At 48.4% G+C, this 144,179-nt stretch overlaps 1 protein-coding gene across 7 annotated transcripts; it reads right to left on the bottom strand.

Moving 5' to 3' along the window:
* Positions 1-45,333: 45,333 nt before the first annotated feature.
* LOC141085092 (alkaline phosphatase, tissue-nonspecific isozyme-like) lies at positions 45,334-105,269 on the bottom strand. 7 transcript variants are annotated; one of them, XM_073570157.1, is made up of 12 exons: positions 104,997-105,216; positions 102,840-102,959; positions 101,397-101,512; positions 76,512-76,622; positions 67,153-67,327; positions 66,873-67,048; positions 66,661-66,804; positions 55,950-56,019; positions 47,518-47,670; positions 47,221-47,412; positions 45,872-45,991; positions 45,334-45,790 (listed from the first exon to the last, which is right to left on the bottom strand). In XM_073570157.1, exons 1-12 carry the CDS (start codon positions 105,064-105,066, stop codon positions 45,555-45,557), a joined length of 1,683 nt encoding a protein of 560 aa, XP_073426258.1. In that variant the 5' UTR covers positions 105,067-105,216; the 3' UTR covers positions 45,334-45,554. The 7 variants fall into 7 exon arrangements, with proteins under 7 accessions (XP_073426258.1, XP_073426260.1, XP_073426263.1 ...); XM_073570159.1 differs by having other exon boundaries at positions 47,518-47,652; XM_073570162.1 differs by lacking the exon at positions 76,512-76,622 and having other exon boundaries at positions 47,518-47,652; positions 104,997-105,213.
* Between the last annotated feature and the right edge of the window lie 38,910 nt (positions 105,270-144,179).

Raw genomic sequence — 144,179 nt, 5'->3', positions numbered from 1 at the left:
TCATGTGTGTTACTGACTGCTCAGCCGTGCATCTAATCCTATCTTGTGTGATACTGACTGCTGAGCTGTGTATCTAATCCTCTCCTGTGTGATACTGTCTGCTGAGCCGTGTATCTATTCCTATCCTGTGTGATACTGACTGCTGAGCCGTGTATCTAATCCTATCCTGTGTGATACTGTCTGCTGAGCTGTGTATCTAATCCTATCCTGTGTAATACTGACTGCTGAGCTGTGCATCTAATCCTATCCTGTGTGATACTGACTGCTGAGCCATGTATCTAATCCTATTCTGTGTGATACTGTCTGTTGAGCCATGTATCTAATACTATTCTGTGTGATACTGTGTGCTGAGCTGTGTATCTAATCCTATCCTGTGTGATACTGACTGCTGAGCTGTGTATCTAATCCTATCCTGTGTGATACTGTGTGCTGAGCTATGTATCTAATCCTATCCTGTGTGATACTGACTGCTGAGCTGTGTATCTAATCCTATCCTGTGTGATACTGACTGCTGAGCCATGTGTCTAATCCTATCCTGTGTGTTACTGACTGCTGAGCCGTGTATCAATCCTATCCTGTGTAATACTGACTGCTGAGCCATGTATCTAATCCTATTCTGTGTGATACTGTCTGTTGAGCCATGTATCTAATACTATTCTGTGTGATACTGTGTGCTGAGCTGTGTATCTAATCCTATCCTGTATGATACTGACTGCTGAGCCGTGTACCTAATCCTATCCTGTGTGATACTGACTGCTGAGCCATGTATCTAATCCTATTCTGTGTGATACTGACTGCTGAGCCGTGTATCTAATCCTATCCTGTGTGATACTGCCTGCTGAGCCGTGTATCTAATCTTATCCTGTGTGATACTGACTGCAGAGCCATGTATCTAATCCTATCCTGTGTGATACTGACTGCTGAGCTGTGTATCTAATCCTCTCCTGTGTGATACTGTGTGCTGAGCTGTGTATCTAATCCTATCCTATGTGATACTGACTGCTGAGCCATGTATCTAATCCTATCCTGTGTGATACTATCTGCTGAGCTGTGTATCTAATCCTATCCTGTGTAATACTGACTGCTGAGCTGTGCATCTAATCCTATCCTGTGTGATACTGACTGCTGAGACATGTATCTAATCCTATTCTGTGTGATACTGTCTGTTGAGCCATGTATCTAATACTATTCTGTGTGATACTGTGTGCTGAGCTGTGTATCTAATCCTATCCTGTGTGATACTGACTGCTGAGCCGTGTACCTAATCCTATCCTGTGTGATACTGACTGCTGAGCCATGTATCTAATCCTATTCTGTGTGATACTGTCTGTTGAGCCATGTATCTAATACTATTCTGTGTGATACTGTGTGCTGAGCTGTGTATCTAATCCTATCCTGTGTGATACTGTGTGCTGAGCTATGTATCTAATCCTATCCTGTGTGATACTGACTGCTGAGCCGTGTATGTAACCCTATCCTGTGTGATACTGACTGCTGAGCCGTGTACCTAATTCTATCATGTGTGTTACTGACTGCTCAGCCGTGCATCTAATCCTATCTTGTGTGATACTGACTGCTGAGCTGTGTATCTAATCCTCTCCTGTGTGATACTGTCTGCTGAGCCGTGTATCTATTCCTATCCTGTGTGATACTGACTGCTGAGCCGTGTATCTAATCCTATGTGATACTGTCTGCTGAGCTGTGTATCTAATCCTATCCTGTGTAATACTGACTGCTGAGCTGTGCATCTAATCCTATCCTGTGTGATACTGACTGCTGAGCCATGTATCTAATCCTATTCTGTGTGATACTGTCTGTTGAGCCATGTATCTAATACTATTCTGTGTGATACTGTGTGCTGAGCTGTGTATCTAATCCTATCCTGTGTGATACTGACTGCTGAGCTGTGTATCTAATCCTATCCTGTGTGATACTGTGTGCTGAGCTATGTATCTAATCCTATCCTGTGTGATACTGACTGCTGAGCCATGTGTCTAATCCTATCCTGTGTGATACTGACTGCTGAGCTGTGTATCTAATCCTATCCTGTGTGATACTGTGTGCTGAGCTATGTATCTAATCCTATCCTGTGTGATACTGACTGCTGAGCCATGTGTCTAATCCTATCCTGTGTGATACTGACTGCTGAGCCATGTACCTAATCCTATCTTGTGTGATACTGACTGCTGAGCCATGTATCTAATCCTATTCTGTGTGATACTGTCTGTTGAGCCATGTATCTAATACTATTCTGTGTGATACTGTGTGCTGAGCTGTGTATCTAATCCTATCCTGTGTGATACTGACTGCTGAGCTGTGTATCTAATCCTATCCTGTGTGATACTGTGTGCTGAGCTATGTATCTAATCCTATCCTGTGTGATACTGACTGCTGAGCCATGTGTCTAATCCTATCCTGTGTGTTACTGACTGCTGAGCCATGTATCAATCCTATCCTGTGTAATACTGACTGCTGAGCCATGTATCTAATCCTATTCTGTGTGATACTGTCTGTTGAGCCATGTATCTTACTATTCTGTGTGATACTGTGTGCTGAGCTGTGTATCTAATCCTATCCTGTGTGATACTGACTGCTGAGCCGTGTACCTAATCCTATCCTGTGTGATACTGACTGCTGAGCCATGTATCTAATCCTATTCTGTGTGATACTGACTGCTGAGCCGTATATCTAATCCTATCCTGTGTGATACTGCCTGCTGAGCCATGTATCTAATCCTATTCTGTGTGATACTGACTGCTGAGCCGTATATCTAATCCTATCCTGTGTGATACTGCCTGCTGAGCCGTGTATCTAATCCTATCCTGTGTGATACTGACTGCTGAGCCGTGTATCTAATCCTATCCTGTGTGATACTGCCTGCTGAGCCGTGTATCTAATCCTATCCTGTGTGATACTGACTGCTGAGCCGTGTATCTAATCCTATCCTGTGTGATACTGACTGCTGAGCTGTGTATCTAATCCTTTCCTGTGTGATACTGTCTGCAGAGCCGTGTATCTAATCCTATCCTGTGTGATACTGACTGCAGAGCCATGTATCTAATCCTATCCTGTGTGACACTGTCTGTTGAGCCATGTATCTAATACTATTCTGTGTGATACTGTGTGCTGAGCTGTGTATCTAATCCTATCCTGTGTGATACTGACTGCAGAGCTGTGTATCTGACGTGCCCCGGGGGCCGCGGGGTACTCGGAGCCGGGCCCGTTGGCTTCAATGGGGGATGGTGTCACGGCGGCTGGGAACCGGTCCGTGGCCCCAGGCGGTCAATGGCTATAGTTTGTGTTAAGGGTATTTAAGGAGATGAGAATAAAGTTTATAGTTGAATACGTGACGCCACCTGTGGCAATCTGGTCAGAGGTGACCAGCGATGCAGTGTTGCTTCTCAGGGATGGATGTTGGGTGCAGCTGTGATGTTGTAGCCCTCCACAGGTAGGGCTGTAGTCCCAGGGCAGAATAGATGTAGTTGTTGGTAGAGTTGGTAGATGTGGAGTGGAGTGAAGGAGTGGCGCAGGAGAAAAATGAAGGACACAGTCGCATGTAGTTCAATGGGCTTTACTCACTGTCCGGTGCACCAGATGCCCGCTTCGATGCTGAGTCCTCCAGGTCAGGGGTCCAGTAAACTCCCAGGTAGATGAGCTTACCCCTCCAACACTCTCTTTCAATATCTTCCTTCCTAGGCCGTCTCACTTGTGCTGATTTCCACTCTTCTCCCTTCCTTTCTAGCACCTTCAAAGTCAGTGTCCCAGGCCAGCTGCCGCGGATCCTGTCAGAATTCGTCACTCAGGCGGTTCCTTGATCCTATCTGGCTGCCTTTCTAGGAAGATAACTGTGAGATTCGCTGTGGCTCATACAGCAACCACAGCTGTCAGCTTGCTAGTTAAGTTCATTGTTTACTTCGCTAGGCTAGGGGCTGAGACCCTTCTGCGACCTATTTTCTTCTCCCACCTGATAGCAATCAGCATGGGTTTCTAGAAAATCCTTTCTTTCCTCCCGGGAGCTTCTCCTCCCAGCCAATCTATTCGGCAGCTCCTCCTGACAGGAGCTGCTCCAAGTGCATCCTTTCGCCTGCTCTTCCCCTGAGGGAACTCTCTCAGCTGTCTTCAAATCTCCCACTCTTTCTCTAAGCTCCGCCCACTCGCTGTTCCCATTGGCTGCTCTACATCACTCCACTTTATAAGCTCCTCCCCATTACCTACTTTCCCCACTAGCTCCCAACACCCTTTCCTAACCAGTCTGGGATGAGGCCCTCCTCCCGTAGGGTACGCCCAGGTGCCCTGACTAGCTAGTGTGTGTTGAATGCAGTGTTAAGAGTGTGGTGAGGTGCCCCCATCTGTTATGAATGAGTCACCGTAGGAGGCAAAAACAGAAATGCTAGTGTGGCACCCCTAGGGGTATTTGCCACAAAAGTGGCATCACCACAGAGTTACTGACACAAGACACAAACAAGAATAGGAACACTGCATTACCACCTCCGGCCAGAAGGGGGAGCTCCAGAGACTCCCCTATATCAATTCTGACCTGAGGAAAAGTAGTCAGTTATTCCCAGGAGTTCAGATCTGGAGGGTCAGAGTGTGAGGAGCAGTATCAGGCTCCTGAAGGACTGACTGACAATTTCAGGGCCAACAGAACACCGGTCTGAGGAAAAAAGGGACAGAGAAAGAGGACATTTTAAGAACCGGGTAGCACTAATTACTACCCAGAACAGGCGCAGAGACAGATACCGGATCCGTGGCTGCATTCATTATATATAATACAGCAACCGGAAAACGTGAGGTGATACCAGCCTCACTAGGGTCAGACGCAGCAACAGGTGTAGAGTTCAGCGGTACTCCCGGAGGGGGTAAGAAAAGGAAAGGACTCGAGTTGCCCGTTGAATCAAGACCCGGAGAGGACAGATTGGGCCGGCAGCCAGTTCACACACAGCAGCAGGGCCACACAGAAACAGCGCAAAATAGGAGGTAAAAGCCCCGGCAGGGCCAGAGTAACCCAAAAGTTCCCATACAGACTCCGGTGACGGGACTTATTGTTACCCCCTTATTTGTTGAAGTAAACTGGTTAACCGTTTCCAGTGTCTCAGACTTTCATTTGGACAGGAGCCATCTACCCAAGATCGGGAGCATTACCGCTGAGAGAATCCGCTGCTGAACAAGTCAGTGCTCTTCAAGTCCCCTCATAATACCCCCTTTTGCACTGTGCATCGCCTGTGGCCACAGCACCGGGTCAAGCCACCCGTGACATTCCCCAGAGGTGAAGCAAGGACACCACCGATCCGGTGCTGGGTATCCCATGGTCTCCCGGGCGTCACAAATTGGCGTCACGAACAGGATTCACCGTGCCCACTAACCGGGTATTGTGTGCCGTGATTTGAGCCCAAAATTGTGAAAATTCGGAAGAAAAAGACCTAAAATTGACTTTATTAGAGAAAAATTGCTGTCCCCATTGAGAATCATTGAATCTGACTTTTTCCCATTGACTAACATGGAGTTGAAATGGCCGCCAGCCTCTGAGGTAAATACCTCATAACTGCCAGGGCGCGAGACTGCTGTTTGAACTGCGCCACAGCCTGAACCCTGATCTGACAGAAAAATTTAAGAATCCGCCATTACAGAGCGAGTGGCGAGCGGGAGCAAAAAGGGGCGTGTCATTGTGGGCGGCACTCAGCTGAGTGCTCTGATGCCAGAGGAAGGGAAAAACGAATCCGGCTGCACAGCGGAACGATTCTACACTATCCCGACGGAAGCAGAGGACCGAAAGGGTCCATATTAACTAAGGGGGCACAGAATGTCGCAGCACGGGGACGCTGAAGCACCCGGCGACGCAACTGCAGCTGAAGGGCAGAATGTAAACAAAGCGCCCGATGGTACAGCGGCACAAGGAGCAGCACTCATTATGCCGCTGCTGATGCCATATACCCCGGGCGCCCCGTGGCATCCGAGGTATGAAGGTAAGCCAAATACCCTCGATGATTTTAAGGAACAGATGCTGGCCCATTTCAACATATTCCCCATGCCAGAACAGCAGCGTGTTGGGTATCTGATAGCACAGTTAGGAGGCAATGCCAAGCGGGAAGTCACAGCATGGGCAGCTGACCTCAGAGACACTGTTGAACGTATATTTGTTGGATTAAAAGCAGCATTTGAACCCACAGCCGGTGGTAAAGCTAAAGCACAATTCTTTAATTGCAAACAGAAAGCCAATGAGGGCGTGAGAGACTTTGCCTTAAACCTGCAGGAAGCCCTTAAAGCACTTACACTGGCTGAACCCATTTTTAACACCGGAGCGGATAAGCTGCTAAAAGATCAATTCATTGAAGGACTCTACGCCCCTTCTCACAGAGGTCATGTGAGCATGCTGGCTTTTAAGGACCCTGAATTGACATTTGCCCAGTTAAAAGAGAGTGCTATACGTCTCCAGCTGGCAGAGGCACCTTGGGATCAGGATCCTGCGCACCCCATGGCAGAAGCATCTCAGCAACCGGGTGTACCAGTGACATCAGCTATGTCCGGGGCCAGTGCTAAGTCCCTGGAGCCCAGCACCAATGAGGCTCTTCAACAAAAGCTTGACTCTTTAACTGATGTTGTTGCTTCAATGGCTAAAACCATGCAGGAGATGAGAGGACCCCGGATGGAGTTGGCGAACCGTAGAGGGGATGTTCCATGGATGAGACCTCGGAGATACCAAACGTGGAGAGGACGACCCAGCGACCGCTACCAACCGGATGGACAGCCCATCTGCCGCCGTTGCCAGCAGCCAGGCCACTTTGCACGAGATTGTGATTTAAACAAGGATCCCCTGGGAATGCGGGCCGATTCACAGGAATGAACTTTCAAGGCCCAACACCTTGGCACGACAAGTACATCGGAGGACGTCCCGTTATCCCTATTGTGCTGGACGGAATCCCCCTCAACGCTTTGCTGGACACCGGTTCCCAGATTTCATCTATACCATATATCCTTTATAAGAGGTACTGGGCTGATGCAGATATTGATAAAGGACCCTCTGATGTTGGGCTAGATATATGGGCCAGTAATGGTAAGTTGGTACCGCAACTAGGATTCCGAGAGATGACTATAAAGATTGGTAAAGTAGAATTGAAGAAACAGGGTATAATTGTTGTTGATGTTGACCGGCGGAACTGTGAACCAACTGTACTGATAGGAATGAATGTGTTAGAAAACTGCTTTTCCGAAGTTATTTCTGTCTTACAGCAAATTGTTGAAACTGCCCAATCCTGCCAGCAGAGATTTCTCCGGAGGGAAATAAAAGTATTGATGCTAAAGCAACAGGTAGAGGTTGCAGGTGGAGAAATTGGCAGTGTGAGGGTAAGTGATCCAACGTCCATTGTAATCCCACCAAAAACAGAAATGCTGGTATGGTGTAGAGCAGCCATTGGTACGAAGGGACGAAATTATCAAGCCTTGGTAGAACCAGTGTACACTGACAGTAGGCCCACTATACTCACAGCAAGGGGGTAGCCGAGGTACACCGGGGACGAGTGCCGGTACGGCTCTTGAACTGTGGAGAGGAAGAGGTCACCTTGCCAAGGTATGCTACAGTGGCAAAGCTATATACTGTTGACAACAATGCCATCACGACCACTGGGCCCTTAGAACCAACCTGTCAGGTGAAAGACAACGGCTCAGATGGAGAATTGGAGGATTGGTGCCAACAGCTGCACGTGGGCACAAATTCAACCCCTACCCATCAAAAACAAGGGGTGTATAGGCTAGTGACGGAATATGAACAGGTCTTCAGTAAACACCCATTGGACTTCGGACGGATAGAAGGGGTAGAACACACAATCCCCACTGGTGACCACCCACCAATAAAAGAAAGATATATGCCCATACCGCCCGTTCACTACCAATGTGCAAAAGATATGCTCAGGGAGATGAAACATGCCGGGGTAATAAGAGACAGCTGTAGCCCCTGGGCGGCCCCTCTAGTGATTGTTAAAAAGAAAGACGGAACCATGAGAATGTGCGTAGACTACCGGCAGATTAATAACATTACCCATAAAGACGCCTACCCCTTGCCTAGGATAGAAGAGTCCTTATCTGCTTTAAGATCTGCTAATTATTTTTCCACCCTAGACTTAACAAGTGGGTATTGGCAAGTCCCTGTGGCTGAGAGAGATAAAGAAAAGACAGCATTCACCACACCAATGGGTCTCTGTGAATTCAATTGTATGCCGTTTGGACTCTGCAACGCACCCGGTACCTTCCAGCGGCTGATGGAATGCTGCCTCGGACACTAGAACTTCGAGACCGTCCTCCTGTACCTGGACGATGTGATCGTCTACTCAAAAACTTACGAACAACACTTACAAGACCTGGCAGAAGTGTTCTAAGCCTTATCCAGATATGGCATGAAGATCAAGCCATCCAAATGTCACCTTCTCAAGCCAAAGGAACAGTACCTGGGACATGTTGTGAGTTCAGAGGGAGTAGCACCGGATCCTGACAAAGTAGCCGCAATAAGGGATTGGCCAAGGCCCACCAGTGTGAAAGAGGTGAGGCAATTCCTGGGACTGGTGGGCTACTATCGCAGATTCATAAGAGGGTTCACGAAGTTAGCAGCACCCCTACAAGACGTCCTGGTAGGGCAGACGAAAAAGCCTTCAAACCGAAATCCTCCTTTCCAGTGGAGTGATGAGAGGGAAGACTCCTTTGAGAAGCTAAAGAAGGCATTAACAGGAGACGAGGTTCTAGCATACCCAGATTACCATCAACCCTTCATCCTCTACACAGATGCCAGTAATGTGGGACTAGGAGCCGTACTGTCTCAGAAGCAGGGAGGCAAGGAGAAAGTCATCGCCTTTGCAAGTAGGAAGCTCCGGCCTACTGAAAGAAATCCGGAAAATTACAGCTCCTTCAAGTTGGAACTACTGGCAGTAGTCTGGGCTGTGACTGAGCGTTTCAAACACTATTTGGCCGCTGCAGAATTTACCGTCTATACTGACAACAACCCGTTGACCCACCTGGATATGGCTAAATTAGGTGCGCTAGAACAGCGATGGATAGCCCGGCTGTCCAATTACAACTTCGTGATCAAGTATAGAGCAGGCCGCAAGAATGGAAATGCCGATGCCCTATCCCGGATGCCACACTTGAGGGACGTGGAAGAAGAACCGGAAGAGCTTGAAGAGATTGAGCTACCAGCCTTCCATCATCCCAAGGCAAAACAGCATCAGTCAAGTACCTACCAGAAACAACAAGAGGTGAATTTTAACCCGTTGGCACACCATAGATGGGCTGACACACAAGATAGCAATCCGGCTGTGAAGTTGGTGAAAGAACTGTTGAGTGAGAAAAGTGCATACCCCGATGAGAATGCTCCAGAAGAGACGCATCAGCTCTGGAAGGAGAGAGGCAAAATGTTCTTGTACCAAGGGAAGCTCTGCAGAAGGTACACTAATCCAAAAACGCATGAATTGGTCTGGCAGATCATCGTGCCTAAACAAGATGTGAAAATGGTCCTAGAGGCTTACCACAATGGTGCCGTTCACTTCGGATGGAAAAAGCTTGAAGTACTCCTAAGAGAAAGATTTTATTGGGTCGGAATGAGAAAATCAATTGAACAATGGTGCAGAAACTGTGGCCCTTGTAGCCTTAGAAGAAAAGATCAAAGGAACCAAAGAGCACCACTGCAGCCCATAATCACCAAGCAGCCACTTGAACTTGTTGCCATAGACCACGTGAAGTTGACACCAAGCTGGTCCGGCTATGTTTATGCCTTGACCATTGTGGACCATTATTCACGCTTCTTGGTAGTAGTGCCCGTAAAAGATCTGACAGCAAAAACAGCAGCCAAGGCGTTCCAAACGTACTTTTGTAGACCCCATGGATACCCAGAACAGGTACTCACAGACCAAGGTACAGCCTTTGAATCAGAGATCTTCAGAGAATTTTGTAATATGTATGGTTGCAAAAAGATCCGGACGACGGCCTACCATCCACAAACAAACGGCTTATGCGAAAAGATGAACCATATTGTCATAGATCTACTGAAAACCTTACCAGAATCGGAAAGAAATCAGTGGCCGGAGAAATTGCCTGACTTGGTAGATCTATATAACCATGTCCCGGTAAGCTCCACCAACTGCACCCCAGCTTACCTTATGCGTGCAAGACCCGGCCAACTACCAATCGATGTAGAAATGGGAATTCTGAAACCAGACGTAGACGTTCAAGACTCAAATTGGGATACCATACGGCAAAAGCAGTATCGCCAAGTACAAGAAAGTGTGGAAAGAAGCCTTCAGCAAACTAGAGAAAGACAAGAGCGAACTTTCAACCAGAATGCTCTAGCAACCCCATTAAAACCGGGTGACCAAGTGCTCAAGAGGAATCGTCGTACCAATAAATTGGACAATCAGTGGGAAACCGTTCCCTATACAGTTTTACCAACAAGAGTGAACAACCCAAAAATGTGCCTTATCAGCAAAAACGGAGGACTAACATCAGTACTAGTATCTAGAGATAATCTGAAACTATGTCCGGAAACATTGAAAGAGCCAGAAATTATCCAACCGGAACCAGAAGTCATTCAACCCATACAGGTTCAACCTGCTAAGGAAGAGGAAGAAGTGTATCATACCGCATTAGGAGACTTTCCTAAGACATGGCCAACCTACTATGGCTCAGTAATAGTTCCAGTGATGGCCTTTTACCCAACACCAGAACCCGTAGTACCAGAAGCCCCAAGACAAGAAGTTGACCCCGTACCACAAGAAGTCCCAAGACAGGAAGAACAGATTCCTGGTCATGGGGATCCCATTCACGGTGGACTTGCCAACCCCATAATTGTGGAATTATCTTTAGCAGAACGGGCAGACACCATATTAGCAGTAGACCGTAGTATGCCACCTGAAGAGACACCGTTATTACGTAGATCACAACGTAGTACTCAGGGTCAATTACCGGAAAGGTATACGGATTACCAAATGTGAATACCATTTATGAGAATTGAATATATGTTATGCAATTTATAGTTGAACAGAAAATCTAGCTTAGCCATTTGTTATCAGTTTGCAACATTTAAGCCCAGTATCTACAGAGACTCTTCTGTATGAACTTCTTGCATATTCTTGAACTTTCTTTTTGAACTTTATCTTTAGACTCTGTTGGAAAAATGGAACTAAATTCCTGGACACTAATTGCAGTGCCTTTCCTAACAAATAAATAACCCTCAAGGATAGAACTGTATTAATGGACGCTATTTGAAGTGACTTTTTACAGAACTCTATTTTTGATCTTTGAATGGTTTTTGTAACTTTTCATTTTAAGACTCTGTATATATTAGTTGTTATTTCAAATGTTTATTGTCCCACAGTCCCGGAGTACTGTTCTTAACTAAGGGGGAATGTGGCACCCCTAGGGGTATTTGACACAAAAGTGGCATCACCACAGAGTTACTGACACAAGACACAAACAAGAATAGGAACACTGCATTACCACCTCCGGCCAGAAGGGGGAGCTCCAGAGACTCCCCTATATCAATTCTGACCTGAGGAAAAGTAGTCAGTTATTCCCAGGAGTTCAGATCTGGAGGGTCAGAGTGTGAGGAGCAGTATCAGGCTCCTGAAGGACTGACTGACAATTTCAGGGCCAACAGAACACCGGTCTCAGGAAAAAAGGGACAGAGAAAGAGGACATTTTAAGAACCGGGTAGCACTAATTACTACCCAGAACAGGCGCAGAGACGGATACCGGATCCATGGCTGCATTCATTATATATAATACAGCAACCGGAAAATGTGAGGTGATACCAGCCTCACTAGGGTCAGACGCAGCAACAGGTGTAGAGTTCAGCGGTACTCCCAGAGGGGGTAAGAAAAGGAAAGGACTCGAGTTGCCCGTTGAATCAAGACCCGGAGAGGACAGATTGGGCCGGCAGCCAGTTCACACACAGCAGCAGGGCCACACAGAAACAGCGCAAAATAGGAGGTAAAAGCCCCGGCAGGGCCAGAGTAACCCAAAAGTTCCCATACAGACTCCGGTGACGGGACTTATTGTTACCCCCTTATTTGTTGAAGTAAACTGGTTAACCGTTTCCAGTGTCTCAGACTTTCATTTGGACAGTAGCCATCTACCCAAGATCGGGAGCATTGCCGCTGAGAGAATCCGCTGCTGAACAAGTAAGTGCCCGTGCTCTTCAAGTCCCCTCATAATACCCCCTTTTGCACTGTGCATCGCCTGTGGCCACAGCACCGGGTCAAGCCACCCGTGACATTCCCCAGAGGTGAAGCAAGGACACCACCGATCCGGTGCTGGGTATCCCATGGTTTCCCGGGCGTCACACTAGCTAAGTCCAGAAAACCAGAGAAGTTGGCAGCTATCGGATTGCAGACCCCTGAACCTATCAACACAACTAGCAGTAGCCGTGGGGGGTTCCTACGATGCCCTAGACCCCTCGATCACAGCCAGAGAATTAAATAGGCCTAAAGAAAGAAAGGGGAAATCTAAACTGCCCTAGAGCAGACCCCAAAGCAATAGGCAGCCCCCAACATATAATGACGGTGAAGCAAGATGAAAATACTAACACAGACAGAAAGATAGACTGAGCAAAGACGGGGCCCGAGCTAACTAGATAGAAAAGGACAGGAAGGCTGCTGTCTGCAATCCGTGAAAAACCCTATGAAAATAAGAGCCAACAGACTGACAGTGAAAAAGGCCCTGAAGACGCTAGGCTTCAAAAAGCTATGTCAGTACTCAGGAATATTCTGAAGACAGAGCTACAGGCAAAAGGAGATTCAGCTCACCCCAGAAGGGAATGGAAGAATACAGAAAAGCAAGGAGAACAAAAAACAAAACAAGAATGCTAACAGGCAAAACAGAAAACTTAGCTTTAGAGGAGCAGGAATCAGACTGGTGTCCTAGAAGTCCACAGAGAAACACCCGCAGGGCAGAATGGCGTCGGCAGCCTTATATCCAGTCCGTGACTCCACTCAGCCAGTCATCCTCATTAGACTCAGGTGCCTGATAATCAGGCTCATTACCTTCCTTTACCAGAATAGGGAGTTCACCAGACCTCAGTGACGAAGGGGAAAATGAACTCACAACAGTACCTCCCCCTTGAGGAGGGGTCACCGAACCCTCAACCATGCCACCAGGGCGATCAGGGTGAGCCCGATGAAATGCACGCACCAATCTTTTGGCATGAATATCAGAGGCAGAGACCCAGGAATTATCCTCCTGACCATAACCCTTCCACTTAACCAAATACTGGAGTCTCTGTCTAGCTAGACGGGAATCCAGTATTTTCTCTACCTCATATTCCATGTTACCTTCAACCAATACAGGGTCTGGAGGTGCCACCCCAGGAGCAACTGGTTCAACAAACCTCTTCAACAAGGACTTATGGAACACATTATGGATTTTAAATGTGACAGGAAGAGCCAAACGAAAAGAGACCGGATTAATAATCTCCAAAATTTTGTAAGGTCCAATAAATCTAGGCTTAAACTTAGGAGAAGCCACCTTCATAGCAATATTTTTTGATGATAACCACACCATATCACCAATCTTAAACTGGGGACCAATGGTCCTATGTCAATTGGAAAACCGCTGGGCCTTTTCCTGGGAGAGAGATAACTTATCCACCACTTGGTCCCAGATCTGGTGCATTCTCTCCACCACAGTGTCAACATCTGGGCAGGCAGAAGGCTCCACCTGCCCTGAAGAAAATCGAGGATGAAATCCAAAGTTACAAAAAAAAGGTGACATCAAAGTGGCAGAACTAGCTCTATTATTTAAAGCAAATTCGGCCAAGGGCAAAAATGAAACCCAATCATCCTGATCAGCAGAAATAAAACATCTCAAATACGACTCCAAGGTCTGGTTTGTTCTCTCTGTCTGCCCATTGGTCTGAGGGTGAAAAGCAGAGGAGAAGGACAACTGAATTCCCAGCTTGGAACAGAAGGTCCTCCAAAATCTAGACACAAACTGAACTCCTCTGTCAGATACAATGTTCTCAGGAATCCCGTGTAGGCGAACCACCTGTTGCAAAAACAGGGGCACCAACTCAGAGGAAGATGGCAACTTAGGGAGTGGTACAAGATGAACCATCTTAGAGAACCTATCACAAATCACCCAAATAACAGTCATTCTTTGAGAGACCGGCATATCATAGATGAAATCCATTGAAATATGGGTCCATGGCCTCCTGGGGACCGGCAAAGGCATCAACAACCCACTAGAGCGAGAACATGATTTAGACCGGGAGCAAGTCCCATAGGACTGCACAAAATTCCTGACATCATGAGACAAGGTGGGCCACCAAAAAGAGCGACTCACCAGATCTCTAGTACCAAAAATACCTGGATGACCAGCCAATGCAGAGCAATGAACTTCAGATATCACTCTCTTCTTCCACTGGTCAGGAACATACAACTTTCCACTGGGACAACGCTCAGGTTTGTCCTCCTGGAACTCTTGCAGAGCAAGTCTCAAATCGGGCGAGATGGCAGAAAGAACTACCCCTTCGCCTAAGATGGTAGCAGGCTTGGTCACCACAGGAGAATCAGCAAAGAAACTCCTAGAGAGGGCGTCTGCCTTGACATTCTTAGTTCCAGGAAGAAAAGAGACCACAAAATCAAAACGTGTAAAAAACAAGGTCCACCTAGCCTGTCTAGGGTTCAAGCGTTTAGCCGACTCTAGGTAAATCAAATTCTTGTGGTCAGTGAGGACCACAACTTGATGTTTAGCTCCCTCCAACCAATGTCTCCACTCCTCAAATGCCCATTTCATGGCCAACAGTTCCCGATTCCCCACATCATAGTTACGCTCAGATGGAGAGAACTTTCGGGAAAAGAAAGCACAGGGATTCATTTTAGATGTTACAGGATCCTTTTGGGACAAAACAGCTCCTGCACCAATCTCAGAAGCATCCACCTCTACCTGGAACGGGAGTGAGACATCAGGTTGCTGCAAAACCGGGGCGGAGGTAAATCTTCGCTTCAGCTCCTGAAAGGAAGCAACAGCCTCAGGAGCCCAATTCAACACATCAGTACCCTTCTTAGTCAGATCAGTCAATGGCTTGGCAATACTAGAAAATTTTGCTATCAATTTCCGATAAAAATTAGCAAAACCCAAAAACTTCTGGAGGGCCTTCAAAGAAGTGGGCTGAACCCAATCATAAATGGCCTGTACCTTGGCCGGGTCCATTTCAATAGTTGACGGAGACAAAATAAATCCCAAAAATGAAATCCTCTGTACTCCAAAAAGGCATTTCGATCCTTTGACAAACAGGGAATTCTCCCTCAAGATCCGGAACACAGTCCGAATATGTTCCACATGAGAATCCCAATCCTTGGAGAAGATCAAAATATCATCCAGATAGATAATCAAAAATTTATCGACAAAGTCTCGGAAAATATCGTTCATGAAGCACTGGAAGACAGAAGGGGCATTAGTGAGCCCAAAAGGCATCACCAGGTACTCAAAATGTCCCTCCGGAGTATTAAACGCCGTCTTCCGTTCATCCCCCTGCTTAATGCGGATAAGATTATACGCCCCCCTGAGGTCAAGCTTGGTAAACCAGCAAGCACCTCTAACTCTAGAGAATAGATCCGAAATCAGGGGTAACGGATACTGATATTTAATAGTAATTTTATTGAGGGCACGATAATCAATACAAGGCCTTAAAGAACCATCCTTTTTGGCCACAAAAAAAACCCGGCACCTAAGAGTGAAGAGGATGGTCTAATATGACCCTTCTCCAACGCCTCCTTAATATAGGACCGCATAGCCTCGTGCTCGGGTACAGATAAATTGAAGAGCCGACCCTTGGGAAATTTACACCCCAGGCTTAGTTCAATTGCACAGTCATAACTCCTATGAGGAGGCAAGGACGCAGACTCATTCTCACTAAATACATCATAAAAGTCCGCCAAATAGTCAGGAACATCATGCGACTGAGGAGAGGTGGAAAAAACCGGAGCCTCACTAAAGGCACACCGACAACCCCAACTCACCACAGACACAGATTTCCAATCCAAAACTGGATTATGAATTTGCAACCAGGGAAACCCCAGAACAACGGCATCATGCAGACCATGCAATACCAAAAATCTGCAATTTTCTTGATGGTCTGGGGTGACCCGCATGACCACCTGGGTCCAAAACTGAGGTTTATTTTTAGCCAAAGGAGTAGCATCAATCCCCCTCAAAGGGATAGGCGTCTGCAGAGGTGTCATCGGAAATCCACAACGTTTAGCAAAATCCAAGTTTCCTAAAAGCCTTGGCGGAAAATGTGGACAGGGAGCAGATCAGAGTAATTGCCAGAAGAAACTTAGGTTGAACACCACCAACAGAAAACATGTGTGCAAAGCGTTTCTCTCGTTTAGGACAAACAGAAATAATATGCGAGGCATCTCCACAGAAAAAACACAGCTTATTACGCCTTCTGAACTCCTGACGTTGCGCCTTAGACAAAACTCTATCACATTGCATAGGTTCAGACGTCTGTTCAACCGGTGGCAACACCTCTCGTGCAATCCTGCGTTCACGTAAACGCCGATCAAGCTGAATGGCTAATGACATAGAATCGTCCAGACCAGAGGGAACAGGAAATCCCACCATAGTGTCTTTTACGGCTTCTGACAAACCCTTCCGAAAGAGAGCAGCCAAGGCATTATCATTCCCGGTAGTAAGGACTGCCCACTTTCGGAACTATTGACAGTACAACTCTGCAGAATCTCGACCCTGGTTCAATGCCAACAGGGTCTTTTCAGCCTGATCAATAGCATTAGGTTCGTCATACAACAACCCCAAAGCTTGAAAGAATGCGTTCACATTAGTCAGAATAGGATCATCTGGTTTCAAAGAAAACGCCCAATCCTGGGGATCGCCACGCAGCAAAGAGATGACAATTTTAACCTGCTGCGCGGAGCTCCCTGACGAGTTAGGCTTCAAGGCAAAAAATAATTTACAATTATTTTTGAAACTCAAAAATTTAGATCGATCCCCAAAAAATACATCAGGTGTAGGGATCTTTGGTTCAACAGCATGCGAACGAGCAAGGTAGGCGGAAATTCCCCGCACTTCCGCAGCGAGCTGCTCCATACGATCAGACAATTGCTTTATCTCCATTGAGAGAGAAAAAAAATTCCCCCTACGGCCTCAGAGATATAGAGGAAAGAATATACACACACCTTTTTTTTTTTTTTTTCTTTTAAACACAATTCTTTCCTGCTATTGAGTACCCTAGGATCTGCGGTATGGCGGGTGATTCGTTATGAATAAGTCACCGTAGGAGGCAAAAACAGAAATGCTAGCTAAGTCCAGAAAACCAGAGAAGTTGGCAGCTATCGGATTGCAGACCCCTGAACCTATCAACACAACTAGCAGTAGCCGTGGGGGGTTCCTACGATGCCCTAGACCCCTCGATCACAGCCGGAGAATTAAATAGGCCTAAAGAAAGAAAGGGGAAATCTAAACTGCCCCAGAGCAGACCCCAAAGCAATAGGCAGCCCCCAACATATAATGACGGTGAAGCAAGATGAAAATACTAACACAGACAGAAAGATAGACTGAGCAAAGACGGGGCCCGAGCTAACTAGATAGAAAAGGACAGGAAGGCTGCTGTCTGCAATCCGTGAAAAACCCTATGAAAATAAGAGCCAACAGACTGACAGTGAAAAAGGCCCCGAAGACGCTAGGCTTCAAAAAGCTATGTCAGTACTCAGGAATATTCTGAAGACAGAGCTACAGGCAAAAGGAGATTCAGCTCACCCCAGCAGGGAATGGCAGAATACAGAAAAGCAAGGAAAACAAAAAACAAAACAAAAAGCTAACAGGCAAAACAGAAAACTTAGCTTTAGAGGAGCTGGAATCAGACTGGTGTCCTAGAAGTCCACAGAGAAATCACCCGCAGGGCAGAAGGGCGTTGGCAGCCTTATATCCAGTCCGTGACTCCACTCAGCCAGTCATCCTCATTAGACTCAGGTGCCTGATAATCAGGCTCATTACCTTCCTTTACCAGAATAAGGAGTTCACCAGACCTCAGTGACGAAGGGGAAAATGAACTCACAACACCCATCTTACCTGGTCGTGAGATACCATACCTCTGGCTGAGATGCAGTACCTCTGTGGCGACTGGACCCGCAAGGGCGCCACATTCCCCCCCTGTTAAACCCAGCACGTCCGCGGGCTGAAAATAAAACACAAGATGTTACAAAAGAACATACAAAAGTAATTTTGAAAACATTACTGCAGTAATTAACAATACATTTCACAATGAAACTTCTCCTGAGAGAGGTACCTTTTCTTTTAACGTTACCTAAGATAACTTTATTTATGCTACCTGTAACTCAAAATGCTAATTGGTGACACCGCTAGCTATGATTCGCCACCTGGCACCAGTTTTTATTTAAAAACTTCACATTTTTATTAAAACATTACCAACGCAGCCTAATTTGCAATAAAGTGCTATCACTATCTTGGCAATATATTCTATTCTAAGATATTTCAAATTTTATCTTTAATAAATACTGTTAATATTAAAATACTATCAATTTATGAATACTAGCAACATTTTATCATAAATCCAACTGAATTCTTGGTAATTCCGGCTGGAGAATCTTGAAGTGTCCTTTTGCTGGTGGAGGACCTGCTCTAAATCTCCAACGGTGGTCCTGGGTGGGCTGCAGGACATTGACGGTCTTCCACTTCCAGACCCAGTTCTTGGCCACACCCGCAGGTTTTTTTGGTTCAGGTCTGAGGTAGTTCTTTTATCAAAGGTTGTAGTAAAACCAAGAAAAAGCACCTTAAGAGGCGCAACTATTTACAGGGGAAAGTTTTTGGACCACACGCAGTTCGTGATCTGTCAGTTCTTTAAACTGGTATCAAAAACTTAAGCAACAAGAAAACTGAAAAAGAGGTAACCAACATAGGCACAATGGTGCAAATACCCTCCTGGGTAACTGTTCAGTTAGTAAGCAACTTTCTTACTGTTGATCCCCTCCTGGGGATGATGAAGCAGGTTTATTCTTCTGCTTCCATGGCAGATTTTCTGGGTGTCCAGATGGTAGTTGGGCTCCTCCTGTTGGAGCTGGAATCATGACTGCTTTGGTGGGGGCGTTAGCAGCCTCGAGTTCTGCTACTCCTGGTGCAAGGGCCATTGTTGTGATTATTTTCCCTCCAGGATAGATGGTTGTGACTGGCCTGGGGATCTTTGCTGCCACTGCTGCCACCTTTTTGGCTGTTGCCTGTTGTTCATATGCACTGGCCAGCTCCGGTGGGATCATCTGTATGTTAAGGGTGTACCAGCCTCTTGGCCCCAGATGTCAGGTGAATGAGACCAGGTTGCCTGGTCTTAGATTGCGGCCTGGATGTCCTTTTATTAAGTGGGCCTCTACATCACGGCAGTTCACAATGAGGTCTGGGGAGCCCCTGGAGTCGGCTACAAACCCGTAGCCCTGGATATTATCAAACTCCAGGACCCTACCCCAGCCTACTCGTTCTGGATCTTTAATTGTTATGCTTCTGGTCCACCTCTTAATTTGGAGGTCTTTTCCCTCCAGGGCCTGATACCATCTCCTCCTCTCCTCTCGCTCTTTAGCGTACTGGCGCAGCTGTTGGGTGCAGTAGTCCTCTGCCTCCTGCTCAGGCTCATCACCACTGATTGGCGGTATGGGGGCTGGTGCTGAGATTTCTCCCCCTGGTGACGCTTCTCGGTCCCAGGTCAGATCGAGTACCACCTGGTCAGACTTCGGGGGTGATGGGGACCTAACCGGACCAAACAGGGCTTCCCAGGGCACAAGGGCGCCAATGGTACCTGAGGGGGCTGCACCGCTGGTCTCTTCCTCCGGTCCCGGTGTCAATGGCGCTGAAGCGGAAGTTGGCTCCAAGCGGATGGTGTGAGAGAGCCACCTCCTGGAATGAGCGTCGGTACCTCCTGGCTGGCGGTGGTGACCTCTGGTGTTATCGCGGTCACAGGCTCCGGATCTGGTGACAGCGGAGTACTTACCTCGAGTACCGATGCTGGTGGAACGCTGGGGCCAAGCTTTGCTGGGGCCTGCCGCTTCATTTGCTCCAACCGAGCCTGACGATCTCGCAACTCCTGGTGTAATCGGCTAATCTCCTGTTCCAGCTGGGTCATATTCCACTCCTCCTCCGGTCCGGAGCTGAGCATCACAGGGCTAGGCGAAGGCTGACATACTTCCCCACGCTCTTCTGGTTGCTCCTTCTCCATCATCGCGACCTGGTATCCTGTTCCTTCCTGCAAAGTTTTTCCCGCCGCTGAACTTTTCTCCTCCCTTTGGGGGTGGCGTCGCTTCCCTTTTCCACAATACCAGGCTAGGGCTCGCACTCCCCTGGGCGTTGGCCATGACTCAGTCACATAATAATACAGGCAGGGGGGCTTAATGGTTTTTCTTGCTCTTCTTTGAGTGTCACCTGTTATGACACGCCCCTCTTCACCGCTCTGGTGGCCATTTTTAAGAGTTCATTTCACAGTTCAATAAATTTGTTCTTTTACACTTTCTTGGCATTTTCTTTGCTTAAATCTATCAAAATCTTCGGCACACAGGACCCGGTGACACCGGGCTTTGCTTATCCTGTTCGTGACGCCAAATGTGACGCGCCCCGGGGGCCGCAGGGTATTCGGAGCCGGGCCCGTCGACTTCAATAGGGGATGGTGTCACGGCAGCTGGGACCCGGTCTGTGGCCCCAGGCAGTCAATGGCTATAGTTTGTGTCATGGTCACTGTGTGTCTGGGCGCAGGTGTTACCGCAAGGCGAACCCATAACACACGTGACCCTGGATACAGCGCCTCCAGTGGGGCGAATTTAAATAATAATACGTGCAGATGGATACACCGCCTCCACCTGGCGAATTTAGGTATTACACGTAAATAAACATTCTGGAAACCCCGCCTCCAGTACGGCGAATTTAAATAATAAGGGGGACCTGGGAAACATTAACAGTGGTGGGCCCTGCAATAGGGAAAAGGGAATTGGAGACCTCCTGAGCTCCCCTGAGCCAGTGTCCCTGCACTCCTAACGTTCCCTATGCCGGTTTCGCACCGGGCGCCGCACGCGTACCTCAACGCCCTAGCTCGCCCTGACCCTAAACCCTCACTAGGGAATAGGTCGGTGCGGAGACTAATCCCACCACTGCACTAATAACACACATGAGGGAAAGAGACAATACAGGGGGACACCACTTAGCTTTATGCTCTGTGCTTATGCTCCTGCAACAGAGCCCTCCACCTGCGTGCGTCTTCTCCTCCACCCGGATCCATCACCATAACAGGATCCTGCACCATAGTGCTGCCTAGGAGCAGAGTCCACCACCAGTTGCTGCAGCTTAATAACAGAGTCCCAAGGACAAGTTCAGCTTCTGCCACGAAGTCAAGCATGCTTGAGTCCAGCTCAGCAGCCAAGTCCCACATGGTGAGTGCCACTCTCCATAGTAGCCACTCCACCAGACCATGCAGACACTTCCCGCTGACACCATCACTGCGACTCCACCACGCCATGCCAGCCTTTCGTCCAGACACCATCGCTGACACACGTCCCCCCTGGCTAAGCTGCGCAGGACTCCTCCTCAGCTCCATCCTTTCACCAGGCTCTCACAAACTCAGAATAAATGAATCAGTGAATGAATGAATATCACCAGCAGTGATTACACACCCTGAGACTCCTTTATAGAGCCCCACACCTGATTCCTAATTACGTGCACATTAAACTGAAACCTAAGGTGCGATACCACTAACCACCACCGGGGACAGTCAAGTCACCTTGGCAACTTGCCAAAAGGAAAAAAGTTCACACAGTGCTTCCAAAACTGTCAGATCACTTCAGATCATGACAATAAGTTCAGCTTCTGCCACGAAGTCAAGCATGCTTGAGTCCAGCTCAGCAGCCAAGTCCCACATGGTGAGTGCCACTCTCCATAGTAGCCACTCCACCAGACCATGCAGACACTTCCCGCTGACACCATCACTGCGACTCCACCACGCCATGCCAGCCCTTCGTCCAGACACCATCGCTGACACACGTCCCCCCTGGCTAAGCTGCGCAGGACTCCTCCTCAGCTCCATCCTTTCACCAGGCTCTCACAAACTCAGAATAAATGAATCAGTGAATGAATGAATATCACCAGCAGTGATTACACACCCTGAGACTCCTTTATAGAGCCCCACACCTAATTCCTAATTACGAGCACATTAAACTGAAACCTAAGGTGCGATACCACTAACCACCACCGGGGACAGTCAAGTCACCTTGGCAACTTGCCAAAAGGAAAAAAAAAGTTCACACAGTGCTTCCAAAACTGTCAGATCACTTCAGATCATGACAGTACCCCCTCCTTAATGAGGGGCCTCTGGACCCTCAAGACCACCCCTCAATAGGGAAACACCTACAGCGGGGATGCCCAGATCCTGAGTTCACTCACTACTACCTGACACTTCAGGTTTATGACAACACACCGCTGGAATTGGCAATAAAATTCATTTTGGAGGCACCACTCATCTCCACAGCGCCGACCTGGGGAACGAGTTTATGTATGTATGTTTGTTTGTTATGAGCTGATCAGGCTCCACAACACACTTCCACAAGATGTTTTTTGGTGGCACACATACACGCTCGTTCACCCACAGGTCCGGACCTGAACGTTTATTGCATACATTCGATTGTCATAATTGGTGAACTCACTCTGAACTAGACAGCAGAGGCGTCCCCCTGCATCACCACACTCACACCCCCGCAAATCACCAAGGGGTCACCACCCTTCAACCCTCTTCACCATGAGGTCTGCACCTCCCAGGGTTGGTTAATGGCGAGGGTTGAGATTTGTCCCTACTCCCCCGCAGCACACCTGCTGCTCACACCAGGAGGAGAGGGACCGGATATGGAGGAAATATACACTCACTGGTCGCCTCCACACGACCAGGAGGGGCGGCTTCTTCGGTGGTATTTGAAGATTTGGCGTAAACCCCGCGGACTCAACACCAGTCTTGCTCATGCACGTGGGCGTACCCAGACTGGTGAAAGGATGGAGCTGAGGAGGAGTCCTGCGCAGCTTAGCCAGGGGGGACGTGTGTCAGCGATGGTGTCTGGACGAAGGGCTGGCATGGCGTGGTGGAGTCGCAGTGATGGTGTCAGCGGGAAGTGTCTGCATGGTCTGGTGGAGTGGCTACTATGGAGAGTGGCACTCACCATGTGGGACTTGGCTGCTGAGCTGGACTCAAGCATGCTTGACTTCGTGGCAGAAGCTGAACTTATTGTCATGATCTGAAGTGATCTGACAGTTTTGGAAGCACTGTGTGAACTTTTTTTTCCTTTTGGCAAGTTGCCAAGGTGACTTGACTGTCCCCGGTGGTGGTTAGTGGTATCACACCTTAGGTTTCAGTTTAATGTGCACGTAATTAGGAATCAGGTGTGGGGCTCTATAAAGGAGTCTCAGGGTGTGTAATCACTGCTGGTGATATTCATTCATTCATTGATTCATTTATTCTGAGTTTGTGAGAGCCTGGTGAAAGGATGGAGCTGAGGAGGAGTCCTGCGCAGCTTAGCCAGGGGGGACATGTGTCAGCGATGGTGTCTGGAAGAAGGGCTGGCATGGCGTGGTGGAGTCGCAGTGATGATGTCAGCGGGAAGTGTCTGCATGGTCTGGTGGAGTGGCTACTATGGAGAGTGGCACTCACCATGTGGGACTTGGCTGCTGAGCTGGACTCAAGCATGCTTGACTTCGTGGCAGAAGCTGAACTTATCCTTGGGACTCTGTTATTAAGCTGCAGCAACTGGTGGTGGACTCTGCTCCTAGGCAGCACTATGGTGCAGGATCCTGTTATGGTGATGGATCCGGGTGGAGGAGAAGACGCACGCAGGTGGAGGGCTCTGTTGCAGGAGCATAAGCACAGAGCATAAAGCTAAGTGGTGTCCCCCTGTATTGTCTCTTTCCCTCATGTGTGTTATTAGTGCAGTGGTGGGATTAGTTTCCGCACCGACCTATTCCCTAGTGAGGGTTTAGGGTCAGGGCGAGCTAGGGCGTTGAGGTACGCGTGTGGCGCCCGGTGCGAAACCGGCATAGGGAACATTAGGAGTGCAGGGACACTGGCTCAGGGGAGCTCAGGAGGTCTCCAATTCCCTTTTCCCTATTGCAGGGCCCACCACTGTTAATGTTTCCCAGGTCCCCCTTATTATTTAAATTCGCCGTACTGGAGGCGGGGTTTCCAGAATGTTTATTTACGTGTAATACCTAAATTCGCCAGGTGGAGGCGGTGTATCCATCTGCACGTATTATTATTTAAATTCGCCCCACTGGAGGCGCTGTATCCAGGGTCACGTGTGTTATGGGTTCGCCTTGCGGTAACACCTGCGCCCAGACACACAGTGACCATGACAGTTTGTGGTAGGAGAATAAAGTTTATAGTTGAATACACGACGCCACCTGTGGCAATCTGGTCAGAGGTGACCAATGCTGCAGTGTTGCTTCTCTGGGATGGATGTTGGGTGCAGCTGTGATGTTGTAGCCCTCCACAGGTAGGGCTGTAGTCCCAGGGCAGAATAGATGTAGTTGTTGGTAGAGTTGGTAGATGTGGAGTAGAGTGAAGGAGTGGCGCAGGAGTAAAATGAAGGACACAGTCGCATGTAGTTCAATGGGCTTTACTCACTGTCCGGTGCACCAGATGCCCGCTTCGATGCTGAGTCCTCCAGGTCAGGGGTCCAGTAAACTCCCAGGTAGATGAGCTTACCCCTCCAACACTCTCTTTCAATATGTTCCTTCCTAGGCCGTCTCACTTTTGCTGATTTCCACTCTTCTTCCTTCCATTATCTACTTTCCCCACTAGCTCCCAACACCCTTTCCTAACCAGTCTGGTATGAGGCCCTACTCCCATAGGGTACACCCAGGTGCGCTGACTAGCTAGTGTGTGTTGAATGCAGTGTTAAGAATTATAGAATCGTAGAGTTGGAAGGGACCTCCTGGGCCATCTTGTCCAACCCCCTGCTCAAAGCAGGATTCGCTAAATCATCCCAGTCAGATGTCTGTCCAGCCTCTGTTTGAAGACTTCCATTGAAGGAGAACTCACTACTTCTCGTGGCAGCTTGTTCCACTTATTGATCACTCTAACTGTCAAAAAGTTTTTTCTAATATCTAATCTGTGTCTCCTCCCATTCAGTTTCATCCCATTGCTTCTAGTCTTTCCTTGTGCAAATGAGAATAAAGTTGATCCTTCTACAATGTGACAGCCCTTTAGATATTTGTAGACAGCTATTAAGTCTCCTCTCAGTCTTCTCTTTTGCAAACTAAACATTCCCAAATCCTGCAACCTTTCCTCATAAGACAGGGTTTGCAGACCGGTCACCATTATGGTCGCTCTTTTCTGATTTTGCTCCAGTTTGTTGATGTCTTTTTTAAAATGTGGTGCCCAAAACTGGAGACAATATTCCAGATGAGGTCTGACCAAAGAGGAGTAGAGGGAAATAATGACTTCACGAGATCTAAACTGTATGCTTCTGTTAATACATCCTAGAATTGCATTTGCCTTTTTTGCTGCTGCATCACACTGTTGACTCATATTCAGTCTGTGATCTATTAGTATACCCAAGTCTTTTTCACATGTGCTGTTGCTTAACCCTATTCCTCCCATTCTGTATATGCTTTTTTCGTTTTTATTGCCCAGATGTAGTACTTTGCATTTTTCCCTGTTAAAAACCATTCTGTTAGTTGCTGCCCACTTCTCCAGTTTATTTATATCTTTTTGAATCCTCTCTCTCTTCTCTAGTATTAGCTATCCCTCCTAGCTTTGTGTCATCAGCAAATTTAATCAGTTTACCCTCAATTCCTTCATCTAAATCATTGATAAAGATGTTGAACAATACAGGGCCCAGGACAGAGCCCTGTGGTACCCCACTTGAGACATTCTTCCAACTGGATGTGCAGCCATTTACGACCACTCTTTGGGTCCGATCACTAAGCCAGTTATGAATCTACCTAACAGTTGCCTTGTCCATTCCATACTTAGTCATTTTTTCAATAAGGATTGTATGAGATACTTTGTCAAATGCTTTGCTGAAGTCAAGATATACTATATCTAGAGCATTTCCTTGATCCACCCAATCAGTGATTCCGTCATAGAAGGAAATTAAGTTAGTCTGACATGACTTATTAGTTACAAACCCATGCTGACTCTGTTTAATCACTTCGTTCTTATCCAGGTACTGACATACATGTTGTTTAATTATTTGTTCAAAGATCTTTCCTGGTATAGAAGTCAGACTCACAGGCCTATAGTTGCCTGGGTCCACCTTCTTCCCCTTTTTGAAGATAGGAACAACATTTGCTCTTCTCCAGTCTTCTGGGACTTCTCCTGTTCTCCAAGAATTTTCAAAGACTATGGAGAGGGGTTCAAAAATTTCTTCTGCTATCTCCTTCAATACTCTGGTGTGTAATTCATCTGGACCTGGAGACTTGAATTCATTTAGGTTAGCTAAGTGTTTCCTCACTATCCTTCTGTTTATAGAGATCCTGGATTCTTCTATTCCCTTAATAGGACAGTGAAGAACAGTAAGAGTGTGGTGAGGTGCCCCCATCTTACCTGGTCATGAGATACCACACTTTTGGCTGAGATGCAGTACCTCTGTGGCGACTGGACCCGCAGGAGCGCCACATACCTAATCCTATTCTGTGTGATACTGTCTGCTGAGCCGTGTATCTAATACTATTCTGGGTGATACTGTGTGCTGAGCTGTGTATCTAATCCTATCCTATGTGATACTGTCTGCTGAGCCGTGTATCTATTCCTATTCTGTGTGATACTGTGTGCTGAGCTGTGTATTTAATCCTATCCTGTGTGATACTGACTGCAGCACGGTGGCTCAGTGGATAGCACTGCAGCCTTGCAGCGCTGGAGTCCTGGTTTCGAATCCCACCAAGGACAACATTTGCAAGGAGTTTGTATGTTCTCCCCGTGTTTGCGTGGGTTTCCTCCCACATTCCAAAGACATACAGATAGGGAATTTAGATTGTGAGCCCCATCGGGGACAGTGATGATAATGTGTGCAAATTGTAAAGCGCTATGGGATATGCTAGCGCTATATAAAGATTTTTATTATTTATACTGTCTGCTGAGCCGTGTATGTTTTCCTATCCTGTGTGATACTGTCTGCTGAGCCGTGTATCTAATACTGTCCTGTGTGATACCGTCTGCTGAGCCGTGTATCTATTCCTATCCTGTGCGATACTGACTGCTGAGCTGTGTATCTAATCCTCTCCTGTGTGATACTGACTGCTGAGCTGTGCATCTCATCCTATCCTGTGTGATACTGACTGCTGAGCCATGTGTCTAATCCCTCTCCTGTGTGATACTGACTGCTGAGCTGTGTATCTAATCCTATCCTGTGTGATACTGGGCTCCCCCTGCAGTCTGTGTCAGAGGGTGGTCTGTGTTGGCACGGTAATAAATTGTGCTATTTCCAGCTTTACAGCTTTGTGAATTGGAACAAGCGGGGTTAAAATTTCGCCTCACAACATAGCCTATGACGCTCTCGGAGTCCAGACGTGTGACTGCAAAATTTTGTGGCTGTAGCTGCAACGGTGCAGATGCCAATCCCGGACATACACACACACATTGATCTTTATATATTAGATTTTTGAGTAAAATGTAAATTGTTCTTTTATTCTACAAACTTCTGATAACATGTCTCCAAATTTCCAAGCAATAAATTTTGTTTTTGTTTTTTTCTGAAAAGGAGAAATGGTCAAAATAAAATAAAAACCCCAGTGCTTTCTGACCTCAAATAATGCAAAGAAAACAAGTTCATAATCATTTAGAAACAACAATACTAATGTTTTAACTCAGGAAGAGTTCAGAAATCAATATTTTGTGCAGCAACCATGATTTTTAATCACAGCTTTCACGCATCTTGGCATGCTTTCCACCAATCTTTCACACTGCTTCTGGCGCAAAAATGTAAGCAGTTCTTCTTTGTTTGATGGCATGTGACTATCCATCATCATCCTCTTGATTACATTCCAGAGGTTTTTATGGTGCCCCTGAGAGGGTTCAGTCGCCACAGAGGTACTGCACCTCCTGCTGAGGTGTGGTACCCCACTATCCAGGTAAGGTGGAGACACCTGACCACACTCCAAACTCACATCCCACACGCACACCAGTAGTGTAGCAGAGCAACCTTGGTGGCTCCCTGCTTGGAACACGAAGAGTGCTGGGAGGTGGGTGGAGCTTAGACTGCACAAGAGAGGAGAAAATTTTTAGGAAAGGGTCAGTCTGTGAGAGAAGATCCCCTGAGAGGGATGGAGTGAAGGAAGTGCTGCAGCAGACTCCTGTGACCTGGAGCTGCTGGCACAGGAAAGAGCCATAGAAAGCCTGATTCTTCAGAAGGAAGATAGTTTAGTATGGAACGTAAGGAGAAGAAGAGAACTAAGGACTAGGGTCAGAGCAGAACCCTTCCTCAAGTTTGAAGTGCATGGCCTGGGTCCGGTCCCCGAGGTTGTATGGATACTGATGTTCCTGCAGCAGAAACCAGAGGAATAGAAGTCGTCACCACTTTATTCCCATCTAAGACTTGGGGGCACAACAGCAACGTGGGTGAGCCGGGACATGATAGCAAGACGTCCCCGAAGCAGGCTACAGCTGTCTGCCGTACAAGTAGAGTTCTAAGTAACATCGAGAAGGAGGAACTTGAGTTTAATGTGCAACTACAAGTACTTCAGGTTAGGCGCTAGTGTGGAGACGTTCAGAGAAGGCACATGTTGGAGGAGTGCTGGAAAGGTGTACTTTACCTTGCCTGGGAGTTGGCTGAGCCCCTGACCTGGAGGACACGGCACCGAAGCGGGCATCTGTGTGCACCAGACTGTGAGTAAAGCCTTGGAACTACATGCCCTTGTGTCCTCCACTTTTTCTTGCGCCTTACACCCGGCTCTGCTACATCTACTTCTTTACACCATCTCCCCACTTGCCAACCTCATCTACTCTGCCCTGGGACTATAGCTCCACCTGTGGGGAGCTTCAACATCATTGCTGCACCACACCATCTGTCCTAGAGAAGCAACCCTGCAGCGCAGGTCAAACTGACCAGAAACCACAGGTGGCATCACGAATCATCTCAACAACTTTATCCCCATCACTCTACCCCTTTTACATTGACTGCCTGAGGCCATGGACCGGGTCACTGCCATTGTGACATCTCCCATTGAAATCAACGGGCTCGGCACCGAGTACCTCACCGCCTCTGGGTGCGAGTCATTTTCAATGGGGTTCAGGTCTGGAGAATGAGCTGCCCATGATAGGGTTTTGATGTGGTGGTCTCTTCAGTTTTGCCAGAGCTGTATATATATATATATATACAGTCACCATTAGAGGGGGATCCTCACATACAGATGTGTATATATATAGTCACCACTAGAGGAAGCTACTCACATACAGATGTATATGTAGAGCTCTGGCAAAAAATTAAGAGAACACTGCAAAATTTTCAGTTTGTCTTGAATGTCTTCAGCATGTCTTCAAATTTCCAAGCACTAAATTTTGTATTTATTTTCAGAAATTGAGAAATGGTCGAATTAACAATAAAATGCATTGCTTGCAGACCTCAAATAATGCTAAGAAAACAAGTTCATAATCATTTAGAAACAACAATACTAATGTTTTACCTCAGGAAGAGTTCAGAAATCAATATTTTGTGGAGCAACCATGATTTTTAATCGCAGCTTTCATGCGTCTTGGCATGCTTGCCACCAGTCTTTCACACTGTTTCTGGTGCAAAAATGTAAGCATTTCTTCTTTGTTTGATGGCTTGTGACTATCCATCATCCTCTTGATTACATTCCAGAGGTTTTCAATGGGGTTCAGGTCTGGAGATTGGGCTGGCCATGACAGGGATTTGATGTGGTGGTCTGGCATGGTGCATTGTCCTGCTGGAAAAACCTGTCCTCAGAGTTGGGGAACATTGCCTGAGCAAAAGGAATCAACTGTTTTTCCAGGATAACCTTGTATGCGGCTTGATTCATACGTCCTTCGCAAAGATTAACCTGCCCAATTCCAGCCTTGCTGAAGCATCCCCAGATCATCACCGATCCTCCACCAAGTTTCACAGTGGGTGCAAGACACTGTAGCTTGTACGCCTCTCCAAGTCTCCGTCTAACCATTAGACGACCAGGTGTTTGGCAAAGCTGAAAATTAGACTCATTATAGAAGATTACCTAACTCCAGACCCAGTGGCGTAACTACAAAGTTATGGGCCTCGATGCGAACTTTCAAATGGGGCCCCCATGCCAAAATATTTTTCACTCATATTGCCAAACTGGGTAGTCTGTACTACCACCACTAGAATGGAGGCCAGATGAAGGACAAAGTGACCGACTCATTATATTGAATGGCTCAGTCAGAGGGTTTTCTCCTCATCTTGTTTTTTTGAGGCTTCAGACAAAAGAAACCTGAGGAAGTCTCTGTCATAGGGTAATCAGATGAGCACCCAACCTTCGCCTTACCTGGGGCAGCCAATCAGAGCCTAGCTTCATTCTTTACAACATTTTTTATGACAAAAGCCTAAACCTGATTGGCTGCCAGACAACTATCCGTGAGCAATACCTATACAGACAATTATGCCAATCACTGCCCCCTGCAGACACCAGACCGACAACAGCATACAAGGGTCTCCAGAGCGCAGAAGTTGGGCAGACAGTGTCCTGTGAGATAGAACTCTTACCAGTTTGCAGTCTGAAATGAATGTTCACAGCACAAGCAGCAAATAGAGATTAAGGCTATGTGCACACGTAGCGGAACTCTCGCGGAAGTTACCGCGAGAATTCCGGAATTCCATTCCGCGGGAAAATCGCATTTTAAATTCCCGTGATTTTCCCGTGGAAAAACTAGCGATTTGCAAGCGTAATTAGCTTGCAGAATGCTAGCATTTTCCAAGCGATCTGGAGCATCGCTTGGATAACTGATTGACAGGTTGGTCACACTCGTCAAACATAGTGTTTGACGAGTGTGACCAACTTTTTACTACTGAGGCTGCCTATGCAGCATCAGTAGTAAAAGAAAAAATTTAAAAAAATAATAAAAAAAAAATATATTGTTATTCTCACCTTCCGGCGTCCTGCGCAGCCTTCCCGCCTCTCTCCACGCTCCCGGTCCCAGTAATCCTTTGCACGAATGACCGCGAGACGTCACGCTCCCTCGACGTCATTGCGAATAACCGCGAGACGTCATGCTCCCGCGAGATCTCAACGTCATCGTGGTCATTCTCGCAAAGGATTACTGGGACCGGGAAAGTGGAGAGAGGAGGGAAGGCTGCGCGGGACGCCGGAAGGTGAGAATAACAATATTTTTTATTTTAATTCTATTTTTTACAGGGATATGGTACCCACAGCCCGGAGGATAGTCTCCTCTCCTCCGGACCGTGGGTACCATCCGCAAATATTCTGCTTACTTTTCGCATGGTGGGCACAGCCACATGCGGGAAGTAAGCGGAACAATGCAATCCTATGGGTGCGAGATCGCCGCGATTCCGCTAAATTAATGAGCATGCTGCGTGTTTTACCATGAAGTGATTCCGCCGCGGAAAAAAACGCAGCATTAACACAGCATTGCAGAATCCCATAGGATTGCATAGGATGCTTATTTTATCGCGGCAAAATCACGCGTTTAAAACGCGAAAAAACCACGACGTGTAAACTCAGTCTAAATAGTGAGCAGGTCCTTTTAAGAGTGCAGTAAGGCTCTTCCCTGACACTTGTAGTTTATGATGCTGAGCTCTGGGCTGGTCACTCACCTGCAGCCCCTGTGAGAATGGATGAGTCATCCTGCCGCCTGTGCAGGAACCTGCTCTTCAGGAAAGTCTCCCAGTAATCCAAGCAAAGAGCAACAGAAGTCTCCGGAGCGCAAACAGCACTGAGCACTGGGGAATTGGGCCAACTCCCCACAGGCTCAACGCCGCTCGCCCCGCCGGCCCGTGTACAGCCATGCCTGCCGGCTCCCGGACTGGCCACCTACTGTGAGGGACCGGACAGTATACATGGTGGAGCTGTTCCCAAGAGCTGGCACACCAAATGCCAGACCCTCCCTGCTGGACGGAGGCTTCTCACATGGATGCTGCACAAGGCTGTGCGAGTAACCTGACATTCCCACTCCTGACAAGTTTTATGTTATTTCACAGACAGGAGCCGGTTGCTTCTTTGGTGAAGTGGGTGGGCCCCTAGCTGCTGCGGGCCCCGTCGCAGCTGCGACTCCTGCAACCTCAGTAGTTACGCCCCTGTCCAGACCTCTATGGTCCAATCCTTATGGTCTTTGGCAAACTTCAGCCTGGCTCTCCTTTGCTTTTCATTGATGAAAGGCTTTTTTTCTAGCTTTACATGACTTGAGCCCTGCCTCTAGGAGCCTGTTACGAACTGTTCTTGCCGTGCTCTTCACCCCAGCTGCCATTTGCCATTCCCTTTGTAGGTCACTTGATGTTAATAAGATGACGGTCATCCCGGTCAGTGGAGAGTCGTTTTCGCCCTCTGCCGATCTGTTGCTTTGTTGTCCCCAATGTCTGCTGCTTGACCTTATTGTAATGGACTGACATCTTAGAAATTGTAAGGATGAAGGCAACATGACGCTCACTGTACCCCTCTTCTAGTAAGGCTGGGTTCACATAGCGTTTAGGGGGTGCGTTTAACACATCCGTTACATAGCGGCATTAACGCTATGCAACAGATGCGTTAACGCACCCATAAACTGCTATAGACGAGCACATCGCTAACGGATGCCATATGCCATAATAGGCATGTGGTAGTGATGTGCCGTCATTCTGTGACGGACCCTAGGATGCGGGCTGCAGCGTCCGAGGGTCCGTCAATGCTAGCGCAGATGAAGCGTCTGCGCTAGAGGGATCACATAACGCGATCGCGTTATGGGAGTAGCGTTAATGCAGTCCGTCAACGCTATGTGTTGCACGGACTGCATTAACGCTATGTGAACCAGGCCTAAAACCAGAATTGAGCCCATCTTTTCCTCACTCTAGACTTTTCTTTTCAACTTCTTTGGCATGGTTAAAAGTTATTTTTTCATTCCTATTACTTTTGGGATATTACTAGCACTTGTTTTGCCATCCAGCTTGTCCTATTGCAAGAGGATTGTGAACACCACGGCAGGGTTTTTTATACTTTCCTTTGTTAAATAAGATTTGGTTCAGGTGATCACCTAATCAGAAGCACATTGCCTGAGCAGTAGGAATCAACTATTTTTCCAGGATAACCTTGTATGCGACTTGATTAAGTAGAATGAGGTGTATTCTGATTGGAATTCAACTGACACTGGAATGGAATGGCTGTCAGACATGTAGGGAAGCTGATTTTTATAAAACTGTTCAGTGGTCTCTTAATTTTTGCCAGAGCTGTATATACACAGTCACCACTAGAGGGGGCTTCTCACATACAGATTATATATATATATATATATATATATATATATATATATATATATATATATAAATCACGGCAGAAAAGTCCAGCAAGCGGAAACTTCAGGTGGTATAATAAAATCCAAGAATTTTTAGTGCAGATAATTTAAAAAATCCAGCGTTCAGTAACAAGATGCATACATAATGCTGAACAGACTACGCGTTTGGGCGGTAACAACTGCCGCTTTCTTCATGGTCTCAAGAGCAAGAGATCAGAGGAGCCTTGGTGTAATACTGTGGGGAAGGAGACTTGATGGACGGACTTGACTGAAGAATGAAGGAACGGTTTGTGCACTGTAGACGGATATTGGCAATGACAGAAGGGAAACAGCTGGGGAAGATGGGAAAGGAGTAGAGTACCTAGATTTGACCACAAGATGGCAGGGGGGAGCGTGAGAACAGGACTTTACAGCAGCTTAGGGCTACGGAACAGCTTAGTCGTGGGGGGCAGGGAGACAGGAACCTAGGAGGGAAATTCGTGAGGAGGGGGATAAATAGGACAGGACAGGGTTCCAGACGGTGCTAGTCCCGGGAGGAGCTCAGGAGGGGAAGAATCAGTACGGAGAACTAACAACGGTGGAGAGCTCGACCAGGGGACTGTTAGGACGAAACAGTCAGGGGGTGGCCCTGACACAAGGAACCGCAGGACAGACGAGGCCCTAGGGGTACCGATTGGACGACGACCTTGGACTGGTGAAGCGCTGGCGGTAGATAGGCCTAGGGCAGCCCCAGCGAAAGATCCGCGAGGAACATCACTACGACTGAAGGAAGGTGCAGGTACCCGGGCCTGAATATGGAGAGCTGTAAAGGTGCTGCGGTGTATGGCTACGGTTGTCAGGAGGACGGCCAATAAACGTGAACATGCAAATCCCCTTAAAAGGCATACAATTTATTACAATACTTTGTTAAAAAACACCTTCCCAGTGAAAAAAATGGCAAATGCCAAAAATAGAAAAAAAGACCTAGTCCTCCATCATCGTGATATCAGGCATGAAGCAGCAACAATATCAGTGAAAGCATCGGTTATACCTTCTGTTGAACCGCCATGGTGGGGAAACGCGTTGAGGGTTCTCCATAGATATGATAAGTGACCAATTTTTTCAGTATATCTGACTGCTTCTATCCCCCTGAGTGGGAGCAACTGTGGATCTTGCCTTGTGAGGATATTTTGGGTCACATGATATCATGATATGGTTAATATGTATTTTTATTGTTGTGTTTTTGGGATTTATGTCTGGTCTGCACTAGTCCTAGGGCATTCTGTTTTCTTCATCTCTGTACTATTTGAATATTGTTTTCCTTCCTGTGATATCAGCGACTATTAGGGAAGCGAGGGATAGTCCTCGTTGAGTGGGGGAGCCAATATCGTACTGTTAGGGTGCCAACCTCCACGGTTAGGAAGGTATCAGCTAGGCCTTAGTTTAGGGCTGTGCAACACTTTAGACCATGTCTTTTTTTCTCTTCTTTTCTTCTTTTTTTTTTTTCTATTTTTGGCATTTGCCATTTTTTTTCACTGGGAAAGTGTTTTTTTTAACAAATTATTGCAATAAATTGTATGCCTTTTAAGGGGATTTGCATGTTCACGTACTTTTTTTCCAAATCTCTATGAATTGTTGGATTTTTCTCTTAGGACGGCCAATAAACTCGGACCTGTTGTACTCGAAAATCTGCCTCAGTCTCGTCTCTGTGTCGTCTGTGCGCAGTAAGCAGTGAACCACCCCCCAATCCGGAACTCGAGGATTCTGATAGCGTGGGGCAATGAACAGACAGAGACAGGTTTCTTGGTGTATTTTTACATAGTGATAATATCCCAAACGGTATGCTGATAACCTGCAATGAGACCAGTCCCAGAAGTGACGTGAACACAAGTGAGTCCAGAAACAGGTTCACATCAAAGTATAAGGTCGATGATAGTTCCCACAGCTCTTACCTGGGAGAGTGAAGGATTGCGGCAACACACAATTCGGAAACACAGTTCTTACCGAGGGTTAAGTTCCAAAGTCCACAGACTAATGATAGCATGAGTGCAGCTTTCCTAAGCAGAGAACACAGAATGTCCCAAGCCACAGTAGAAGCACCCTGAGGAAACAAACAGCACAGCTGACGGGAAGCAGAAGCAAAATACTCCAGCAAGGAAGGCAGCACCTGGACCGGTTTTTATACAAATGAATAGGAAGTAGGGCACAGAGAAACAGCAACCTCCTTCTTGAGAAAGGGCAAAGTTATTCCAAGATGATTTAGAAAAATACCCGGAATACTAACACTTGGGAGCAGGCCCTGACTTCCCCACTTTTTGACATGTGATACAGGAGTGGCTGTAGTCGGTTACATCTGTCCACATCTTGGGACACTAGAAGTGTTGAGACAGCCAGGCCTTAGTTTTGCTGATCCCCAAGTGTCCAGCGAGTGGAATCTCATGGGTAATCCGTAACAACTCACCCCTAAATTGGTAGGGTACGACCAACTGCCTTTCCATCAACCTCTCCTGTTGGGCTTTACCGGGAACCGTCTCCCGGTTCCTTCCCTTCCCTTACCCGACTAGAGACCCTTCTCGGTCGCCTCCAGCAGTAAACCAGTCTATCAAAATCAGGCTTTGTGACTAAACCCTTTTGGAATAGTTAGTTGTCCGACTCAGTCACCTTCTCTGATAGGGTTGCCCCTTTGTCGGACCACCCCCACCCCTGGCGGTCAGAACGGTGTTACATTTCCCTTGGCCCCATATTTTCTGTCTGGTCTGACTCTCTGTTCCCACTTCCACTACAGGGTCTCCTGCCTAGATCACTCCAGACGTCGAACGGCTTCCTCATTCCTCAACAAGATCCTATGTTTCGTGCGAAGACAGTGTAGGTGCATGTCACTCAGGATAGCCACCCGCTACACCTAGACTTCCCTAGATGACAGTATCACTAACTGCTTAGACTCTGGCGCTCAGTTCACACTACACGCTTCCACAACCTTTCTAAAGGCCTCATGCACAGCCTCACTGCCACAAGCTTCCCGCACGTCCTCGGATACCTCTACTACGCACTGGAAGAGCGAAATCTCACCTTCTTGGACATAGTGTTCGACCTTCTTGTCCTGAGTCAGAGCAGTTTTTCAAGCTGTCGACCTCCCCTGTGAGGCCGTCTGCATGGCACTTCTCCTTCTGGATTTCTTCCTCCCTGGAGGCCACTTCTTTGGTCAGTCTCTCCAGCTTACTCTCCTTCATTGCGATCTGATCGAGAAAGGATGACAGTTCGTTCTGTAGAGCTCGGTTTTCCGGCCGTCCACGTATTTCTGGAGCTGGGCCTTAGCCTCCTGCTTAGCCCCCTGCTTGATCTTGAGCTCTCAGAGAACTTTATCCTGCTCTCCTCCCAGGCAGCAACGCTTGTCCTCTCTCCAGAGAAGCATGTGCTCTTCTCCTCCAAGTCAGCGGACAGTTCCCGGAGGGCTTGTTCACTTTGTGTCCTCATTTTTCTCATTGAACTTATTTTTGACTCCAAAGCCGCGATTTCCTCAGATTTCTGCTCTTTCAGATGCTTTAATTCGGCGTGTAAATCTGTCACTTTTTTCTTCTCACGAGACAACTCTTTGGCCAGGTCCTGGAACTCCTGCACTTTGTTGCAGCATGTCAATTCCAGCTGAGACACATGTTCTGCTTCTGGAGCACCCGGCCAGGGCTATCGGGGTACTCGGCACCGGGCCCGTTGATCTCAATGGGAGTTGTCACGGAAGCTGTGACACGGTCCGTGGTCCTGGGGCTCCATGGCAAAAGGGGGTGAAAGAACAATGAAATAGAATTGATGAATAGTTTGTGACGCCACCTGTGGTGTTCGGCAAGTAAGATGTTAAGCCGACGCTGCGTGCAGATCCTCTGGGGTTGATGGTGTGTTGCAGCCAAGATGGTGAAGCTTCCCACAGGTGAAGCTGTAGCCCCAGGGCAGCGTAGATGTAGGAGTAGAGGAGAGGCACAAGCGGTGTAGTGGCTGACACCCAGATGTAGCAGTGCTGGGTGTGTTGGCGCAAGAATCATTGGAGGACACCAGGGCTTGTAGTTCCAAAGCTTTACTCACAGTCTGTAGTACACACAGGTGCCTGCCTCTGTACTGTGTCCTCCGGGACAGAGGCTCAATCAACCTCTAGGTCAGATGGAATGCTCCCTTCCAATGCTCCGCCAACATGTACCTTTCTGAACGTCTCCTCTTATAGCGCCTGTAAGTGTGAAGTACTCCCAGTACTGAGTTACACTGGAGTGCCTCCTGACAGATGTTCCCAAGAACTCTACTTGTATGGCAGACAGCTGTAGCCTGCTTCGGGGACTCCTTACTCCTGAGTCCCGGCTCACTATCCAAGTTGCTGTTGTGCCCCCCAAGTCTTAGATGGGAGTAGTGCATTTACAGCCCACTACTCCACCGGTGTCTGCTGCAGGACCATTAGCATCCATACAACCTCGGGGGCCGGGCCTCGGCCTTGCGCTTAGAACTTCTAGGCGGGTTCTCTCCTAACCCACGTCCTCTGCTCCCTTTTACTCCTTCGTTCCGTACTAATCTCTCCTTCTCCTGGAAGATCAGGTTTCAGTTCAATGTTTTTCTCATTCTTTCCTTTCCCGTGCCAGCAGACCCAGGTCACTGAGGTCTGCTGCAGCACCTCCTTCCTCCATCCCTCTCCCAGGGATCTTCTTTCCTCACTCCTCTCTGAGTGACTCTCCGACTGACTGACCAATGGCTCTGTAATCCTAACCCTTCCCGCTCTTTTATATATTCTAACTCCACCCGCCTCCCAGCACGTTTCGTGTTCCAAGCAGGGAGCCGCCAAAGGTGCTCTGCTACACTCCAAGCAGGGAGCCGCAATGCGGCTTTGCTGAACTACTGTGTTGTGTGGGATGCGAGTGTTGGAGCGTGGTCAGGAGTCTCCAACTCCCCTGGATGGTGGGGTACCACACCTCAGGAGGAGGTGCAGTATCTCTGTGGCGACTGAGCCTCAGGGGCGCCACATACCCCCCCGTTAAACACAGCACATCTGCGGGCTACAAGTTAAGCAGAGTTAACAATACAGGAGCATACAAAATTTTGTAATGCTGGATAAACAAGTCTTATACTAAACTTCCTAATATAGGAGGCACGGTTTCTTGAACGTTACAAACAAATTAACTGTCTAAATTTTAAATTATGCTACCTAATTTATAGTGCTATATAAGCAAACTCAATATCAATTCACATTTGCTAGCAACACATCTCCTTTCCACTATCTTTCACATTTTCCTCTTTCTACTGTCTCTTCTAGACGTAGGATGACAACCGTGGATACCTGGTTCATCACCTGTACTTTTTGATTCTATATTCACATCCTCAACATCTTTATTGAAAGTTCTGTAAACATTCACTATGTCTTTTTCTCAAGATACTTCCATAAAATCTGTCATCAGGATTTTCTTCATATACTAATACTTTCTAGTTTCTATTCAGGAAATAACATTAAGCATTATCAATAAGTGCAAAAATAGACGCTGGTCCGGCCATCGTGTCTGGAAATGTCCCTATAACGAGGTAGGTCTTCTTTTACGAAGAGAGTCCTATGTAAAACCAAGAGAGAGGGAGCCGCAATGTGGCTTTGCTGAACTACTGTGTTGTGTGGGATGCGAGTGTTGGAGCATGGTCAGGAGCCTCCAACTCACCTGGATGGTGGGGTACCACACCTCAGGAGGAGGTGCAGTACCTCTGTGGCGACTGAGCCTCAGGGGCGCCACACTTCCTCCTGCTGAGCAGAGCACAGCTTCTCCTCGGTGGAGCGCATGGTATGCAGCAGCTTCTGCTCCTGTGCTTCCTCCTCTCTGAGCTGAGCCTTGGCTGCCGAGAGCTCGGGCTAGAGGTGACGCACCTGATCCAGCTCTGCGGAGTTGGCGGTTTCCATACTCGACACCTTTAACCTCACGTTCGGCAGCTGTTGACAGACCTTGTCGTGCTCTGCTATTTCCACATGCATATTTCCTTTGTCAGTTTGTCGATTTGATCCTCTCAATGTCGGGTGATAGTGGTCGAATCGGACAGCTTCTCCTGCATGCTCTCCATTTTTCTTGGAGTTGTCCTCTAACTGACATTTTAGCTATTGGATCTCTACCAACACCCTGGGTCAGCTTTATGTTCCCCACGCCATCGACTACCTCAGTGCTGGGGTTTTTCAGTGGTAAAGTGACCTCCTTATCAAGGACATTAACCTTGTTTGCTCCTGACCCTGTCTCTTCTTCACCCCTCTTCTCAGAGGGTGTAGACTGTCCTGCCTTTCTGCTGCCGCCGTGTCGCCGGCGATGAAGAAATAGCCATTTGTACCCGGGTCCACCTTAAAGCACTCTTTTCCGCTTGCGTCACAGTCTGAACAGGAGTCAGCACTACTCACCCTGCCACCCTGGAAACAACAAGTCCCCATTTAGACAGGTGCCGGATCCCTTTCCTGGAGCTACCCTGTTTTCAACGGTCACACTGTTGGTCACCTCTGCTAAGTCCCAGAGTTGGTCAGAACCACACTTTTTCCCAGTCACCCCCAACTCTGGGACACTGACCTTAGGTGGTGCTACCTCTTCCTCTTTATTCATCACACCATCTAGAACCCCTACAGCCTGCTGCGGTGGGGCTCCCATAGGGTCATTCCAGCACCCTGCTGAGCAATCAGACACTCCCCTTTCCTCCCACAAGTCCCAAAACCAGTCAAATTCTGGCCTATTACAACAGGGTATGGCAAGTCTGGGACTACAGGGATGTCATGGCTGGAAATTATAGTGGGTGTCTCAATGATTACCCTGGACACCGGATAATCTTTAGCGACCCCATGGATTCTGTGGGCTTCCATCTTCCTTCCGGGAATCAGATAGACAGGGAGTGTGGTGCTTTCCAGGGTCACCAAGCTCCCTGAGTGCAGAAGTTCAGTCATGCTCTCTCCATTGACTTCTACAGAGCACCTCTGTGACTTCTTGTCAGATGTACAGTTGACACATGATACCAGACACGCACTGTTTGAACACAGTTCTCGGCAACAGTCATTCGCCGCCGCCCCTTTTTGGACCTCCACCCGTTTGGGTCACTGCCCCTTTTTGGGACCACCTCTTTCTGGGCAATCATGCCTGTTTGGGTTACCACCCCCTTTTGGGACTCCACCCTTTTTTGGGCAACCATCCCTGTTTGAGTCACCGCTCCCTTTCGAGCAACCATCCCTCCTTGGAGTGCACGCCAAGAACTTCCCATGCCCTCTCAGACCCCTCACCGCCTGTGTACGGCAGTCTATCTGTCCCAACAGTTAATTCACAGCAAGGCTCCGCACTGCTCTGCAAGGCTCTGTCCAACTCCGTAAGACTCTGCACGGCTCTGCACAGCGAGGCTTTGCACATCAAGGCTCTGCACTGCTCTGCCAGGCTCTGTCCAGCTCTGTAGGGCTCTGCACTTTTGTGCACATCGAGGCCCTACACCTCTCTGCCAGACTCTGCGTGGCTCCACAAGGCTCTGCACCTCTCTGCACGACCCTGCACAGCTCTACACCTCTCTGCATGGCTCCACATCTCTCTGCACGGCTCCACACTGCAGACTTCATGGACCCGCCGATCCACATCAAAACGCCCAGAATTTGTGGACCTGCAGATCCACAGCAAGCCGCCCGCAGTTCGTGGACCCGCCAATCCACAGCAAGCTGCCCACTGCAATCTTTCCAGGTACCTCCTGAACCGATGCCCGCATTCTCCACCAAATGTAGGGAATAGTACTCATTCAGGTGTGCTAGAAAAAAACAGGAGGCGTGCTTCTTTAAAAAAAAATTCTGTGCAGGTTTATTTACTCCATAAACCCAGCAGTAACAACAAAAGGTTCACAGCCTTTAGAGCAGGCAAAACAACACAAATGTCATTAGCCAGATTCTGCTCCCTCAGGCCTGTGGGCACACAGGCTGGGCAATGTCTAGCACGCAGGCTCGGTCTGGAGCCTCACACACAGGAAGGCTTCTCCCTCTCTGCACACAGACAATGGGTCTCCACACCTTCAGCCACATACCATGTGCCAAACAGCCTCCATTATGTAGGCTGTAACCACACTCACATGTGAGGAATATGGGTAGTCAGACCCACCTATCTCTCATAGCTACCCGCAACCCAGACCCAGGTGCAGTAAACAACATCCTAGTGCTTACGTGCACTAAAGAAAAACTCTGGGTTACACCACAGGGAGCAGCCATCCCTGTGACACATACCTCCCATTGATTACACGGCCATTAGCCTCCTTACAACAGTCACCACTAAAGGGGGCTCCTCACTTACCATGTATCTCTGTATACAGGGAGTTACCTATAGTGGTGGCTACAGACAGGATCTTATTATGTGCTTCTGTATACAGGGAGCCCCCCCTAGTGGTGGCTGCAGACAGGATCTCGTCATGTATCTCTGTATACAAGGAGCTCCTCCTAGTGGTGGCTGCAAACAGGATATTATCATGTATCTCTGTATACAGGGAGCTCCCCTAGTGGTGGCTATAGAGAGGATCTTATCATGTATCTCTGTATACAGGGAGCTTCCTCTAGTGGTGGTTGCAGACAGAATCTTATCATATATCTCTATACAGGGTTCTCCACCTAGTGGTGGCTGCAGACAGAATCTTACCATGTATCTCTGTATACAGGGAGCTCACCCTATTGGTGACTGCAGACAGGATCTTATCATGTATCTCTGTATACAGGGAACTCCCCCTAGTGGTGGCTGCAGACGGGATCTTATTGGGTATGTCTGTATACAGGGAGGTCTCCCTATTGGTGAATGCAGACAGGCTCTTATCAGGTATTTGTGTATACAGGGAACTCCCTCTAGTGGTGGCTGCAGACAGGATCTTATCACGTATCCCTGTATATAGGGAGCTTCCCCTATTGGTGACTGCAGACAGGATCTTATCATGTTTCTCTGTATACAGGGAACTCCCCCTAGTGGTGGTTGCAGACGGGATCTTATCGGGTATATCTGTATACAGGGAGGTCTCCCTATTGGTGAATGCAGACAGGCTCTTATCAGGTATTTGTGTATACAGGGAGTTCCCCTAGTGGTTGCTGCAGACAGGATGTTATCATGTATCTCTGTATTCAGGGAGCTCCCCCTATTGGTGAATGCAGACAGGAGCTTATCATGTATCTCTGTATACAGGGAGCTCCCCCTATTGGTGAATGCAGACAGGATCTTATCATGTATCTCTGTATACAGGGAGCTCCCCCTAGTGGTGACTGCAGACAGAATCATATCAGGTATGTCTGTATGCATGGAGCTCCCGCTAGTGGTGACTGCAGACAGGATCTTATCATGTATCTCTGTGTACAGGGAGCTCCCCCTAGTGGTGGCTGCAAGCAGGATCTTATCATATATCTCTGTAAACAGGGAGCTCCCCCTAGTGGTGGCTGCAGACAGGATCTTATCATGTATCTGGGGATATGTCAAAAGTAAAAGAAAAGTTAAAGATGCTATAGGATTTTTACAGGATGAAAATGATGAAATGGTAAGACAGGATGTTGAGAAGGCCGAACTTTTAAATTCCTATTTTGCATCTGTTTTCTCTCAGAAAGGAAATGTAACATCTGCTGTTCTTCACTGTCCTATTAAGGGAATAGAAGAATCCAGGATATCTATAAACAGAAAGATAGTGAGGAAACACTTAGCTAACCTAAATGAATTCAAGTCTCCAGGTCCAGATGAATTACACCCCAGAGTACTGAAGATAGCAGAAGAAATTTTTGAACCGCTCTCCATAATCTTTGAAAATTCTTGGAGAACAGGAGAGGTCCCAGAAGACTGGAGAAGAGCAAATGTTGTTCCTATCTTCAAAAAGGGGAAGAAGGTGGACCCAGGCAACTATAACCCGGTGAGTCTGACTTCTATACCAGGAAAGATCTTTGAACAAATTATTAAACAACATATATGTCACTACCTGGATAAGAATGAAGTAATTAGTCAGCATGGGTTTGTAACTAGTAAGTCATGTCAGACTAAGTTAATTTCCTTCTATGACGGAATCACTGATTGGGTGGATCAGGGAAATGCTGTAGATATAGTATATCTTGACTTCAGCAAAGCATTTGACAAAGTATCTCACACAATCCTTGTTGAAAAAATGACTAGGTATGGAATGGACAAGGCAACTGTTGGTGGATTCATAACTGGCTTAGTGATCGGACCCAAAGAGTGGTCGTAAATGGCTGCACATCCAGTTGGAAGAATGTCTCAAGTGGGGTACCACAGGGCTCTGTCCTGGGCCCTGTATTGTTCAACATCTTTATCAATGATTTAGATGAAGGAATTGAGGATAAACTGATTAAATTTGCTGATGACACAAAGCTAGGAGGGGTAGCTAATACTAGAGAAGAGAGAGAGGATTCAAAAATATAAAAATAATCTGGAGCAGTGGGCAGCAACTAACAGAATGGTTTTTAACAGGGAAAAATGCAAAGTACTATATAAAAATGAAAAAAGCATATACAGAATGGGAAGAATAGGGCTAAGCAACAGCACATGTGAAAAAGACTTGGGTATACTAATAGATCACAGACTGAATATGAGTCAACAGTGTGATGCAGCAGCAAAAAAGGCAAATGCAATTCTAGGATGTAATAACAGAAGCATACAGTCTAGATCATGTGAAGTCATTATTGCCCTCTACTCCTCTTTGGTCAGACCTCATCTTGAATACTGTGTCCAGTTTTGGGCACCACATTTTAAAAAAGACATCAGCAAACTGGAGCAAGTTCAGAAAAGAGCGACCAGAATGGTGACCGGTCTGCAAACCCTGTCTTATGAGGAAAGGTTGCATGATTTGGGAATGTTTAGTTTGCAAAAGAGAAGACTGAGAGGAGACTTAATAGCTGTCTACAAATATCTCAAGGGCTGTCACATTGTAGAAGGATCATCTTTATTCTCATTTGCACAAGGAAAGACTAGAAGCAATGGGATGAAACTGAATGGGAGGAGACACAGATTAGATATTAGAAAAAACTTTTTGACAGTTAGAGTGATCAATGAGTGGAACAGGCTGCCACGAGAAGTGGTGAGTTCACCTTCAATGGAAGTCTTCAAACAGAGACTGGACAGACATCTGTCTGGGATGACTTAGCAAATCCTGCTTTGAGCAGGGGTTGGAACAGATGGCCCAGGAGGTCCCTTCCAACTCTACGATTCTATGATTCTATCTTTGTATTCAGGGAGCTTCCCCTTGTGGTGGCTGAAGACAGGATCTTATCATGTATCTCTGTATTCAGGGAGCTTCCCCTAGTGGTAGCTGCAAGCAGGATCCTATTATGTATCTCTGTATACTGGGAGCTTCCCCTAGTGGTGGCTGCAAGCAGGATCTTATGATGTATCTCTGTATACAGGGAGCTCCCTCTAGTGGTGGCTGCAGACAGAATCTTATCATGTATCTCTGTAAACAGGGAGCTCCCCCTAGTGGTGGCTGCAGACAGGATCTTATCATGTATCTCTGTATACTGGGAGCTTCCCCTAGTGGTGGCTGCAGACAGGATCTTATGTTGTATCTCTGTAAACAGGGAGCTCTCCCTAGTGGTGGCTGCAGAGAGGATCTTATCATGTACATGTATCTCTGTATACTGGGAGCTTCCCCTATTGGTTGCTGTAGATATACTTATTATTACTATGTACAGTGAAGGAAATAATTGTCAGTGGGCAAACTCATAAAATCAGCAAGGGATCAAATACTTATTTCCTTCACTGTATATAAAAATGATTGATGCCAGGTTTTGAAGTTGTAGCTAATAAAGATATTTGTGAATTTTTCTTTTTACACCTTTGTACTACTAGAAAATCCAATGTGTGTAAAAGTATGTAGTTTTCTGAAATGAGATTTGTAAAGTTAATGGCAACAAATGTAAAATAAAACCCTAAAGAAGATAAGAATCAGGACACAGTCCAGAGGATTGTTTTATTGCTGGTGGCAGGTCTAGTGTGGAGGTTGTGGCGCAATGTCCGAGTCCTGCTACTTTTCTCTGGATTTGTCACATTGTATCAGACATTTCTCTTGTGTGCTGGTACTTTGCTACAATTTATCATTCTTGCAGACATGCGACTGTCTCTTAAACATCCTGTTTTAGTGATTGCCTGGTTACCACAGTGTGGGCGTGGCCTCATGGCAACTGCTTTTTCCAGGGTTTGGGTCTCCGTAGTCCTTTGCGCCCTTCGCAGTGCTCCCGGTTGGGCCCGATGCAGGCTGCATAGCCCATGGCGTATGGGATGTAGCTCTGCTCCACCACGCCATGCAGCAGATGAGCCATTGGACCTTTGGCAAAGATGGCGACGTCCTCTCCACCGTGCGTCTCAACTTTGAGGGGCACCGCTGCCTGAGCGAGATACTCAGCGTTCTCTGTGGATAATGAGTTCATTACTACACTGAGGAGCCCCTTGAGGAGTTGATTCCGGGGCCCCGTGACAGAGCGGAACTCACCAGTGTCCAGGCCGGTGATGTTTTGCCGTTTCCCTCTGTCCATCCTGAAGCCGGGGCCGTTCCCATAGAGAATGGAGGTGTATGGCATCCCGTCCACGTCACTCGGCCCCAGAGCCAGGCCTGCAGGGAGAAGGGGGCACGTGACAGAACGGAACCATAGCCCCCATCTGCCCAGAGGGTATCTGCTGCAGGACCCCCATAGTGCACAACTTGCTCCTCCAGGTCTCGTGTAGAGTCCAGCTCTCTCCAACAAGACCCTCATAGCGCCCAGCCCCCTCATACAACACTGCCTCCTCCTCCAGGACCTTTGCAGAGCCCAGTCCCCTCCACAAGGACCCTCGTAGAGCACAGCCCTCTCCTCTAGGACTCCCATAGTGCACAGCCACCTCCTCCACGACCCTAGTAGAGCCAAGTCTCCTCCTCCAGGACCCTCGAAGAGACCAGCCCTCTCAACCAGGACACTCAGAGCCCAGCCTTTTCCTCCAGGACCCCCATACAGCACAGCCTCATCCTCCAGGAGCCCAATACAGCACAGGCTCCTCCTCTAGTACCCCCTAGTGCACAGCCTCCTGCTACAGAACCTCATAGTGCACAGCCTTCTCAAGGACCCCCATAGAGCCCAGCTCTCTTCAAAAGGTCCCTCATAGCACCCAGCCCCCTCCTAAAGGACCCCCATACAACAAAGCTTCCTCCTCCAGGATCTTTGTAGAGCCCAGCCTCCTCCACCAGGACCCTCATAGAGCACAGCCCCCTCCTCTAGGACTCCCATAGTGCAGAGCCACCTCCTCCATGACCATAGTAGAGCCCAGTCTCCTTCTCCAGGACCCTCGTGGAGCCCAGCCCTCTCCACCAGGACACTCAGAGCCCAGCCTTTTCTTGTAGGACCCCATACAGCATAGCCTCATCCTCCAGGAGCTGATACAGCACAACCTCCTGCTCCAGGACCCCCATAGTACACAGCCTCCTGCTACAGAACCCCCATAGTGCACAACCTTCTCCTCAAGGACCCCCGTAGAGCCCAGCTCTCTCCACCAGGACCCTCATAGCGCCCAGCCCCCTCCTAAATGACCCCCATACAACACAGCTTCCTCCTCCAGGATCTTTGTAGCGCCTAGCCCCCTCCACTAGGACCCTCATAGAGCACAGCTACCACCTCTAGGACCCCCATAGTGCACATCCTCCTCCTCCAGTATGCCATACAGAACAACCTCCTCCTCCAGTACCCCTGTAGATCTCAGTCCCCCTCATCATCTATTGTGCACATGTCCTCCCACAATCCAGAATCCTTTTGTATAATTCTATTCATACTGAGCTCCCTGGAGACATGGCAGTCAGGGTGCGGGTCTTACCTAGTATTGGGTTTCCTCTTGGCGGGTAGCCCCCAAGGGTGAAGACATGGGAGTGGTCCGCAGTCACCAGGGTCAGGGTGTCTTCCTCCGTGGTCAGCGTACCCGCCAGCCCTACTGCTAGGTCCAACTCCACCGCTTCGTGTAGGGCGAGACTCGCCTGTCCAGTATGGTGACCGTGGTCGATGCGTCCTCCTTTTGTCCAGATGGTAAGAATGTCACTAATGCTGATCACAGAATGGTGCAGATATACTGTAAACTACATGGATGTCCACCACAAAGAAGACGATGACGCCTCACCTTCCACCAGCAGGAAGAAGCCTCTCTGGTTCTTCTGTAGGATCCGGATGGCGACATCGACCATCTCAGTGAGAGTGGGGGCAGAAGATGCGTTCTTCACCAGCTCATATGGCAGATCGACCGGCGCAAAGAGACCTGGAAATGGAGGGAGAGCTGGCAGCGAGGGGCGAGAAGATGGTGACGGGTAAGAAGGAGGCAAGAGAGCAGTGAGAAGGAGACAAGAGGAAGGAGAGTAGGATGTCAGAAAAAAGCGAGAGGGCGGCAAGAAGTAGTTGAGAGAGAGCAAAGAGAAAGGCGAGAGGAGAGAAGGAAGCGAGACGGAGGCGAGAAGGAAATGAGAGGTAGGCGAGGAAGCAGCAAGAGGGCAGGAAGAGGAAGATGAGAGGGAGTAAGGAAAGATGAGAGGAAGGCGAGAAGGAGATGAGAGAGAAGCAAGAGAGAAGCGAGAAGGAGACAAGAAGGAAGCAAGAGGGCGGCGAGAAGGAGACGAGAGGGCAGAAAGAGAAAGGCTAGACGGAGGCGAAAAGAATGTGAGAAGGAAGCAAGAGGGCAGCGAGAAGGAGACGAGAGGGTGGCAAGGTTGGCAGAAAGAGAAAAGGGGAGAGGGAGGCTAGAAAGAGGTGAGAAGAAGGCAAGAGGGAGGCGAGAAGAAGGCAAGAGGGCGGCGAGAAGAAGGCAAGAAGGAGAGGGAGGACAGAAGGAGGTGAGAGGTCAGAAAGAAGAAGGCGAGAAAGAGGCGAAAGGGAGATGAAAAGTAGGTGAGAGGGAAGCGAGAAAGAGTTGAGAAGGAGGCAAGAAGGATATCAGAGAAAGCCAAGAGGTAGGCGAAAAGGAGGTAAGTAGTATTCAAAAAGGAACAGAGAAGGTGGCGAGAAGGAGGCGAGTGGGTGGAAAGTGGGCGGCAAGAAATAGGTGAGAGGTAGAAAAAAGGAAGGCGAGGGGCGAGAAGGAAGCAAGAGGTCGGCGAGAAAACGGAAAGAGGACGCCGAGAAGGAGCAAAAGGGCAGGAAGAGGAAGACGAGATGGAGGAAAGAAAGAGGAGAGCAAGCTGAGAAGAAGGTGAGAGGGAAGCAAGATAGAAATGAGAGGGTGACGAGAAATAGACGAGAAGGCGGCAAGATGGCAGAAAGACGAAGGTGAAATGGAGGCAAGAAAGAGGTGAGAGTGAAGCAAGAAGGAGACAAGAGAGCAGAAAGAGAAAGGCGAGATGGAGGCGAAAAGAATGCGAGAAGGAAGCAAGAGGGCAGTGAGAAGGAGACGAGAGGGCGGCAAGAGGGTAGAAAGAGAAAAGGGGAGAGGGAGGCTAGAAAGTGGTGAGAAGAAGGCAAGAGGGCGGCGAGAAGGCAAGAAGGAAGTGAGAGGGAGGACAGAAGGAGGTGAGAGGGCAGAAAGAAGAAGGCGAGGAGGCGGCGAAAGGGAGATGAAAAGTAGGCGAGAGGGAAGCGAGAAAGAGGTGAGAAGGAGGCAAGAAGGAGATCAGAGGAAGCCAAAAGGTAGGCGAGAAGGAGGCAAGTAGGATTCAAAAAGGAATAGAGAAGGCAGCGAGAAGGTGGCGAGTGGGTGGAAAGAGGGCGGCAAGAAATAGGCGAGTGGGAGAAAAAAGGAAGGTGAGAGGCGAGAAGGAAGCAAGAGGTCGGCGAGAAGGAGGAAAGAGGGCGGCGAGAAGGAGCAAAAGGGCAGGAAGAGGAAGACGAGATGGAGGAAAGAAAGAGGAGAGGAAGATGAGAAGAAGGTGAGAGGGAAGCAAGATAGAAGTGAGAGGGTGACAAGAAGGAGAGGAGACGGCGGCAAGATGGCAGAAAGACGAAGGTGAGATGGAGGCAGGAAAGGTGAGAAGGAGGTGAGAGGGAAGCGAGAAGGAGACGAGAGAGCGGAAAGAGGAAGGCGAGAAAGAGGAGAGAAAGAGGCAAGAAACAGGTGAGAAAGAGGTGAGAAAGAGGCAAGAGGAAGGTGAGAAGGAGATGAGAAGGAGTTGTGAGGGCGGTGAAAAGGAGACAAGAAGGCAGAAAGAGAGAGGCGAGAGGGAGATAAGAAAGAGGGGAGAAGGAATTGAGAAGGAGGCGAGAGGGCGACAAGAAAGAGGCAAAAGGGGGCGAGAAGGAGGTGAGAGAGGCTAGAGAGCAGAATGAGGGAGGCAAGAAAGAGGCAAGAGGGAGTCAAGAAATAGGTGAGAAAGAGGCAAGAGGAAGGTGAGGCGACGAGAAGGAGGGAGACAAGAGAGAGGTGAGAAGGAGATGAGAAGGCGGAAAGAGGGAGGCGAGAGGGAGATGAGAAAGAGGGAAGAAGGAGATGAGAGGGAGGTGAGAAGAAGGCAAGAAGGAAGCAAGAAGCATGCTAGAGGGCAGGGGAAAGGAGGCAAGAAGGAGGCAAGAAGGAAGCGAGAAGGAGGTGACAAGGCAGAAAGAAGGAGGCGAGAGGGCAGCAAGAAGGTGAGAAGGAGGCGAGAAGGAGGTGAAAGGGAGGCGCGAAGGAGGTAGGTGAGAAGGAGGCAAATAGTATGTGAAAAGGAAGCAAGAGGGCAATGAGAAGGAGGCGGGTGGGTGGAAAGAGGGAGGCGAGAAGTAGGTGAGAAGGAGGCGAGAGGGAAGTGAGGAGGAAAGAGGAAGGTGAGAAGGAGAAAAGAGGGAGGAGACAAGGAAGCGAGAGGGTGACGAGAAGGATGCGAGAAGGCGGTGAGGAGACAAGAGGGTGGAAAGAGGGAGGCAAGAAAGAGGCGAGAAGGAGGTGAGAGGGCGACGAGAAGGAGACAAGAGGGCGGCAAGAGGGCAGAAAGAGGAAGGTGAGATGTAGACAATAGGGAGGCAAGAAAGAGGTGAGAAGTAGGTAAGAGGGAAGTGATAAGGATGCGAGAGGGAGGCGAGAGAACCGTGAGAGGGGGGCGAAAGGGAGGTGAGAAAGAGGCAAGAGGAAGGTGAGAAAGCAGAAAGAGGGGAGTGAGAGGGAGATGAGAAAGAGGCGAGAGGGAGGTGAGAAGGATGTGAGAGAGAGGCGAGAGAGCAAAAAGAGGTGGCAAGAGGGACGTGAGAAAGAGGTGAGAGAAAGAAGAGAGGGAGGTCAGAGGGAGGCAAGTAGGATGCAAAAAGGAAGCGTGAGGTCAGGGAGAAGGAGGCGAGAGGAAGGCGAGAAGTAGGCAAGAGGGAGGTGTTGTGAGCTCTCTTGATCTGACTTTTGAGGCAAGGCTCCCTCTGGTGGATACTGCTGATAGTGGTGCTGGTCAACATGATGTTAACCCAACAGCTGAAGAAGATAATTGGAGGAGTAGTGGTAGTGACTGAGACTACATAAGCGAGCAGACTTCTCTCAGTGACTGCCGGTGATACTCCTTTCTTTGCTTACTGAGGTTTTCTGTCTGCTGCCTGATCCTGCATTTTTTCAGCTGTCATTTGCTAAACCCTTTGCATCTGTTTTTTCCTTGCTGTCAGGGGTCAGCTTGCTCCCCCTGTTGCTGCTGGCTCCTGCCCTGTATTTTTTTATCTTGTGTCTGTTTGCTCAGTCCCCTGCTGTATTAGCCTGTTGCTAGCCGCCAGTTCACACCTGAGTGCTGATATAGTGGGGGCGAGGTTGTTCAAACCTCAGTATTTTTGTACATCAGTCATGTTGGAATTATTAGGGTTTTTGCATGATTGCAGACAGTGCCTTTTCTGTCCTGTCCTACCTAGTCAGTGTGGGCCTCATCATTTGCTCAGTCTATTTTCTGTCTGTGTTTGTGCTTCATCTTGTTTCACCGACAATATATGTTTGGGAGCTGTCTATTCCTTTGGGGATCTGCTCCGGGGCAGTTTAGATTTCACCTTTCTGTCTTTAGGCTTAGTTAGTCCTCCGGCTGTGACGAGGCGTCTAGGGCAATGTAGGAACGCTCCACGGCTTCTGCTAGTTGTGTTGTTAAGATCAGGGGTCTGCAATCCGCTGAGCGACCAACCTCTCTGATGTTCTGGTGGCATAGCCTATTGCGATCTCCTCCTCGGTGACCCATTCATAACAGGGAGATAAGAAGTAAGAGGGAGGCAAGAGGGCAGAAAGAGTAAGGCAAGGTGAAAGGGAGGTGAGGAGGAGAAAGGGAGGCGAGAAGGAGGCAAGAGAGCGATGAGAAGGAGGCAAGAACTAGGCGAGAAGGAGAGGAGAGGGCGGAAAGAGGGAGTAGAGAGGGAGACGAGAAAGAGCAGAAGGAGGTGAGAGGACTGTGAGATGGAGGCGAGAGGAAGGCGCCAAGGATGTGAGAGGGAGGCGAGAAGGCAAGATGTAAGCGAGAGGGAGGAAAGAAGCACATTAGAGGGCAGGGGGAAAGAGGAGAGGGGAGCGAGAAGGAGGAAAGAAGGAAGTTAGAGGGAGGAGAGAAGGAGGTGAGAGGGAAGTAGAAGTAGGCAAGAGGGAGGAGAGGGAGGCGAGAGGGAGACGATAAGGCAAGAAGGAAGCGAGAGGGAGGCAGGAAGAAGACAAGAGGGAGGTGAGAGAGGCGAGAGGGAGGAAAGAAGGAGACTAAGGGAGGAGAGAAGGAGGTGAGAGGGAAGAGAGGGAGGAGAGAAGGAAGTGATAAGGAAGAGAGGGAGGCGAGAAGGAGGTGATAGGGAGGTGAGAAGTAGGAGAGAAGGAGGAGAGATGTAGGCGAGAAGGAAGAGAGAAGGATGCAAAAAGGAAGCGAGAGGGCGGAGAGAAAGAGGCGAGAGGAAGGAGAGAAGGATGCAAAAAGGAAGAGAGAGGGTGGTGAGAAAGAGGCAAGAGGGAGGTGAAAACTACGTGAGAAGGTGAGTAGAAGGTAAGAGGCAAGAAAGAGACGAGAAGGAGGCGAGAGAGCAAGAAGAGGAAGACGAGACAGAGGTAAGAGGGAGGAAAGAAAGAGGAGAGATAGCCGAGAAGGAGGTGAGAGAGAAGCAAGGCAGAAGCGAGAAGGAGACGAGAAGGAAGCAAGAAGGTGATGAGAAGGAAGCGAGAAGGAGACGAGAAGGAGGCAAGAAGGAAGCGAGAGGCAGGCGAGAAGGAGGTGAGAAGGAAGCGAGAAGGAGACGAGAAGGAAGCAAGAGGGCTACAAGAGGGAAGAAAGAGAAAGGCAAGAGGGGGCGAGAAGGAGGCAAGAAAGAGGCGAGAAGGAGTTGAGAGAGAGGTACGAGCAGAAAGAGGGAGGTGAGAGGGAGGCAAGAAACAGATGAGAAAGAGGTAAGAGGAAGAAGGTGAGAGGGTGGTGACAAGGAGACGAAAGAGCAGAAAAAAGGAGGTAAGAAGGAGGTGAGATAGAGGCGAGAAGGAGGTGAGAAGGCAAGAAGGAAGCAAGAGGGAGGTGAGAGGGCAGCGATAAGGAGGTAAGTAGGATACGAAAAGGAAGTGAGAGGGCAGCGAGAAGGCAGTGAGTGGGTGGAAAAAGGGAAGTGAGAAGTAGGCAGGAGGAAGGTGAGAAGTAGGCAAGAGGAAAGAGAGAAGGAAGAGAGAACTAGGCAAGAGGGAGGTGAGAAGGCAAGAAGAAAGCGAGAGGGAGGCAAGAAGGCAACGAGAGGGAGGTGAGAAGTAGGCGAGAGGGAGGCAAGAGGGAGGAGAGAAGGAGGCGAGAGGGAGGCGCAAAGGAGGTGAGAAGTAGGAGAGAGGGAGGTGAGAAGTAGGCGAGAGGGAGAAGGATGCGAAAAGGACACGAGAGGGTGGAGAGAAAGAGGCGAGAGGAAGGAGAGAAGGATGCAAAAAGGAAGCAAGAAGGCGGAAAGAAAGAGGCGAGAGGGAGGTGAGTAGGAGGTAAGAGGCGTGAGGGAGACGAGAAGGATATGAGAGGGCGGCGAGGAGACGAGAAGAGGAAGACGAGACAGAGGTGAGAGGGAGGAAAGAAAGAGGACAGGAAGTGGAGAAGAAGGTGAGAGAGAAGCAAGATAGAAGCCAGAAGGAGACGAGAAGAAAGTGAGGAGACGAGAATAAAGCGAGAAGGAGATGAGAAGGAAGGGAGAAAGAGACGAGAAGGAAGCGAGAAGGAGACTAGAATGAAGCGAGACGGAGGCGAGAAGGAAGCGAGAAGTAGGCGAGAAGGAAGCGAGATGGAGGCTACAAGGATGCGAGAAGGAAGCAAGAGGGCAGCGAGAAGGAGACGTGAGGGCAGCAAGAGCGAGGCAAGAGGTGAGAAGGATGCGAGAAGGAGCTGAGAGGGAGGCAAGAGGGAAGAGAGAAGGAGGCGAGAAGGAGGCAAGAGGGGGCAAGAGGGAGGCAAGAAAGAGGCAAGAAAGAGGCGAGAAGGAGACGAGAGAGGCGAAAGCAGAAAGAGAGGTGAGAAAGAGGCGAGAGGGAGGTAAGAAGGAGGTGAGAAAAAGGCAAGAGGAAGGCAAAAGGGCGGCGAGAGAGAGGCGAGAGGGACACGAGAGGAAGGAGAGAAGGATGCAAAAAGGAAGAGAGAAGGTGGAGAGAAAGAGGTGAGTAGGAGGTAATCAGCGAGAGGGAGATGAGAAGGAGGCAAGAGGGCGGCGGGGAGATAAGAAGAGGAAGACAAGACAGAGGTGAGAGGGAGGAAAGAAAGAAGCAAGATCAAAGCGAGAAGGAGATGAGAAGAATGCGAGGAGACAAGAAGAAAGCGAAAAGGAGACAAGAAGGAAGCGAGGAGATGAGAAGAAAGCGAGACAGAGGTGAGATGGAGGCTACAAGGATGTGAGACAGAGGCTATAAGGATGCGAGAAGGAAGCAAGAGGGCAGTGAGAAGGAGACATGAGGGGGCGAGACTGAGGCATGAGGGAGGCAAGAAAGAGGTGAGAAGGATGCGAGAAGGAGCTGAAAGGGATGAGAGAAGGAGGCGAGAGGGCGATGAGAAGGAGGCAAGAGGGGGCTAGAGGGAGGCAAGAAAGGCTAGAAGGAGGTGAGAAAAAGGCAAGAGGAAGGCGAAAGGGCGGCGAGAGGGAGACGAGAAACAGGCAAGACGGAAAGGAGAGGAAGGTGAGAGGGCAGCGAGAAGGAGGCGAGAGAGAAGGAGGGGAAAGGGAGGTAAGAGGGAGGTGAGAAGGAGGCAAGAGGGCAGAAAGAGGACGGCGAGAAGGAAGCGAGAGGGAGGTGATAAAGAGAAGAGAGGGAGGCAAAAAGGAAGTGACAGGGCAGCGAGAAGGATGCGAGTGGGTGGAAAGAGGGGGGCGAGAGAGAAGTGAGAAGTAGGTGAGAGGGAGGCAAGACGATGGAAAGAGGAAGGCGAGAAGGAGGCGAGTGGGAGGTGAGAAAGAGAAGAGAGGGAGGCGAGAAGGAAGCGAGGGTGCGACGAGAAGGATGAAAGAGGGCGGTGAGAAGGAGACAAGAGGGTGAAAAAGGGAGGTGAGAAAGAAGCAAGAGGGAGGTGAGAGGGCGAAGAGAAGGAAGCGAGAGGGCGGTGAGAAGGAAACAAAAGGGTGGAAAGAGGGAGGTGAGAAAGACGCGAGAGGGGACGAGAAAAAGGGGAAGAGGAGAGAAGGAAGCAAGATTGTGGCAAGAAGGAGACGAGAGGGCGGCAAGAGGGTAGAAAGAGGAAGGCAAGATGTAGACAAGAGGTAGGCAAGAAAGAAGTGAGAAGAAAGCAAGAGGGAAGTGACAAGGAGGCTAGAGGGGGCGAGAAATAGGAGAGAGGGAGGCGAGAGGAAGGTGAGGAAAAGTTGAGAAGGAGGCGAGAAAAAGGCGAGAGGGAGGCGTGCAGGAGGTGAGAGGGAGGCAAAAGGGAGGCAAGTAGGATGAAAAAGGAAGTTAGAGGTCAGGGAGAAGGAGGCGAGAGGGAGGTGAGTAGGAGGTGAGAGGGAGGCAAGAGGGAGGAAAGAGTAAGGCGAGAAGGAGATGAGAAGGAGGCAAGAAGGAGGAGAAAGGGAGGCGAGAAGGAGGCAAGAGGGAGGCGAGAAGGAAACGAGAGGGCAACAAGAAGGAGGCGAGAGATCGGCGACAAGGAGACGAGATGGCGGAAAGAGGGAGGCGAGAGGAAGACGAGAAAAAGGAGAAGGAGGCGAGAGGGAGGTGAGATGGAGGCAAGATGGCAGCGAGAGAGAGGTGAGAAGGCGGCAAGAAGGAGTTGAGAAGGAGGCAAGTAGGATGCAAAAACGAAGTGAGAGGATGGTGAGAAGGAGGCAAATGGGTGGAAAGAGAGAAGCGAGAAGTAGGTGAGGTGAGAAAGAGGTGAGAAGTAGGTGAGAGGGAGGCAAGAACGAGGCGAGAGGGGATGAGAAAGAGGGGAGAAGGAGACAAGAAGGAAACAAAAGGAAGTTGAGAAGTAGGTGAGAGGGTGGAGAGAAGGAAGAGTGGGGGTGACAGGGTGACGAGAAAGACACAATACGAGAGGTGACGAGAAGGAGGCGAGAGGGAAGTGTGAGGGATGAGTGGTACGATGTGATGGCGAACAAGAAGGGGGTGAAATCAACAGGGCGAGAGTGAGCAGTGGGTGGTCACTGCGACTTCCATCATTGCATTCAGAATAACCTGAGGTGACATCACTGAGAAACAATAAAGTGAAAAGCGCAACGAATACAAACCCATCAGATAATCCACATTCATGGGGTCAATCTCCATCAACTGAGTCCTGTTATAGATGTAACGAGAAACCTACAACACACAAACAAATGATCCCAGAAAGCTGAGCAACGGTCTCCAGTCACCTCCAGAGCTGCACTCACTATTCCGCTGTTAAATGATCTTATCCTTCAGTTACCTCCAGAGCTGCGGTCACTATTCTGCTGTTCCATCATGTCTTATTCTTTAGTCACCTCCAGAGCTGCACTCAGTATTCCGCTGTTAAATCATGTCTTATCCTTCAGTCACCTCCAGAGCTGCAGTCACTATTCTGTTGTTACATCGTGTCTCATCCTCCAGTCACCTCCAGAGTTGCAGTCACTATTGTACTGTTACATCATGTCTTATCCTCCAGTCACCTCCAGAGCTGCAGTCACTATTCTGCTGTTACATAGTAACATAGTAAGCAAGGCTGAAAAAAGCCATTTGTCCATCCAGTTCAGCCTATATTCCGTCAGAATAAATCCCCAGATCTTCGTCCTTCTAAAGAACCAAATAACTGTAAGATACAATATTGTTACACTCCAGGAATACATCCAGGCCTCTCTTGAACCCCTCGACTGAGTTCGCCATCACCACCTCCTCAGGCAAGGAATTCCAGATTCTCACTGCCCTAACAGTAAAGAATCCTTTTCTATGTTGATGGAAAAACCTTCTCTCCTCCAGTCGCAGAGAATGCCCCCTTGTGTCCGTCACCTTCCTTGGTATAAACAGATCCTCGGAGAGATATTTGTATTGTCCCCTTATGTACTTATACATGGTTATTAGATCGCCCCTCAGTTGCCTTTTTTCTAGACTAAATAATCCTAATTTTGATAATCTCTCTGGGTATTGTAGTTCCCCATTTTGTTGCCCTCCATTGTACTCACTCTAGTATCATTATATCCTTCCTGAGCACCGGTGCCCAAAACTGTACACAGTACTCCATGTGCGATCTAACCAGGGATTTGTACAGAGGCAGTATAATGCTCTCATCATGTGTATCCAGACCTCTTTTAATGTACGCCATGATCCTGTTTGCCTTGGCAGCCGCTGCCTGGCACTGGCTGCTCCAGGTAAGTTTATCATTAAGGCTGGAGTCACACTAGAGAGGAATACGGACGAATGCTATGCGAGAAAAAAAAAATCGCATAGCACTCGGACCAATGTTAATCTGTGGGGCAGCTCTCATCACCGTATTTTTTACCAGCCGTATTATACGTGCAAGCGAAATCGAAGCATGCTGCGATTTGTACCGTATATCGACCAAGACTCGCCAATGCAAGCCTATGGATGTGAGAAAAACTCGCACACCACACGGACCTTCAGTGTAACTTGCAAGAATTACACTCCGATGTCGTTTGAAAAGCCGGCAATTCATGTACGGTGTACAGTAAAATCACACTGACAGGTAATAGATAGAATAGAAATATGCACATATATATATACATATATACTGCACACAAAAAATTAAGGGAACACAAATGGAATAGTGTTCCTTTTATTTTTTTGAGCAGTTTATATATTTCAAAGGATTAGTAATGGATAGGTGTCTTATTGACTCCTCTCCATTACTAAGCCAGGCTTAATGTCACTTTACAATACAAAGGTGACATTAACCCCTTATTACCCTATATGCCACCGCTACAGGGCAATGGGAAGAGAGAGGCTAAGTGCCGGAATTGGCGCATCTTACAGATGTGCCTTTTCTGGGGTGGCTGGTGGCAGATTTTTTTAGCTGGGGGGGCAATAACTATGGTCCCTTCCTGGGCTATTAATATCTGCCCTCAGTCACTGGTTTTCCCTCTCTGGTGCAGAAAATTGCACGGGAGCCCATGCCAGCTTTTTCGGTGAATACATTCTTTTGGTAAATACATACAGGTCCCAAATTTTACACACAGATACTGCTAACAGTATTAGTCACTGATATATAAAAATATAACTGTTCTGCATGGGTTTACTGTATGTAAACCATGTCTCCTAACCTGTTGGGTTCTGCAATGATTTTACAGAAGCCGAAAAATGAATTATCGGCTATTTTGCTATCTCTCTCTCATATGTATATATATATATATATATATATATTGTGAGAATCATGTGGGAATAGTGGATGAGGGCAGGTATATCTCGCCCAGATTCCTTTCCTATGTGGCCTAGTCTGGTCAGTATCGCACCTGCTTACTAATGGATAATGGGAGGTGGATATAAAAGGATGCAAGGTGGTTGTGTGAGTCTCTCAGCCTGGGAACACAGACAGCCTGTCTGTGTGAGAGACACACGTGAGTGGAAGCAGTGCCCACTGCAACTGTGATTTGGCTGGACGGGAGAAGCCCGCCAGTTGGTAGTTAGGTTGTCCATTGTTTAGTTAGTGCCGGACAGGCAAGGATTTGTTTTATGTTTTATTTCCTTTTGCATTGCTTTCACCGTTAATAAACCTGACCCAGGGTCAGTTATACACGAATCCCAGCTCTGTGCCTGAGTTTCATGCTGAATGCACGTGACCTTTGACCCCAGCAAAGGCGATCCAGGAGTGTTTTATCACATTGTGGTGGAGAACGCGGGCATCACGTTGCAAGCATGAGCATGGAGGACGTGGTGAAAGCGCTGGTACAGTCCACTGCCGTCCAGCAAGAAGCTAATCGGGTGATGATGGCCCAGCTGAAGGAGTTGGTGGACATGACAGCTACCGATCGTTCGCTTCTCCAGCAGGTGGCGCAGCGCCTGGCAAGCCTACAGGAGGTTAACCTGGAAGCCGAGTCGAGAGTGATTCACGTGAGTCGGTACTGGCAGAAGATGACGACCGAAGATGACGTCGAGGCATACCTGACCACGTTTGAACGGACGGCGGTGCGAGAAAAATGGCCGAAGGCAAGATGGGCCGGCCTGATTGCCCCGTTTCTTTCCGGTGAGGCCCAAAAGGCTTATTATGACTTAGAGCCTGAAGCTGCGCAGGACTTTGACAAACTGAAAGCCGAGATCTTGGCCCGGCTGGGAGTGACGACCGCTGTCCGTGCACAGAGAGTGCATCAATGGACTTATCAGCCGGATAAACCACCGCGGTCACAGATGTTCGACCTGATCCACGTGACGAAGAAGTGGCTACAACCCGAGGTGCTGACAGCGCCAGAGATAATCCAGAGAGTCGTCATGGACAAGTACCTGAGAGCTCTACCGCCAGCCCTGAGGAAGTGGGTAAGCCATGGAAATCCTACGACGGCAGATCAACTGGTGGATCTGGTTGAACGTTACTCCGTGGCGGAAGGACTCCGAGACGACGCTACCCCACCTCGTTCTTCAACATCTCCACGTGGAACCGGTAAGACTGTTCCAGGGAGTAGGGGAGATGGAAAAATCCCTAAGACAGTGGGGGAGGAAAACGGGACTGCCCGCACTGCGAGGCCGAGAGTAACGAACTATGGTCTAAGCAAGGGGCCCGTTAGGTGTTTCCGCTGCCAAGAGATGGGACATATTGCTGCGAACTGTCCGGTCACTACTGAACCCATGCAGTGCGACGTCACAGACTCTAAAATCCGCATGTCTATGGTTGCACGGGTAGTGAGAGTGAATGCCGGTCAAAAGGATGTGGAAAGACACTTGTGTGATTTAACTGTTGATGGCAAAAATGTGGTGGCATTGTTAGACTCGGGAAGTATGGTGACTCTGGTGAAGGCCAGTCTGGTGTCAGCCCCGACTGGACCATCAGACAAATTTTCTGTAACGTGTGTGCATGGAGACACCTGTTCATACCTCACCACGGTCATATGCATTACAACTTCCTATGGGTCTGTGCAACATAAAGTGGGACTCGTCCCGGCGTTATTGCATGATGTTATCCTGGGCCGGGATTTTCCCCACTTCTGGCAATTGTGGGAGAATCAGTTGATGCCCTCGGGTAATAGTGTACATGATTCTTCTCCCAGGAAGCGTGTGGGTCCCGAACCCCTGGAAGAGGTCTCCCCGGAAGACTCTGGGGAAGAGTCTGCGGGAAATGACCTGCAGTTCTCGTTTTCAGTCATGGCGGGTGATAATGAGGAGACCGGGGAAGAGGAGGAGGCCGACAGCCGTCCACCTCCCCGTTTGCCGGATTTAGAAGTTCAGAAAGATGACTTCCAAAGCGAGCAAATAAAGGATCCTACCCTTTCTCAGGCTAGGACAAATGTAAAAGTGATAAATGGGGTACCCGTAGAACCTGGCTCTAGGCTGGCATATCCTTACATGGTTCTGGAGAATGATTTACTCTATCAGATAGAGAAAAAGGGGGAAGATACGGTGCAACTATTAGTCGTGCCAAAACCCTACCGGCGGCAGGTGCTGGACCTGGCCCACGGACATGTGATGGGAGGTCACCTGGGAGTCCAGAAAACCACCGAAAGGATATTACACTGTTTTGTTTGGCCAGGCATGCATCACGATAGTCGTGTATATTGCGAGTCTTGTCCTGACTGCCAAGCCTCTGCACCTAAGCCCCGGTTCTGTAGCCCTTTGGTACCCCTACCTATTATTGAAGTCCCGTTTGAGAGGATTGGGATGGATTTAGTTGGGCCCCTTCCACGGTCTGCACGTGGACACCAACATATCCTGGTCATCTTGGATTATGCCACCCGTTACCCGGAGGCCATCCCTTTGCGTAACACGGCCACCAAGACGATTGCCAAGGAACTGGTGCATGTGTTTAGTCGGGTCGGTATACCTAAACAGATACTCACCGACCAGGGGACCCCCTTTATGTCCAGGGTAATGAAGAAGCTCTGCCGATTGTTACAAATCGAACCGTTACGCACATCCGTGTATCACCCTCAAACAGACGGGTTGGTCGAACGGTTCAATAAAACTCTGAAGCAGATGCTGAGAAAGGTGATAGACAAGGATGGGAAGAACTGGGACTATCTACTTCCGTATTTGCTTTTTGCCATCAGGGAAGTACCCCAGTCTTCCACGGGATTCTCGCCTTTCGAGTTATTGTACGCCCGACGTCCTCGCGGACTGTTAGACGTTGCAAAGGAAACCTGGGAGGGTCAGGTCACTCCGTTTAAAACAGTGATAGATCACGTCACACAAATGCAGGACCGTATTGCGGCTGTTATGCCTATCGTCAAAGAACACATGATACAGGCTCAAGGAGCCCAAAAAAGAATCTATGATAGGGGCGCCAAGATCCGTACGTTTGCACCCGGAGATAGGGTGTTGATCCTGGTCCCCACGGTGGACAGTAAGTTCCTGGCAAAGTGGCAGGGCCCCTTTGAGATCAAGGAAAGAGTTGGTGAAGTAAACTACAAAGTATACCAGGCAGGTAAACGGAAACCTGAACAGATTTATCATGTAAATCTGATAAAGCCCTGGAAGGATCGGTCTGCCTTGTCAGCGGAGCTGGCCCGTCCTGTCTGCTAGCATACCGTACCGGAGGTACGGGTTGCAGAGACTCTCTCGGAGCGGCAAAAGACTGAGGTCAGGCAGTTTCTACTTCACAACCAAAAGTTTTTCTCAGAAAAACCCGGGCAGACTACGCTAATAAAACATGACATCGTAACGGAACCTGGTGTCACAATTCACGTAAAGCCCTACCGAATCCCGGAAGCGCGCCGTGAAGCCGTTTCCCGAGAAGTGAAGGCAATGTTAGAGTTAGGTGTCATTGAGGAATCGCACAGTGCTTGGTCCAGCCCGATTGTGCTAATTCCTAAACCGGACGGCACCATCCGGTTCTGCAATGACTTCAGGAAACTGAATGCGGTCTCAAAATTTGATGCCTACCCCATGCCCCGGGTCGACGAGTTGATAGATCGGTTAGGAAAAGCCCGGTATATTATGATCCTAGACCTAACAAAGGGGTATTGGCAGATCCCTCTGGTGGAGGCTGCCAGAGAAAAGACAGCATTTGCTACCCCAGAAGGTCTATTTCAGTATGTGTATATGCCGTTTGGACTGCACGGAGCACCGGCGACCTTCCAGAGACTGATGGATCGAGTCCTAAGGCCACATAGGCAGTACGCTTCGGCCTATTTGGACGACATTGTCATTTACAGCTTGGACTGGGAAACTCATCTCCAGAAAGTACAAGCTGTGATTGACGACCTGTGGGAGGCAGGTCTAACCGCGAACCCCAAGAAATGTCACATCGGGCTAGAAGAAGCCCGGTATTTGGGGTATGTAATAATTGGGAGGGGTGTTGTTAAACCCCAGGTTGATAAGATTCAGGCGGTTCAGGACTGGCCACAACCTGTCAACAAGAAGCAGGTGCAAGCCTTCCTGGGGATCGCCGGCTATTATCGCCGGTTCATACCCAATTTTTCAGCCATCGCTACCCCCCTGACGGATCTTACAAAAGGGAAAGACTCCGTCATGATTAAATGGAGTTTAGCGGCTGAAGAAACCTTCCATAGCCTAAAACGGGCACTTTGCTCTCAGCCCGTACTGGTGACTCCGGACTTCCGCAGCGAGTTTGTGGTACAAACGGATGCCTCTGATACCGGTATCGGGGCAGTACTCTCACAAGTGAGGGACGGAGTGGAACACCCAGTCCTCTATCTCAGCAGGAAGCTGAATAAACACGAGCAAAGGTATGCAGTCGTGGAAAAAGAGTGCCTCGCCATTAAGTGGGCTCTAGAGGCCCTCAAATATTACCTGGTGGGCAGAAAGTTCAGGCTGATCACTGACCATGCCCCTCTCAAGTGGATGCACTTGAATAAGGAACGAAATAGCCGGGTGACCCGGTGGTTCCTTGCCCTGCAGGCCTACACTTTTACGGTGGAGCACCGCCCAGGGGTACAGATGGGAAATGCAGATGCCCTGTCCCGAGTGCACTGTTTGGCGGGTGTCATTGCTCGACCGGAGTGGTCTGAGCAGAGGGGGGGGATATGTGAGAATCATGTGGGAATAGTGGATGAGGGCAGGTATATCTCGCCCAGATTCCTTTCCTATGTGGCCTAGTCTGGTCAGTATCGCACCTGCTTACTAATGGATAATGGGAGGTGGATATAAAAGGATGCAAGGTGGTTGTGTGAGTCTCTCAGCCTGGGAACACAGAGAGCCTGTCTGTGTGAGAGACACACGTGAGTGGAAGCAGTGCCCACTGCAACTGTGATTTGGCTGGACGGGAGAAGCCCGCCAGTTGGTAGTTAGGTTGTCCATTGTTTAGTTAGTGCCGGACAGGCAAGGATTTGTTTTATGTTTTATTTCCTTTTGCATTGCTTTCACCGTTAATAAACCTGACCCAGGGTCAGTTATACACAAATCCCAGCTCTGCGCCTGAGTTTCATGCTGAATGCACGTGACCTTTGACCCCAGCAAAGGCGATCCCAGAGTGTTTTATCACAATATATATATATATATATATATATATATATATATATATGTGTGTCACTGACATATACACGTGGTCAAAATTGTTGGTACCCCTCGTTTAATGACAGAAAAACCCACAATGGTTTCAGAAATAACTTGAATCTGACGAAAGTAATAATAAATCAAAAATCTATGAAAATGAACAAATGAAAATCAGACATTGCTTTCCAATCAAGCTTCCACAAAATTAAAAAAAAAATAAAACTCATGAAATAGGCCTGGACAGAAATGATGGTACCCTTAACTTCATATTTTGTTGCACAACCTTTTGAGGCAATCACTGCAATCAAACGATTCCTGCAACTGTCAATGAGACTTCTGCATCTCTTGACAGGTTATTTCGGCCCACTCCCCAAGAGCAAACTGCTCCAGTTGTCTCGTGTTTGAAGGTTGGCTTTTCCATGCAGTACGTTTCAGCTCTTTACAAAGATGCTCAATAGGATTTAGGTCAGGGCTCATAGAAGGCCACTTCAGAATAGTCCAATGTTTTTCCTCTTAACCATTCTTGGGTATTTTTAGCTGTGTGTTTTGGGTCATTATTCTGTTGCAAGACCCAGGACCTGTGACTGAGACCAAGCTTTCTCACACTGGGCAGCACATTTCTCTCTAGAATTGCTTGATAGTCTTGAGATTTCATTGTACCCTGCACAGATTCTAGACACCCTGTGCCAGATGCATCAAAGCAGCCCCAGAACATAACAGAACCTCCTCCATGTTTCACAGTAGGGACAGTGTTCTTTTCTTGATATGCTTCATTATTCCATCTGTGAACATAGATGTGCCCTGCCAAAAAGTTAAAAAGTTCAATTTTTGTCTCATCTGTCCATTGGACATTCTCCCAGATGCTTTGTGGCTTGTCAACATGTAGTTTGGCAAATTCCAGTCTGGCTTTTTATGATTTTTTTTCCAACAATGGTGTCCTCCTTGGTCTTCTCCCATGAAGTCCACTTTGGCTCATACAAGGATGGGTAGTGCGATCTGACACTGATGTTCCTTGAGCTTGAAGTTCACCTTTATTCTGTTTAGAAGTTTTTCTGGGCTCTTTTGTTACCATTCGTATTATCCGTCTCTTTGATTTTTCATCAATTTTCCTCCTTCGGCCATGACCAGGGAGGTTGTCTACAGTCCCATAGAGCTTAAATTTCTGAATAATATGAGCAACTGTAGTCCCAGGAACATCAAGCTGCTTGGAGATGGTCTTATAACTTTTACCTTTAACATGTTTGTCTATAATTTCCTTTCTAATCTCCTGAGACAACTCTTTCCTTCGCTTCGTCTGATCCATGTTGAGTGTGATACACACCATGTCACCAAACAGCACAGTGAGTGTCTGTAGCCCTCTATACAGGCCCACTCACTGATTCCAAGATTGTAGACACCTGTGATGCTAATTAGTGGACACACCGCGATCTAGCATGTCCCTTTTGTCACATTATTTTCAGGGGCACCATCATTTCTGTCCAGGCCATTTCATGAGGTTTATTTTTTTTTTAATTCTGTGGAAGCATGGTTGAAAAGCAATGTCTGACTTTCATTTGTTCGTTTTCATAGATTTTTGATTTCTTATTACTTTTGTCAGATTCAAGTTATTTCTGTCACCGTTGTGGGTTTTTCTGTCATTAAACGAGGGTTACCAACAACTTTGACTGTGTGTATATATATATATGTGTATATATATATATATATATATACACACATATATATATACATATATGTATACACACACCTATTCTACCTGTATATATCTATTCTATTTTACACTGTATGCGGCAGATCATTTGCCGACTTTTAATCTATCTATATATATGTGTTTTGAAGATTATTTGGTTTAAAATGATGTTTACAGTTGTGTTTTACAATGCGATTTTAACATGAGCTTTTACATAGCATAGAGAGAGCTGCTGTATGTGAAAGCTCATGTTAAAATTGCATTGAATACAGATGTCATACGGATCAATGTTCAGGGAACATTTGTGCAATTCTCGGCCGTCAAAATTGGACTGATTTTTTATACGGTAAGTGTGACTCCAGCCTAACTAGGATCCCAAGTCCTTCTCCATGTCAGATTTACCCAGTGGTTTCCCGTTCAGTGTGTAATGGTGATATTGATTCCTTCTTCCCATGTGTATAACCTTACATTTATCATTGTTATACCACATCTGCCACCTTTCGGCCCAAGTTTCCAACTTATGCAGATCCATCTGTAGCAGAATACTATCTTCTCTTGTATTGACTGCTTTACATAGGTTTGTATCATCTGCAAATATCGATATTTTACTGTGTAAACCTTCTACCAGATCGTTAATAAATATGTTGAAGAGAATAGCTCCCAACACCGACCCCTACGGTACCCCACTGGTCACAGCGACCCAGTTATATACCATTTATAACCACCCTCTGCTTTCTATCACTAAGCCAGTTACTTACCCATTTACACACATTTTCCCCCAGACCAAGCATTCTCATTTTGTGTACCAACCTCCTGTGTGGCACGGTATCAAATGCTTTGGAAAATTCAAGATATTCCACATCCAATGACTCACCTTGTATTATCATCAAGAATTATCCTCCAGTCACCCCTAGAGCTGCAATCACTATTCTGCTGTTACATCATGTCTTATCCTCCAGAGCAGCGGTCAATATTCTGCCGGTACATAGTGTGTTATCCTCCAGTCACTTCCAGAGCTGCATTCACTATTCTGCTGTTACATCAAGTCTTATCCTCCAGTCACCTCCACAGCCACAGTCACTACTCTGCTATTACATCATGTCTTATCCTCCAGACATCTCCAGAGCTGAAGTCACTATTCTGCTGTTACATCATGTCTTATCCTCCAGTCACCTCCAGAGCTGCAGTCACTATTCTGCTTTTACATCATGTCTTATCCTCCAGTCACCTCCAGAGCTGCGGTCACTATTCTGCTGTTACTTTGTGTCTTATCCTCCAGTCACCTCCAGAGCTGCAGTCACTATTCTGCTTTTACATCATGTCTTATCCTCCAGTCACCTCAAGAGCTGCAGTCACTATTCTGCTGTTGCATCGTGTCTTATCCTCCAGTCACCTCCAGAGCTGCGGTCACTATTCTGCTGTTACATCATGTCTTATCCTCCAGACATCTCCAGAGCTGAAGTCACTATTCTGCTTTTACATCATGTCTTATCCTCCAGTCACCTCAAGAGCTGCAGTCACTATTCTGCTGTTACATCATGTGTTATCCTCCAGTCACCTCCAGAGCTGCGGTCACTATTCTGCTGTTACATCATGTCTCATCCTCCAGTCACCCCCAGAGCTTCGCTCCCCTGTGCTCGCAGCTCTGGCTGTGAGTGGAGCAGACGCTAACTCGCGGTTCTGTGCACCTTTGCCGGCGGTTTCTTCTGGTACCAGAGTGTCACCAGGTCCTGCCCGTCCCGTCTGGTGCCGTTTGACCCAGCCTCCTGGGGGCGCTCTATGTCCGGGGTGCCGCTCGGGTACATGTACTTTCTGCCGCCGCCCAGAATCACCTGCACAGGGAGAAGCCGCCATCAGCAGGAGCTGGGTCTCTGCTCCCTTCGGGGCCCGGGGCCCTCACCTCTATGTCTGCGATGTTGTGTACCAGTTGCCAGGCGATGTCCCTGCAGCCCTGGCGTGCTGCGTCCGCTGGCATCTCTGCGTCCGAGAACCACTGACGGTCCGCGCTGTGGGCATAGGCGGCGGCCGGGGTGGCGTGAGTGATCCGCGTGGTGGTGACCAGACCCACTGAGCGGCCTGGGGAAGACAACAAGCTGCCATGACCATCAATAACAAGGAGCAACCCAACAACCCGCCGTACACGGGAGGTTGTCAGCCCCCGGGCCGGTATCGTCTCCCACCTGCCGCCTTCGCCCACTTCAGGATGGAGTCCACCTCGTTGCCGCGGCTGGTATTACAGGAGCCCAGAGTGGCCGCGGCGCTGAGTCCCACAATGCCTTTATTGGTCTTCACTCCACATAAGAAAGCAGTGGCCGTCCCCGCACTGTCCGGTACCTGGGAGTCCGTGTTATAGGTCTGCGGAGAGGAGGACACCGGTAACTACCCCCATCATCCCCGCACTGTCCGGTACCTGCGAGTCTGTGTTATAGGTCTCCAGAGAGGAGGACACCGGTAACTACCCCCATCATCCCCGCACTGTACCTGGGAGTCCGTGTTAGGTTGTGTGCACACGTTGCAGATTTTGTGGCGGATTCTCAGCGTTTTATTTTCCGCAGCATGGCAAATCTTTTTGCAGATCTGCAGCATTTCTGCACCCATTGACTTACATTGAGTCAGTCAAATCCGCAGCTAAATCGGAGGTGTAAAAAGGTCTGCGGATTTGCGTGCCAAAAACACTGCGGAAAGGAAGCAGGAAGAGTGTGTGCGCAAAGACTATGTTCGTGTCTGTCTGCGAGTGTCTGTGTGTAGTCAGGCATTGTCTGATAGGACTACTACTCCCATCCGGCTATATCTGCTGTCAGATATAATAGTGACAGCATGAGCCGATGATGGGACAGTAGTAGTCTCATCATCTGGTGACTGTGTTCAATTGTAAGACAAAAAAAATTTATACTCACCAAACAGCTAATCCCCAGCGTCCGCGTCTCCTGCAACAGAAATAAAATAAACCAACATATCCTTACCTTTACGCCGTAGTCCATTTAATAACGAGTGTTATCATCGGGAGATGTGACCGCGCTTCGCCACTTCGGTGATACACTGCGGGAGGATCACCTCCTATCAATGTATCACTGCGCTGCCGTCAGAGGTCACCGGAGTTCATGCTGTCACTTGCGGCACCACTGGTGAGAAAATTCTCACACAGTGGAAGTGCTGTAAGTGACAACACAAATTCCGGTGACCTCTGACTGCAGCCCAGTGAAACACTGCGGGAGGATCACCTCCTGTCAGTGTGTCACCGGAGCCTTGTAGAGCGTTGTGACTGCTCTACATGTGAGATTTTCGTGGGAGACTCGGCTAAATGAACTATTGTGGACAGGGAGTATTTGTGTTGGTTTATTTTATTTTTGTTGCAGGAGATCGAGGGATTCTGGGATTAGGGGATGCAGTAAGTATGGTAAATTAAGATTCAATAAAGGAGTCTGTGTGATTATTTCAAATAAAGGACTTTATTCTGGCTTTGTCTTTATTTAACATATAACTATAGGATTAGTGATGGATGGGTGTCTTATTGACGCCTCTCCATTACTAATCCATGGGTTTGATGTCACCGGACAATACAAAGGTGACATCAACCACATAAATATTACACCACTTACCACCGCTACAGGGCAGGTGGGAAGAGCGAGGCTAAGTGCCAGAATTGGCGCATCTATAAGATATGCCATTTCTGGGGCAGCTGAGAGCTGATGTTTTTAGCCTGGGGGGATGCCAATGTACATTGCCCCTTCCCAGGCTATTAATATCAGCCCGCAGCTCCCTGCCTAGCCTTTGCTGGTTCGATTTTATAAGGGGACCCATGTCATTTTTTTTCTGGGGTTCCCCTGTAAACTAGCCAGTAAAGGCTAAGCAAACATCTGTGAGCGGATATTAATTGCCTGTGAATCTTCATGGCTATTGGCTCTTTCCCAGAATATTAACATCAGCTGTCATCTTTCCCTCTGCTGGTTAAGAAAATTACACGGGAGCCCACGCAATTTTTTAAAATTTTTTTTTAAAAATAAACAAATATTGCGTTTCACACAAATTTTGTGCGTGTTTGTCTTTTATTTGACACATATACAGCTCTGGCAAAAATTAAGAGACCACTGCATTTTTATAAAAATCAGCTTCTCTACATGCCTGACAGCCATTCCATTCCAGTGTCAGTTAAATTCCAACCAGAGTACACCTCATTCTACTTAATGTGCTTCTGATTAGGTGATCACCTGAGCCAAATCTTATTTAACGAAGGAAAGTATAAAAAAAAACCTGCTGTGGTGTTCACAATCCTCTTGCAATAGGACAAGCTGGGTGGCAAAACAAGTGCTAACAATATCCCAAAAGTTATAGGAATGAAAAAATAACTTTTAACCATGCCAAAGGAGTTGAAAAGAAAAGTCTTGAGTGAGGAAAAGAAGGGCTCAATTCTGGCTTTACTAGCAGAGGGATACAATGAGCGTCATGTTGACTCCATCCTTACAATTTCTAAGACGGCAGTCCATTACAACAAGGTCAAGCAGCGGACATTGGGGACAACAAAGCTGCAGACTGGCAGAGGGTGAAGACAACTCTCCACTGACCATCTTATTCAAATGTCACTCAGTAACCGCAGGATGACATCAAGTGACCTACAAAAGGAATGGCAAATGGCAGCTGAGGTGAAGTGCACGGCAAGAAAAGTTCATAACAGGTTCCTAGAGGCTCAAGTCATGTAAAGCTAGAAAAAAGCCTTTCATCAATGAGAAGCAAAGGAGAGCCAGGCTGAAGTTTGTCGTAGACCATAAGGATTGGACCATAGAGGACTGGAGTAAGGTAATCTTCTCTGATGAATCTGTTAGGAACGGTGGAACGCAGTAAATAAAATTAAATAATAAAGTGCGTTCGCCGCTCGGGGTCCACCATGCAGTAGATGTTACACCGCTGCTGTCATGATACCTGTGCTGGGTGACCGGCACTTCAGGGGTTAATGTTTTGATCTCAGTGCAGACTCTTACCTGTACACCTGGGACCTATTATGGTGGCCTCTCATTGGTTCTGGGAAAGCTTCTTATAGCCTCAGGAAGCTCCCATCCCCCGTCAATTATACTTTCGCCCTTGGCATTGTGTGGTGACCCCTGAGTGTGTTTGTGCTGTGTTCTGGTTGCTTGATTCTCTGTGTACGACTCAGTCTGTTTTCTGGATATTGCTTTGGATTCTGCTTGGTACCTTCTATGTCTGTTTGGTTTTGACTTCTGCTTGACCCTGACTAACCGTTCTGTTTCATCCCTGGTACTTTACTGATATCTCTGTGTATGACCTCCGTTTTGCCTGACTCTGAGTATTTCTGTATAGTGTTCTGCCATCTCTGAAAGCAGGATGCTAAGCCCCGCCCCCTTGCAGTCACATGACCGTAGGTCCTGTGACTGCTTGCTAAACTTCAGCGTCCACAGGTCCTGTGTATCTGTACTTTCCGGCTGTACCTGACCCCGGGCCCCCCTACAGTGCGGGTGAGTCACTGCTCAGCGGAGGCTGCATGCCGGCGCTGACAGGATCCTGACAGCTGCTAGGTAATGACAAATTAGCAATATGGCGGTATAATGCGCACGGGTTCAACTTCACCCGAAGTGCGCAGAGCGGGCTCTGTTCACACACAGAGGCACCGCAACATAAACATACAAAAAACGCTGAGCCTGTTGGAGTCACTGACCACAGGGAAATGCACACACGGTATTTGGTCACAGGAGCAGGACCTAAGACAGAGGAGCTACGTCCCTCTAGACCTACCATGTGTGCGGCGTCGCTACTGCGAGCGCCAAGAAGGGCTGCAACTGCAGCGTGGCGTAGGACACTGCCGCTCAATGACAAAGCTAGAAAGCAAGGCAATGTCAGACGCTAGCGTAGAGGTGCGGTGTGCACAGTGGCCTAAGGCTTGCCACTGACTGGCACTGACTGCTGTACTAATTCCCTATCCACATACGTAATATCAGAGGGAAGAGGTTTTATAATGAGTCAGTCACCAGAATCATACATCAGTCACTATTCACACATATCAAGTATAGTCTATACTAGCACATGGCCGAACGGTCATGTGTGCTTTTTATAGCCGTGCGGGACCTTCCAGATCTCCGAGATGGACCAATGAGATCTGGAGCAGGACCTGGGCACATGACTCCCGATCTCCAATGGGAGATCGCCTCGTGAGCAGGCCCAGTAGGAGCACAGAGGGACTTAGTCTCTGGAGCGGTCTGCTGCAAAGTAATCTCCTCTGCAGTAGATAGACAGCAGGAGACCGCAGAATGTGAGGCTCTGGATTCCTGCAGAGCAGATGCAGAAACCAGACACCTAACATTACCCCCCTCCTAGGGCCCCCTCCTCTTTGAGCCTTCCAATCCACCACCCTGTGCCCATCAGAGGAATAAGCCTCAGACTCGTCCGAAGGCAAGTCTGATGTCCCGGTATGTGACATGGAAAATCGGGACACATGGAAGGTATCAGAGGCGGCAAGATCGCCAGCTTTAAGAAGGGACACGTGGGAGACAACGGGAGCGGCATAACCGGCCGAAGCATAAGTTGAAGTGGGACGCCGCGGTGTGTAGACGGACATCTCCACTCTCTTTAAGGAGGCTTACCCGAGCACAAGAGGCGCATGCCTGAATATATTTTTTAATGTCCCGGGCCCTGTGCGGCCACCAATATGACCCTGAAAGGAGTTTTGTGGTCTGCATGTAGCCACAGTGACCACCCGCCCTGGACGCTTGAGCCCACGCGAGAACCTTCGGCCGAAGGCGAGGGGGGACAAAGGTCTTGCCCAGTGGCACAGAGTTTGGCCATTGCGGGGCACTGTTGTCCTGAGAAACAGCGTGTTGACAATGGCAACCGCAAATGGAGTTTTGTGCCGGACGCGTCTCGAGAACGGCGCGAGACACCTCCATGGGCTCTGGGAGTGGAGTCTCTGGCTCAGGTGGTTCTAGAGGCTCAAAAAAGTTGGGAGCCGAGGTAATCTTCCGTTTGGATTGAGCATGCTCCAGGCCGCGCTCCGAAAAACGGAGATCAATGAGGGTGGAAATGGCAATCAGCTCTTCCAAACTTGCAGGAACCTCTCTGGTAGAGAGAGCATCCTTAACATGCTCCGCCAAACCTCTCCAAAACACAGGGATGAGGGCTTTGTCAGACCACTCCAGCTCGGAAGCCAGTGTCCGAAAACGAACGGCATACTGACTAGCCGAGAGGGATCCCTGAGTCAAAGCAAGTAGCTGAAGAGAGATGTCGTGCGTGACCCATGGTCCCAGGAAGACCTGCTTAATAGCTGTCAAAAACTGAGCAGCGGTCCGAACCTCTGGGTCACCACGCTCCCATGGTGGCGTAGCCCACTCCAACGCCTTGCCCTACAGAAGGGAAACAATAAACCCCACCTTGGCCCGTTCCGTAGGGAATCGCGCAGCCAGTGACTCCAGCTGGATAGAGCATTGGCTGACAAAACCCCTACAGGAGGCGCCATCTCCAGAAAATTTATCGGGCAACGGGAGGCGGGTAACTGTCGGCGCGTAGGAGGACATGGACATACGTGAAACCGCGTCTGTGATTGCCTGTACAGCAGCTTCAGTGGATTTCGCAGCTGAGATAGTGGATCGCCCACCAGAGCAGTGGGGTACTCGGTACCGGGCCGGTATTTCACAGGGAAGTGTCTCAGTAGCGGTGACCCGGTCCATGGCCCTGGGCATCCATGTAAGGGAGTGAAGTGATGGAATAAAGTTTATGAATAGATGATTCGTGACGCCACCTGTGGTGTTCGGCAAGGAAGATGTTAAGCCGACGTTGCAGACAGATCCTCTGGGACAGATGGTGTAGTGCAGCAATGATGTTATAGCTCTCCACAGGCAGGGCTGTAGTCGGGTAGTGGGAAGGAAGGTGCAGTGTCAGGCACAGAGATGTAGCAGTACCGGGGAGGTTGCAGCAAGAAGGCAAGGACACAATAGGTTGCAGTTTCTTTACCTTTACTTGGCAAATGCAGTCCAGGGTCCTGAGTACAAATGGCACAGGAGCTGGTGGCAAATCAGGAATCACTCTGGCAGATGGGTTGTGCAGTCTCCTTACTAGCGCTCTCTATGAAGTACTTCCAGTACAGAGTTACACTGGAGTTCCTCCTTTCTGATGTTATCCACACTCCACTTGCATGGCAGACAGCCGTAGCCTTCTATCTCTCTTGGCTCACCTGTCGCTGTTGTGCCTCCGAGGATTATGTGGGAATAGGTAATTTACAGCTTCCTATTCCTCTGGTTTCTGGTGCAGGACTGTCAGTTTACTCAGTTCTTCTCCTCCACGTCTGCACACGACGCCCTCCTCACACTAACTGACTGATTTCCCCTCCTGGCCCCCAGAGAGAAGCTCTTCCCCTTAGTATTGGTTCAGAGCTCCCTCTGCTGGCCCGGAGTGGGAACTGTGCTGCATATGGTTAACTGCCAGAGAGACGCTTCATTGCTTCCAGGCATGACATCACTCTCCCTAGGAGGAAGGCAGGGTTCAGCTTCCCATTGGTCATCCAATTTATGCAGCCTTCTTTTCCTCTTGAGGACTTGTTCTACTGGTGACAAGGGAACTGCAGGTGTAATTTGGTTGTAGTTCTTCTCTTGTTTTTGTCTTGCCTGAGCTAGACTCTTTTCCACACACTCTTGTACCCTTCGATATTGCTGTTGCCTTTCTGTATCCCAGTCAGCATCTGGGGATGTTACTTCAGGGGTAAGGACTCCCATATCCAAATCAATTGGCAACTTGCCAGGCCTCGCTCTCATTAGGTGGAGTGCAGTTGTTGGAATTCACAGGAATGTGATTGTAGAGGTCTACAAGATCTTGCAACTTTTCTGGCCACAGATTCCTCTCGTCCAAAGGCAAGGTCTTCAGTAGGTCAATCACTACCTGGTTCATCTTTTCACACATGTCATTGGTCTGTGGATGGTACGGGGTTGTCCTGATCTTCTTGCAACCATACAAGTTACAGAATTCCTGGAACACTTCTGCCTCGAAAGCTCGACCTTGATCTGTAAGCACTCTCTCAGGTTAACTGTGTGGTCGGCAAAAGTGCTGTTGGAATGCTCTGGCTGCTGTCCTGGCTGTTTGATCCTTGACAGGCACTACTACCAGGAATCTCGAGTAGTGGTCAACGATGGTAACAGCATAAATGTAGCCGGAACGGCTTGGGACCAGCTTCACATGGTCCAGGGCAATCAACTCATGTGGTTGCTTGGTTATTATTGGCTGCAAAGGAGGTCGCTGGCTGTTACAGTCCTTTCTGCGCAAGTTGCATTGTCCACACTCTTGGCACCAATTTTCAATGGCTTTCCTCATACCAGCCCAGTAGAATCTCTCCTGGAGCAAGGCTTCCAACTTCTTCCATCCAAAGTGTCCAGCTCCATTGTGGTATGCTTCCAGGACCATTGATACCTCTCTCTTTGGGACTACCACCTGCCAGACCAACTCATGAGTGCGGGCATTGATACTCCTCCGACACAGCTTTCCTTCATAGATGAGCAGTCTGCCTCTTTCTTTCCACAACTGCTGGGTTTTTTCAGGAGCATCTGAATCCGGGCGTGAGTGACCTTGTGACAGTAGCTCCTTCACCAGGCGGACTGCGGGGTCGCTATCCTGGGTTTCTGCCCAGTCATGGTGAGGCAATGGATTTAGGGTAGCCTCTTTCAGGATAGACTGTCTGTTTCTCGCTCCCTGGGCACGTTGGGCCGCAGTTGGCCGGTGGAAGGGAAGTAACTCTACTTCTTCGAGTGCCTCAGGGTCTTCTCCTGCATCTGGCAGATTAGGCATCCTGGACAGCGCATCAGCATTGGCATTCTTGTGCCCTGCTCGGTACTTGATGGTAAATTCATAGTTAGACAACCGAGCCATCCATCGCTGCTCCAGTGCACCTAACTTTGCAGTTTCCAAGTGAGTCAACGGGTTGTTATCCGTGACGATGGTAAACTTGGATGAAGCTAGGTAATGCTTGAATCGTTCAGTCACAGCCCAGACTATGGCGAGGAACTCCAGCTTGATGGAACTGTAGTTGTCAGGGTTCCTTTCAGTGGGACGAAGCTTACTGCTGGCGTAGGAGATCACTCTTTCTTTGCCATTCTGTACCTGTGACAATACTGCTCCAAGTCCCACGTTTCTGGCATCAGTATACATCACAAAGGGTTGGTCATAATCTGGGTAGGCCAGAACTTCATCTCCTGTGAGAGCCATCTTCAGTCGAGTGAAGGACCTCTCCAGCTCCTCATTCCATTCGAATGCAGGACTCTGCTTTCTGTCCTTCTTGGGCTGACCTACCAGAAGATTTTGCATAGGAGTGGCTATCTCAGTGATGCCTTTGATGCACCTTCGGTAGTAGCCTACCAGTCCGAGGAATTGGCGTACTTCATGGAGGTTGCTGGGTTTCTGCCAGTCCCGGATGACTGTGATTTTGTCAGGATCCCGTGCCACACCTTCTGCACTCACTACATGACCGAGGTACTGAACCTTGGGCTTCAGGAGGTGGCATTTGAAAGGCTTCACCTTCAGGCCAAAATTGGACAAGGCTTCAAACACCTCAGCCAGGTGTTTCAGATGGTCTTCATAAGTCTTGGAGAAAACAATGACATCATCAAGGTACAACAGGACTGTCTTGAAGTTCTTGTGTCCAAGACAGCACTCCATTAGCTGTTGGAATGTCCCTAGAGCGATGCAGAGCCCGCATGGCATGTAGTTGAACTCACAGAGACCCATTGGGGTGGTAAACGCTGTTTTCTCCTTGTCTGCCTCTGCCACGGGAACCTGTCAATACTCACTAGTGAGATCCAAGGTGGAAAAATAGTTAGCAGTTTTAAGTGCGGCTAATGACTCTTCAATTCTGGGTAATGGGTAGGCATCCTTATGTGTAATGCTGTTAATTTTTCTGTAATCAACACACATTCTCATGGTACCATCTTTCTTTTTCACAAATACTATTGCAGCTGCCCAGGGGCTACAACTATCTCTGATCACCCCAGCTTCCTTTATTCCCCGCAACATACTTTTAGCACACTGGTATTGTGTTGGGGTATAGGCCGGTACCTTTCTTTTATGGGTGGATGGTCTCCAGTGGTGATATGGTGTTGAACCTTTTGCCTTCCCAAAATCTAGAGGGTGTTTACTGAATACCCGCTCATACTCCTGAGTCACTCGGTAAACCCCATTCTTTTGGTATGAAGGGGTGGAGTCAGTTCCCACATGCAGTTGCTGACACCACTCCTCCAGCTGCTTTACAGAGCCATTGTCCTCCACCTGGTCGGATGAGACCAAGGGCTCTGTTGCCTGTATTGCGTTGTTACTTACAATAAGCAGCTTAGCAACTGCGGCATACCGAGGTACTATGGCCTCCTCCTCCCCACAATTCAAGAGGTGTACAGGTGCGAACATCAGCTACCCCTCTGGCTGTCAGGACAGTGGGCCTGCTATCAGAGTACACTGGTTCTACCATTGCCTGGTAATCTTTTCCTCTAAGGCCTATGGCTGCCCGACACTAAATCAACATTTCACATCTGGGGAGTATTGCAATTGGGAAAGAATCACTCACTCTGACGCTGCCAATTTCTCCGCCAGAGAGTTCTACCTGCTGTCTTTGCATCAGGGCCTTGATCTCATTCTGCAGGACTCGTTGTTCACTGGAACCAGCAGTCCCAGCCACCTGTTGCAACAAGAAAATAACCTCGGAAAGACAATTTTCAATCACATTGGTACCAAGAGTCATCATTGGGTTACATTCTCGTCGATCAATATCCACAACTATCAGACCTTGAGATTTTAACTCTACTCGACCCACTTTAACAGTAATTTCTTTACATCCTACAGTTGCGGCCAAAAGTATTGACACCCCTGCAATTCTGTCAGATAATACTCAGTTTCTTCCTGAAAATGATTGCAAACACATTCTTTGTTATTATTATCTTCATTTAATTTGTCTTAAATGAAAAAACACAAAAAGAATTGTCCTAAAGCTAAATTGGATATAATTCCACACCAAACATAAAAAAGAGGGTGGACAAAAGTATTGGCACTGTTCGAAAAATCAGGTGATGCTTCTCTAATTTGTGTAATTAACAGCACCTGTAACTTACCTGTGGCACCTAACAGGTGTTGGCAATAACTAAATCACACTTGCAGCCAGTTGACATGGATTAAAGTTGACTCAACCTCTGTCCTGTGTCCTTGTGTGTACCACATTGAGCATGGAGAAAAAAAAGAAGACCAAAGAACTGTCTGAGGACTTGAGAAACCAAATTGTGAGGAAGCATGAGCAATCTCAAGGCTACAAGTCCATCTCCAAAGACCTGAATGTTCCTGTGTCTACCGTGCGCAGTGTCATCAAGAAGTTTAAAGCCCATGGCACTGTGGCTAACCTCCCTAGATATGGACAGAAAAGAAAAATTGACAAGAGATTTCAGCGCAAGATTGTGCGGATGTTGGATAAAGAACCTCGAATAACATCCAAACAAGTTCAAGCTGCCCTGCAGTCCGAGGGTAAAACAGTGTCAACCCGTACTATCCGTCGGCGTCTGAACAAAAAGGGACTGTATGGTAGGAGACCCAGGAAGACCCCACTTCTTACCCCAAGACATAAAAAAGCCAGGCTGGAGTTTGCCAAAACTTACCTGAAAAAGCCTAAAACTTTTGGAAGAATGTTCTCTGGTCAGATGAGACAAAAGTAGAGCTTTTTGGGCAAAGGCATCAACATAGAGTTTACAGGAGAAAAAAAAGAGGCATTCAAAGAAAAAAACACGGTCCCTACAGTCAAACATGGTGGAGGTTCCCTGATGTTTTGGGGTTGCTTTGCTGCCTCTGGCACTGGACTGCTTGACTGTGTGCATGACATTATGAAGTCTGAAGACTACCAACATATTTTGCAGCATAATGTAGGGCCCAATGTGAGAAAGCTGGGTCTCCCTCAGAGGTCATGAGTCTTCCAGCAGGACAATGACCCAAAACAAGCTTCAAAAAGCACTAGAAAATGGTTTGAGAGAAAGCACTGGAGACTTCTAAGGTGGCCAGCAATGAGTCCAGACCTGAATCCCATAGAACACCTGTGGAGAGATCTAAAAATGGCAGTTTGGAGAAGGCACCCTTCAAATATCAGGGACCTGGAGCAGTTTGCCAAAGAAGAATGGTCTAAAATTCCAGCAGAACATTGTAAGAAACTCATTGATGGTTACCGGAAGTGGTTGGTCGCAGTTATTTTGGCTAAAGGTTGTCAAACCTAGTATTAGGCTGAGGGTGCCAATACTTTTGTCTGGCCCATTTTTGGAGTTTTGTGTGAAATGATCAATGTTTTGCTTTTTGCTGCATTCTCTTTTGTGTTTTTACACTTAAGACAAATTAAATGAAGATAATAATACCAAAGAATTTGTGATTGCAATCATTTTCAGGAAGAAACTGAGTATTATCTGACAGAATTGCAGGGGTGTCAATACTTTTGGCCACAACTGTATCTGCGGTAAAGACTGACCATTACTAGCAACTACCGTCAGTTCATCAATTGGGCCACAGGTAAGTTCAGAGTCCGCCCAATACCGCTTGTAAAGGATATACGGCATAGTGGTCACCTGAGAGCCAGTGTCCAGCAAAGCGTTCATGGGGATGCCATCAATCATCACGGGATCCTTTTCCTCCGCATCCATGGGACATCCTCTGGACTGGAGGCCAACTGGATCTTCTCCTTGGAGGACTCCTGCAGGTTTTGGCAAGTGCAGCCATACCTTTGGTCAACTCCTGGACCTGAAGACGCTGATTCTTGCGGTGCCCTGGAGGCAGCGCTGGCTGCCGGATTCAGTGGCGCTGTTGGAGCCGCAGCTGCGCTGGACCCTGCATCTGGTGGCGCTGGGAGGTTAGCGGGAGCGTCCGCCGCTGCATTGGCGTTGTCCTCAGACATTTTCTCTCCCCCTAGTTAATGTGGGCCAGGCCGCGGGGTTTCACTGGCTTACCGGATGTCGCTCCTCGGCTGGATCAGGGGGCACCGGAACTGCAGGCCTCAGCTTCTCACTTCCCGCACGCTCCTTTCTTTCGCGCTTCTCGGCTGGCTCCTCCCATGAAGGTCTGCCCCCTTTTCTTCCCGCGCGCCAATCAGCGGGATAATGGCGGTAATGGCGCCAATTACGCACACAGTCTATAGCACCACAGTCTCTGGCACACAGGACCCGGGGATACCGGGCTCCGTTAATCCTGTTCGTGATGCCAAAATGGATCGCCCGCCAGGGCAGTGGGGTATTCGGTACCGGGCTGGTATTTCACAGGGAAGTGTCACAGTAGCGGTGACCCAGTCTGTGGCCCTGGGCGACCATGTAAGGGAGTGAAGTGATGGAATAAAGTTTATGAATAGATGATTCGTGATGCCACCTGTGGTATTCGGCAAGGAAGATGTTAAGCTGACGCTGCAGACAGATCCTCTGGGACAGATGGCGTAGTGCAGCAATGATGTTATAGCCCTCCACAGGCAGGGCTGTAGTCCCAGGGCAGTGTAGATGGGTATTGGGAAGGAAGGTGCAGTGTCAGGCACAGAGATTTAGCAGTGCCAGGGAGGTTGCAGCAAGAAGGCAAGGAAACAATAGGTTGCAGTTTCTTTACCTTTACTTGGCAAATGCAGTCCAGGGTCCTGAGTACAGATGGCACAGGAGCTGGTTAGCCTGGAGGCAAATCAGGAATCACTCTGGCAGATGGGTTGTGCAGTCTCCTTACTAGCGCTCTCTATGAAGTACTCCCAGTACTGAGTTACACTGGAGTTCCTCCTTTCTGATGTTATCCACACTCCACTCGCATGGCAGACAGCCGTAGCCTTCTATCTCTCTTGGCTCACCCATCGCTGTTGTGCCTCCGAGGATTATGTGGGAATAGGGCATTTATAGCTTCCTATTCCTCTGGTTTCTGGTGCAGGACCATTAGTATCCTTACACCCTTGGAGACCAGGCTCCAGATCGTGCGCTATCACTGGGACTGAGCTCTCCACTTTCCTCAGTCTCCCCAGCTCTTCTCTTTCACATCTGCACAGGATGCCCTCCTCACACTAACTGACTGATTTCCCCTCCTGGCCCCCAGAGAGAAGCTCTTCCCCTTAGTATTGGTTCAGAGCTCCCTCTGCTGGCCCGGAGTGGGAACTGTGTTGCATGTTATGGTTAACTGACAGAGAGACCCTTCATTGCTTCCAGGCATGACATCACTCTCCCTAGGAGGAAGGCAATGCCATTGTGGTGACCATACTCCTGGGGGCACCACAATAGCACTCTCAAGAGTAGCCAATCGGCCCTCCAGCTGCCGAATATACTGTAAGAGTTGCTGCTGATCTGCCATTACTAGCCAGACCCTGGCGCTTGTATAATGTTAGGAACGGCGGAACGCACAAAATAAAAATAAATAATAAAGTGCATTCACCGCTCGGGGTCCACCGTGCAGTAGGTGTTACACCGCTGCTAGGTAATGACAGAGGAGCAATATGGCGGTATAATGCGCACGGGTTCAACTTCACCCGAAGTGCACAGAGCGGGCTCTGTTCACACACAGAGGCACCGCAACATAAACATACAAAAAACGCTGAGCCTGTTGGAGTCACTGACCACAGGGAAATGCACACACGGTATTTGGTCACAGGAGCAGGACCTAAGACAGAGGAGCTACGTCCCTCTAGACCTACCGTGTGTCCGGCATCGCTACTGTGAGTGCCAAGAAGGGCTGCAACTGCAGCACGGCGTAGGACACTGCCGCTCGACGACAAAGCTAGAAAGCAAGCGCAATGTCAGATGCTAGCGTAGAGGTGCGGTGTGCACAGTGGCCTAAGGCTTGCCACTGACTGGCGAAGACTGCTGAACTAATTCCCTTTCCACATACGTAATATCAGAGGGAAGGGGTTTTATAATGAGTCAGTCACCAGAATCATACATCAGTCACCATTCACACATATCAAGTATAGTCTATACTAGCGCATAGCCGAACGGTCATGCGCGCTTTTTATAGCCTTGACTGACCTTCCAGATCTCCGAGATGGACCAATGAGATCTGGAGCAGGACCTGGGCACAAGACTCCCGATCTCCAATGGGAGATCGCCTCGTGAGCATGCCCAGTAGGAGCACAGAGGAACTTAGTCTCTGGAGCGGTCTGCTGCAAAGTAATCTCCTCTGCAGTAGATAGACAGCAGGAGACCGCAGAATGTGAGGCTCTGGATTCCCGCAGAGCAGATGCAGAAACCTGACGCCTAACAGAATCTAATTTTCAGCTTATCCCAACACCTGGTCGTCTATTGGTTAGACAGAGACCTGGAGAGATGTACAAGCCACAGTGTCTTGCACCCACTGTGAAATTTGGTGGAGGATCGGTGATGATCTGGGGATGCTTCAGCAAGGCTGGAATTGGGCAAGTTAATCTTTGTGAAGGATGTATGATTCAAGCCGCATACAAGGTTATCCTGGAAGCACAGTTGATTCCTTCTGCTCAGGCAATGTTCCCCATCTCTGAGGACTGTGTTTTCCAGCAGGACAATGCGCCATGCCACACAGCTAGGTCAATATGTGGATGAAGGACCAACACATCAAATCCCTGTCATGGCCAGCCCAATCTCCAGATTGGAACACCATTGAAAATCTCTGGAATGTAATCAAGAGGAAGATGAATAGTCACAAGCCATCAAAGAACAACTGCTTAAATGTCTGTACCAGGAGTGGCATAAGGTCATGGGACGCCCTCACACCCAGGGCTGTGGGGTACTCGGTACCGGGCCCGGTGGATCTCAATGGAAGTTGTCACGGTAGCTGTGACCCAGCCTGTGACCCTGGGCGCCCATTGTAAATGTTCAGAGTGAATGAATAAGTTGTGACGCCACCTGTGGTATTCGGCAATGTAGATGTTAGGCCGACGCTGCAGACAGATCCTCTGGGACAGATGGTGTGGTGCAGCAGTGATGGTATAGCCCTCCACAGGCAGGGCTGTTGTCCCAGGGCAGAGTAGATGTGGTGACACTTAGGTAGTGGAGTGTCAGGCGCAGGGGATGTAGCAGGGCCAGGCAGGTTGACGCTGGAATAAGTGGAGGACACCAGGGCATGTAGTTCCAAAGCTTTACTCACAGTCTGTTGTACAAACATGTGTCCGCTTCCATGCTGTGTCCTCCGGGTCTGGGACTCAGTCAACCCCCAGGCCAGATGGAATACTCCTTTCCAAGACTCCGCCAACTTGTGCCTTTCTGAACGTATCCTCTTATAGCGCCTTCAGAAGAAGTACTCTTAGTACTGAGTTACACTGGAGTTCCTCCTGTCTGATGTTCCTAGGAACTCTACTTGTACGGCAGACAGCTGTAGCCTGCTTCAGGGACTCCTTGCTACTAAGTCCCGGCTCACTATCCAGTTGCTGTTGTGCCCCCAAGTCTTGTGTGGGAATAAAGTGGTCACTACTTCTATTCCTCCGATGTCTGCTGCAGGACCATTAGTATCCGTACCACCTCGGGGACCGGAACCCCGGCCTTGCGCTTAGAACTTCTAGGAAGGGTCTCTTTCTTTCTATGGAGAGTCAAGTTTTCAGTCTATGTTGTTCTCTCTCTCTCCCTTTCCCGTGCCAGCAGACCCAGATCACTGGGATCTGCTGCAGCACTTCCATCCATCTATCCCTCTCTCTAGGGATCTTCTTCTCTCTCCAACCAACTACTGACTAACTACCTTAAACTCTTCCCGTTCCTTGAAATGTAATCTAACTCCACCCACCTTGCAGCACGTTTCATGTTCCAAGCAGGGAGCCACCAATGGGTGCTTTAATCATAGAATCATAGAATCGTAGAGTTGGAAGGGACCTCCTGGGCCATCTGGTCCAACCCCCTGCTCAAAGCAGGATTCGCTAAATCATCCCAGTCAGATGTCTGTCCAGCCTCTGTTTGAAGACTTCCATTGAAGGAGAACTCACCACTTCTCGTGGCAGCCTGTTCCACTCATTGATCACTCTAACTGTCAAAAAGTTTTTTCTAATATCTAATCTGTGTCTCCTCCCATTCAGTTTCATCCCATTGCTTCTAGTCTTTCCTTGTGCAAATGAGAATAAAGTTGATCCTTCTACAATGTGACAGCCCTTTAGATATTTGTAGACAGCTATTAAGTCTCCTCTCAGTCTTCTCTTTTGCAAACTAAACATTCCCAAATCCTGCAACCTTTCCTCATAAGACAGGGTTTGCAGACCGGTCACCATTCTGGTCGCTCTTTTCTGAACTTGCTCCAGTTTGTTGATGTCTTTTTAAAATGTGGTGCCCAAAACTGGACACAATATTCCAGATGAGGTCTGACCAAAGAGGAGTAGAGGGAAATAATGACTTCACGTGATCTAGACTGTATGCTTCTGTTAATACATCCTAGAATTGCATTTGCCTTTTTTGCTGCTGCATCACACTGTTGACTCATATTCAGTCTGTGATCTATTAGTATACCCAAGTCTTTTTCACATGTGCTGTCACTTAGCCCTATTCCTCCCATTCTATATATGCATTTTTCATTTTTATTGCCCAGATGTAGTACTTTGCATTTCTCCCTGTTAAAAACCATTCTGTTAGTTGCTGCCCACTGCTCCAGTTTATTTAAATCTTTTTGAATCCTCTCTCTCTCTTCTCTAGTATTAGCTATCCCTCCTAGCTTTGTGTCATCAGCAAATTTAATCAGTATATATATATATATATATACACTCACTGGCCACTTTATTAGGTACACCTGTCCAACTGTGTGTTAAGACTTAATTTCTAATCAGCCAATCACATGGCGGCAACTCAGTGCATTTAGGCATGTAGACATGGTCAAGACAATCTCCTGCAGTTCAAACCGAGCATCAGTATGGGGAAGAAAGGTGATTTGAGTGCCTTTGAACGTGGCATGATTGTTGGTGCCAGAAGGGCTGGTCTGAGAATTTCAGAAACTGCTGATCTACTGGGATTTTCACGCACAACCATCTCTAGGGTTTACAGAGAATGGTCCGAAAAAGAAAAAAAATCCAGTGAGCGGCAGTTCTGTGGCCGGAAATGCCATGTTGATGCCAGAGGTCAGAGGAGAATGGGCAGACTGGTTCGAGCTGATAGAAAGGCAACAGTGACTCAAATTGCCACCCGTTACAACCAAGGTAGGCAGAAGAGCATCTCTGAACGCACAGCGCGTCGAACTTTGAGGCAGATGGGCTACAGCAGCAGAAGACCACACTGGGTACCACTCCTCTCAGCTAAGAACAGGAAACTGAGGCTACAATTTGCACAAGCTCATCGAAATTGGACAGTAGAAGATTGGAAAAACGTTGCCTGGTCTGATGAGTCTCGATTTCTGCTGCGACATTCGGATGGTAGGGTCAGAATTTGGCGTAAACAACATGAAAGCATGGATCCATCCTGCCTTGTATCAACGGTTCAGGCTGGTGGTGGTGGTGTCATGGTGTGGGGAATTTTTTCTGGGCACTCTTTGGGCCCCTTGGTACCAATTGAGCATCGTTGCAACGCCACAGCCTACCTGAGTATTGTTGCTGACCATGTCCATCCCTTTATGACCACAATGTACCCAACATCTGATGGCTACTTTCAGCAGGATAATGCGCCATGTCATAAAGCTCGAATCATCTCAGATTGGTTTCTTGAACATGACAATGAGTTTACTGTACTCAAATGGCCTCCTCAGTCACCAGATCTCAATCCAATAGAGCATCTTTGGGATGTGGTGGAACGGGAGATTCGCATCAGGGATGTGCAGCCGACAAATCTGCGCCAACTGTGTGATGCCATCATGTCAATATGGTCCAAAATCTCTGAGGAATGCTTCCAGCACCTTGTTGAATCTCTGCCACGAAGAATTGAGGCAGTTCTGAAGGCAAAAGGGGGTCCAACCCCTTACTAGCATGGTGTACCTAATAAAGTGGCCAGTGAGTGTATATATATATATATATATACACAGTCACTTATATTTGTTTTATGTGTGTAAACATTATATTTGAACATGGTATGTGATGATATTATAGTGTTCAGTATGGAGAATGAAAAAGAAGAGGTTGGACAAGGAAATTACATCACAATTCTTTTTTTTGTTAAATAATATATCTTTATTTAGCTTACAAATCCGCATCAAAATCCGCATCAAAAACGCATAAAAACCGCACGGAATTTCAACTGAGTTTTCTGCCGGTATGTGCGCACGTTGCAGATTTGCTGTTGTAACATTCTGCGCAGATTCTTCCTCTCTTGGCAGAAAACGCAGTTGAAGTTCCGTGCGGTTTTTATGTGTTTTTGATGCAGATTTTCATGCATCATACATATCCTCCATCCCATAGTCCCGTGCCCATATACCCATCATACATATCCACCATCCCATAGTCCCGTGCCCATATATCCGTCATACATATTCTCCATCCCATAGTCCAGTGCTCATATACCCATCACACATCCTCCATCCCATAGTCCCGTGCCCATACACACTTTTCCCCATTATGTAGATAGGGGCAAATTGGAACGCGCGGGGTTAAAATTTCACCTCACAACATAGCCTAGGATGCTCTCGGGGTCCAGACGTGTGACTGTGCCAAATTTTGTGGCTGTAGCTACGACGGTGCGGATGCCAATCCCGGACATACACACATACATACACACACTTGAGCTTTTTATATATATATATATATATATATATACATATATATACATATATATATATATATATATATATATATACACATACTGTATATAATACCAAAGCCCGAGGTTTAGTAAAGAACACGTGTCAGCCAGATGCCCTCATTAATAAAATGGTACATAAAGAGTTAAATGAAAGAGAGACACACACACACTAAATTTGCATGAAATGCAATATCTGTTTATTTTAAAAAAATGTAAAACAATTGCGTGGGTTCCCGCGTAATTTTTTTAACCAGCAGAGAGAAAGATGACGGCTGATGTTAATATTCTGGGAAAGAGCCAATAGCCATGAAGGTTCACAGGCTATTAATATCAGCTCATAGAAGTTTGCTTAGCCTTTACTGGCAAGTTTACAGGGGAACCCCAGAAAAAAAATGACATGGTGTCCCCCTATAAAATCGAACCAGCAAAGGCTAGGCAGAGAGCTGTGGGCTGATATTAATAACCTGGGAAGGGGCCATGTAAAGTATATTGGCACCCTCCAGGCTAAAAACATCAGCTCTCAGCCGCCCCTCTTATAGATCTTATAGATGCGCAATTCTGGCACTTAGCCTCGCTCTTCCCACTTGCCATGTAGCGGTGGCAAGTGGGGTAATATTTGTGGGGTTGATGTCACCTTTGTATTGTCCAGTGACATCAAGCCAACGGCCTCCAGTCATACACTGACAGGAGATAATCGCTCCCGCAGTGTATCACTGAGAGTTCACCGGAGTTCGCGCTCTCACTTTTCTCACGCAGCGGTGCCGCAAGTGACAGCATGAACTCCGGTGAACTCTGTCAGTGGCGTAGTGATATTGTTCTGTCTCCAACATCTAATTCAAAACCTTTGACTGTCTGTTTATTTACAGTGATTACTGGAGAATATATAGAATGTTCAGTTTTCCATAGGTTCTATTGATTTAATGTTTCTGGGTCCCTCTAGTGACCAGAGTCATAACTGCAGTGTTATTGTGTTATTTTACTTTCACTTTTGATGCTCGTATTTTTTTCCCTCCGTTGCAGTGCATTCTGGTAAGCTTTTGCAGTGCATTCTGGTAAGGTTACAATGCATCCTGATAGCCTTTGCAAAGGATTATGGTTAGTTTAGTCTCTCTTTCCCTCCCGTGCTCCATTTTCCTTCTGTCTGCATTCAGGAAGCATCTCATTTCTCTTCTCCCCTAGTGATAGCATCGCTGGTATGTATTTATGCTCCCTGTATCTAATTCCTGTCTCATATTAGCCTGGTTAATTAGTCCTTCCCCTGGTTAGCTACTAGTGCAGATGTTGATTTATAATGTACTATGTATAATATGTATTTCTGATGTACCCTGTATTGACTGAGTGTATATATATATGTTTTGCTTGTAGTTTCACCATGCCAATATACCATCACGTTCAATAAAGCACAGGTTCAATTACAGTCTCCTCATTGGATCCCGGTATAGCAGTTTAACTGCCTGTATAAGCTAACCAACAACCTATATAGCATATACGGATATTCATGAAAGACAATGAAAACCTACTCGACAAATGAATAAACCAAATTAAATTGAAGTCCAAATTATAAAGACTTAAAAAATGTTTTATTAATTACACAAAAACCAGACAAAAAGGACATAATGCAATACCATAAAATGTCATAATACATGAAGGTAGTAACTTAGTAGACACATAAGCCATAAATAAATATAGTGATCATAAAAATTCCATCCGCAACAAAGTGCATATAATAAGCAGGTAAAGAGTATAAAAACTCAAATAAAGTGCATAGGAAATGTAATAAGATCAAAGATACCCGTGATCAATGGCTACATGCGTCTCCAGCTCCCTCCAACGTACGTTTCGCCTACCGTGGCTTTCTCAAGGAGTGAGGTAATGGTGCAAAGGGGGAAATATTTATATGTAACCAAAACCAATGGAGATTCTTGGTTCCCATATCAAAATTATCAAAAGAATAAATGTAAATAATAATAATCAAGCCCCATATTCAATATGATGTCTCCCAGACTAAACACATATGCCAAAGATAAGAAGGAAAAAATGTCCACATAAGATAATAACCAAGTGCGTTCCAGCGTGGAGCGCACGCCGCAGCCGCCATAAAAGTAATCGGAAGTGTCTCAGATAATGCGCCCAATACTGGTGTATGTACTGCTTACAGGAAGCCGGGACCCGGAGGTGACGCCCACCCGCTCAGAGGAATCAACAGAGCGGAGACGCTGGAACGCACTTGGTTATTATCTTATGTGGACATTTTTTCCTTCTTATCTTTGGCATATGTGTTTAGTCTGGGAGACATCATATTGAATATGGGGCTTGATTATTATTATTTACATTTATTCTTTTGATCATTTTGATATGGGAACCAAGAATCTCCATTGGTTTGGGTTACATATAAATATTTCCCCCTTTGCACCATTACCTCACTCCTTGAGAAAGCCACGGTAGGCGAAACGTACGTTGGAGGGAGCTGGAGACGCATGTAGCCATTGATCACGGGTATCTTTGATCTTATTACATTTCCTATGCACTTTATTTGAGTTTTTATACTCTTTACCTGCTTATTATATGCACTTTGTTGCGGATGGAATTTTTATGATCACTATATTTATTTATGGCTTATGTGTCTACTAAGTTACTACCTTCATGTATTATGACATTTTATGGTATTGCATTATGTCCTTTTTGTCTGGTTTTTGTGTAATTAATAAAACATTTTTGAAGTCTTTATAATTTGGACTTCAATTTAATTTGGTTTATTCATTTGTCGAGTAGGTTTTCATTGTCTTTCATGAATATCCGTATATGCTATATAGGTTGTTGGCTTGTTTATATACCCTCGTTTTCTGGGGTAATTTAATCACTGAGTTGTGCTTTTTTCTGCTTTCTTTAAGATGGATCTCCGTTCTCTTGAGGCCAATTGGCTCTTACAGGCAGAAAATGTTTTTAAAGGGGAACCAGTACAGGACAATTCTAACCATAATAATATACGTGAGCTCAAAAGCAAACTCAAGAATTGTTTCCACCGTAGAATAAAAATTTGGTGGAATAAAGTTTTTTTAGAAAATTATTTAAGTAAAAATCTTATTCCTAGAGGTTTAAGGGTGCAGTTGTTTCCTTCTTATGGAAGAGATTATGCTAAATTCTCATCAGCATGGGAGAATATTTGTAATACCTGTTCTCGTTCCTTTTTGTCATTGATAGTTGAATACAACTCTCAGTCTTTACCTATACTTGAGAAAGAGATTGAGGGGCTTAATATGGACCTCAGTAAATTGATTACACCTGTTGAGAATGAGAAATTTAGAAAAGAATTGGAGGATCTACATTTAACTTGGGAAAAACAAATTAAAGATGTAAAAACAAAAAAATATACCAGGGACCTATCAGATGCAGAGAATAATAGGGTGTATAAATGGAAGCTCCCTTCAAGACAGAATAGGAAGAGGAGTAATTCTATGACTTCATCTACATCCATGGAATCCTCTCATTCTGGCCTTGGAAGAAGCTATAATACAAGGAACCGCAAGCGGAAGAACAACCCCACACGGGTGTCTCCAATCCGGAAAAAAGATACCCCAGGTCCGAGCGGTGTGTCGTCTAACAAGGTAATAAACCTATCCAATATTGATTTGATGCCTCAGCAGATCGAAGTTTTAGATTTGGGGCTTAGTTTTTCACCAACTGCTAAATTTGACACGTTTTTAGCAATAAAAGATCTACATCTCTTTGCCCGTAGACTCCTTCTTAAAAAATTACACCACAGGACAAATGATAGAATGGATAAGGAATTTGAAACTGAGGAAGAGATAGAGGCATTGGAAACATTAAACGAATTACTTTTGGAACAGGAGCCCACAGAGAAGGGTAAGTTTCCTAGAGCTTTGGTTCCCAAATCTAAAAAATTTCCACCTCTTACTTTAAATGCCAATATTGATTTATTTGTCAAATTGGTCAGTTTGGATTTGAAAAACATATCTACTGGTATTTCTGATTACAATTGCACCTTGGATCAGATGAAAGCAATCAAAGAACTCTCCACAAGAACAGATGTAGTTATAAAACCATCAGATAAAGGTGGTAATACTGTAATCTGGCCATGTAATATGTATGAGAAGGAGGTGTATAAATTGTTGAGGGATACCAAGTGTTATAGGAGACTTACTTTTAATCCCCTTAATTCTTTCTGTTCACAGTTGAAAGATATTTTGACTAAAGCAGTTGATTCCTCAGTCAATACCAAAAAACAGATGGAATATTTGATTATGGACCATCCCACTATTGCGACATTTTACATACTCCCCAAGGTACACAAAAATGTCTTGTGTCCTCCTGGCCGCCCGATTGTGGCAGGCAATAATAATTTTTGTGAGCCTATTTGTAAACTAATTGACTATGTTCTCCATCCTTTGGTAGAAACCCTACCTTCTTATTTGAAGGATACAAATGATGTTTTACGAAAAATGGATGGTTTACAGTTGGAAGAGGATATGTTCCTGGTGACTTGTGACATCGAATCTCTTTACACATCCATAAGACATGAAGATGGACTGTTTGCTGTCAATCAATTTCTGTCGATGTCCAATGAAGATGGTGAGTTTTGCGAATTCATCATGTGTCTCCTCCAGTTTGCACTCACCCATAATTTTTTTATTTTTTCTGATCAGTTTTTCCTACAGCTCCAGGGCACAGCTATGGGGGCAGCTTTTGCGCCCTCATATGCTAATCTGTTCCTGGGGCTGTGGGAGAGAAGAATTTTTACGACTGACTCTACACCTTTGGTGGATAGGGGGCAATACTGGGGGAGATACATTGATGATATTCTTTGTATTTGGCAGGGTTCCTTGGATGAATTACACACATTTATGGACCATCTAAATGAAAACGATTTGAATCTACGTTTGACTTACAAAGCGGGAAGATCCAATGTTGAATTTCTGGATGTCTTACTCCAAGTGGATGATGCTGGTTTTGTCTATTCCGATGTGTTCCGCAAACCTACCTCGACAAATAGTCTTCTACATTTCTCTTCTTCCCACCAACGTAGTCTCATTCGTGGAATACCTGTGGGACAATTCTTACGTATGCGACGTATTTGTTCAAAGGAAGAACTGTTTGAAAAACAGAGTAGGGATCTAAGTACGAGATTTAGAGAAAGAGGATATCCTGATGCATATATTGAGCAAGGCCATTGGCGAGCAAAAAGAACTGAACGCTTATTGGCACTTCATAAACGCAAATCCAGTATTCAGACCTCTGATAAGGTACGCTATATTCAAACCTTTAATTGTAAGTGGCGTGAAATGAGTACTATTCTGACTAAACATTGGAAGGTTCTTCAGTTGGATCCGGTCCTTGCACAATATTTACCTCCAAAACCTGCCATTACATTTAGGAGATCTAGGAATATTCGTGATACACTTGTGCATAGTCACTATAAGAAGAAGGAGGTTAATGCGTTTGGATCACGAGGTCCTAAATGGGGTTGTCGTCCTTGTGGATCATGTGTAGCATGTCCAAATATAGAGAGGTGTGAGGACTTCTCCAATGCTGATGAGAATAGGTTTTTCAAAATTTTGCATCATATATCATGCACTACCACTGCAGTAATCTATTGTGCGAGCTGCCCTTGTAACCTAAAATATGTTGGTTTAACATCTAGGGAATTTAGGCGTAGGGTGAGAGAACATGTTTTGGATATCAAAGCAGCCAAAAATGTTTCTGATATCGACTCCCTTAAGACATTACCAAAGCATTTTAAGTTATTCCATCAAAGTAATGAATTATTATTAAAGGTACGAGGGATTGATCATGTTATATTGAACTCTAGAGGAGGGGATATCAAGAAACGTCTCGCGCAAATTGAGACCAAGTGGATCTTTAGACTGGATACTATTGCACCCAAGGGCCTCAACGAACAGTTATCTTTTAATGCGTTTTTATAAATGGTTTATTAATCTGATTTATTTTTCGTCTTCTTTTTTTGCTTTTTAGTTTGTACTTGTTCCGTGGAATTCTTTCATCCATCTGACCATTCATCTGATACCTGTATTATATTATTTTGATTATTTATAATGCTATACTTATATTTGTATATGTCCATACACATATATGTATATATACAGTCATATGTAAAAGTTTGGGCACCCCTATTAATGTTAACCTTTTTTCTTTATAACAATTTTGGTTTTTGCAACAGCTATTTCAGTTTCATATATCTAATAACTGATGGACTCAGTTATATTTCTGGATTCAAATGAGGTTTATTGTACTAACAGAAAATGTGCAATCTGCATTTAAACAAAATTTGACCGGTGCAAAAGTATGGGCACCCTTATCATTTTCTTGATTTGAACACTCCTAACTACTTTTTACTGACTTTCTGAAGCACTAAATTGGTTTTGTAACCTCATTGAGCTTTGAACTTCATAGCCAGGTGTATCAAATCATGAGAAAAGGTATTTAAAGTGGCCACTTGCAAGTAGTTCTCCTATTTGATTCTCCTATGAAGAGTGGCATCATGGGCTCCTCAAAACAACTCTCAAATGATCTGAAAACAAAGATTATTCAACATAGCTTTTCAGGGGAAGGATACAAAAAGTTGTCTCAGAGATTTAGCCTGTCAGTTTCCACTGTGAGGAACATAGTAAGGAAATGGAAGAACACAGGTACAGTTCTTGTTAAGCCCGGAAGTGGCAGGCCAAGAAAAATATCAGAAAGGCAGAGAAGAAGAATGGTGAGAACAGTCAAGGACAATCCACAGACCACCTCCAAAGACCTGCAGCATCATCTTGCTGCAGATGGTGTCACTGTGCATCGGTCAACAATACAGCGCACTTTGCACAAGGAGAAGCTGTATGGGAGAGTGATGCGAAAGAAGCCGTTTCTGCAAGCACGCCACAAACAGAGTCGCCTGAGGTATGCAAAAGCACATTTGGACAAGCCAGTTACATTTTGGAAGAAGGTCCTGTGGACTGATGAAACAAAGATTGAGTTGTTTGGTCATACAAAAAGGCGTTATGCATGCGCTGTATTGTTGACCGATGCACAGTGACACCATCTGCAGCAAGATGATGCTGCAGGTCTTTGGAGGTGGTCTGTGGATTGTCCTTGACTCTTCTCACCATTCTTCTTCTCTGCCTTTCTGATATTTTTCTTGGCCTGCCACTTCTGGGCTTAACAAGAACTGTACCTGTGTTCTTCCATTTCCTTACTATGTTCCTCACAGTGGAAACTGACAGGTTAAATCGGAGACAACTTTTTGTATCCTTCCCCTGAAAAGCTATGTTGAATAATCTTTGTTTTCAGATCATTTGAGAGTTGTTTTGAGGAGCCCATGATGCCACTCTTCATAGGAGAATCAAATAGGAGAACTACTTGTAAGTTGCCACCTTAAATACATTTTCTCATGATTTGATACACCTGGCTATGAAGCTCAAAGCTCAATGAGGTTACAAAACCAATTTAGTGCTTCAGGAAGTCAGTAAAAAGTAGTTAGGAGTGTTCAAATCAAGAAAATGATAAGGGTGCCCATACTTTTGCACCGGTCAAATTTAGTTTAAATGCAGATTGCTCATTTTCTGTTAGTACAATGAACCTCATTTGAATCCAGAAATATAACTGAGTCCATCAGTTATTAGATATATGAAACTGAAATAGCTGTTGCAAAAACCAAAATTGTTATAAAGAAAAAAGGTTAACATTAATAGGGGTGCCCAAACTTTTACATATGACTGTATATATATATATATATTCCTTTTTTATTTATTTTTTTCACTCAATCGCACGTGTGTTTCACTGCACTTTTTATTTTTATTTTTATTCTTATTATATTTATAAAATTACTGCAATGTATTGATATATTCATATGACTGCACATATATCTCTATTGAAATGATATAAACATTGTGATTGGATTCTGTATAGCTTATTGTCTTCTATTTCTTTTTATGTAAATTTTAGTTTGCCCCGGTCATTCCTATAATATTTATATCTGGGTTGTATATATATGTTACTAATTGATATGATATAATTGTTCTAATCGTTATGATTATTTTTTGCTATATTATTTAGTATTTGTATTTCTAATTGGAGCATATAATTTCTTCAATGTAACATGTATACTTCTCTGCATTTGCCATGTTTGAGCGTGTTTCTGTGACAACTCACTCCCCCTCCCTTTGTAAGGGAGGAGTTATCTGTGTTTACATCTGGTGCTGCAGCAAGTGGATGGTGATGTGCTGTTCCCCTCTGAATGGGCGTAGTTGTCTCCTGTAAGCAGTACATACACCAGTATTGGGCGCATTATCTGAGATACTTCCGATTACTTTTATGGCGGCTGCGGCGTGCGCTCCACGCTGGAACGCACTTGGTTATTATCTTATGTGGACATTTTTTCCTTCTTATCTTTGGCATATGTGTTTAGTCTGGGAGACATCATATTGAATATGGGGCTTGATTATTATTATTTACATTTATTCTTTTGATCATTTTGATATGGGAACCAAGAATCTCCATTGGTTTGGGTTACATATAAATATTTCCCCCTTTGCACCATTACCTCACTCCTTGAGAAAGCCACGGTAGGCGAAACGTACGTTGGAGGGAGCTGGAGACGCATGTAGCCATTGATCACGGGTATCTTTGATCTTATTACATTTCCTATGCACTTTATTTGAGTTTTTATACTCTTTACCTGCTTATTATATGCACTTTGTTGCGGATGGAATTTTTATGATCACTATACTTATTTATGGCTTATGTGTCTACTAAGTTACTACCTTCATGTATTATGACATTTTATGGTATTGCATTATGTCCTTTTTGTCTGGTTTTTGTGTAATTAATAAAACATTTTTGAAGTCTTTATAATTTGGACTTCAATTTAATTTGGTTTATTCATTTGTCGAGTAGGTTTTCATTGCCTGTATAAGCTACATGAATTCTGCTTCATTTAGTGAGGACAGAACAGTGAAACAGCAGCCATCCAGCTAGTGGGAACTCAGGGAAAGGACAGCCTTCCATCCTGCAGGGGCCAGTGAAACAGTGGCCATCCAGTTAGTGGGAATTCAGGGAAAAGACAGCCTTCCATCCAGCTTGCCAGTGAAACTGCAGCCATCCACCTAGTGAGATTTAAGTCACCGGCTACACAGACACTAATACAGCTACAGCAATCTCTGCACAGCCAAGTATTTCCCCCCAAAACACCATGTCTCACAAATCACACAGGACAAAATCTGTTACTTCCGTCTCCTCAAAGACTGTATCCATTAGCAGCATGGTCACCATTGCCCGCGCAAATGCTGAAGCCGCCAAAATACGAGCAAGCTTTGCTGTAGAAGAGATGGAACTTAAATTAGAGAATGCACGCCTAGAAGACCAAGAGAGAAGGTCACGCATAGAGAGAGAGGATCAAGAGAGAAGGTTATGCTTAGAAAGAGATGAGCAAAAGAGAAAGCCGCAGTTAGAGAAGGCACGCGTGGATGCCGCCTTAGAGAGCCTAGCAGCAAAAGGAGAAGCTGCCGCAGCCCTAGCCAAAGCAGAGTCGCTGGAAGCCGCGCACAACCCTGAGCTGCATAGCCGAAACAGTACGTCAAGTCTGAAGTTGCCACTGCAGGATTCACCACGACACACATCTCAGTATGTTAATGAACTTCCTGATCCAAACTATAACCAAGAACACGACATTTCCAGTGAAGTGAGTGAGAGTCATCATGAGGCTCAGCTCCAGCAAAACGTGGAGCAAAACAACTCTGCTAATGACTACCTTGCCCCTCACCAGGTAACCAACGTGAATCATCTTGCTGATGCACCGCACGTCAGACCGAAGCAATATGACACCGGCTGGCCCACCCTGAGGATACTAACAGATATGAACGCACCTCACATCACTATCAGGGCGGCCCATCACCAGTATACTCTGTTGACAACCGGTTCACAACAGAATTTGCTAAGTTCTTCACATGATGCAAACTGGTTGCTAAGGGACTCATGAAATTCACTGACCACGCTGAAGGTTAGAGAGCTTAGAAAGCTTTCTTCCAAAATGTCACTAGAGACCTGGGGCTACAACACAGGGAAGAGATAGACCTCTTTGTCAAATACCTAGGAGAAGAGTCAGTCAAACATGCAGTAAGGATCAGAGACATTAATATAAATCACCCTGAAATTGGCCTCAAAGAGATCTGGAAGAGGCTAGATGAGTGTTACGGCTCAGCAGAGGTAATAGAGAGAGCCTTGTTCAAAAGAATCGATGACTTTCCTAAAATATCTAACAAAGGTCTCCAGAAACTTAGAGAACTAAGTGACCTGGTAAAGGAAGTCCTAGCTGCCAAACATGAAGGTGACCTACAAGGACTTGCATTCCTTGACACAGCCAAAGGTGTTAACCCTATAGTCCAAAAGTTGCCCTACAATCTATAGAAGAGGTGGCTCACACATGGTTCCATGTACAAATACAAACACAGTGTTCCTGTTAGGAACGGCGGAACACACTAAATAAAAATATAAAGTGTGTTCGCTGCTCGGGGTCCACCGTGCGGTGGATGGAAAAACCACAGCTAGGTGATGACAGAGCAATATGGCAGTAGTGTGCACAGGGTTTGACGTTACCCAAGTGCACAGAGCAATCTCTGTTGAATCACAGAGCTGCAACACAGAAATAAACACAATAAGTTTGAGCCTGTTAATGTCACAGGTACTCAGAGTAACACACACGGTAATGCGGTCACAGGAGTAGCCCTAGATGGCGGTACTACGTCCGTCTAGACCTACAGTAGCTATTCGTGTGTCGAGCGTCGCAACCGTGGACGCCCAAGTAGGCTGCTACTGCAGCGCAGCGTGGATAGTGCCACAGAGTGACACCGCTGAACAGCAGGCGCGATGTCTGACGCTAGCAAGTGTGCCTGGAGCAATGGCGCGCTGGCGCTGGTACTGGCTAGATAACTCAATCCCACACACAGTCATAATATCCAAGGAAAGGGGTTTCAAATGAGTCATTCACCAGATCATGCATCCATCAACATACACACTGCAGCAAGCATGACTATACTAGCGCATGGTGGAACAGCCATGCACGCTTTTTATATCAAATGGGACCTTCCGGAAGTCTCCAGAACTCTGAGCTGAGCCAATGGGATCAGGAGCAGGACCTGAGCACCTGACTCCCGAACTCCAATGGGAGATCGTCCCATGAGCATGCTCAGAAGATGGAACAAAGGACTTAGCCTCCGGAGAGACTTGCTGCAAGGCAATCTGCTCTGCAGCAGACAATGAGCAGGAGACTGCCGAATGTGAGGGTCTAGATTCCTGCATAGTAAGGGCAGAAATCTGACTCCTAACATTACCCCCCCTCCTAGGGCCCCCTCCCCCCTGAGCCTTTCGACCCACCAACCTGTGCCCAAGTGTGGCATAGGCCTCTGACTCGTCCGAAGGCGAGCCTGGTGTCCTGGTAGGTGACACAGACAACCGGGACACATGGAAGGCGTCAGAGGAAGCAAGATCACCAGGTTTCAAAAGGGACACCCTGGAGACGATGAGAGCGGGAGTTACAGTGGAACGCCGCCGTGTGTCGGCGGCCGTCGCCACACTCCATCTGGGAAGGCTATCCCGAGCACATGAGGTGCTTGCCCGAATAAATTTTTTCACATCCCGAGCCCTGTGCGGCCACCAATACGAACCAGCCAGAAGTTTTGTGGTCTGCATATAGCCACGGTGGCCGTCTGCACCGGACGCGTGTGCCCAGGCGAGAATCTTAGGCCTCAGGCGAGGAGGAACAAAGGTCTCACCGACCGGCACAGACTCTGACCATTGCGGAACGCTGTCATCCTGAGAAGCAGCGTGTAGACGGTGACAACCGCAAATGGAATCTTGAGCCGGGCGTGTCTCAAAAATGGCGCGAGACACCTCCATGGTCTCTGGGGATAGAACCACTGGCTCGGGCAGCTCTAGAGGCTCGAAGAAGTTGGGAGCCGGAGCAACTCTCCGTTTGGAGTGAGCACGCTCCTTACCACGCTCCAAAAAATGGAGGTCGATACGGTTAGAGATAGAAATTAGCTCCTCCAAACTAGCAGGAATCTCTCTAGTAGAGAGAGCATCCTTAACGTGCTCCGCTAAACCTCTCCAGAATACAGGAATAAGGGCCTTGTCGGACCACTCCAACACGGAAGCCAGTGTCCGAAAACGGACGGCATACTGGCTAACCGAGAGGAATCCCTGAGACAAGGCAAGCAGCTGAAGAGAGGTGCTGTGTGTGACCCGTGGACCGAGGAAGACTTGCTTGATGGCTGCTAGCAAGTGAGCAGCGGTCCGAATCTCGGGGTCACCACGCTCCCATAAAGGCATAGCCCATTCCAACGCCTTGCCCGACAGTAGGGAAATAATAAATGCCACCTTGGCCCGTTCCGTAGGGAATTGCTCAGCCAGCAGCTCCAGCTGAATTGAGCACTGGCTGATGAAACCTCTACAGGAGGCGCCATCACCAGAAAAGTGGCCCTCGAGCTGCCGCACACACTGCAAAAGTTGCTGATGTTCTGCCATCACTAGCCAGATCCTGGCGCTAGTATAATGTTAGGAACAGCGGAACACACTAAATAAAAATATAAATAAAGTATGTTCGCAGCTCTGGGTCCACTGTGTGGTGGATGGAAAAACCGCAGCTAGGTGATGACAGAGCAATATGGCAGTAGTGTGCACAGGGTTTGACGTCACCCAAGTGCACAGAGCAATCTATGTTGAATCACAGAGCTGCAACACAGAAATTAACACAATAAGTCTGAGCCTGTTAATGTCACAGGTACTCAGAGTAACACACGCGGTAATGCGGTCACAGGAGTAGCCCTAGATGGCGGTACTACGTCCGTCTAGACCTACCGTAGCTATTCGTGTGTCGAGCGTCGCAACCGCGGACGCCCAAGTAGGCTGCTACTGCAGCGTGGCGTGGATAGTGCCGCAGAGTGACACCGCTGAACAGCAGGCGCGATGTCTGATGCTAGCAAGTGTGCCTGGAGCAATGGCGTGCTGGCGCTGGTACTGGCTAGATAACTCAATCCTACACACAGTCGTAATATCCAAGGAAAGGGGTTTCAAATGAGTCATTCACCATATCATGCATCCATCAACATACACACTGCAGCAAGTATGACTATACTAGCGCATGGCGGAACAGCCATGCGCACTTTTTGTATCAAACGGGACCTTCCAGAAGTCTCCAGATCTCTGAGCTGACCCAATGGGATCAGGAGCGGGACCTGAGCACCTGACTCCCGAACTCCAATGGGAGATCGTCCCATGAGCATGCTCAGAAGATGGAACGAAGGACTTAGCCTCCGGAGAGAGTTGCTGCAAGGCAATCTGCTCTGCAGCAGACAATGAGCAGGAGACTGCCGAATGTGAGGGTCTAGATTCCTGCATAGTAAGGGCAGAAATCTGACTCCTAACAGTTCCATTCCCTCCCTTGTCCGTTTTTGTAGACTTTATACACAAACAAGCGGCAATTAGAAATGATCCCAGCTTTGTCTTTGCAATGTCATATGCCGCACCACCACCAGCTGCAAATCCACGCAGAACGTCTGTGGCAGCGCACAAGACTTATGTTTTGTCTCCAGGTTTCAATTACAGGTCTGTTGGCTGCTCCCAATCAGAGGCAAAGGTTCAAGAACCTGACAGGCAGTGCCTGTTCCATCAAAAGCCTCATCCTCTCCTGAAACGCAGAGCCTTCAGGGGAAAATCTATGCCGGATCGCAGAAGCTTCCTGAAAGAGAACGGTATCTGCTACAAGTGCTGCTCATCCACCACTCATCTTGCCAAGGATTGTAAGGTCAGTGTAAAATACACAGAATGTGGTACCACAGATCACAACACTGCCCTACACCCTGGCCCAGCTCCATGGAGTGCACAAAGCACGCCAGCTGACAGTGAGCATGGCGGGGAGGAAAAGAGCACTGATGCAGCTACTCCAGAGATCACTTCACAATGTACTGAAGTCTGTAAAGGGACAATAGATAGTAGGTCCTGTTCAAAAATATGCCTCGTCAGATATACTGCGGAAGGATTACCTCCTGTCAGTGTATTACCGGGGGTCGGGTAGAGAGATCACATCTACTAATGTGACTGTTCTACACATGAGATCGTCGTGGGACACTCATTAAATGTACTACGGCGGAAAGGTAAGTATATATTGGTTTATTATTTTACTTTTGTTGCAAGAGATTGAGGTCATCCGGGATTAGCTGTTTGGTGAGTATGAATGTGTTTTTTTGTTTTACAATTGAACGCAGTCGCCGGATGATGGGACTACTACTGTCCCATCATTGGCTCATGCAGTCACTGTTATATCTGACAGAAGACATAGCCAGATGGGAGTAGTAGCCCCATCAGATAATGCCTGGCTACACACAGATAGACACAGACACCCGCAGACAGACACCCACATATTCTTCGCTCACACACTCTTCCTCCTTCCTTTCCGCAGCGTTTTTGGCACGCTAATCCACAGACCTTTTTACACCTGCGGTTTTGCTGCGGATTTGAATGATCCAATGTAAGTCATTGGGTGCAGAATCACTGCAGATCCTCAAAAAGAATTGACATGCTGTGGAAAATAAAACACTGTGAATCAGTGCGGAATTTTCCGCAGTATGTGCACACCAATTCTGGATTCCCATTGTTTAACATTTCTTGAGCACTCCTTTGCGGATCTGGTGCAAATTCAAGTGGAAAAAACGCTGCGGAGCCGAAAACATGTGCACATAGCCTTATAGGTCTGTGGAGAGGAGGACATCGGTAACTACCCCCATCATCCCGCACTGTCCGGTACCTGTGCCACACCCACCACTGCCGTCGGGTACTCAGAACTCGGAACACAGACAGTTCTTTGGGGAAGTCACGGGGCTGTGACCCGACTCCATGGCCCTGATTGTGCCTTAAAATGGGGAATATGTATATGGGATTTAACGTGACGCCACCTGTGGTGTTCGGCAACTGATGGCCAACGCTGCTAAAGGAGACCGCTGGTGCTGATGGTGACACAGCTGGGATGGTTCTGCTCCCCACAGGTGGAGCGGGGCCACAGGGCTACCGGTTCCGTTTATGTCAGGCTTTGTGTACCTTGTGGTGCAGGACTCAGGGCGCAGGAGATCACTGGAGGACACAAGGGCTGTAGTTTTCTTTTCCTTTACTTGATGGTTGATAGTACAGACCAGGGCACCGGCAACAGATCGTAATGGAGAACCGGGCAGCCTGGAAGCAAATTTGGATACACCTGGCCAGGTAGGTACGGAGCACTTCCTTCTGCGCTGCCCTCCCTTTTTCCTCACTGCCTAACAGCTCATTCTCCTGCTGCTAACTGTCTCTCTCTGTTTTAAAAACAAACCATTGCCCGCATGGCAGGCAGCTCGAGCCTATCACAGGTGCCGCTCCTTTGTGTCGGCTCCAGGCTCTGGTATGCTGCTGTGCCACCTGGTCTTAGGTCGGACCAGGAGACCTGCAGTCCCCTGCCTTCCGGATTTAGCTGCTGGGACTTCAGTACCTACACAACCACTGACTCCAGTATCCGGTTCCTAGTGCTCAGCTCTGGGGCAAGTTTAATCACAGCTCCACTCCCCAGGTTCTGCTCGACTTCTCTCCTACTGACACCTGGTAAATGGGACCCCTCCCTGCTTCCCAGGCATGACATTACTCCCTGTGCGGGAGGCAATGCCACTGTGGCAACCGGACTCCTGGGGTGCCACACCTGGGAGTCCATGTTATGTCTGCGAAGAGGAGGACACCGTTTACTACCCCCATCATCCCTGACCCTCCTCTGTTTTCCCTCCTACCTTTGATAGAGCCACGTGGGGAAAGGTCTCCATGTGCAGGCGGCTGCTTTCTCCGGATTCTCTGTCCATCTGTCCTCGCAGGATACGGGCAGCGGTGATGGTGGAGACTCCCATTCCTGCAAGTGATCGGAATAATGTACTGATGTAACGTTATTATCACCTCCCCTGGTTTACGCAGGACAGCCATTAGAAATAGATTTGTGCCTGCTTGTCGGGAAAGGATCAGAGGGGCTGCAGATCTGGTCTGCAAGAGTTCACACTAGGCATTTTTTCAGCGTTTTTTTCTTCAGCAAACCTGATCTTTTGGCAGGAAAGAAGCTGAAGAAACAGGCAGGTTTTTCTTGCATTTTTTGCTGCGGTTTTGGCACGCTAGATATGTCTCTTGAAAGTGTCAATGGATGAAAAATGTTTCAAAATCAATGAAAGAAGTTACATGATCTATGTCCAAAAACTATGAAAAGCACAAAATACTGATGTGTGTGCATGAGACTTCTGAAATCTCATAAGCTTTGCTGGTACTGTAAAACGCAGCTGAAAATTAGCATAAAGAAATCTGCAAAAATGCCCAGTGTGAACTTAGCTTTAGGAAGCTAAGAAGGGATCGTAGTGTCAGCTGCCAGAAGGGGAAGGAGACTGATGATCCAGGATCTCAGGACTTGTAGTAGCAATGATTCATGAGGTACAAGTCCTGTCAGGATGATACATTGTAGCGAGGCAGTGACTGCAGCCCACACCCTGACTGCTGCCACCCTACACCCTGACTGTTACCGCCCCAAACCCTGACTGCTGCCGCCATTACCATAATGAGTATGGGGGAGAATCCTGAACCCCAGAGAGTGCTGAGCAGGACCAGAAATTCCATGGCCCAAAGAGTGAAAGAAGTGGCAACCCCGGAGTGGTGGCCCGGAGTGTGAAAAGAGTGGGGGACCGGAGTGTGAGGGGAGTGGGGGATCCTGGGTGTGACAGGAGTGGGTGCCTGGGGTGTGAAAAGAGTGGGGCCCGGGGTGTGAGAGGAGTGGGGTCCACAGAGTGTGAGAGGAGTGGGGTCCATGGAGTGTGAGAGGAGTGGAGGCACGGAGTGTGAGAAGAGTTGGGTCTGAAGAGTGGGGGCCCGGAGTGTGAGCGGAGTGGGGTCCACAGAGTGTGAGAAGAGTGGGTCCACGGAGTGTGAGAGGAGTGGGGTCTACGGAGTGAGGGCCCGGGGAGTGAGAGGAGTGGGGTCCACGAAGAGTGAGAGGACTGGGGTGCACAGAGTGTTAGAGGAGTGAGGGTCAAGGGTGTGAGAGGAGGAGTGGGGTCCACGGAGTGTGGGAGGAATGGGGGCCCATAACTTGAGAGAAGTTGGGGCCTTGCACAGCAAGGGGAGTGTGGAATATGGGACCCTGGGTGCCGGCACATCAGTGGTGACCAGGAAGGACCAGCGTTGCTCCACCATTTACCCACCGTCCCCCAGGAACAGGATCAGGTTTCGGGCCATGTTCAGATTCAGCTTCTGCAGCCTCAGCGCCTCCTCCAGGGTCTGACGCCCGAGGTCTCTCCAGTACTGCGGTTCCTTCTCCTCATCTGTAACAAGAAGAACAGTCAGACGGACAACACATCACATGGTCACAAGTCACAGCCAATACTCGTACAGATCACCGTCCTCAACACAATACCGAGCAACAGCAGCACAGAGGAGCTGAAGAGACTTCTCTATGTACAGAAGCCCATAGTTCCAGGTGCTCATTCCTAATGCTCTAGTCACACCCAGATCTGCACCGATAATTCTGCTGCTTTCCTGATAACTTTCTGACTGCTTGTATTTCAGTAGTGCCGACTGGAGGATAAGACATGTAGTACCAGCAGAATAGTGACTGCAGCTCTGGAGGTGATTGGAGGATAAGACATGATATGCCAGCAAAATAGTGACTGCAGCTCTGGAGGTGACTGGAGGATAAGACACGATGTAATAGCAGAAAAGTGACTGCAGTTCTGGAGGTACTGGATGATAAAACACGATGCAACAGCAGAATAGTGACTGCAGCTCTGGAGGTGATTGGAGGATAAGACATGATGTTGCAGCGGAATAGTGACCGGAGCTCTGGAGGTGACTGGAGGATAAGACATGATGTTGCAGCAGAATAGTGACCGCAGCTCTGGAGGTGACTGGAGGATAAGACATGATGTTGCAGCAGAATAGTGACCACAGCTCTGGAGGTGACTGGAGGCTAGAACACGATGTAACAGGAGAATAATGACTGCAGCACTGGAGGTGACTGGAGGATAAGACATGATGTAACAGCAGAATGGTGATTGCAGCACTGGAGGATAAGACACATGATGTAACAGCAGAATAGTGACGGCAGCTCTGGAGGTGACTGGAGGAAAAGACATGATGTAACAGTAAAATAGTGACTGCAGCTCTGGAGGTGACTGGAGGAAAAGACATGCTGTAACAGCAGAATAGTGACTGCAGCTGTGGAGGTGACTCAAGGACAACATATGATGTAACAGCAGAATAGTGACCGCAGCTTTGAAGGTGACTGGAGGATAGGACACGATGTAACAGCTGAATAGTGAGTGCAGCTCTGGAGGTGACTGAAGAATAAGACCTGATGTAACAGCAGAATAGTGACTATAGCTCTGGGGTAACTGGAGGATAAGACACAATGCAACAGAAGAATAGTGATGGCAGCTCTGGAGGTGACTGGAGGAAAAGACATGATGTAACAGTAAAATAGTGACTGCAGATCTGGAGGTGACTGGAAGATGAGCCATGATGTAACAGCAGAATAGTGACTGCAGCTCTGGAGGTGACTGGAGGATAAGACATGATGTTGCAGCAGAATAGTGACCACAGCTCTGGAGGTGACTGGAGGATAAGACATGATGTAACAGCAGAATAGTGACTGCAGCTCTGGAGGATAACATATGTAACAGCAGAATAGTGACTGCAGCTCTGGAGGTGACTGGAGGAAAAGACTTGCTGTAACAGCAGAATAGTGATCGCAGCTTTGAAGGTGACAGGAGGATAGGACATGATGTAACAGCAGAATTAGTGACTGCAGCGCTGGAGGAGACTGGAGGATGAGCCATGATGTAACAGCAGAATAGTGACTACAGCTCTGGAGGTGACTGGAAGATAAAACATAATGTAACAGCAGAATAGTGACCGCAGCTCTGGAGGTGACTGGAGTATAAGACATGATGTAACAGCAGAATAGTGACTGCAGCTCTGGAGGATAACATATTATGTAACAGCAGAATAGTGACTTCAGCTCTGGAGGTGACTGGAGGAAAAGACATGCTGTAACAGCAGAATAGTGATCGCAGCTTTGAAGGTGACTGGAGGATAGGACATGATGTTACAGCAGAATAGTGACTGCAGCACTGGAGGTGACCGGAAGATAAAACATGATGTAACAGCAGAATAGTGACCGCAGCTCTGGAGGTGACTGGAGGATGAGCTATGATGTAACAGCAGAATAGTGAGTGCAGCTCTCGAGGTGACTGGAGGATATGGCATGATGTAATAGCAGAATAGTGACTGCAGCTCTGGAGGAGACTGGAGGATGACCGGATCACTACCAGGTGATGAGATCTCTCACCTGCATTTCTCACCTGGGAATGTGCTGGGCAGAGCCAACCTTGCCAGTTGCAGCAATGATACCCAGAGGAGGACCGTCTTCATTGTGCCGGTGGTGTCTCCTGTGCCCCTGTATAGCCGTAATCGAGGGGTCTGTAGGTCACGTATGTCATGTAGGGTCAGAATCTGGTGCAGCCGGTGCCGTCTGCTCAGTGAATGGCAGTGTGATCAGGGCGCGGGACTTGGCAATTCCATCTTTTTTCTTTCTTATCTCAGTTGCATCATTAGAGCCTGAGGCTGAGAAGCCGAGAGACTACACCCAACGCTGAGAGAGGAGCAAGGGTGTAATGGCCTGTCCACGTTCTCCGTCACAGCCACAACCGTCCTCCACCTCCGACACAGCCACGACCGTCCACCAGCTCCACCAAGCCATGACTGTCAACCACACCAACCAAGCCACGACCGTCCACCGCCTTCATAACAGCTATGACCGTGCTACTTGTGGCTCTGTTACAATGTATCAGTGTAGGATGTATCAGAGCAAAAGACAAATTGTAACAAACCTGCTGGAAGGAGCGATGGATGGTGAATAGAAATGTAAAAAATGGAGACAAAGGAAAAAAACATCCGAATTGAAAAAAACAAGAGAAATAGAAGATTGTGGGTAAAATACAGAAAACTTAATATTTGCAATTAAAAAACAATGAAGGAGAAACAGAAAGAGACGAAGAAAAGAAGCAGTGACGGACAGACCATGTGTATTGGTACCTACAGGTAAGGTGCATATGGAGGGAGAGGAGAATACAGTGAGCGTGTGTGGGAGAGAGGGTCCCCGCCGAGTGTCCGGGTCGGAACCAAGGGGACCGTCACCTAGGTTCCGGGGGAAACTGTTTCCGGGGGATAGAGTTCAGGGACGGACTGGTAAGACTGACAGATGGGCTGGGGGAGGAGCCGGTATAAAAGGGGCGGGGAATGAGAGTCACAGTGAGTCAGCAGAACGGGACAGAAGGAGCAGGAGACCGTGGGAGCAACTGAGACACAGAGCGACTCACCGGAGCCAGGAAGGAGGCCAGAGACAGGAGAGACACCCCCTGGACAGACGACCGTCTGAGAACCGCTGCCCTGTATCAACCAGCGGCCACTGCCGCCTCCCTCCAGCCCGCGGCTGCGGCCTGCCCGCGGTCACCAGCAGCCGCTGCCGCCTCCCTCCAGCCCGCGGCCACTCGCGGCCGTTGCCGCCTCACATCAGCCCACGGCTGGGGCCTGTCCCCCGCAGTCGCCCCGCTTCTACCCGTGGCAGCGGCTAGTTCAGTGCCGTCGGCGGCCACCACTGTCCCGCTCCAGTCCGCGGCAAGGGCCGGGCCGTTGCTCACCGCGGGTCCTCCGTTGCAGTCGCTGGCTGCGCAGGTGGCCTGCCAGCCGCCACCCCTTATTGCCGCTGTTTGCCCTGATCCGGGGGCTGCAGCCCATCTGTCCAAGGACTCTTCCGGGGCTTGTCGTGCCCCTGCCTCACCGGAGCGTTGGAAAGCTCGAAGTCTGCGACAGACCTTCAGCGGCTGGGCGCAGCGGCTGCTACGCCGAAGAACCAACGTCAGGGACGTCGAGCCGGTTAAGTGACAATATATAGTTAAGGACCCGTAGTCGGCCATACTGCGGCCCTATAGTGACCGGCTTTGCCGGATGTAGCCGTGTTCTTATATTTCCGTGTTTGCTTGTATTGAGTCCCTGCGAGGACAATTCCTGTTATCTTGTTCGGTTGCTTAGACTATCCCTGCGGATAGTTACCTATAAACCTATAAAAGTTGTTACCAAAAACACAAGGCCATCTCGCGTCTCGTCACTGCATCCTGCGTACCTGCTAGTACCACATTTGGCATAGTCGGCAGGATGCAGTCTCTGAGCGCAGACAGCGGTACTCCCGACCAAAGTGGGGCCGCAGGCACCGCCGATAATGGGGGGCCCCCGGTCCAGCATTTTTTCGGGGGCTATGCTAAGCAACCTGCCACGGTTTTCCGGCTCCAATACCCTGTTATGGAGCTGGACAGAGTGCATGCGGAGGCTCTTCCGCTTGCATCCAATGACCCCTGATTTAGAAGCGGAGGTAGCTCTCCTGGCATTAGATGGGGAAGCCCTGAATTCAGTAATGTTGTGACCCCCGGGACACCGCAACACCTTTGCTAGGGTCTTGCGGATTCTGGAAGAAACTCATGGGGATCCAACAAACGTGGGAGAGTTGAGGACCCAGTTGTTCTGTCGAATGCAGGGAGAGGGGGAGACCATCACCCAGTATATGAATGTCCTCCAGGAGTTATACACAGCCATCAAGCGGAAGGACAGAGTAGGGGTAGGACCTATCGACATTACCCTACGTGACCTGTTAGTGACTGGACTCCGGGACCGGTTAATAAAACAGGCATTGCGGGAGCAGATCCGAGTGAACCCACGTATAGCTTTCTCTGATGTGGGGAGTCAGGCCCGGGTACGAGAGCAGGAGCAGGGGATGACGGTCCCCGTGGGGAAGGCCCGGGGCATGGAGGCAACAGTGAATGCTGCCGGAGAGCCCCAGTGGATTGAGGAAGTGAGACAGGAGCTGAAGAGTAACTGAGTCGAGCTGGCCGAAGTAAAGAAGAGAACTGAGCCCACGCCTGGGCGGCCTGGCTTCAATGCCCGGGGCGGCCGGGCCTCGCAGTTCCGGTGTTATGAGTGGGGAGAACCGGGCCACTTCGTACAAGAGTGTCCACGGCGTGGGAGATACCCACCCCGACGGACATTAAACTAGAGGGCTCCGGGCAAGGGGGATGCTGCTCGGAGCCAGAAGCCACAACAAGAGGTGGTGGAAGTCCCGAAGATCTGGTCGCCAAGTGCCCAGTAGTATGGGCAGAAGTTGAGGGCCGCGCTGTACGGTTGTGAGGAGTCAGCTTTAGCCGAGTCGACTTTTCTTTAGAGTGGACCCTCTGGGTCGTGGCATCCACCCACCGAGGGCGAGCTGACCTTGTGAGGAACCACCCTCTATACAGGGATTGTCAGGGGCAAGACCAAGGGGGTGAGCCACCACGACTGCTGGAACCAGGCGGCCGGCTCAAGGAAGACACAATGTGAGTGTCTGACGACCAGGGACGGGCAGGAAACAAGACAAGGCAAGACGTAAGTTCAAGGTATCTTCATTAAGGAAAACTTCAGGGTAACATCAGGTACAGGACGTGAAAACACAGGGAAACCACAGCAAGGTGCGTGCGGGGGCGCGCCAAGGTCCATGGCTTGATACGTGCTAGATGGTATGCCTAGGAACAGGCAAAGGCACGATGATGTCGGACTCCGGACAGCAGGCAACGATCGACAGGATCAGGGCATCAGGCTCCGGACATCAGCTACAGACATCAGGCCGCAGTCATCAGGCTTAGGATCTCTAGCAGCGATCGGCAGGTTCTGGGCATCTGGCAGGCAAACCAAGGTTCAGGCAAGGAGACACGACAAGGTTCAAGACATGATGCGTGTTAAGGAACACGCCAGGGTCCAAGGCAAAGTTCAAGGCAGGGTGCGTGTGTAGGGGACACACCAGGATCAAAGCACAAGACAGGGTGCATGTGTAGGGACACGCCAGTGTTCAAGGTCCAAGGTCCTCGGCGCGCTAAGGAAGCCACCAGGATTCAAGATTCAAGGTCCTGCGCATGCTAAGGCACGCCAGGGGCACGGTACATGGTCCTGGCTGTGCTAGGGGGCACCCAGGGTACAAGGTTAGCAGCGGGTCCCACATGTGCTAGAGAACACGTTGGGCTTTGAAGGTCAGGACTGGTGTCCTGCGCGTGCAGAGGGGCACGCCAAGATCAGGGTTCAAGGCAAAGAGCATAGCACAGAGCAAGGTACTAGCAAGACAAGGATACAAGACAGGTCATAGAACTCAGAACACGACAGAGAGACAAGATTCAGGACAGAGCAAGGATAGCAAAAGACTTGTGCAAGAGTAGCACAAAAATGCACAGTGCGAGAAACAGCGTGAGTGCAAGGGAGCACGGAAACCACGACTGGGGCACCAGCAGGCGGTACCGTCTGGAGGCACAGGCAGGCGGGCACGACTAGAGGCGGAAGGGCTGAGGCACAGACAGGTGGAAACCACAATAGCACTGGACGGCAAGCACGGCTGAGGCACACAGGCGGGCACGACTAGGGGCGGCATGGCTGAGGCACAACAGGCGGGCACGGAGCGACCAGGCACGTGCAAGAGGGCACGCAGCCACAAGGCAGGGCTAGGCAAAGGTACAGGACAGAGACGCGTGCGAGACAGCACAGCAAAGCCTAGTACGAGAGGAGCAGGGGTGCATGAAAACGGAGGCAAGACACAGAGTTCAAGACAATGTCCTGCGCGTGCAGAGGGCACGCCAGGGTCAGGGTTCAGGACAGAGAGCAGATCTAGCAGTGGAGCGTAGGCCGAAGCCCAGAGCCGGGTCAAGACAGAGCCTTGAGACTAGTCCGGGACAGAGACATAGAGAACTAGCAGCGGAGCGTAGGCCAAAGCCCAGAGCCGGGTCAAAGCTCCGCCTTGAGACTAGTCAGGGACAGAGTCTAGCAGCGGAGCATAGGCCGAAGCCCAGAGCCAGGTCAAGGCAGAGCCTTGAGACTAGACACGGACCACAGGACGAACAACAAGGCAAGGAAGAGCTTAGGCAAGACAAAGCGAAACAGGCAAAGGCAGAGAACAGAGGAAGTACTACAAGGCAAAGCATAGCAAAAGCAAACACAGCACGAGAGACAACACAAGACATGGCGTGAGACAAGAGACAGAGTACAAGCACAGAGCGTGTGCAGAGACGCACTACAGAGCAGAGTGCAGGGGCACAAAATACAGGGAGCGACCGAGCAGACCAAGCAGCCATGCAGGGAAGCAACACGATACTCAGGCCCCGACCATAGGAAGGGGCGGTCTGATATAGCACCATAGCACCTGGACTTCTGGGTCAGGACCAGGGAAGGACTTCCGGTTCAGGTCCTCCTGGGTCATAGAGAGCATTGCTAGATCAGACTGGCTGGACCATAGAGAAGGTCATATGATCAGGGGTTCCAGGAATACAGAGGATTGCTGAATCAGAGCAGAGACGGATGGTTACCTAGCAACAGCGTGCAGCCATGAGGTAAGGCGTGCGTGCACACTGCTCCAGGCATCTTGCGGCATAACAGTCAAGAAGTGCGCCTGTACACACAGGCGAGACCCGCGGGGCGCCCTCAGGGACCCGGACCTGGGGACAATGAGGCATGACAGGCATGACAATGGGGATCATGCAGCGCAAGCAGCATGGCCGGCATGACGGGCATGACAACGGTGCCTAGTAGACACGGGGTCGCAAGTAGCGACCATGCCTGCAACCTACTTTCGGCAGCATTTCCCTGGAGGCAGCGATGCCCCAGTGGGGGCCCATGATAAAGCTGGTAGCCGCAAACCAACTGCCGGTACCTGTCGCCGGAGTGGTATGGCTCCAAATGACGCTGTGTGGTAAACCCCTCGGATGCCGGGGAGTGGTCCTGACCCAAGGAGAAACTAACGACCGCCATCCAGTTATCTTGGGTATGAACATATTACGGGAGTTCGGCAATATACTCCTCAACGACCCCACGCAGGAGACCCTGGGCCAGTGGGGTTCCCGCACGGCCCAAGGGCAGGTCTTCCAGAAGTTGGTGCGGGAGGCGCGAGTGCTCCAGGATTGCCAGGAGGGCGAGGCGCTGGGCAAAGTTATCGCGCCGGCGGCTCCCCTGCTAGTGCTTCCCCCAGGACAGACGGTGGTGGCCCTGCTGATCCGCACCCCAATGCCATTGGAGGGTGTGGAGATGCAGTTGGATCCATGCTACTCGGAGAGCCTGCACCCTGGCATACTGGTAGCTCGCTGGTGCATTGCATCAACCTGGAAGACCAAGATATCGTCTCATCTTGAAGCCCCGAGCTGAAATGGCCAAACTAGTAAGGCCTTTGGAGGAGGTGCTGCCAGTCCCCAAGGTCCAGTTGAAGGTGCAGCCCGAGGATTCTTGGGCAGTAACTATACGGACCCTGCAGACTGCCGAGTCCTCGACCCAGGAGAAAGGTCGAACCATCCTGGAGAGAATGCGGGCTAAGCTCTCCGGCCAAACGCCAGCCCAACTTCTCCAGGTAGAGACACTTCTCGGACAGTATTACAGTGTCTTTGCTAGCCACGAGGATGACTTTGGATGCACCACGGCCATCACGCATGGAATCCCCACGGCAGGAGCGGCCCCCATCCGGGAACGATATCGGCAAATCCCTCCGCAGATATACCAAGAGGTGAGAACCCTACTGGCCCAAATGCTCCGGAAGGGGGTCATACGAGAAAGCAAGAGCCCCTGGGCGGCCCCCATTGTGCTGGTACACAAAAAACATGGCACTCTGCATTTTTGTGTGGACTATCGGAAGTTGAACGCCTGCACCATCAAGGATTTGTATCCACTGCCCCACATAGAAGAGTTTCTGTCTGCTTTAGGAAGTGCAACATACTTCTCAACTCTAGACCTGGCCAGTGGGTACTGGCAGGTGCCGATGTCGGAAGAAGACAGAGCCCAGACGGCATTTATTCTTCCCATGGGGCTGTTTGAGTTCAATCGTATGCCATTCAGGCTGGCCAATGCCCCAGGAACCTTCCAACGGTTGATAGAGCGGTGTCTAGGAGAGCTCAACTTCGAAGCGACGCTGATATACCTGGATGATATCATCATCTATTCCGCCACGTTCGAGGACCACCTGCGGCGGTTAGGGCAGGTGCTCGGCCGGCTGCAAAGGTACGGGTTGAAGGTAAAGCCCCAGAAATGCCACCTGTTCCGCACTCAGAATATCTGGGGCATGTCGTCTCGGCAGAGGGTGTTAGACCATCCCTGGAAAAGGTTGCCGCCATCCAGGGGTGGCCTACCCCGAGACGGTAAAGGATGTGCAAGCCTTCCTGGGGTTGGCCGGCTACTACCGTCGGTTCGTGAAGAATTTTGCACGCCGAGCCCGAGCCCTGCAGGACCTGCTGAAGTGGGCTCCCGCTGGGGTGAATGGGCGGAAGATCCAGTGGCAGCAACCGCAAGAGGACGCGTTCCGGTGTTGGCGTATGCGGATTTCTCGCAACCATTCATACTGCATACCAACGGGAGTCTCCAGGGATTAGGGGTTGTGTTGTCACAGGTTCAGGACGGCCGAGAAAAAGTGATCGCCTATGGTAGCCGGTCGCTGCATGACTCCGAACGCAACCCTGACAATTACAGCTCCTTTAAGCTCGAGCTCCTTGTGGTAGTGTGAGCAATGACAGAGCGATTCGCAGAGTATCTGGCGGGCTCCAAAGTAGTGGTGCGGACTGACAACAACCCGCTAGCCCATTTGGAGAATACCAAACTGGGGGCTCTGGAGCAGCGGTGGGTGGCTCGGATGGCTATAAGAGAGGTGCTGAAAACGTGCACGCTGACGCCCTCTCCAGGATCCGACACACCACCCCAGGGAAAAATCGACAATGAATTGGAAGGAGAAGAGACGTCGTTTGCCCTCACCACCGCCGCGCCTACCGCTGCCATGCAGGGAGCGCCCCATCCGGGACCCCCCGGGGGATGCTGGAACAGCCACGCGACAGTTGGATCCAACAGCAGCAGGAAGATGGAGAAATTGGACTCCTGCACCGATGGGTGGCCACCGGCGAATTGCCCACTGGTTCGCAGAGACAGACTTTGACCCAGGATATGTTGCTAATGTTGCGCCAATGGGAAAAACTAGTCATCAGAAAGGGGCTGTTATATCAGAAGGCCATGTCCCGGACGACGTCTGCTACAGCGTGGCAGGTGGTCGTGCCCGGAGCCTACCTAGGCAAACTGGCGCATGAAGCCCACGAAAAAGGGGCTCACTTCGGTGCTCAAAAGACTTTGCAATGGTTACAACAGATAGTTTACCACCCGCGCTTACATGCCGCTGTGGAGGAAGTTTGCCGAACATGCCGCCCATGCGAGCTTGCTAAACCACACGCACAACGAGCCCCGGTGCAAACAATCGTAACATCAGCTCCCCTTGAGCTCCTCACGGTGGACTATCTGACCATAGGTCCTGCATACCAGGGGTATGAACATTGTCTCGTTATGGTGGATCATTTCACCAAATTCGCCATGGTCACTCCCACCCGAGACCAAACTGCAGAGTCGGCCGCCTATGCGATTTGTAAAAACTTCATCCAAGTGTACGGCTGCCCGCAATGAATACATTCGGATCAGGGAGCGTGCTTCCTAGGAAGAGTCATGGAAGAACTGCATCATCTCTACGGTATCGATAAGTCTCGGAATACACCATATCACCCGCAGGGGAACGGAGCTTGCGAACGAGTTAATCAGACACTAATTCAAATGTTGCGTACCCTGGAAAGCAACCGAAAGGCCCGCTGGCCCGAGTATGTCCCTGAATTGGTGTGGGTTTACAACAACCGAGTGCACTGGGTGACCCGTTATACCCCCTATTCGCTGCTGTTTGGACGAGAAGGCAAAGGGATCACAGAAGTGGAGTTAAATCCGGAGGAACCTCAACCCTGGATTGGAGTATCCTCTTGGGTCCGGAGCCACCGGTACCAACTACAAACCCTCCATCGAATCGTCCATACAAAGCTCCAGGACCTAGAACACCAGGGGGGAGCGCTACCGCCACCTATTGACTTTCAAACTTGGGATCGGGTACTCATGCTAGATCAGCGCCCCCAAAGCAAGTTAGAGCCACGGTGGGAGGAAAACCCGTAATGAGTGTTGCGCCGAATAAGCCCCGATGGGCCTGTGTATGAAATATAATATGAAGAAAACGGCATGCCTGTCACTCGTGTTGTACACCGTAGCATGCTACGGCCCTGTGTGTATACTAACCCCCTGCGATCAGAGCCGACCCCCCCGTCAGCGGTCTGGGACCTGGATGATGAGGAGGACTCCCCAGCCGCGTCCACGGGCCATCCAAGTAGTGATATCGCAGTGGACCCAGCCACCCCACCAGAATCAACCAACCTACCACCATCCACCACCCCAGAAGACTCCACCACAACTGAACTTAGACGCTCCGAGCGGTCAACAGCTGGCAAACCCCCTGAACACTATGAACAGGACCAGTTCGTATGGCGACAAGAACTGTCGTATCAAAAGACTAACTCGAGTCTACTAAAGCCCTCGCCCGAGGACTGGCGAGCTTACAGGGTGGGGGGAGTGTGGGAGAGAGGGTCCCCGCCGAGTGTCCGGGTCAGAACCAAGGGACCGTCACCTAGGTTCCGGGGGAAACTGTTTCCGGGGCATAGAGTTCAGGGACGGACTGGTAAGACTGACAGATGGGCTTGGGGAGGAGCCGGTATAAAAGGGGCGGGGAATGAGAGTCACAGTGAGTCAGCAGAACGGGACAGAAGGAGCACGAGACCGTGGGAGCAACTGAGACCCAGAGCGACTCACCGGAACCAGGAAGGAGGCCAGAGACAGGAGAGACACTCCCCCTGGATATCATTGGGACGGCACAGAGACGACCGTCCAAGAACCGCTGCCCCGCATCAACCAGCTGCCGCTGCCACCTTACTCCAGCCCGCGGCTGCGGCCTGCCTGCGGTCACCAGCAGCCGCTGCCACCTCCCTCCAGCCCGCAGCTGCGGCCTGCCCGCGGTCACCAGCAGCCGCTGCCGCCTCCCTCCAGCCCACAGCTGCGGCCTGCCCGCGGTCACTCACGGCCGATGCTGCCTCGCTCCTGCGGCCTGCCCGTGGGTCCCAGTGGCCGTTGCCACCTCATGTCAGCCCGCGGCTGGGGCCTGTCCCCCGCCGCCCGCAGCCGCCCTGCTTCTACCCGTGGCTGCGGCTAGTTCAGTGCCGTCGGCGGCCACCACTGTCTTGCTCCAGTCCGCGGCAAGGGCCGGGCCGTTGCTCGCCGCGGGTCCTCCGTTGCAGTCACTGACTGCGCAGGTGGCCTACCAGCCGCCACCCCTCATCGCCGCTGTTTGCCCCGATCCGGGGGCTGCGGCCCATCTGTCCAAGGATTCTTCTGGGGCCTGTCTTGCCCCTGCCTCACCGGAGCGTCGGGACGCTCGAAGTCTGCGACAGACCTTCAGCGGCTGGGCGCAGCAGCTGCTACGCCGAGGAACCAACGTCCGGGACGCCGAGGGACGTTGAGCCGGTTAAGTGACACTATATAGTTAAGGACCCGTAGTCGGCCATACCTCGGCCCTATAGTGACCGGCTTTGCCGGACTTAGCAGTGTTCTTATATTTCCGTGTTTGCTTGTATTGAGTCCCTGCGAGGACAATTCCCGCTATCTTGTTCGGTTGCTTAGACTATCCCTGCAGATAGTTACCTATAAACCTATAAAAGTTGTTACCAAAAACACAAGGCCGTCTCACGTCTCGTCACTGCATCCTGCGTACCTGCTAGTACCACACGTGCATGCAGCGTTCAGCGATGCAGGCTCCATTATGGGACAGCTGAGAATCCTGAGGATGATGGAGCAAAGCTTCAGAATATGGCAATAATGTCGGGTCATACTGTGAGTGTGCATGCAGCAGTCAGCGTTACATGCTCTGTCAAGATTTGAAGAATATAGCCCAACTTTTGTTATCACTTTCAGTTACAGTTAGGAACTTGCAGCTCTCTGGCGCCCCCTTACCCTCTGTCCAGTCCGGGAATTGCACCTAGGATAAGTAGTCGCCGGAAAAGCTGTCTTGACGCGTACTGGCTATTGGTCACTCTGCAGTGAGGGCGGTATGTATATCACCAGTCCCAGGCAGGGAATACACACATAACCTATCCATCACTGCCAGGGTTCCCCAATACCACCAGGACGCTTCACTGCCACCAGGTCCTCGTTTGATACTAAAGCATATATCGGGTCAGGAACCAACCCAATATATAGCGTGTTTTGGCACAGAGTTCGTGTCGGCAAAAGATCAAAACTAGTATAAGTTTACTCCAGAAAATATAGGCAGTGTTTACAAAAATACAAAGATGTTACAAAAGGATACAAAATACAGTATGTACAAACAGTTGCAAATAAAAGGGATTAAAATAAGAAACGTATGACGTTTCAGTCACTGGTTCCTGGTTTATAGTTTGACCATAAACTTAGGGACTCCTCCCTTGCTAACCTCACTTGGTGGGCTGCGTTAGAGGATGTACGCCCCTTTTGAAAAGTTATTAAAAGCTTCTACTTGCCATATCTCTGGCTGAGGGCTCACGGAAATCTAAGAACACGACTAAGTCCGGCAAAGCCGGTCACTATAGGGCCACTGTATGGCCGACTACGGGTCCTTAACTATATAGTGTCACTTAACTGGCTCGACGTCCCTCGGCGTCCTGGACGATGGTTCTTCGGCGTAGCAGTAGCAGCCGCTGGGCCCAGCCCCTGAAGATCTTTCGTAGTCTTCGAGCGTTCCAACGCTCCGATGAAGCCGGGGCACAACAGGCCCTGGAGGAGTCCTTGGGCAGATGGGCTGCAGCCCCTGGATAGGGGCAAGCTGCTGCGATGCGGGGTGGCGGCTGGCTGGCCGCCTGCGCAGCCAGCGACTGCAACGGAGGACCTGCCGCAAGCAATGGCCCGGCCCTTGCCGCGGACTGGAGCGGGACAGTGGTGGCCGCCGACGGCACAGAACTAGCCGTGGCCACGGGTATAAGCGGGGCAGCTGCGGGCGGCGGGAGACAGGCCGCAGCCTCGGGCTGAAGTGAGGCGGCAACGGCCGAGAGTGACCGTGGGCAGGCCGCAGCCGCGGGCTGGAGGAAGGCGGCAGTGGCTGCTGGTGACCACGGGCAGGCCGAAGCCGCGGGCTGGAGTAAGGCGGCAGCGGCTGCTGGTCGACGCGGGGCAGCGGTTCTCAGACGGTCGTCTCGGCGCCGACCCACTGATGTCCAGGGGGAGTATCCCTCCTGTCTCTGGCCTCCTTCCTGGCCCCGGTGAGTCGCTCTGGCTCTCAGTCGCTCCCACGATCTCCTGCTCCTTCTGTCCCATTCTGCTGACTCACTCTGACTCATTTTCCGCCCCTTTTATACCGGCTCCTCCCCCAGCCCTTCTGTCAGTCTTACCGGTCCGTCCCTGAACTCTGTCCCCCGGGAACAGTTTCCCCCGGAACCTAGGTGACGGCCCCCTTGGTTCCGACCCGGACACTCGGCGGGGACCCTCTCTCCCATACACAGATGAGGCATGATTGTACGAGTTTCGCGGCTGCGTTACTGAAACCAGGAGCGATTCAGAAGGCATCTACCATGGCACACATGTGACTTTTTGAGGCGTGAGTGGGGCCATGTGGTGCTTGCGCCATGATTGGGAACAGAGACTTTGGTAGGCACAATTTATTCTTACTCTCCCATACTCCGTTTGAGTTCAGCTCAGCTCCCAGTCTCCCCCAGTGTACCTTCTCTGTTTGGGCAGCCTGTTGCTGGAGAGATTACAGGACATCTAGGCTCAGTGTGGCTGGAATACGCTGACTCCCCGCCACCGTCCACTGCTCCCTAGGTCGCCTTGCTGCTACTTTAGCAGCCTCGTCCACCCTTCTGTTGCCCTCTACCTCCATGGAGTCACCTTTTGTGTGTGCTTTTACCTTGACAATGCCAACCTGGACTGGTAACATCAATGCCTCCATTAATTGTTTCACCAGCTCTGCATTTTTAACAGGTTTACCGGCTGATGTAAGGAACGCTCTGCTTCTCCAGATAGGGCCATAATCATGGGCTTTTCCCCATGCGTAATTCGAATCAGTGTAAATATTAGCGACTTAACCTACAGGCCCTGAAGAAACGATGCCGGTGGGGCGCAACAGGCCCTGAAGAATCGGTGCAGATGGGGCACAACAGACATCTCCTTGCGGCTCTCGTCTCACCGCGGAGTTATGACGCAGTCTCTAAATATAACCGTTCACCAACCTCTGCTCAGGGTCCCTTAGCAAACCGGACAGGGGCCCCTGCTGCCGCCTGTAGCGAGGTGGCGCTCCCTGGGGCCGGTGATGACAGGGCCACAGCTGTGGGAGAAGGCAGGGGGCAGTGTCTTTACCGCTGTAAAGGAATGGTCTCTAGTCGCAGCGGTCAGTGGAGGTCGTGGACTTGTCACAGCAGGGAGGGAAACAGCGGGGGCAGCTGTATGCGTCCGTATGAGGGGAGCGGCCGCCGGTGCAAGGCTCTCACGTGTCGCTAGTCGGTAAGTCAGCAGCTTTCCTTTCACAGGGCCCTGTCGGTCTCTCCACAACACACCATCTGCTCCCTCTGTCCTCTCTGTCTCACACGGCTTCCTGTCTGTTGTCCGGCTCTCTGTCAACTGCCACTTCAGCGCGCCCCCCGCTCCTTTTAAGCTTGCCCCACCCCCTGTTTCCCTGACTACTTCAGTCAAGTCTTTCCCTTTACTGTCCTCCCAGTATCGCTCCCTCAGGAACCCTGATGGCAGTCCCCTGGGTACCTGCCCATTCACTGTCTGGGAGTCCTCCTCCCCACACTCTCCCACCCTGTAAGCTCGCCAGTCCTCGGGCGAGGGCCTTAGTCTATTGAGATCGGTCTCTAGGGGTTTCAATGTTCGTTGCCATATGAATTGATCTTGCTCATATCGTTCAGGGGGTTTGCCGACTGTTGACCGCTCGGAGCGTCTAAGTTCAACTAGGGTAGAGTCGTCTGGGGTGGTGGACATCGGTGGGCTGGTTGGTGCAGGCGGGCTAATTGTGTCAGATGATTCATTACTGAGTGGAGGGCCTCCGGGTCCTGGGAGACAATCTTCGTCGTCGTCCGGGTCCCAACATGTGGAAGACGGTTCAGATGTTGACGGGATAGGCTCCGGTTGCTTCAGGTCGGAGGAAGTACATGGGCGTAACATTACGATGCACAACATGAGTGGGCAGTGTTTCATCCTCCTCAGGTCGTATTTCGTACACCGGTCCGTCCGGATGGATACGGCATAAGACCCGATAAAGACTTTCTTCCCAACGCGGCTCCAGTTTGTTCTGGGGGCATTGATCTAGTACAAGCACCCGGTCCCCGCTTTGGAGGTGAGGAGGCGGGGTTGCATTCTTCCCTGGGTGCTCCCAGTCTCGGAGCTTGGTGTGTACAATTCAGTGAAGAGTTTGCAGCCGATGGCGATGATTTTGGACCCAAGACAACACTCCAGCCCAGGGCTGAGGCTCTTCGGGGTCTAGCTCCACCTCCGTGATCCCTTTACCTTCTCGCCCAAACAACAAGGAATAGGGGGTATAGCCAGTCACTCGATGTACCCTATTGTTATAGACCCAAACTAATTCGGAAACATATTCGGGCCAACTGGCCTTCTTGTCACTCTCCAGAGTGCGCAACATCTGAATCAATGTCCAATTAAATCGTTCACAAGCCCCATTCCCTTGCGGGTGATACGGTGTGGTCCGGGATTTGTCAATTCTGTAACAACCCTGCTGGCATCACTACATGGCCTCCCATCCCCCGCACACCAACTTACTTTCTGCTTCAAGCCATGCTGTGAATTCTGTCTGTTGCCAGCTCTGTGCCTCTGCTCTCCATGTTTCCAGACTGTGTGTATAGGGGGGCGGCGCCTGAACTCTCTGGTTCTCATGCAGTCAGGGTGCACCTGGGTAATCTGTCCCTGACCAATCACCTGGAGCTCTTGACTGTTTAGTTTCACCACTCCCACTGAAACATTGCCTGTGCAATGTCTAATCTCAGTTAGTATCTTGCTGCTGAGGAAGCCAGGCCCTGTTCTGTGTATCTCCTTCTCTGGAGGTTTACTCCTAATCTTGCTTTGTACCTTGTCTACCTGCCAGGAGGCTGAATATCCTGGTCCTTGAGTCTTGTTCCCAGTGCCTTGTCTGTTCTCTGTCCGCTTGCCAGGAGGCAGAATATCCTGGTCCTTGTGTCTTTGTCCCGGTGTCTCTGTCTGAACTCAGTCTTACCTCTGTCTATCAGTCTCCTTGTTTGTGGTTCCTTCTCTGCCGTGTCTTTCCTTGTGTCCCCCCTGTCTGTGCATCTGCACCCTCGCAGCTTTATCTGTGCATCTGCACCCTCGCAGCTTTATCTGTGCATCTGCACCCTCGCAGCTTTATCTGTGCATCTGCACCCTCGCAGCTTTATCTGTGCATCTGCACCCTCGCAGCTTTATCTGTGCATCGGCTCCCTCGCAGCTTTATCTGTGCATCGGCTCCCTCGCAGCTGTGTTTGCACGGCTCCCTAGCCGCTCTGTCTGCACGGCCCCGCACTCCTGCGGCTCTGCCTGCTCCGCACTCCTGCGGCTCTGCCTGCTCCGCACTCCTGCGGCTCTGCCTATCTGCACCTCCTGTATGAACAGTTCTAAACCTGTTCCTTCATATTCCACTCCTTCCTGCCTATACCCATACTGGCACCTCTTGTGTGAACAGGTCCAAACCTGTTCTCTCATACACCACTCCCTCCTACCTGCACCTCCTGTGTGAACAGGTCCAAACCTGTTCTCTCATATACCACTCCTTCCTGGCTATATCCATACCTGCACCTCCTGTGTGAACAGGTCCAGATCCTGTTCCAGCATACACCACTCCCTCCTGCCTACACCTGCTGTGTGAACCGGTCCCTACCTGCTCCTTCTCATACCACGCCAATCTGTCCTGTGTCTCCAAGCCGTGCCCGCCTGTCCTGTGTCTCCAAGCCGTGCCCGCCTGTCCTGTGTCTCCAAGCCGTGCCCGCCTGTCCTGTGTCTCCAAGCCGTGCCCGCCTGCCCTGTGTCTCCGCTGTGCCTGTCGTGTCTACCTGCCTGCCTGTCTATAGCCTCTGTCAAAGTGACTTGTCCCCGAGTGGGACCAGCAGCCACAGCCAGACAAAACCCTGGAGTGGCACCTGACAGCTATCTGCCGCACAAGCCTGACCTCACCATCAGAGGCTCCAGTGAAGACCGAGGTAGCTGTCGTAGTCACGCCCCTTCCAGGGTAGTCTGGTCTGTGGCACAGTGGGGCCACAAATCCCCGGCTCGCGCCATTCAGCCAAGGCGTGAGCGTGACAGTTTGCACAGGCCATGGTCCCCGCTGAGTCCCATGTCCTTCCGCTCGCAGAGCGTCATGAACCTGTGTTCCGCCAGGATGAGCAACCAGAGGAATTTGTTCCGTCCTGCGTGGTTCCGATTGTGGAGACCTCTGAACCAATCATCGTCTCCAATGCCCTCTACAATCAGCTCCTGGCCTATGAAGAGCGCGACCCAGCAGACCCGCCTAGGTTCTATGGGGACCCTAAAGAGTGACAAGGGTTCCTGAAGAAATGCCTGCACTACATCCTGCAGAATGCAGCTTGTTTCCCCTCTGACCGGGTCAAGGTGGGATACATCATGTCCTACCTAGCTAGTGATGCCTTGATATGGATCTGTCCCCTTTGGGAAGCAGGGGACCCTGTCGTCATGAGCCTGGGGGCCTTCCTGGTGGCCTTCCATAAAGTGTTCGACGTGCCTCGTCCAGCTGCTCTTGAAAAGTCTTCCTCTTCAAGCTTCCAGATACAGACCAGACAAGAGGAACCTATGGGTGAATCCTCTCATCCGTCTGTGACCGTCCCTGACACTCCTGTTCCTCAGCCTGCTAAGGCGGCCTCCCGTGTAACGTCCAAGAGGTCTAAGAAAAAGCGGCTGGCAAGCTTACAGCCGCAATCTGGTCTCGTGAAGGATCATCCCGACGGTCTCTGTCCTGTGCAGCCAATGACTGTTTCTCTGCCTTCTGGGAGCTTTGGTGTGTATAAACCGCCAGCCATACAGAGTCAGTGTGTCGTCTCTGTCATACAGCTCCCGAAGCCGACGTGGGCGTTGTCTCGAGGTGGCCGAGCCCTGTTGGAAAACAGTCTAGTCCTACAAGGACCACTACAGCTCCAGGTTGGTTTGTGAGGTTGGGGGCGGCCGTATCGGATAGTGTGCGGAGTAGTGTTGGAGCCCCTCAGGGAACGGTGCTGTCGCCATTCCTTTTTACGTTATACACAGCTGATTTTCAGTATAAATCAGACCTTTGTCACCTTCAGAAGTACTCTGATGACTCAGTGATAGTCGGAGGTATTGAGAGAGACCGGGGGGAGGAGGAATACAGAAGGGTGGTTTTGGACTTTGTTGACTGGTGCCAGGCTAACCATTTAGAACTCAACGTAAAGAAAACCAGGGAGCTGGTGTTGAGTTATGGAAGGTGCATGAAGGATTGCTTACCTATCACTATTGATGGTCAGGATGTGGAGATGGTGGAGAATTTCAAATATTTGGGGGTTCACCTGGACAGCAAGCTTGATTGGAGGTGCCATATGGAGAAGGTTTGCAAGAAAGGGATGAGTAGACTTTACTTCCTAAGGAAGTTAAGGTCGTTTAATGTGTGTAGCAAAATGCTTGAAATGTTCTACCAATCCATTGTGGCGAGTGCAATCTTTGATGCAATTATATGCTGGGGTAGTAGTGTGCGCACAGCTGACGCGAATAAGCTGAATAAACTTATCAAGAAGGCTAGTGCGGCGGTGGGTCTACAACTCAGGACTTTCGAGGAGGTATTAGAGGATAGAATTACTAAGAAATGCAAGGCTATAATGAGCAACAATACACACCCGCTCTATGAACTGTTTGCGAAGCAAAAGAGCACATTCAGCAAGCGTCTACTCCAACTAATGTGTAAAAAGGAAAGATATAGAAAATCGTTTGTTCCGACAGCTGTGGGGATGTTTAACAAATGTATAAGTGTAAAGCATCCCAAGACTAAATGAAGTTCAAAGTGTATGGGGGGGAATTGGTGAGTTACAAGTACCAGTCTATCCGCATCTGCTGTCCATATAGACTTATTTTGTAAAGTGTGTATTGTTCTTGTAATGTTCTTGATCTTTGTTCTGCTGCTGTAATACTGTAATTTCCTCCGGGATCAATAAAGTTTATCTAATCTAATCTAATCTAATCTAATCTTTATACATGAAGAAGTTCATCTTCCATGTGTTGACTGGTATGCCTATGGGTCATTCTGAACCAGAGATCCTGGTGCCCATTTATGTTTGGAGACCCAGCAAGGCACCACACTTGAAACAACCAAGTGACAAGAGGTGTCTGGTTCCCTTGTGTCGCATACAGTCAGCAAGGTCGTCTTCTTCGTCTGGTTTGCGAGTCGCCGAGTCAAGGTGTGAGGATGCCTCTGAAGAGGGGGAGGCGGTCTCAGTCTCCTCACACGTCCCCAGCGACTATACCAGTGTCCTGCTCCCAAGAGCAACCCTGCCTCTTGATTGTCTTCCAGAGGATAAAGGGCTGAAGATGGATCCTGAGTGTATGCCTTCAGCTCCCCTGTGGCCCAGGCGTGAAGGTCCCAAGACAGAGCTTCACCCATCCTCTAACCAGGAAGATGTGGTCCAGTTTTTTCATGGTAACAGGCTGAAGTGGCTCCCTGTATGTATGCCTCCAGCTTCCATTTGGCAGGTGGGTGAAGAGGTTCGAACAGTGACCTACGTATCTCCGTTTCTCACCAATCGGGAGGAGGAGGTCCAATTTTTCTGGCATGTCGGGCTGAAGTTGGACTCAGTGAAGGTGTCTGCTGTTTCTAGTTGGCCGGCTGATGTAGGGGTCAAGTCTAAAGTTTCCAGGTCCCTGCCTTCTGCCAATCAGGAGGAAGAGGTCCTTGTGCCCTCTGTGTTGGAGGCTGTTGGGCACCAAGAGACTTGGCACTCGGTGACTCCGGATGGCACACCTGCTTCGTCTCGCCAGAGGGATGCCCTGTCGACCTGGACTGTGTGGTTCCATACTCCTTCTTCGGGTCGTTCTGGCAGGCTTGAGGAGGAGGGGCCGTAAAGGGGGGATACTGTAACAACCCTGCTGGCATCACTACATGGCCTCCCATCCCCCGCACACCAACTTACTTTCTGCTTCAAGCCATGCTGTGAATTCTGTCTGTTGCCAGCTCTGTGCCTCTGCTCTCCATGTTTCCAGACTGTGTGTATAGGGGGGCGGCGCCTGAACTCTGGTTCTTATGCAGTCAGGGTGCACCTGGGTAATCTATCCCTGACCAATCACCTGGAGCCCTTGACTATTTAGTTTCACCACTCCCACTGAAACATTGCCTGTGCAATGTCTAATCTCAGTTAGTATCTTGCTGCTGAGGAAGCCAGGCCCTGGTCTGTGTATCTCCTTCTCTGGAGGTTTACTCCTATTCTTGCTTTGTACCTTGTCTGCCTGCCAGGAGGCTGAATATCCTGGTCCTTGAGTCTTGTTCCCAGTGCCTTGTCTGTTCTCTGTCTGCTTGCCAGGAGGCAGAATATCCTGGTCCTTGTGTCTTTGTCCCGGTGTCTCTGTCTGAACTCAGTCTTACCTCTGTCTGTCAGTCTCCTTGTTTGTGGTTCCTTCTCTGCCGTGTCTTTCCTTGTGTCCCCCCTGTCTGTGCATCTGCACCCTCGCAGCTTTATCTGTGCATCTGCACCCTCGCAGCTTTATCTGTGCATCTGCACCCTCGCAGCTTTATCTGTGCATCTGCACCCTCGCAGCTTTATCTGTGCATCTGCACCCTCGCAGCTTTATCTGTGCATCTGCACCCTCGCAGCTTTATCTGTGCATCGGCTCCCTAGCCGCTCTGTCTGCACGGCCCCGCACTCCTGCGGCTCTGCCTGCTCCGCACTCCTGCGGCTCTGCCTGCTCCGCACTCCTGCGGCTCTGCCTGCTCCCCACTCCTGCGGCTCTGCCTGCTCCGCACTCCTGCGGCTCTGCCTGCTCCCCACTCCTGCGGCTCTGCCTGCTCCCCACTCCTGCGGCTCTGCCTGCTCCCCACTCCTGCGGCTCTGCCTGCTCCCCACTCCTGCGGCTCTGCCTGCTCCCCACTCCTGCGGCTCTGCCTGCTCCGCACTCCTGCGGCTCTGCCTGCTCCCCACTCCTGCGGCTCTGCCTGCTCCGCACTCCTGCGGCTCTGCCTGCTCCGCACTCCTGCGGCTCTGCCTGCTCCGCACTCCTGCGGCTCTGCCTGCTCCCCACTCCTGCGGCTCTGCCTGCTCCCCACTCCTGCGGCTCTGCCTGCTCCCCACTCCTGCGGCTCTGCCTGCTCCGCACTCCTGCGGCTCTGCCTGCTCCGCACTCCTGCGGCTCTGCCTGCTCCCCACTCCTGCGGCTCTGCCTGCTCCCCACTCCTGCGGCTCTGCCTATCTGCACCTCCTGTGTGAACAGATCTAAACCTGTTCCTTCATATTCCACTCCTTCCTGCCTATACCCATACTTGCACCTCTTGTGTGAACAGGTCCAAACCTGTTGTCTCATATACCACTCCTTCCTGCCTATATCCATACCTGCACCTCCTGTGTGAACAGGTCCAGATCCTGTTCCAGCATACACCACTCCCTCCTGCCTACACCTGCTGTGTGAACAGGTCCCTACCTGCTCCTTCTCATACCACGCCAATCTGTCCTGTGTCTCCAAGCCGTGCCCGCCTGTCCTGTGTCTCCAAGCCGTGCCCGCCTGCCCTGTGTCTCCGCTGTGCCTGTCGTGTCTACCTGCCTGTCTATAGCCTCTGTCAAAGTGACTTGTCCCCGAGTGGGACCAGCAGCCACAGCCAGACACCACCCTGGAGTGGCACCCGACAGCTATCTGCCGCACAAGCCTGACCTCACCATCAGAGGCTCCAGTGAAGACCGAGGTAGCTGTCGTAGTCACGCCCCTTCCAGGGTAGTCTGGTCTGTGGCACAGTGGGGCCACAAATCCCCGACTCGCGCCATTCAGCCAAGGCGCAAGCGTGACAAATTCCATAGAGGTGATGTAGTTCTGCCATGACTTTTCCCAAAAAACATGCTCCCTGATCAGAATGTATTCGTTGAGGACAGCCGTATACTTGTATAAAGTTTCTACAAATTGTGGAGGCAGCTGACTCTGCAGTCTGATCCCGAGTGGGGATGACCACAGCGAATTTAGTGAAATGATTTACCATAACGAGACAGTGTTCGTATCCCTGAAATGCGGGCCCAATGGTCAGATAATCCACCGTCAGGAGCTCGGGGCGCTGAGGTCACAATAGTCTGTGTTGCGGCTCGCTGAGCGGGTGGTTTGGCTAATTCACACAAGCGGCAGGTCTGGCAAATTTCGTCCACAACAGCCGGCAAGCGTGCATGGTAACCTTCCTGTTGCAGCCATTGCAAAGTTTTTTTTGTTCCGAAATGGGCCCCTTTTTCGTGAGCCTCCCGAGCCAGTACATGAAGTTGGGCTCCTGGCGTAACCACCTGCCAAACCGTCATTGAGGTTGTTTGTGATGTTATTTTGCGATACAATAATCCCTTTCGGATAACCAACCTCTCCCATTGTCGCAGCATAAGCAAAAGGTCTTGAGTCAAATTTTTCCGTTGAGAGTCAGTGGGTAATTGCCCAGTGGCGACCCATGTCCTGAGAAGGCCAACCTCTTCATCTCCTTGTTGCTGTTGTATCCATTTATACCGGGATTGTTCCAGTATGCCCCTTGGGGTCTCAGCGGAAGATATCTTTTTATTGTCGGTTGTGAGCACGGTAGCAGTGAGAGCGAACGGTATTTCCTCTCCTTCCAATTCTTCATCTCGATTTTGCCCTGGAGTTGTATGTCGAATCCTGGAGAGGGCATCTGCATGGACATTCTCGGCCCCTCTCTTGTAGATAATCTTATAATTGTACTTCGCCATCCGGGCCACCCATTGTTGTTCCAGAGCCCCCAATTTGGTGTTTTCCAAATGAGCCAGCGGGTTGTTGTCAGTTCGCACTACCACCTCGGAGCCCACTAGGTACTCTGCGAATCTCTCCGTCATAGCCCACACCACTGCGAGGAGCTCGAGCTTAAAAGCTGTAATTGTCAGGGTTACGCTCGGGAGTCATGGAGTGAGCGACTTCCATATGCGATCACTCTCTCCCGGCCATCCTGAACCTGTGACAACACAGCCCCCAGCCCGTGAAGACTCCCGTCAGTGTGCAAGATGAACGGTTGAGAGAAATCCGCATAAGCCAACACCGGGGCATCCGAGAGCGCAGCCTTGAGGTCTCGGAAGGCCTCTTCTTGAGGGTGTTGCCACTGGATTTTTCGCCCATTGGCCCCAGCGGGAGCCCCCTTCAGTAGGTTGTGCAGGGCTCGAGCTCAACATGCAAAATTCTTTACGAAGCGATGGTAATATCCAGCTAACCGCAGAAAAGCCCGCACATCTTTCACCGTCTTGGGGGTAGGCCATTCCTGGATAGCAGCAACCTTCTCCCGGGATGGCCTCACACCCTCTGCCGAAACGACATGACCCAGATACTCAATCTGAGAGTGAAATAGGTGGCATTTCTGAGGCTTCACCTTCAACCCGTACTTTTGCAACCGGCTGAGTACCTGTCCCAACCGCTTCAGGTGGTCCTCGAAGGTGGCGGCATAGACAATGATGTCGTCCAGGTAGATCAACGTGGCCTCAAAATTGAGATCTCCCAGACACCGCTCCATCAATCGCTGAAAGGTCTCGGGGGCGTTGGCCAGCCCAAACGGCATCCGATTAAACTCAAACAGTCCCATGGGCAATATGAACGCCGTCTTGGCTCTCTCTTCTTCTGACATGGGCACCTGCCAGTACCCACTGGCCAAGTCCAGGGTCAAAAAATATGTTGCCTTCCCCAAGGCGGACAGGGATTCTTCTATGCGGGGCAGTGGGTATGAGTCTTTAATAGTGCAAGCATTCAGTTTACAATAATCACACAGAATCGTAGTGTTCCATCTTTCTTCCGGACCAACACGATTGGGGCTGCCCAGGGGCTTTGACTTTCCCGTGTCACCCCTTTTCGCAGCATTTGGGTCAGCAAAGTTTTCACCTCTTGATAGAGTTGTGGCGGAATCTGTTGATATCGTTCCCGGATAGGCGCCGCTCCTGCTGTGGGGATTTCATGAGTGATGGCGGTGGTACACCCAAAATCGTCCTCATGACTAGCAAATACTTCATGGTACTGTCCCAGCAATGTTGTTATCTGTGAGAGCTGGGCTGCAGTTAATCCAGAAAGCTCAGCCCGCATCTGCTCCAAAATATTTCGGCCCTTCTCTTGTGTCGAGACTTCGTGGGCCTGTAAGGTTCGTATTGTTACTTCCCAAGGATCCTCAGGTTGTACCCGTAATTGAACCGCAGGAGCTGGCAGCACTTCTTCTAAAGGCCTTACTAGTTTGGCCAGTACAGTCCGTGCTTTCAGAACAGGGTCTCGGTCTTCAAGGTTAACACATCACACCAGGACGGCTCCTTTTTGCACAGTAGCCAGGGAATGGGCCACCAGTATGCCAGGAGGTAAGCGCTCCGAGTGACACAGCTCCACCTGCACCTCCACGCCCTCCAAGGGTATCGGGGCTCGAATGGGCAGGGCCACCACAGTCTGTCCAGGAGGTAACACAAGCAGGGGAGTCGCTGGCATGATGACCTTACCCAGAGTCTCGCCTTCCTGGCGGTCCTGATGTACCCGTGCTCCCCGCACCAGCTGCTGGAATACCTGTCCCAGGGCTGTGCGAGAACCACACTGCTTCAGAATCCTCTGTGTAGGGTCATTGAGCAGTAGTTTGTCGAACTCTCGTAGAACATTCATGCCTAGGGTGACGGGGTGTTGCTGTTACATATTATTAGTTATGCATTTATATTAGTTATGGATTTATATATATTAGTTATGGAGTTGTATTCTTATCACACTCAGTTCTCTACGGGACATTGCCTTCCACTAACACTGCATGTGCTATTTTAGCAAGTGGTAAATGTCAGCTCCACTACATATTTTAAGCTCATGGTACAGGACAACTCCATATATACCAAGATCACGTGCTTTAAGAGACATATATATTCATGGCTAACTGTAGAGGTCGCTCGATCATTCCCTCACCATCATGAGACACAGACGCAAGATGTCATCTCTGCAGGGACATAACTGAACAACTGGTAAGAAGCCTAAGAGAGACAGAGGCCATTTGCCATGTGGCATCCCAGAGAAAGAAGGTGACAAGCTTTTGCTATGAACTAATGGACAATCTCTCTTTCACCTATTTTTATGTTTTTCTGTAATAATCTTTTCTTTGATGGAAGAATCCAAATAAACCACTGCATTTTTATCTGGTAACTAGTCCTAAGTATTTTACAAGGATAAGCATTATTTTACATTGGAGAGCCAGCCAGATCTGAATTTTTGTGTTTTTTTGCGGATTTCCCTCAACTTGCCCAAAAGGGGGATTGAACTTTGCTAACGTCATATGTGCAAGTTATCAGGAACTCCACTATTCACAAGAATCAGACAGAATCTAGAAGTGAGGACTAAGAATTGCCAGATAGATTGAGAAGTACTACAAGTGCCAAAGTGCCAGACGTGCTGAAGCCAGACGTGTGAAGACCGGAGCCCAGCGTTGTCCATCAAAGGAACAAGCTGAGACATTTCAAGGTAAGAGAAATGGATGTCATTAATTCTCTTGCTAAGCAGAGTAAATTGAAATTTAAGTCTGTAGACAAGTCTATTCCAGAAGTATTATGGCTTAGCTTATATGCATAGTGCGAACTGGAGAATCAGAAGTTAGATTGTAAGTTTTTCAATAGAGAAAGAGAGAGATTAAAAAATATTCTACAGATGGTAGATATATATTATAGATCTGTGTTAGAGAAATCCAAAAATGATTGTGTAAAGGAAAATAGTGATGTTCCCGAGATACATTGTAATGTAGAAAAGCAGTTACAGGATGAAAGGCAAATAGTAGCAGCAGCCATTGAAGGTGACCTTGCAGACGTGGAACAAGATGGAGAAGTAGGAGGAGACTTCAGAACTGACGTAGAGGACGTACAAGGGAAAGACGTACCACTAAAAATAGACGACTCACAGGCCCAACTCCGAAGTAAAGTAAGAAAAACTTTGCTAAAAATATGCAAAATCATTCCTGCATATGATAACAAAATCCATGTTTGTAGAAACTCTGAGGTTTTTGAAAGCTGTGTTGATAAATTTGAGTTATCTAACGAGGAGAAGAATCAGTTGTTCAAAATGTGGATCCCTGTAAACTTTGCTAGGAGATTGACTTTAAAGTTATCTGGTGAAAAACATGATAATTTATCTGATAAGGATAGATTACAAATTCTAATTTTTTGTTCAAATGAAAATCATCCAGATATTGATATTCTTCAAAAATTAAGGATTGGTCGGAAGGAATGTACTTTTACGTTTATGTCCATATATGAACGTCTGTACAAAATGCTGAGTGAGAATGTCAAAACACCGTCCCTCATAAGGAGTTTTGCAAGCAAATTTTGGTTTTTAAATCCTGCATCTCGTGTTATTGCGTCACAAAAAGATTCTTTATTTGAATGTGCGCAATCCCTTGATTTTGCCAGAAAACACGAGAATCATGAAAGGACAGTAAATCATGCTAATTTTGTGAAGACAGGCAGAGTAAAATCTTATCAGAAGCCTGTATTAGCAAAGCCTTCTAAAATGAGTTTTCCCCAAAATCAAATCTATGAAGAACAAATAAAATCACATGTTTGTTTTAAGCCATATGGAATGATGCAAAGGACCACCGAAAAAACACAGATTGAATTAAGAAAAATGATGAGTTTTGATCTTCTTTCTGTAAAAAAGATGGCCGAATTTGACAGACAGAAGCAGGTGGTGAGTGACATCATGGCCTGTAAACTGAATACTCTGCTTCAAGAATCTATCAGCTTCAAAATGGCAAGAACCTTTCAGGATATTTTTTGCAGAGAAATAAGTATGGGTGTAGGAACTGGCTAGAAAAAGTAATGATATATATATTGTGTAAAAGTGTTATGCAATGTATTAATTAGTTATATGTAATTATTTTATAGAGTAATCCTGTAGTTCTATGGTTTATAGATATACATATTCATACAGTATATAGTGTTTGTAGAAGTAATCTACTTCAGTAATAATATTTAAAATTATGAATATGATATTAACCTTATCTTTTATTTTTCCTTAGAATTTTTATTTCAAAGCAGGACTTAATGGTAAAAATTCTCTTACAAGGATTTCTGCCTTTATTTACACAGGAAGTTGCAATAATTGCATGATTTCATATATTTAACACTTAAAAGAAAATAACTGACTGCATTTTAAATGTGTTCTGTGTGTGCCTTTACTGCATGGCATGAATGACTACCACAGCATGTGAAATTTGAACCTTGTTCTAATAATAGGTATACCAGTATACTATGTCCCTGTTCTTTAGGAAAAGAATTTTAAGGGGTCTCAACTTTTGCAAACCAATGGAATTTTTTTTTCAGGCCTAAATGTCAAGTATAGCTATACAACATATATTTATGTCATGTGTATTTGGGGAATATTCAAAGAAATATTAAGACTAAATTTAAATAGGTTACAATGCATTGATAATTAGGGTTAAAATACGTGTATTCATCACACCTTCGTATGTGGGATAATATGTGACAGAGTATGAGTGACAGTAACTGAGTGTATGAGCAGCTGCTGAGCGAGTAATGTGATACGTTTGATGTATGAGGCCTCAGGATTCTGAATGCAAGAGAGGAAAAAAAAAAACAAAAAAACCCCAAAAGCCTTTATCTTTAGAAGAAATATGCAGATCAGTTAAATTATTAGAATATTAGGATATACACTCACTGGCCACTTTATTAGGTACACCATGCTAGTAAGGGGTTGGACCCCCTTTTGCCTTCAGAACTGCCTCAATTCTTCGTGGCAGAGATTCAACAAGGTGCTGGAAGCATTCCTCAGAGATTTTGGACCATATTGACATGATGGCATCACACAGTTGGCGCAGATTTGTCGGCTGCACATCCCTGATGCGAATCTCCCGTTCCACCACATCCCAAAGATGCTCTATTGGATTGAGATCTGGTGACTGAGGAGGCCATTTGAGTACAGTGAACTCATTGTCATGTTCAAGAAACCAATCTGAGATGATTCGAGCTTTATGACATGGCGCATTATCCTGCTGAAAGTAGCCATCAGATGTTGGGTACATTGTGGTCATAAAGGGATGGACATGGTCAGCAACAATACTCAGGTAGGCTGTGGCGTTGCAACGATGCTCAATTGGTACCAAGGGGCCCAAAGAGTGCCAAGAAAAAATTCCCCACACCATGACACCACCACCACCAGCCTGAACCGTTGATACAAGGCAGGATGGATCCATGCTTTCATGTTGTTTACGCCAAATTCTGACCCTACCATCCGAATGTCGCAGCAGAAATCGAGACTCATCAGACCAGGCAACGTTTTTCCAGTCTTCTACTGTCCAATTTCGATGAGCTTGTGCAAATTGTAGCCTCAGTTTCCTGTTCTTAGCTGAGAGGAGTGGTACCCAGTGTGGTCTTCTGCTGCTGTAGCCCATCTGCCTCAAAGTTCGACGCACTGTGCGTTCAGAGATGCTCTTCTGCCTACCTTGGTTGTAACGGGTGGCAATTTGAGTCACTGTTGCCTTTCTATCAGCTCGAACCAGTCTGCCCATTCTCCTCTGACCTCTGGCATCAACAAGGCATTTCCGACCACAGAACTGCCGCTCACTGGATTTTTTTTCTTTTTCGGACCATTCTCTGTAAACCCTAGAGATGGTTGTGCGTGAAAATCCCAGTAGATCAGCAGTTTCTGAAATACTCAGACCAGCCCTTCTGGCACCAACAATCATGCCACGTTCAAAGGCACTCAAATCACCTTTCTTCCCCATACTGATGCTAGGTTTGAACTGCAGGAGATTGTCTTGACCATGTCTACATGCCTAAATGCACTGAGTTGCCGCCATGTGATTGGCTGATTAGAAATTAAGTCTTAACACACAGTTGGACAGGTGTACCTAATAAAGTGGCCAGTGAGTGTATAATGAAATATTATCTACACAACATATATTTCTATAGTAATTATTATTTCTTGATTTAGTTAATTGTGGATAAGTGCAGTCGCACATCAAAATGGTTTATGAAGAAAATCTACATTTAAATTAATTTTTCCAAAGGATAATTTTATGATATTCAAATTAATTTTAATGGTTACACATTTTCAGACAAATAATGGTATAAGCAAGTATAATATTCACACAATTTATAAATTATTTTAATTTTGGTTTTGATAAATGAATTATTTCATAGAACAATATTTTTTGGTATTAAGGGGGAAAATATGTTTTTGATCCTGACTACAACCTCACATTTGATTAATACCCTCTTCTTCACACATTTTAATAGAAAAGAAATATTAATAAGGTACGATGGTATAAGTATTGGGTATAATAACAAGTATATAAAGAGTAATTTCTTTACACTAAGAGGAGTATTATATGCAAAGTTGCATAATTTGAATATTTAGGTAACAAGTTTATGACAATTATGAAATAATCCAGATCATGGAAATATTAAGGGTATATGTTACTGAGGACATAACTACTCTGCATCAACATAAAGGCCTTATTTTTATTTTTATTCTTATTTTTAATTTTCAATTTTTTAATCTATTTTTATTTTAATTCTTAAATTTTATTTTTTCTTTCATCAATATTTAATAAAGTAATATCTACTGAGAATAGTGCTTCATTAAATATAGGGATGATATGGTTCTATTACAAAGGAAAATGTTTCACTTCTGAGTTATATGCAACAATTCTTTTATTCATTCATTCGCTCACTTATATATTCTTATTTTGGTTCATGGCTATACATTACTACATATTATTAGTATAATAAATATATTCCTTATTAATAAAGATGAAAACACTGGTTACATAAAACACAGTGACACCTATGGGTTGAAAAAGGTAATTACACCTATGACATAAAAAAAAAAAATGTTCAATCACATGAAGAATATGGATAATAATGTATTATCACTTATTATTGGTTTATTATTTAAATCATTGAAATCCATATACGGTACAAATTCTGATAATAATTATATGGATATTACTGATTGCTATGGTACGCTGTGATATAGGTTAGGAAAATTACCAGATTTGGTATAGAATAGGGAATGAAGACTTCAAGCAAGATACTGAAATTACGTTAATAAAGGCTTTTCATATTAAAATTGATTCTTATCAGTTGCAAGAAGAAGAATGCCGCTGTCCAGAAGTCCCAGAAGGTAACAAAGCTATGATTTCTCAGTAAGACTGTGTTAATTACAAGTGCAGTATCCACCACTGACAGTCACAAGTGCAGTATCCACCACTGACAGTCACAAGTGCAGTATCCACCACTGACAGTCACAAGTGCAGTATCCACCACTGACAGTCACAAGTGCAGTATCCACCACTGACAGTCACAATTAAAGTGTCTAACCTGACAACCAGAGGACGATGATCCTATGATGCTGAGATGAACTGTGTTATCACGTTCTTATCAAGTTCCAAAAGTTTCCAATCACCTGTAAAGCTTCGATGAAGACTGGTGAACAATGAAGGTAATTGTCAGGAAACTACAACCCTGACATATGTCCTGTGCATTAGGACAAGGACTGGTTATGGTGCTATGTTTAGCAAGGAAGAGTCATTTTAACCCTTGCTTTGCTGACCAAAGACGTCACACCTGTTCAAAGACTAGTACCGATGAAGGATTCCAGAATATCCAAGGCGAGCCAATGTAAGCCCAGGTTTTTAAAGGTGACACTACACAGATATTAAAGCTACATTTCATCTATAAACTTAGTTTCTTATTAACATTTGAATTTATGGACTTTGATTTGATACACAACACGATTTCTACAACATCTATATGCTAGAGGAAAAACTGTATTTTAAAAAGAACCAAGAAGAAGACAGAAGACATCAAAATGACGACCAGATGACATCAGATGATGATGACTGGACCTGAGATGCTTCAATTTAGATTTAGGGAAGTATAATTATACATATTGTATATGAATATTGTTCACGGCTTACCATAACATGAATTCACATCAATTATGCCATTGAGTACGTTTAACGATAATCTGATATTATTATTATTGATATTAAATTATTTTGTCAAAGAAGAAGAAAAGAAGAAAAAAGATATCATTATATTTTGAGGGTTCCAATTAATGTCTGTCTCCCTCAAAAGGGGGAATTGTTACATATTATTAGTTATGCATTTATATTAGTTATGGATTTATATATATTAGTTATGGAGTTGTATTCTTATCACACTCAGTTCTGTACGGGACATTGCCTTCCACTAACACTGCATGTGCTATTTTAGCAAGTGGTAAATGTCAGCTCCACTACATATTTTAAGCTCATGGTACAGGACAACTCCATATATACCAAGATCACGTGCTTTAAGAGACGTATATAATTCATGGCTAACTGTAGAGGTCACTCGATCATTCCCTCACCATCATGAGACACAGACGCAAGATGTCATCTCTGCAGGGACATAACTGAACAACTGGTAAGAAGCCTAAGAGAGACAGAGGCCATTTGCCATGTGGCATCCCAGAGAAAGAAGGTGACAAGCTTTTGCTATGAACTAATGGACAATCTCTCTTTCACCTATTTTTATGTTTTTCTGTAATAATCTTTTCTTTGATGTAAGAATCCAAATAAACCACTGCATTTTTATCTGGTAACTAGTCCTAAGTATTTTACAAGGATAAGCATTATTTTACAGTTGCTTATCAGCTTCTCCTTGAGTCAGTACCACCCTTCTGCGACCAAGGGATTTACCGCACAGCGTCACTTGCACCCACACCACCCTGGCAACTGGGACCGGCAGTTGGTTGGCAGTTACTAGTCTGATCACGGGCCCCCACTGAGGCCTTGCTGCTTCCCGGAAGTTCTGTTGAAAGTGAGTTGTGGGCATAGTGGTTACTTGTGACCCCGTGTCCACCAGGCACCAGATGGCCCGGCCCTCCACTTCTGCCCACACCACAGGACATTTTGCTACCAAATCTTCGGGACTTCCACCACCCCTAGTCGTGGTTTTCGGCTCTGAGCGGCGTCCCCCAAGCCTGGAGCCCTTTAGCTTAATGGCCGCCAGGGTGGGTATCTCCCACGCCGCGGACACTCTCGGGCAAAGTGGCCTGGTTCTCCACACTCAAAACCTCGGGCCTGTGTAGGCTGACCACCCCGCGGGGGGCGTGAGCCCCAGGACCTGGGGTTAAAGCTAGGTCGTCCAGTCCCGGTCTCGGTTCTTCTCTTTACTTCGGCCAACTCGCCCTTAATACTTTTCAGCTCTTGCTTCATCTCTACCACCCACTGAGGCTCCTCAACTACATTCGCGGAGGCCTCCACACCTCGGACTTTCCCCACGGGGACCGCCATCCCCTGCTCCTGCTCTCGAGCATGTACCTGACTTCCCACCTCTGAAAAATCTATTCGGGGATTCATTCTGATCTGTTCCCACAGTGCCTGTTTGACTAATGGATCTCGCAAACCTGTCACCAGTAGGTCACGTTGGGTAATGTCAACAGGTCCTGCCCCTACCCTGTCCTTTCTTTCTATAGCCGTATGCAATTCTTGGAGGACATTCATATACTCTGTGATCGTCTCCCCCTCTACTTGCATCCGACTAAACAAACCGGTTCTTAACTCTCCCACATCAGTAGGGTCCCCATGGGTCTTTTCTACTATCTGTAACACTTTTTCAAAAGTGTTGCGGTGCCCCGGAGGTTTCAACATCACTGACCTCCGCGCCTCCCCGTCCAGTGCCATGATTGCCACCTCGGCCTCCAGATCAGGGGTCATTGGGTGCATCTGGAAGAGCCCCTGCATCCGCTCTGTCCAGCTCCATAACATAGCATTGGAGCCGGAAAATCTAGGCAGGTTGTTCAGCATGGCCCCCAATGATATGCTGGTATGGGGACCCTCTTCATTTGTAGAGTTTACAGCTCTACCCTGATCTGGGGCACCACTGTCTGTGCTCGGAGACTGCATCCTGCCGACTACGCCAAGTGTAGGGTTCAGACAGGTTCTCAGGATGCAGTGACGAGACACGAGACTGAGTGTGATTTGTAAAATAAACGCTTATAAATTGGTGCCGCTGGGGCTTTGCTGAACAAACCAAATAGGCAACAACAAACTGTCCTCGCAGGGACGCAATAACATTTACAACACTTTTCTTATACTAAATGCGACTAATCCGGCTAGTCCGGGTGTTGTAGGCCACGTATGACCAAACAACGGGTCATTATCTCCTATATTAAACTTATCCTTCCAGGGGTCTGTTAGGATCACAAGCGTGGCCGCGTAGAGGTCGCTGATGCGGTTGCCTTGACGCCTCGATATTCCGGGAAGGAACTGGGTCCGACAGGCCCTGAATAGACGATGCTGGTGGGGCGCAACAGGCCCTGAAGGAACAATGCCGATGAGGCGCAACAGGCCCCGAAGGAATGATGCCGGTGGGGCACAACGGGCCCTGAGGAAACGATGCCGGTGGGGCGCAACAGGCCCTGAAGAAACGATGCCGATGGGGAACAACAGACCCTCAAGAAACGATGCCGGTGGGGTGCAACAGGCCCTGAAGAAACGATGCCGGTGGGGTGCAACAGGCCCTGAAGAAACGATGCCAGTGGGGCGCAACAGGCCCTGAAGAAACGATGCCGGTGGGGTGCAACAGGCCCTGAAGAAACGATGCCGGTGGGGCGCCACAGGCCTTGAAGAAACAATGCCGGTGGGGCGCAACAGGCCTTGAAGAAAAGATGCCGGTGGGGCGCAACAGGCCCTGAAGAAATGGTGCAGATGGGGCGCAAAAGACGTCTCCTTGCGGCTCTCGTCTCACCGCGGAGTTATGACGCAGTCTCTAAATATAACCGTTCACCAACCTCTGCTCAGGGTCCCTTAGCAAACCGGACCGGGCCCCTGCTGCCCTTTTCTGGCCAAATGCATCAAGGAAACTTTACAATGTAATGCCACATAAACATGAGCTATATCATTACTCAATTCATTCAGTCTCAGATGTAGATTTGAAATATCTAACGCATCTGTCTGTGATCTTCCACAAAAACTAGAAAGGTAACAATCTCTTGACACAAAATGATATGTGATGATTCATTCATACGTGCTCATTCAGGGATTTTTTTTTCTTTCACTTTTCAGTGGTCATTTGATTTTACAAAGATAAGATAACAAAAATCCCTTATACTCAATTACTCCTCTCTCATCTCATTCAGAGGTTCTCATAGACATACATACAAGGATTCACACAACCTGCCTATCTTGCACTTTGGATTTGACACCTTAACCTACAGCAGTGTCCACTGACACTCTGAGAACACCAAAACCAACTTCTTAAACAACAAGAATCAACAAAAAACAAAACAACCAAAAACCACAGCCCTATACAAATTTCAGCTTCATGTGATTTACTGCCAATCCAAAATCAACACTGCACGGAGTCTATCCCAGGCTCTGTGCTACACAGAACACCAGTACACAACCAGTTAGTATATTAGTACTGTATACTGCCAGAACAGATTGACAGATAATACAGGTGACAATTATTATCTTAGTTCTCTATTATTCAACTCTCATACGGACATACTCACTGCTCACTGGTGATGTGGGTCCGACAGGCCCTGAATAGACGATGCTGGTGGGGCGCAACAGGCCCTGAAGGAACAATGCCGATGAGGCGCAACAGGCCCCGAAGGAATGATGCCGGTGGGGCGCAACGGGCCCTGAAGAAAGGATGCCGGTGGGGCGCAACAGGCCCTGAAGAAGCGATGCCGGTGGGGAACAACAGACCCTGAAGAAACGATGCCGGTGGGGTGCAACAGGCCCTGAAGAAACGATGCCAGTGGGGCGCAATAGGCCCTGAAGAAACAATGCCGGTGGGGCGCCACAGGCCTTGAAGAAACAATGCCGGTGGGGCGCAACAGGCCTTGAAGAAAAGATGCCGGTGGGGCGCAACAGGCCCTGAAGAAACGGTGCAGATGGGGCGCAAAAGACGTCTCCTTGCGGCTCTCGTCTCACCGCGGAGTTATGACGCAGTCTCTAAATATAACCGTTCACCAACCTCTGCTCAGGGTCCCTTAGCAAACCGGACCGGGCCCCTGCTGCCGCCTGTAGCGAAGTGGCGTTCCCTGGGGCCGGTGATGACAGGGCCGCAGCTGTGGGAGAAGGCAGGGGGGCAGTGTCCTGACCGATGTAAAGGAATGGTCTCTAGTCGTAGCGGTCAGTGGAGGTCGTGAACTTGTCCCAGCAGGGAGGGAAACAGCGGGGGCGGCTGTATGTGTCCGTATGAGGGGAGTGGCCGCCGGTGCAAGACTCTCACGGGTCGCTAGTCGGTAAGTCTGCAGCTTTCCTTTCACAGGGCCCTGTCGGTCTCTCCACGACACACTGTCCGCTCCATCTGTCCTCTCTGTCTCACACGGCTTCGTGTCGTCCGGCTCTCTGTCAACTGCCACTTCAGCGCGCCCCCCGCTCCTTTTAAGCTTACCCCGCCCCCTGTTTCCCTGACAACTTCAATCAAGTCTTTCCCTTTACTGTCCTCCCAGTATCGTTCCCTCAGGAACCCTGATGGCGGTCCCCTGAGTACCTGCCCATTCACTGTCTGGGAGTCCTCCTCCCCACACTGCGCCAATTCTTTGGAATGCACTTACCAGGTCAATACGATTAGTCCCCAATCCCCACAATTTTAAGCGTGCCCTGAAAATGCATTTATTCAGACTAGCCTACCGCCTCAACACATTAACCTAATCTATCCCTGGGTGGCACAGTCAAAAGTTTTACCATAACCAGGTTCCCCGCATCATGTTCCCACATGCTTTATGCATCCATTAGCCCTCTGTGTCTGTACTGTTACACACTTAACATTATGGCTGGTCTAAACAATCAGGGCAACTGTTACCACCCACCTTTCTTGTCTACCTCTTTCCTCATAGACTGTAAGCTTGCGATCAGGGCCCTCATTCTTCTTGGTATTTGTTATAATCTATGTGATTATTGTTATGCTGTAATGTCTATTGTCTGTACAAATCCCCTCTGAAATGTAAGGTGCAGCGCTATAGAAATAAAATTTATTATAATAATGAGTTTGAGGGAGTGGAAAGAATCAATTGCTTCTTGAGTGAGATCATTAGGGGTCTGATGACAGTCATAAAGTGGTTGCATCATTTGTGAAGCAGACCTTATCCAAGGCCTACAGTAGGTCACTAAGCCTAGGAAGGTGCGTAGATGCTGATGTGAGTAAAGGGAGATTTTGAATTGCCTGTTTCCTGTCTTCAGTCAGGTGTCTCGTCCCTTCGGCAATACAATGTCCCAAAAATGTCACCTTTTGTTTGCAATACTGTAATTTGTCACGTGAGACCTTGCAACCCTTTCCTGCTAAAAAAAAAACATAGCAAGGAAACTGTAGCTTCTCTGCAGGACCTCTGGTCCAGGCATAACAGCAAAAGGTCATCCACGTACTGTAATAGTACAATCTGCGGATGAGGTGATTGCCACTACTCAAGGATCCCTGCCATCGCTGCTGAATAGATGGCAGGGGATTTCTTTCCCCCTTTGTGGGAAGACTGTCCAACAATATTGTTTACCTTTATGAGTAAAGGAAAAGATACTGACAGCCAGGGTGCAGGGGTACAGAGAAAAATGCACCCGCTAAATCAATGACTGTGAAACATTTTGACATCACTGGGATCTGTGACAGATCTGTGTGGATCAGGGAAAATTGAGGTTATACTCTCTGTAACATCATTAATAGCCCTTAAGTCATGAACCATTCTGTGTCAGGGGAACCCTTCGGTCCTTTTTTCATAATGGGATACAAAGGGGTGTTGCAGGGGGAAGATCTTTGCACCACAACCCCTGCCTTATCATACTCTTTAATATCCCTGCTCAGGGCCACTGATTTGGCTAGGCTCAAGGGGTATTGCTTTAAACAAGGAGGAGTGTTTCTTCTTTTTTTTTTCCAATTTAATCATGGCAGTAAATTCATAGGGGTGCGCCAATTGTCACTAACAATAAGTTTTGTAAGCAGCACAATTCCAGCACCTCACTGTTTCTAGGTCCCTTGGTCCCTTATTACATCTCCACTGTTTTCCTTCAGCATACATGACAGGTTGTCTTATTGTCCTTGTTTGCTCAACTACTTTAGCTACCTTAAGGAGGTCTTTTCGGATCTACATATCTCCATTCAGGTCTGGCTGTCTGTACTGTGTCTCGTAAGTCTTTGTTCATACCGTCAATGAATGCATTCACCAGTATTCTAACATCAAGTGGGTTTATGCAAATGTACCCCATGTCTGCCCATTTCAGCTTTAACCGTCCAAAGTACATCTCTACCCTCTCTCCTTTTTGCTGTGTCAAGTTAATCAGGAGTACAGACTGTTCTGATTGTTTCACTATAGCGCATTGTTTTAGTGACTCACAGACCGTGCAGATTTATCATCCATGCCCCAAGCCTGATTCTTTGCCACATCTGTGTGTGTCTTAATTATATGTCCTAGTGCGTCACCTGCCTTTAAACTCACTAACCTCTCTAGGTCTGCCCAGGTACCCTTATATGTCTCCCGTATTTCCTTTATGTGTCTGTAAAACGGGAATGTTTGATTTTCAGGGTCAGGCAGCTGCTCCAGCAAAGCTAGCTGGTCAGAGGGGCTCCAGGGATAATACACCTGCATCTTTCTTATTCTAGTCGCCCTTTTAGGTCCTGATGTGCTTGGTCGTCTGATGTCTACTGTCAGATTACTCCTTAAAGGTCAATGTCCCCACTACCCACTACCCACACTATTATGTCAGCTTCTTATGTCACTACATATGTGTGGTGCCCCTGAGGCTCAGTCGCCACAGAGGTACTGCACCTTCTCCTAAGGTGTAGTGCCCCACCGCCTAGGTAGGTTGGGAACTCCTTTCCACACTCCAACACCTGCATCCCACACATAGGATAGTTCAGTAGGTCCACATAGCAGCTTCAGGCTGGGGGTAGCAGAGCACCTTTCGTGGAACCCTGCTTCGTAACACGAGATGTGCTGGGAGGTGGGTGGAGTTAGTATAAAAGAGTGGGAAGGTTTAGAATTGCACGTCAGTCTGACGGGAGGTCAGGCGAGAAGAGTTCAGTTCTGAAGTTAGTTTGAGTTCAGTTTAGAAAGAGTGCTGCAGCTGCCTCAGTGATCTGAGCCAGCTGGCACGGGAAAGAGAAGAGAAGGAGAAAGACGTAGACCTGCAACCTAAGCTTCCATAAGAGAGAGAAGGAACAGCGCGGAACAAAGGAGTAGGAGAACAGAGAGGAGTTGTGGGTTGAAAGAGGAACCCTGCCTATAGGTTCTCAGCGCAAGGCCGGGGCCCGGTCCCCGAGGTTGTATGGACACTTATGGTTCTGCAGCAGACACCGGTGGAGTAGTTGACTGTAAATGCACTACTCCCATCCAAGACTTGGGACACAACAGCAACCGATTAGAGTGCCAGGACTCTGAGAGGAGTCCCCGATAGAGGCTACAGCTGTCTGTCATACAAGTAGAGTTGTTAGAAACATCTGACAGGAGGAACTTCAGAGTACCATGGTACTGGAGCTCTTCACCCAAAAGGCGCAATAGAGGAGTCGTTCAGGAAAGGTACATGTTGGCGAAGTGTTGGAGAGGAGAACCCTGACTTGCCCGGGAGGTTGATTGAGTCTCTACCCCGGAGGACACGGCACAGAGGCAGGCACCAGTTGGTACCACGAACTGTGAGTAAAGCTTTGAAACTGAAAGCCCTGGTGTCCTCCATTCATTCGTCGCTAGCACCTCCAGCACCGCTACATCTGGGTAACAGCATCTATACCATTCTGCACCTCTCCTCGTCCATTGCACCTACACTGCCCTGGGACTATAGCTCCACCTGTGGGGAGCTACACCATCTTTGCTGCACCACACCATCAGTCCTAGTGGGTCTGCATGCAGCGTTGGCTCAACATCTTACTTGCCAAACACCACGGGTGGCGTCACAAACTATCCATATAAGCTATACTATTACATCACCGCCATTGATATTGGGCGCCCAGGGCCACGGACCGGGTCACTGCTGCTGCGACACATCCCCCTGACACCGGCCCGGTACCGGGTACCCCGCTGCCCTGGGTGTGAGGGGCGACCCATATGATCTTGTCTGGACAGGATTTAGCGCAACTCGCTTAGGTCAGAAGCACAGGTCACACAAGTAGCTATTCAGTCTGGGTTTGTCTGAGACTGACCACAGTGTTTACAAGTCCATCTGTTTTGTCTGGGTCTCTGGTTAAACTTTGTCAATCAAAACATTCATAATACACCTTCCATACTGCTGCACATTCTCAAACATCATTTATTCACTTGCTATTTTCTTCCCTTGCCTGTGCCTTTTTGTTCATCCAAACATTCACACTCTGGGGTTGTTTTTTTTCAATATTGGTCCCACTTGTTTTACTGCTTTCTTTCTTCTCTGTCTTTTACAATTTGCATAGCTGTCTTGGATCCCATTGGGGGCACCGACTGTACACAGAAAAAGTTGCCCATGGCTTCAACCTTTTCTCCCAACAGCTCACCTTTCTTCTGAAATGCCCCTCTAGTGTGCCTGACTTTGTCTTACAGGCCACACTTAGCAAGTCAGAGAGAGCCTGCCAAGGTGTAGCGGGAAGGCTCCTTGCCTCTCACCCGGTAGACCTACAGGATGTAACGAGAAGGCTCTCTGCCTCTCACCCGTTAGATCAGCTGGCTAGAATAGGAATAGACCTTTTTCCTTCCAGCCCAGCTCCATGGAATGTGGGAAGGCTGCTTCAACTTAGACAGCTCATCTTTCTTCTGAAATGCCCTTCTGTGTGCCTGGACCTTTGTCTTACAGGCCACACATAGCAAGTCAGAGTGAGCCTGCCAACGTGTATCCAGAAGGCTCCTTGCCCTTGCCTCTCACCCACAACAAAAAAACCCGCTGACTAAAGTAAGAAGGCCCAGGTGTGATAGGCCTCTAACCTACTTTATCAGCCATACAGCCAGCTACCTCCTTTGTTGATCCACAATTTGCTATAAATCAATCACACAACTAGAAACAGGTTCAAACACATTAATGACCAAAAAATCACTTACAATTTCCTTCTAAATTAGGCACCATATTTTACTTTCAACTTCCAACTTCAACTTACAAAATTTCATTCCACTTCAATTAAGTACTGTTGCTTTAAAATGCACAAATCTCCTAGCGAGTATTTACGCCAAGGACAGAAACACAGAGAATCTTGAGCGCAGCTCCGTGAATCCTCCCATTAGACACTCAGCAGAGATAAGGCGAGAGGAGAGGAGAGCCGCACAGCCCTTTCATTCCCCCCTCCCATCAGAGTTTTAGAAAAGTAGTGTCCTTCACACTAACAGAATGCAGCAGTTTCTTTAGACCTAATCAAAATCAATTTCTACAAAACCCTTAAAATCACGGGATTTCACTATAAGAGCAGGTAACTGTATAATGTGTGTAACCG

The sequence above is a fragment of the Dendrobates tinctorius genome, unplaced genomic scaffold (genome assembly GCF_039654945.1).
Source record: "Dendrobates tinctorius isolate UK_male_01 unplaced genomic scaffold, ASM3965494v1 ptg000028l, whole genome shotgun sequence".
NCBI lineage: Eukaryota > Metazoa > Chordata > Amphibia > Anura > Dendrobatidae > Dendrobates > Dendrobates tinctorius.
This window is presented reverse-complemented; position numbering and strand designations above follow the sequence as displayed.

Bases quoted from the DNA above. Each gene is read 5' to 3' on its own strand.
- LOC141085092 (XM_073570156.1), bottom strand. From the start codon at position 105,066: ATGAAGACGGTCCTCCTCTGGGTATCATTGCTGCAACTGGCAAGGTTG. The intron at 101,513-102,839 runs GTGGGTAAATGG...GATCACTTGCAG, and splicing joins GATCCTGTTCCTGGGGGACG to GAATGGGAGTCTCCACCATC. The intron at 55,036-55,949 runs GTTTGTATTCGT...CGCCCCCTCTAG, and splicing joins GAATGTGGATTATCTGATGG to CCTCCTTGTCACTTCCCTCT.